Below are 143,052 nucleotides of genomic sequence, written 5' to 3'. Positions count from 1 at the left end.
ATTGCAGACAGCATTTTACAACTTTGAAGTTTCTTTCATTCCAGAATGAATATTGCAAATGAATCCTAATTTTGAAAAAAAATAATATATAAGATGGTTAAAACATCTTGTGCTAACAAAAATGAAGAGATTGATTCAAATAAGCTTTTGGGAAGAGGTTATTGTTTATAATGCAAAGAAAAAGAATGATGATATCCAAATAAAAAAAAAATGTTCGATGTTATTAAAATTATATTTCCATCTTTTTTTCTTCAGTTGATTATTTTTTTTATTGATGGCCAAAAGTATCCTCAAGACAGTTAACTGTAGTCAGCATTCTGCAAGAAAAATCTTTCCATTGGAACACTTCCAGTCAGGTCTCCATTTCAGCTCTGTAGAACATATAATTGATTTTTCCATTTAGTTTGAGTCTATCAGATGTGTTTAAATCTGTAGAATGCTGCCTGTTTGATGTGGGTGACATATTTTATCCATTTGAAAGAGTAATTTCTCATTTCCAGTTTTCTAAGTGGAGTTTTGCAGCTACTATCCACCATCTTGCAGAGAAAAGTCCCAAACCCTTCTGAGAGTCTAAAAAGGAGTAAGAAAACCTCGTATCCAGCTCCATTATTGTATTGTTAGCCAGGATCGGAGGTGTGGAGCCACTCTGCTGTGATGGTTTGCCATGATATTTCCCATGAAGATTCAAACGGGAACTGAGGATTACGAGCTAAAACTGCTTCAAGGTAAGTTTCAGGGAAGTCCCAAACTTTCAACGCCTTATTAATGTTGACATTTTCATTCTTTGAAAGCTTGAGGATCATTACTCTCTCTTCATATCACTTCATCATTTTAGTTAGAAAGTATGCATGATTAAAAGCATCATCAAGCTGTTAGCAGAGGACACAGTAGCATTTGTGCTTCAGGAGCTGCAAGAGAACAGGACAGTGTATTTCTCACTTCCTCTTCTCTCTGGTTCGAATTTCTCTTCCCTTGCAGCAGTGCAAGGGAAGAGAAATACTTTACTATGTACCAGCAGTGGAAGGAATATGACAACATCAAAATATCAAACTTCACACATGTACAAGTTACACTTCTGAGTGTTTCCAGTGTTTCCTCACAGTTTTTAAATGGCACAGGCTGAGCACAGGTCTAATGCTTCCCTAGTCTGAAGATGGACACAAGAAAACTGCTGAGTTATCTGCAATCTTTGTTAGAAATTTTACAAGGTTACAAAACAAACAACAAATTGTGGCTATTTTATTCCACTGCAGTTGCTGAACAGTCTATCTAAGCAGCCTGAGAATTTTTCAGGAAAAATCAGTGCCAGTTGTATAACTCTTGGCTACAAAGAGTCTCACCATACATCTGTCTGGACCAGCTCCAGGCCTGATGTGGGAAGCTGTGTGATCATCCCTTCAGTATCTTCAACACACATGCTTATCCTGCTTCTGATAGCTTCAGAATAAACAAATTCTTTCATGAAAGACAGTTTGTGAATATTCCTTTGGATAATAGTTTGGTGCCAGTTAGAGAGGAATGTTTGTATATTTTTTCTAACTAATAAATACCACCATGAAGGAAACTTTAAAAGAAAATGGTTCTTTGCTTGTTTGGTTACTCAGCAACTGTAGGCAAAAGGGATCCCAGGACACCCACTACAAGCTGTCTGCATGGCAGTTAACTCAGTGTTTGGTTATCTCAATAAAACTGTTCTTTAACTACCTAGATGTCATTTGCAACTGTCTCACCTGCTCATTCATCAGCTGCATCGTTGCAATTTTCATGTCACTCAGCTATAACAATGAATGGGAAATAAATTATTTTATCACTGTCAGAAAAAATGATGAGAGTAGCACACCAAAAATCTGGCGAGATAGTGTGTAAATACAGACCAGCTATTACATGGAAGAGAAAGAGAGAAGTAAGAAAGCAGACTTTCCTGTGCACACAACTTGCTGGACAATTCCCAAACACACAAGCTGGCTGAAGTAATGACTGGCAGGGAAATGTTCTTACATGGCACGACCACAGACCTTGCTCTGGGAAACTAATTTCTAAGACATCATTAGTGGCAGGAACTATGGAAATGAACCAAAACCCATAATGGTGACCAAAGACTTAGGGCATGTATAGGATGGCAAAATAAATAAATAAATAAATAAATAAATAAATAAATAAATATATACACACACATATATATATATAAATCCTGTTATATTATGACACCTGGCCTAAATCTTTGAATCACTCACTGTCTGGCTATTAAGAGGGCTAGCACTTCTTTTTAGGAAAGCTGGGGTCTGAAGATGATTGACTGTTGAAAGCTGATGCAAGCAGGGCCTATCTGAAAAAAAAATACTTGCCTCACTGTAAAACACCCCTCTTTTGAGAGAAAACTCATGCCCCCAGTTAAAAGATACTGATACCTGCAAATACTCGTGCAAGGTGTGAGCTGCCTTTGATACATAGAGAAAAAGCAGGGAATGCTCAACTCACCATCTACAACACACATGAGAGGAATCTTTATCATTTATGTGTGTCAGAAACACTATTCCATAGATTTTTCAGTTTACTGAGATTGGTTTTAATGGGCTTGTTCTGGAAGTCTATCAATTGCCAGTATCTACTGAACCTTCACCTGGGGCTTTGCTTTCTCAGCTCTATCTCTGTCATCCTCTGTTGGAAATGCTCAAGTCTTATAATGATGCAGTCCCCTACACACTCTATGTTTGACATTGAGGTAGAACATGGGTCAGCCAGGATCTTCAAGCCATACATCTGAAAGGAACCTGCTTATCAGCCTCTTCTTTCTGATAATGCAAAACAAACAAACAAGCAAATGAAACAGAAGACTGTACCTTCATAACTGCTGTTGCACAAAGACCATTAGAAAATTGTGCTGATGAGTCTCTTACTGAAGAAGAACCAGATGACGCTTCTGATCCTATGCATGTACCACACAGATAGCTGCAGTCATTGTCACAGAAGCAAACAGAGAGACGGATGCACTGCGATGGTGGAAACCTGATGTTCCCAAAGGTGGTGATTCCACATGGACTTGGAAGCAGCAGTGAATAGTATATTTTTTAATGCTGCTGCACTGTTACACATAAAATGAAAACATTTATTTTGCAGTAGAAGCTCTCTTCTTTTATCCTGTGCCAATTTTTGTTCATGCTGATTTTCCAGATATGCTTGGTTTTACTTTGTTCAGCAAATCAGTGGCCTATATTATTACCGAAGGTCTGCAAAGTAACATCTTTAGGCATATTCCTGGGATTCACTTGTTTTGGAAGGAAAAACTTTTCTTCAAGAAGTGACCCAGCTCATATCCTCCAAAACTCTTCCACGATCCTAATCAAAGCATGGCACGTGGAGATGTTTGCTCCAAGTGTCCCATGAGCACTGAGATGCTAATGGTGACACAGCCAGCATGTGCCTGAGCCCAGGGGTCTCTTTCCACCCCTTCATCCAGCATCACAGGGGCACTCAGGGAGCTGAGGGAGACTGGAATTCCCCACTTTTATAACCTGTCTGGCCACAACTTCTGACAGTCGCAACACTGATGGCCTCATTTTCCAGTTTTAACGGGAGTGATGATGGCCTCCAGATCCATGAAGTCTGGATCTTTTTATCCCTTGAGCCCTAAAAGCAAGCTGTGACACCACAGAGTACAAATTAAGGTTATTCCTCATTCTACACCCATGTAAGGACGTTTGTCACGAGGTCTCCCCTTGCAGAAACCGAGGGGATATCAGCACAGACCCTAAGATCCAGCTGCCGGCCCCCCCAGCACCTTGAGGCCCACCAGTCCCTGCCGTGCCGCTAGCGACCAGACAGAATAAGCACTTAGGCTGTGACTGATTAAACAGGGGTTACGGAGTATCTGAGGAGCTTGCCAAAATGCCTCATGATTAATCAAAATCTTAAAAAAAAATTCAGGGAGTCTGAGTGCTGCGAAATCTCACTCTGTTTTTCATCTCCCGGGAAGGTAAACAAACGGGCCTGCTCCACAGCACAGCTTAACAGGCTCGGGAGGCCGTGGAGCCAACAAACCTCACAGCCTTTCCCAAAGCAGATCCCTGTCCCTTTCCTGAAAACTGGTTTTTAGCTACCATGGCCTCTCCTCAAGGCCCCCTGGGGCATCTCCCTCAGCCTGGCCCCTCTGTCCCTTCTCATCCTGCCTGCCACACACCACCTCTGCACAAGACATGGGCAGAGGGACAGGATTCCTGCAAACACAGTGTTTTTTGGGCAGGGAGCAGGCCTGTCAGGCCATAGAAGTGAGGGTAGCTGGGTCAGGTCACGTTCATACTTCAGGAAGATTTACAGGTGGTGAAACTCAGCTTTTTGGTCGACAGTTCCTCCATGCTCTTTCCATTCTCTCAAGTGATGAAGCCTGAAATATTCTTCCCCTGGGCTGCCAACATGAAATGCCCCCTGAATGCCTCCAAGCATCCCAGGAACAGGGCAGCTGCTGGTCTGCCATTTATTCCATGAAGCTACCAGAGATCCAGCAGCCAGCGTGCTTCAAACACAGGAGATAGGCAGGAGACAGTCAGAAGATCCCCTAAATATGTTAGGAACACAGGTGTGTTAATTTTGGACAGGAGATGGTTTTAATTGTGATGGGATTATCTGAAAGCAAGAGAGAGCACCATGCTTGTGGTGTCAAGGTGCTGGGCCTGGGGTCTTCCTGCATCCCATCCATTCCTGATGATGCTTCAGGGAGGCTGCCCTGTGCTGAGCTATTTGCTGCAGGCTATCAGGTGTCTGCTTCGTTATGCATTGACTGCAGTCTGCTGATGGTGGCTGTCCGTTTCCTGCCTGCCCACTGCCCTCAGACACAGGATGCTGGAAGAAGCTGGGAAAGCCGCATAGATGCCAGCCAGGGACCCGGTGGGGTCGGTTCCTGCCCCCAGCCTGGGGGGATGCCCTGCACTGAAACACAGGGAGATGCCGAAAAAGCTCCGTCACACACAGGCTGGGCTCTCTGCTTACACAGGCTGGATAAGTAAACATGCAGACAGAATAAAGCCTTTTTCTTTTAATCATTTGAATTCACATATCAGTGCTTTGAAGTTTAAAACAAACATAGAGGGCAGGTCATTTTCTGCATGGCAACACACATGTTGGGAAAAATTGGGGGCTTCTGAGTAAATTGCATCCTTATCCAAAAGACCAAGGGCATTGACACGGTTCTGCATGCTGTGGCCCTGGCTGGGCCCAAAGCTGCAGGTGTCAGAGGTGTCCCTGTGAGGCACTCAGCATCACAGGGACTTTTTCTCCTTGTGTCTCATGTATGCTTGGTGTCCCACAGCACCTCTTCACAGCCACAGCTTCTGTAGCCACTCTGCTTGGGGAGCATCTTTTTCCCCACAGAAACAGAAAAATGAAATGTAATGAAAATATATTGTTTGCTGAAGTTTTGCTAATCTGCAGAGGGAGCCAGAAAGGAAATTCATACATGGGTCCTCATTGACATTGCAAATAATATAAACTCCTTATTTCCTCCACAGCTGGCTGGAAGCTTGGCCTCCTTGACACAATGAGGGGAAATCTAATTTTCTGTTCATCGTGTTGTTGGAGGTTCTCGTTTTTACAGCTGCTATTTGAATCCCCCTACTTTTAATAAAAGGATCTTGTTTCTCCTTCCATGCTGGTTACCTCCCAGAAAAGTAAACCTTTGGAAGATCTGCCATGCCACCCCCAGCTCTCACACCCACAGTGCTCAGAGCAGGCATTGAGCAATCAGCCCAGAGTGCACATCCCACTCCCTGTACAGCATCCCTCACAGCGGGGGGCTCGAGACCTCGCTCCCCAGCCCTCCTCCCCCTGCCACTTCCCAGCACAGCGGCCACCCCCAGGGACTCCTCCACAGGATGATTGAAAGCAAAAACATTGGCAAGAGCCGGTCTGGATGTGCCTCAAATATGTGCCCCATGATAGAAATGCTTGTGGTTATCCCATGAACCATCTTCCGGACAAATGTTTTGAATTATCTGTTTCCAGGAATGAGCTCTTGGGAATGGCCTGTAGAGGCTTTCCCAAAAATGTTACCCACCTAGAGCCAAGCGGTAGCCCTGCAGCACAGGTAAAACCCCACTGCTGTGCCTTGTTTTCCCTGCCTGCAGCCTCCAGAGCCCATGCCTGTGTTCCCCTCGGGACATGACAAGGTCTTGTTAACAAATCGCTTCCCACACAGCAGAGCTTGATCCACCTCTCCAAATTATCACGCTAAGGCTCTTGTCTGCAGACTGTTAAGAGCCGCCTAAATTAATATTGAGCAAAGTCCTTAGTGTGCTACGATAATAGCATTGGTTAATAGAATTAGGGGAAATATATTCAGAATAAAGCTGCTGTGTGTACACAAAGGCAAGATTAATACACCATTGTCGAGCCAGGGCTAAGTCAATAAAGTGGAACAGATTGGGAGCCAGGACAGCAGGCAGGTAAACATTAATCTGTATGTGTGATGTGGAGCTGAGAGACCAGATGTTACTTGAAACCTGTGCAGATGCATGGGGTGCAGGGGAGGGCACCACAGCCGCTGTTACCTTACACCTCCTCATGCTGAGCAGGAAGAGCTGCATTCTTTGTGATTAACCCAGCTTGAACTTTGAAATGTGACTCCCAAATATTTGCAAGAAACTTGCAACTAAGACAAAGGTTTGGGGTTTGAGAGGTCCTCTGATTCTGCGGTGTGCAGCTCACTTTCTGCAGGGCCTGGGGCCAGTCTCTGCACCTCCTGGGACCTCCTTTCCCCATGGTCAGAGCATGATTACCCTCCAAATGTATTTCCTTCATGTGTCTTATTTCCAGGGGGAATTAGTATGGAATTTTCAGAAGGGAAAAGCAACAAGCCAAAAGAAGAAATATTAAACCCTAAAACTAAAACTCTGGGGAAGTTTTTACCTATTTCAAAGGAAAAGAGCACAACTGGTCACAAAGGAGCAAGCAATTCCAACTTCAAAAGAAGTGTTTGCCTAAATACCTGGATAATGCTTTGTTACCCAGCTCATGCCCACAAATGCCAGTATTTCACCACATCCTCTACACCTTTTTAATCAGCTGATCAGCGACTATTGTAATGGAAGGCACCGTGTTTCCAGGAATTACGTCTTCACACCTGTAAATTTCTTTTGAAGAGAAAGAAGGTCTTATATTCCGAGGGCTTTTACAGAGACACATGCCCCAGCTTTGACCAGCCATTAAAAGAATCCCCATTCCTTCTCTCACCCCAGAGCAATCACCAGGGTCCCCAGACGATAAGCAGAGCGAGGAGGGCCCCAGTGATTTCATCCCCCATGGGTGCAGCATGCCCATCGTGACAGCAGATGCGGGGGAGGTCCCAGCTCCCGCAGCGCACATCTCAGCCAGCACAGCCTACTTATTTTACCCTTGTGAAAGTGCTTTAACTTAAGAATAAAATATTGTTTTACCCTCTGCCCTGCTGCTCAGTGTAACTCTAGCGTTAGCTTCCAAAACTATAACAAACCTCCTAAACAAACAGGTTTTAAGCTCTGCTTCCAAACAAGGCTGGATAAGGAGCAAGCAAGCTGAATTAGGTGCAGTTCATTGCCCTTTCCTTGGCCTCCTGCCCCCCAAAAGTGTGTGGACAGGCAGCCCTATAAGTGTCCATCCAAGGTGGATACACCACGGCAGGGTGTGCTGAGAACGGCTGGCATGTGAAGGAGGTCTCCTGGAGGGACAGCCAGCTCTTTTGTGAGGAACGCAAAGGGCCGAGGGACAGGACGTAACTCCCACTTTTACAGCTCACACAGAGCTGAGTAACGGGGATATTTGACTCCTCATTTGCACAGGGTGGGGAATAACGTAATCTCTTGGAGCCTGCACAAGGTCTCTGATGTTTTAACCTGCGGGGTTTGAGTGAATCATTTCCCGGAGGTGGGCAAAGCAGCCCTGCTGTGGCTGCGAGCAGCTTGGGTGCTCTGGGCTGTGTCACCTGTGTGACAAAACCGGGCTGAAGAAGTTGATTTTGCAAGGTGCCAAAGGTTGTTCAGTCTCTTTCCAAGGTGAGGGTGAGCTTTCCCATCGTCTCCCCTAAGAGCACAACCCTGGAGGCCAGCAGAGCAGGAGGGCAGGGAGGAGAGTGAGGTTATGGAAACTTCCCAGGGGAGGGTTATTGCAGAGACTGAGCAGGCTCTGGTATATCCAAGCACAAGTAAACGTAGCAATGTCAGACCCAAGTGCCCTGTTTTGTCTCATGACAGCACCTTCGCAAACATCTCAAACATTTGTTTTCCTTTGTGCAGCCTCACATGCCACCGCGCAGCACCAACAAATACAAGCTCTGTACTTTTTAAGCACAGCCTTATGAGGAAATATTGTTACAATGAGCCACAGCTCAAGCCTGGCATGAAGATAAAAATGAACGCAGGAATAGCAGGCAGGCAGGAGTGCGAGCAGAACAGCAGCTGCAAGGAGAAGAGAGGCCAGGAACAATTGTAATGGCTCCTGGGAGCCCTGTGGGGGGAATCCTTCCTATCAGAATTCCTTCAGATACCAGGAAATTCAGGAGACCATAGGAATAACTTGCTGTGGAGTTGGTAAAAGCTGTGTTATGACTCTCTGGACTAAGGCAGACATCAAAAACTAAAAAACGAGCAAGTGATTTTTATTTTTTTTTCTGAGGTACAGTGAACGGTGTTACTGCTGTAGCACCATCCTCAGCAGAAGGAGCTGCCACCCTCCAGCAGGGTCTGTCCCATGAGCAGGAGCTTTGCAGAGCTCCCATGAAATGGTGGCCATTAAATCCGGGCCCTTGGATATCCAGCTGCTCTGCTTGATATCCACCAGGCCCAACTTCAGAGATCAGGTGCTTAGCATACTTCAAAGTTCACATCTTTTTTAAGACATGCCCACTCATCAACCCAAACCACTGTTTTGCACATCCTGGCTTCAGGTCTCAGCCTTCTTAGCAGGCCCTTGTGCCAAGGACACCAGGCTGGCTGAGAGAAGCAGTTGATGGGGACACCATTTTGTCCCAAAGCCATGGTTTTCATTGAGTTTAGGGGCAGAAGGCCACAAAACTACCTGGTGATGACACACTTAGTAAAATTTTGCCTGGTTACTTGTCACTCGAGACCATAGGCATGAGTTAGACAAAAGCACCTAAATCCTGACCTAAATCAGCACCTAAATCCTAGCACCTAAATCAGGGAGCTGAGCTACTGCTTGCTGCCAGCAGAGATCAGGATTCACCCCACTAACAGCAGCACCTGGTCCCCTGACAATGGCAGTACAGTAGCAAAGGCAGGGCAAAATCTCCCTTGGGGGAGCGGAGTGATGTTATTCTGACGTGGGGGAAAAAAGATTCACTTCTGCACCTAACTAGCTCTCCAGTATATGAACAGGGAGGACATCAAAGCAAGGGAATTCTTTGTTCATTTCACATCCTGTCTCCTCGGGACTTACAAGTCTTTTTCCCACCTTTGGGTCACTCTGTGGCTCCCTTCTGAGCCCTCAGTTGTACTTCCATATCTGAAGTGCAGACAAAGAAACAGCATTGCACAGGGCTGTGTCAACAGGCACAATGTCCTCCCTGTAAGAGAAACAGGAGACCCTGGCATGTCCAAGATGTCCTTTAGACCCTGTTTTGCCCCGGCTCCTGCTAAGACCCTGAGAGCTGCTGCTGGAATGACAACCCCAGGCCCTCTCCGAGCCACCACCCTACAAACCCATGCCTCCCACCCGGGGCTCAGTGCTGGTATCTATCTCCATCTCCATTTGCAAAGTGAGTGATTTGAAGGTAGAGGAGGCTGCTCTCAGCTGCAGAGGACATGGGCCCCATACCTGCAAGGAGCAGGGGGGTCGTCCTGGGCCTGGCCCCTCTCCTGGAGGCCTCCCCGTGCCCCAGGCCTCTGGCGGCCGCAGACTTGGCAGCTGGCGCTAGCTGGCTCCACCACACAGATCGTTCCCTAAATATTATGTTTTTCAGGGTGTTGGTTTTAGCTGTTGTATTTGGCAGGTTTCCTTTGTTGCCTTTAGGAGCAACGACTTACTGATAGGAGGAATAAATTGAGGACATTAGCGGCTTATTCCAGCCCCCTACTTTGCCTCCTGCACACACACACATGCCACCCCTTACTGCCATGCCCAGAAATGGAGCCAAATGATGAGGACTCATGCTCAAGACAGAGTATTTCTGTATCTTCCTCCTTGAATAACATTTCCAGAATCAAGACTTTCTTTCGGTGTTTCATTGTTTTTGTTAACTTTCGACAATTTCGTGGTAGGGTGAGATGTGGGGAAGGTCAGGAAGTTCAGATTTTCCTGTTGGAGACTTGCACAGAGTATTTGTCGTTCTTCGCACTGCAGGCTGGCATTTCAAAACTCCCTCTTGAATGCCAAAAAAGTAGCTACTGTCTCACCAAAGTTCAGATCCAGCATGCTGGCAATCTGTGAGGATCTCAGCGGATATAATCCCTGCTCCCTGGAAAACTTCTGAAAAAGTTGATCTTATTTCAAATTTACTTTAAATACTTCAGCCGCACAAGTACCTGGTCAGAAGGGAGAGGAAGTGAGAGCCGGAGGATGGTGCAAGGAGAAGGAGAGACAAGAGTGATCTCTTTTTTTTTTCTAACACAGTTCTTCAAGCTGTGAATACCAGTTGTTACCGCAGCTTTGGGATTTGGGCTGAAGGTTTATAGTGAAGACATGTGAAACCCCTGCCCTATTCTGAGCAAAACATGCATAAGCGGAAATAAATACATAAATATTCAGCTGAGGCATCAAATGCTTACCAAGGCCACCCAGTGAGTTGGCTTTTATTCTAGACCATCTTTCTGTTCTGTATTTGTGCATGTCTTTCACCACGGGGTGCTTGGCTCCAAGGGGGACCAGGACCTACCACTGCAGCACCAACGAGGGTGTGAGGCCTCCCGTGCTTCATCCACTGAGCCTCGCTGCATGCGTCTCACTGAGTCTCCTCCAGAAACTGCCAGGAAGCTCTGCAGGGTGGGATATTTAGAGGAGGAAACCTGTCAGGGCTGATTTCTGAACAGACTGAAGGGCTTAGTCTTACTTGGCATTAGTTGCTGGAAGGTCACTGCTTAGTGACTAGTCCTGCCAAAGTATTCCCATTCCCGTTAGAGCAAGTGCAGGAGAAGGGGCACCTCTGAAGGTGGCTCCCCTTCTGTCTTCTCTCAGGAGGGGCAAATGACCCCCCTGAATCTTCTCTCCTTTCCCAGCAGAGGGAACCTGAATCATTTACCTTGGATCTTCATGACCTGGGGCCTCCCAGGAGGTGGGATGAATCCTGCTCAGAGAGGCTGTGTGGGTTTTGATCCAGTTTGCCAAGGGCAGGGAGAGCAGTGCCTAATTCTCGTCTCTCAGCTTGTTCTACAGACCTTGGCTTGGCTTTTGGGAGCTCCCAATGTAGCCAAAACCAATGTCACCTCTGGAGCTGAGCCACAGAGACATTGAGCTTCTCTTTTAATGCTGCAGCTGCCTCCTATATACCATTTGAGCATCCAGTTGAGAGGAGGACTTCTTGTACTATGTGCAGGATATACATGTACAAGTTACAGGATAATTTCTTTCTCCAGGAACTCACAGTCTAAATTAAGACAGGACTGCAGTGAGAGGTCTCGCAAGAACTGGAAACGGGGAGGAAGGAAGATGGGAAATAGGAACGTTGCTCCAATCTTATCCTTTTTAGCGCTCTGCCTTTTTGTTTGAGGCAAGAGTTCCTCTTTTCTAGAATGGTCTCCCAGCACATCCCACTTGTCTCCTGTTTATATCTGTCAATATCTGGTGCTTATATTGCATCTCTAGATACATAATGCATCAAATTCACATATGGTATTAATAAGCAGTGGGTATCTGCACAGAGTGGTCGCAAAGAGCATCTGACTGATTGCATTACAGAAGGACGCCTGGAACTGGGCTCACTTTTCCCAGATGAACATACACAGGACATATCCAAGACCATTTTTTTTTTCTCCATTCCTTCTCATCACATATTTTCAGGACTCAAAGTCTGGACAAGCAGAACATCACGATGTCAACCAAGGGAAGATGTAAATCTCCTTAAGTAATTTTTAATGAAAAAGAATATTGAGTTACTCTGAGTGCCATAGTTTCTGGGTGGCTGGTTTTAACTTTAGCAATCCATACTTAAAGGGAAATTTTACAGTCTTAATATATTCCAGATGTTCTCCTAGTCCCAGATGAAAGCTCTGTCGTCGTTTACTGTTAATATTTTTGTCAGCAGTAGAATTTTATTGTAATACCCCATCTTATTTGTAGTCACTATTAGTCATGAGAGAAACTTCCTCCAAAAGCAATCCTTGGGTCACTCGTTGAGTGTCCTGTCTCACTCCATTTAATTAAAAACCATTAACTGATTGTTGTGTCCAAGACTTGTCTGTATAAGGCACATATAAAATGACTTTTTACCTGATGAAAACCATTTGCTTCTAACAGTTAGACTAAAAAAATAAAGTTATATTTTACAGTAACAATAGTTGGCTTTGTAACAGCTCTCCGGTGGAATGAAAACAAGAGATTTGCTTTGAAAATAAGCCTCCATGAACTTGGATCGACAACAAGGGACATGAAGGTTTACTGCAAAAACAAGAAATGCATTTCACGCTGTTAAGCTTTGATCAGATGCTAGTTTCTCACAAGGAGAATAGTATTTAAACGTGGCAATTTTGATCCTTTGTAGTGACCGACAGTCTAATTACAGAGGGAAGGGAGCTGGGGGAACAAAACGGAGTAGATTACCAAAGCATAAGTCCTCTGGATGGACCTCTGAGGACCTTTCTTATCCAATGAAGACCAGCTAGAATCAAAAAATTGGCACGTCACGATGATGTCCGCATGATATTCAGTCAGCAAGCAAGTTGGAAGCTGCTATGTTATTTTTTCCTCACTGCCATCTCTGAAGCTCAACCTGGATTTTGAAAAAAAAACTGTCTTAATTGTTTCTGCTCTTGCCTCATTACTTTCCCCACAGGGCTCTGGAGCTGCTGTCAGCAGCTGAGAGGGGGCATGGGGACACGCACGCTCCCTGTGCTTTGGCCAGCTCTTGGGCCAGCTCTTTACCGCCAGCAGCAGGGTTCTGCTCTCTGGAAGCAAAAATAAAATAAAAGGCTTCTCTGCTTCTCTCTACAACGATGGTAGAGACTCGGTTTGCTGCATCCTGAGGTGTTGAAGAGGGACTTGGCAAGGGTGAGGCATGTCTTCTAGTCCTGAACTATATTATCAATATGAACGTATTAGGCCATGATCACACTTATAGTGACTCTCTGACATGAGACATCCTCATGCTGGATCCTGGAAGGGAAGCGTTTTACAACATGATGAGAGCCTGTGCAACTATGCTGAAGAAACAGAAGTGTGATGTCTACTGCTGTCTCCTCAATCAAGTCTTGACCAAAGGGGTCTAACTGGGCTGCAACTCCCATATTTTCTGTCTTCTGCCTCCAGTTTTGGTGCTGTGCATGCTACTGTGAAGCCCTGGGAATACAGATAGAAACATAACACTAGGAGACAGGATCTATTCCAAAGAGCTTGTTTGCATCATCTAGATGAATATGAGCAAATGTAGCTTGGGATTTGAAGGGAGGTGGAGGTATGTAATAAAAGCCCTAGGCCTCTTGTCTTTGGGTGTCTAATCTCCCTGTGCACTCTATTGGCACCTCAGAGTGTAATCAAAGCTTTTTTTAACCTTTTCAAAAGTCTCCTTTTAAGTTCACAAACATGCTTAGAGCCAGACTTAGGGTGTAAGCTAAAACGTTATTAGAGAGAGAATTATTATCCAGAGGCAGCATTCTGATTACAGCAATAATGAGATAAAAGTTTCTCAGGTTTCCTCTGTCCTGCAGCTGCAGCTGTGGTCACGTCTTTGGGAAGCAGCTATCAGAAAAGTGCTCTGCCTTCAGCTGAGCTCTTCACTGCATGAAGCTGTTCAGAAGACTGTAATGGAGTCACGACAAAGGAAAGGAAGAGGGGGATATTTTGCAGCTATAGAGTGTGTGTAATGAGCCCTCGTATCAGGCTTGAAGAGGTCATGGCTCATCTGAATGTCGTTGAGACACTGATGTGCTGTGAATTCGGAAATTTCTGACTTGCCTTTTGTACAGCAGTGCTGTACGCTGCTAGTAGTTCCAAGTGAACCACATCTAATTATGGACAGTAAAACTATACCTCCTGGTGGTAGGCTACTGGGGGAATTTCAGAAAGACTTTAATTGGAAGGGAATAAGCCCTACTAAGGGGACTGGGCCTAATGTGTGCCCTCCTTGTAGTTTGGCACGACCACTATCATCCAGGTGTCGTTATCCCATGTGAGCACGAACTCTCCTGCAATGCCTGCATTGGGAGAGGAATGACAGCTGACAACACAGAACAGACACAGCAGCAACTTCTGGAAGCAGCCTGCACACTTTCCTGGTGTTTGTGGTTAAGATGGTCATTGGAAAACATCTCTGACTACATGGAAAGTGCAGATCAGTGTTTTCTACTGACTTAAAAGCCACCAGACTCCTGAACCATCCTCTGACATTGAACAGATGACACCACCACTGGATATTATACATTGCTTTGTCTTTGAACACTTTATGGTTTGAATCTCCCTGATATTGTTGCAGAGAGGAACCTTCTAGCTAGTTGAAACCTGTTACGATAAAATTCCTTTTGTCTACATCCCCTGAGTCTGTAAGCCAGAGACCAATATCTACTAGTATTTACTTGGCACTGGAGTTGGCACACATTACGATTTGCACTGCGTTAGGGGTGAGCCAGGAGAAATGTCAGACTTTACTGGATGAAGGTCGACTAACTGGCTGAATTACACATGGCCTGCTGGTTAACATCATGGTATGGTATATTCATGAGCTGCTACTGAGCAACCCCATACACTGGCTTTCTTCTGCTGTTCTTTCACTTTCTTTTCATTCTGGCCTTTTTTCTTCAGTTGTTCACAGGATTTCTTTTCCTCAGCTGTCGTCTTTATTTTCTCTTTTCTAATTTTCTAATTTTCTAATTTTCTAATTTTCTATAATTTTTTTTTATATTATCTGTTTTTCTCTTTTCTATTCAATTTATAAAATTCTCTATATGTAGATCTCTGCCTGCTTGGACAAGGAAAATATTCTTTACATTCCTGCACATGAAGAAGGAAAAGACACGATAAACTTAATGCATTTCAACAAATTATAGAGTATGACTCTGAAAACAGAGCTTATACCACTCCCTAGTACAATTATCCTTAACCATACAAAACCTACTTCGCAATTCACTTGCATTTTTTTTACCAACATTTTTTTTTATGAAAGTGTCTGAATCAATTGATGAAATTTTGTTTCCCAAAATCAAAATGTAAAGCCAAGTATTTGAAAGCTAATACGTGAATACCTGGAATTATATTGTTTTTTATCTGTCTTGCCATTATACTTTTAAATTAAGAAACAAAGACAAAACCAAATAATGTGCTGACAATTTTTGGTGTATAGTGTTTCTAGATATTGTGTGAAGCATGACAGTCTACAATCACCTCTTCAGGAAGCCCTCCTGTAATACCTGTGGTAACTCCAATGACAATTTTTACTGCTCTTACCTATCTATAAATTCTGAACTCATTTTCAACAGGTCAAATTCCTTTTGTCTACCTTCTAGGGCGTGCATCTTGACAGGTCAAAGATGTTATCAGAGCAGATGCTATCATGACAACAATTTACATGAGAGGTAACCTGAATAACTCGAAGTGCTTAGACCCAGCTGTAGCTCACGTGGGCTCTGTTCCTCTGTACTGCCTGTGCGATGGGCACCACAGCTCCCAAGAAAATATAGACTAAAAATCATCTTGGGACACCAAAATGTCCATGTTTCACATGGAAACAAGACAACTCACAGCAGATTCACTGAACCTTTGCAAGAAAACCTGCTATCAAGTACAGGAGGCAAGCGTCTGCTATTTATATATGCAGCCAGAAATTTTCTCCCATGCATACCATTCTTCTACCTGGCTTCCTTCACTGAAAGCAGAGTCTGCAATATTATCGTGTTTTTACTGGCAAAGCCTCAAGCCCCAGTTATTCTCATTTCAGGTGTGAACTCTGTAAAGTCTGAGAGTGATGAAAAATTGAGGGCCCTGTTTTGTTTTTGCTTTGCTCTACAGTTAAGATTTGTTAAAATGCTGGGTTGGTCCCCACTGAACTCATTGAAAATCCAAATTAATCAGCAGCTGGGAGGCCTGATGTCACCCAGTGAAGTCCAGTAAATTCTTCCTTCCCCCTTCACAACCCAAGAATAACATAAGATAAATTATCTATCAAAAATACCGGGTGTCCCCCTGTATCAGTACTCACAAGCTAATCTGCCAATAGACAACATGAACGGAGTGGATAACTACTGGGCATGCAATGGGGTCTTTTTCTGAGAGGAGACACTGCTCTGGGTCTCTCCCCTCGGTGCAGCCCCCAGGTTTTAGAAAGGAAGAGCCTCCCTGGGACCCTTATCCTGCTCCAAGCTGGCTGAATCAGCCAACAAGCTGAAAAGATGTGGTCTGTGGGAAAGGAAGGCAGTCTGACAGACAGAGTGCAGCCACGTGAGGCTCGCTTCCTTCCGTAAGCAGCCTCTGCAGGGAGAGTACAGGCCTGTTTTATTTTATTTTATTTTATTTTATTTTATTTTATTTTATTTTATTTTATTTTATTTTATTTTATTTTATTTTATTTTATTTTATTTTATTTTATTATTTTATTTTATTTTTATTTTATCTTATTTTATCTTATTTTATTTTATTATTTCATTTCATTTATTTTTTCTCCCTAGAGATATTTCGTTTGCAGCTGCTAGCAACCTTTAGAGGAGCTTCTGTCTTGGGCTCCTCTTAACTTTGCAGTTTAGGTGCTTGAAGTGTAGTTTGCATTTCACATCCAGGCAGCTTGAGCAGGTGTAGGCACCCCATCCATGCAGAGCACCCAACCAACAACCCAGATACTTCAGGAGTGGTCACTCTAGGTGGACTCTGTGGAGTTTCTCTCCTTTTTTCTTACTCCTAAACATGTATTTAATTTCTGTGCCAACCGCAAACAAGAAGTGGAGTTTCAACACAAGCCCTTTGGTGCAACGAAGCCAAGCCCCTGAGTTCACTGCGTGCAGCACGTTCTTCCTCCCAGCACGGCTTTGGAAGAGCAGCACCTTTTCATAAAACAAGCTATTGTTGTCTGTGTTTGAGTGCAAGAAGATTAATGATGAATGAGCTTGCTATGAATGCCTCTCTTCATCCCTTCCTTATCCCTGACTGGTGTCTTGATTTCAGGACAGATGGTGTGGCTTCCTTTGCGACTCCAGTTCCCACTGGGCACTTCTTGTCCTGCCGCTGGGGAGCACTCCCAGGTAGGGCAGCTCGTAAACAAATCTGTCCTTACAATTGCTCAATTGCAATTGTACATGAGCTGCCTACAAACAGTCCAGCAGTGTTGGATAAGGAGCCAATTCAAGCTGGTGACCCTCAAGCGTCAACTGAATGCAGTGAATAAAGACAGCTGGGTGATAGGTTTTGCTGCTTTTGTAAAGCGTGCTTTAAATTAAAATAAATACATTAAATGTGAACTTAGTTACGATCCAAAACAAAATCCGTGTAGAGTAGAGGTAAGAAGTGCCAGATACACAAGACAAGCAGTCAGCTACTTAAACAGAGTGCATAAATCAATAAGTGATTGTCATTTGAGGATTAAAATATGTGATATAATGGAGTCAGATGCATTACGAGAGTTCCTGCTTCAGTCTTTCATTGTTCCAACTTCATTGTTCTGAACGACTATTGCAAAATTTCTTTTCCTGAAAGCACAGACAAGAGTAACTTGCAATACATTTCAGAAAACAGCATATGCAGTTCCTCACAACTTGAGTCATTAGGATTATGTTAAAAAAAAAAAATCTATACACTGCAGAGCAAGGATTTTTTTTTCTTTTACAGTATGAAACCCTGTTAAAAGACAAACATTACTTCCCCTAGAAGGTCGTGGGAACGGTTTCCCATAGAGCTGTGCCCAGGAGTTTCTAGTTAAATGGCAGCCATTTTATTAAAATGTCTGTTTTCTGTCAAGGAAACTTAGCACATCTTTAACTGTCAGAAATGGCTATACAAACATGTGCTATAGGCAAACACGGAGTCCATGTACAGTTACTAATGGCATTCTCCAACTACCCTGATAACAAGAAGCTTATCAGGTCCTGGAGTTACCACTGTCACCATTCGGGAGCCTTGCACTCAGCCACAGCTGACCGTGCAGAGGTACTGCAGCAACGCTATCGCCCATCCTCACCTCGGGGTCAGCCTGTGGTACATGTCTTTGGGTTTGTTATTAATGTCTCATTTTTAACAGCGACTGCTAAAGCTGGAATATCTTTACTTCATTGCAAAAGCTGGTTGAAGAAAAGGCCCGGAGGCAGGCCTTGTGGCTTCCCTTCCCCTATCAGCAGAAAGGCATTTCTTCATCCCAGCAAGTCACCCAGCTGCTCTGCTCTTCCCGCACACCATCCTCACATCTCAGCACGCCTCAGTCCCGGGCTCCCCGCTGGGATTCATTTCTCCCATGCTTGCTTTCCTTTTCTCTCCCTTCCAGTGTATACAATGATTTGAATTTTCTAACACACACATGTTGTTATACATTTCAGAGGAGGTAACATCAAAGAAACACAGCCCATGCTGAGGGCAGGAGGTGAGGAGGTATTTCCTGTGGAAGTTCATGCTCCGGTCTTGGAGCTGCGAAATATTATTGTTCAGAGGAGCTGAGTCTTCGGTAACCTCAGGAGTTTATGTAGGTTTATATTACGTGTGGTGTTCTCTAACCAATGTTTGGTAGGCAGAATGAGTTATTTGGCCGGGATTTTTATGGCAACCCAGTAATAGGGGAGAGGAACACAAACTGCAAATTTATGGTATACAAAAGGCTCTGAAGTTCCCACTTAAAAAGCCAGCCTTGTGCGGTGTGGCACGGTCATCCTTTGACACATGCTGCCCTGAGGCACTCTGCTTGAACCCACCTTTTGTTGTCAAGCCAAACACTGTTTTCCTTCGACTTTGTACGGCACCCAATTTAATACAGCCTACACACCAGTTAAGATGCTGACAAAGTCTAAATATTTACTGCTGTAAATATTACTGGGTTTGAGAGACAGCTACTAAGTTAGCAGCTACGGGTAGCTGGAACTGGAAAAAGATGTCCCATGGAGCAGAGGTCCAAGAGGTGGCAGAAGAGATGGCAGGAAAGGTGCTGGGCTTCAGCAGAGGTCTGGAGAGGAGGAGGTCCAGCCAGGTACTGCCCAAGCACAGGGTGAAGCCATCTGTGAGGACAGGTACACAGGTACCAGTCCTGGATGCAGAGAGCCTGCAGCAGAGACCAGGCAGGGCACAGGAAGCTGACATATAGCGTGACAAGTGGGGCTGGTCACTGGTACCTCTGGGGTATTGCCATGAAGCTTATTTTTTTTTGTGGTGGAGTGAGAAACCACTGCTCTGGGCCGTGCTCACGGTCCAGCACCTCCTGTGCAAGAACCCAGGGCCACAGAGGAGTGAAGCCTGAAGCTGACTTCAGGGACAAGAGGCTGCAAGGGAAGATCTCCTCAGGCATGAGGGGATAGGTTTTGCCCTACTCCATGGAAGTTTAGATCCTTCCCATTGCTCTTTCAGTTTTATTGAGTTTAATGTTAGAGTATAAATGGTTATTGCTTGTTTTCAAGACATCATTTAATCCTCACATTTGAAAATCTTTTCAGAATAATACCACATTTCAACTAATTACTGCATGAAAAAACATATTCCAAAGTATAGAAATTATCAAGGATATGATTTGTTATTTCTTTAGTGACAGAAATTTCTACTTTTCCACTGGTTTCCTGTCTCAAAGTTGAACTGTTTAGCTGAAGAAGTTACTTCAGGATTAGCATCTAAGATGATCCCTGATAGAGACAGGACCTGGCCCTATTTCTGCAGAAGTTCCTGATGACTTTGCACACCACACTTTCTTTTTATTATTTATCACATTTTCCTTTTTCTAGAAAGAGAGATTCTCACATTTTATACCAGCATTTTATTTTCGTGGAGATACTTTCCTGATGCTCTGCAGTGCAATTTTTGATCATTGTGATGATCCATGAAGATTTTCAGCTGAAGTTACTGTTTTTGTTTCGTTTGGCACCTACATTTGGGGAAGAGCCAAGGGAGGAAGTGACAAATCCATCAGCTTAGGACGGGAAACCCTGTGGTTTCAGAGCTGCTCATATCTTATTAGAAGCTGCTTTTCCCTTTGGCTATTTCTTACTAACATCCTTTCACGGGATAGCTTCTCCACTCGCATCATTAAAATATACCATCAAAATGTTTACTCATCAAAAAGTGACTGGACTAAGTCTAGTCTTGCCCTCCATGTACACCACCGTGCCTGCAGAGCACAAAAGACAGCAGTCCCTAATGGGACATGGGAGTATGGGCGTATATTAAACATAACATACTACAACAACTTGAGAAAAAGAGTGGCTCATTTGTCTAATTGCTATCCTATTTATACATTATTTTGCCTGGAAGACACTAAGTCAATCTACAAGTACAACCTTTTATGTGCATGCTCTTATTTCGGTAGCATCTTTCCTCCTTTGCCCCAGGCACAGAGGAAACAAGCTGCAGTCCCTTGCTCTGGTTCCTTCCCTGTGAATAACACTGCACATTTCAGCATCAAAGAAAGGGGGGTTTTCAGTCTGCTTCTCTCAGTAGCATCTCTCAGGGTCTCAGGATGCTTATTACAGTCGAGAAGCAGATGAGAATAAATGCATTGATTAAGTTGTGCTTAGCACAAGCCCTGGATAGTGATTCAGAATAATAATAAAAACATTGCAAAACAATATAAATACCAGTAGGATTAAAAAGCCTAGCTCTAAAGCAAACAAGTCAGAGCGCAGAGGAGTGGTGTATCTATTAGCTGCCCCAAGTTGCACAACACCCAGCATCTCCTATCTGAGGCTCTCACCCTCCCTCAGAACAGCCTCCAGCAAGCAGAAGGCATTTTAGCCCCAAATCAGGTCCCAGGAGGGCTCGGTGCCTCCACGTAGGTCCTCAGACTCCTCCTGTTGCATTGCAACACCAACAGGAGAGCCATGAGGGTGTGGATGGGGAAGGATTGGGAAGAAGGCTGCAGGGAACCAAAGCCCAGCAGTCCCAGCGTGGTACTCGCACAGTAAGCGTGCTAACAGCCTCGCTCACCTTTCAGCACTTGCCCCTTTGAAACAATTCTGCAATGCCCGCTGCCCTTCCTCCTAACAACGCCTTGCCCTGGGTGCTGACATTTAACCTGTTTGGCAGCAGATCCATTTGCATCTCATTTCGCCGGCGCCCCGCACACGAGGCCGTCAGCGAGGAGCATTTCAGCGGGCGTGATGAAAGATGTCCCTGCTGCTGCCCTTTAGCACGGCCTGTGCAGCCCCGAGGAATAGCTGCCGTCAGGAGCAGGGACCTGAGTGCGGTGCCTACCTTCACCCGGCGAGGTCAGAAATTTATGGGTCTGACCTTTTCTCTCTCTCCCATCTGATGTTGGAGTGGGTCCGGGTCATGTTCGCAAGAAATAAGAGAGAATGAAACAGAGTGGATGCGGGCTCGGTATGAAGTGATGCAGAGAGCGAATTCCTCCTCTCCCTAATAAAAATGACTTCAACGACTTTAATAACGAGGGCCATAAAGCTCCACAAACTTTACAGAAAAGGTTGTGAGGGTGTTAAATGTTTCAAAGGGGCACAGGAGAGAAGGCAATTACTCCAGAAAGACCTACATTTATTATGTAGTTTCTCAGATGTATTTCTCAAGATCTCACATATGTGTTTCAAAGGCAAAGTGCCTCTTGTCAGCTGTATAAATCCTCCAAGTTCTCTGGATGTTTTCCCTTGCCACTAACATCCCAGTGCTCTTTTTGGAGATACCAAGGATGCAGAGTAATTTTTCACGTGGTGCAGCTGATGACTGCAGACACCAGAAACCACTGACGATGTCTGGCTCTCCGAGTCTTGGAGAAATGGAGGCTTTGCAAAGAGATAAGGGAGGATTCCCTGGCTGCCCTGCAGAGCCCTGCCACAGCCGTGCTCCCTCCCTCACCCCGCTGTCAGTGGCTCGGGAAAGGCAGGAGCCACCACGGGGAGGGGATGGCTTCAACAAGTCTGCTTGTCCCGGTTAGTCCAAGTTAGTCGGGGAGCACTGAAATAAATCAGCTGTTAAGTAGGTAAGGTGAGTGTGGTAGAAGGAGGGGAGAAGCACTTGAGTGTGGTAACCTTTTCTCCTGCGTGGATGGCCAGCAGTGTGACCGCGCTGGCGTTAGGCTCAGCTGGACTGGTGTCAGTGCTGAGAAGCCTGGGAATGTTAATGGGCTCTTACCCTTATCCCCGATCCTTATTTTTAAGGCCAGCCAGAGCTAAACTGTTTGGCTGAGTCACTGCTCAGCAGCAGAGCCCTCTGACGTGCCCAGCTCTGCTGCGTGGTCTCGGGCACCCTCCCCTTGCCCCGCCACCAGCAGCTCACACACAAGGAGCAGGATCAGGGCTGTCATCCCAGGGGCTGGGGTCCTGTTGGCTCCTCTCTCTTGAAGTATGACAGATTCGAGTTGCAAAGTTCAGCCAAGACCAAGCCTGCTAGCGTTAGGACTGGGGATTAGCTCAACCCATTGTGGACATGTCAGTTCAGCGAAAAACCATTTTCCAAACAAGTTGCTTCACGGTCTTGGTATCTGGAACGTATCTAAACAGTTTTTGGTTTGTTTTCTTTTTGTTTTTAATACATATAATCTATCTTCCTTCCTTCCTTCCTTCCTTCCTTCCTTCCTTCCTTCCTTCCTTCCTTCCTTCCTTCCTTCCTTCCTTCCTTCCTTCCTTCCTTCCTTCCTTCCTTCCTTCCTTCCTTCCTTCCTTCCTTCCTTCCTTCCTTCCTTCCTTCCACGCATACCAGCTATGCAGAGATTCCAGCATCGCCTGTGATGGAGTTGTCCAGCTGGCATATCACACTTAATCGTGGGTTATTCTCTTGCTATTTTCAACAGCAGTGACACATTGCATTGGAAAGGAAAGATTTAGAGCAATGTTGGACACTCGTAGGAAATACGCTGATACAAAAGATCTGTAGATGTCTTTTCGTGCGGCTGTTTCCCACTTTGTGCCTGTAAGCGCTCCCCCTGGCTGCAGTACAGTACCACGTTATATTATCACAGCCAAGCAAATGTAGCCTTCCTTGAACATGATCTTTCCCAAACTTTCTGCTAGGATGCATAACTTCATCGATTCCCCAAGATTTTCACTGGAGTTTGGGACTTTTGCCAGGAAGTTTACTGTCTGCTCACATTCAGGCTGTCCGCTCGGTGCGCACACGCTGTCCTCTGCTGTCACGGACTTCAGCAAGAGCTGTTGCTTAACAGCATCTTTGGAAATACCCCGTCACACATAAGCTATGAAATAGCTTTGTTATTATATGGGGATATTTTTAACACGTTTGAGCACTCAGCAATTAACACAGACATTTTATTAGCTAGATCCCTTGGTATCTAGCATGCTTCCCCTCTGGCTTTTGTAGTCTAGCAGATCACTTGCAGCGGGGCTAGGGAGCAGGGACGGGCGGGCAGCGTGTTGCAAAACCTCCCTCCCTCGCCACTTGCCACTGCTGCAGTGACCTTCCTCTGCTGCGAAACTGCGCGGCCAGATTTCCGCCCCCATCCCACAGGAAGCTGCAGTTACCAGCTCAAAGAAATGCAGGAGGGGGAAGGAAAAAAAAAAAAAAAAGCGAGCGAGCAGTTAAGTGGAGATTAGCACGGGTAACAAGACAAATCGGAATATCTGTTATTCCATTTAGACATTTCCAGCGTTTTCCTAACCCCAGGAAGGCCACTATGTGGGAGTATTATCTCCACTAATGTTCCCTGTCTAACCTAATGGATGGTAAGTACCCCAGCTGCTCCTTATATAGGTGCTTTAAAGTCACTTTGTAAAACCACAGACAGACACGCTAAGCACCTACCTCTGGCCATCTGCTCATCGCTGCTGCAGCTCGTGACTCGCCTTGGCCACTGCCACAGTCCATCGTGTCCATGCTCAGCCCTTCCCCTCTGCTCCAGGGCACGGAGGCACAGACAGTCCCCTGACTGCAGGGTGTCCCTATTTTTGTGGATGTTTCCCGAGGACCAGCACAGCACTGGGCTGGTTTTGTTCCTACAGGTGGCCAGCGCTTTCTCAGGCAGCCCGATGCCTCCAGGGAACGCTGTGTTTTTAACACCACTCAGCTTTCATGGTGAGTGTTGGCTTTATATGGAATGAGTCGCCTCTTAGGAACTCCAAGAAACCAAAATCTTTCAAGTTTTGGCACCCTGAAGGGCTGTTGGATGGAGCCCCGTGCTGCTGAGCCCAGGGTGCCCCCGGCAGTGATGCCTGGGGCACTGCCCGAGGCTTCACCCAGCACGGGAGCTGTGCCCGGCAGTGGCACAGGTACAAAAGATACACAAGTCCTCTAAGTTAGCACCACAGAATATACCTTTCTTTTTATTCATTGTTCAATTTTCTAAGTGGATATCAGCATTTCAAGGCTCGCTCCGCCAGTAGCTGCAGAGTGTTAGTGCAAGCTCACAACACCCTGCTCAGAGATCCTACCCTTAGTGCACAAGTTACCCCATCACAGAATTTATGCCTTTCTATGTCTTTCTTTTCTTTTTCTTTTCTTTCTTTTTTTTTTTTTCTCTGCTTTTTTCTTAGCAATTAAAAAGCGCCCTTTGTTTGTGTCTTGACAGAATTACTGCAGCAAGACGCTCTACCAAAAAAGGCAAGAAAACTCCTTTCATGTCAGTCAAGAGTTTTTATTTTTCGGTGATGACAAACTCAGAAAAGAGGAGCATTTGAGACGCGGGGGATCTGGAGTTTGGTTAAACAGCAACGAAACAAAACCTGCGAGTGACAACTTGCTCGGGTAACAAAGATTGCCTCAAAAGCAGGAAATGTTACACAGCAAACCTCCCTGTGTTTGCATTGCCATGTGCTTGCTGAAGTGCTGCTTCTCTACCCAAAGCCACCCCTCCTGTGCCCTCCTCTCTTCCTCCTGTGCCCTCCGCAGCAGGGCATCAAACTGACTTGCCCCACTGACTCTTCAGACCCGATGTGCCAGGCATTTCTGTCGCTGTTTTTTTCCCCTTGCTGTGTGGTTACTGAAGGAGAGGGGGGAGCGGTGGCTTGCAGAGGCTCCCCCAGCCTCGCCCCCCCAGCCTGTTTTCTCATCGCCGCATGACTAATGTAACCGCAGGCACTTCGGGTGCATGGGAACATTTCCAGCCGGTACTCCGAGGGCAGCAGCAACCTTTCTGCTGAGGAGGGTCTCAGGACATTTTTGCCTTTTATTTTTTATTTTTTTTCTTTCAGCAGACAGCTTGCTGGCACTGGCTGGGCAGCAAGAGAGACCCCAAATTCAGCCCCATGGGAAAATGCCTGCTGGAAATGACTGAATCCTCGATATACCCTGAATTTCGTGCCAGTGCAAGCTGCGTGCACCACGCACCGTTGGGCTCACACGGTTGGGAAGAATCATTTTTAACTCCTGCATGTGCTGACACTGCTTTTTTGGGTCCTGGTCCAGTCAGGCTGGAGCCTACAAGCCCCAGCATGGGGTTAACCAGCTCCCTGCTGGGGCTCTCATTAGGAGCAGCCGAGGCACTGCTGTTCCTGTGTGCCTCTCTATACATCTGTTTCTGTGTTGCAGAGGAGCCTTGCCAAGAACACCCCAATTTACTTAGCTCTCACGTCTGATTTGATTTGAAGTCTCTCAGCCCCTCACCCTTGGGGCTGGCCGGATCACTGGAGCAGGAGTCACAAGATTTCTTAAAAAAAAAAACAAGAAAAAAAAAGCTGATTAGACAAAACTGTTGAAAATCTCCAGGAATTAATTTGCAGACAAGATGCGATTGCTTCCCAGAATGGCATCTTTCCAGCTGCAGTGTCCCCATCACTCCAGTCGGTGATGGGACAGATTAGGCACTGGATTTCTGCCAGCTGATACGCTGGAGCTTTTTGATTGATGGGAAAAGTTGCAATTTGGTAGGGCTTGGCCATCCCTCTGAACTTTGGATGAGCGTATTGCCCAATTTTGGCAAGTTTGCACCTTGGTAAAGAGTTGCGCGCTGTTCAAAATCCAAACGACCATAGCAATGGCACCTTTTATTTATAAATGTCACCCACACCTAGCTGGTCTGGTGAAAGTGAAGGCAATTGTATTGCAGCTTGAGGAGAGAGACAGAGCTGGGCTAAACCTGGGAGGGTGGGAGAGAGGAGGCTGGGGATGGGGATTTCTCAGTTTCAGTGCTGCAGGACTCCAAAATCCGATAGCGGACACAAAAACTGAATAGCTAATTAATTATTAGCTTGTAATAATTAATTGTAATGACCTGTAAATAGAGGCACATGCATCTGTCTTCAAGGCTGACGCTTCAGCCGTGCAGCTCAGCCTCATGTTGCAGGTCCCTTGCTCTGATGTCTGCCAGTCAGGACCATCACAAGCTGTTCCGTAAAATAGATGGCAGCGAGCCTTACAGGAAAGGCTTTTCCTTACAAGAAAGTTGAAACAAGCTCCTAGCTGTCACTATGGAAGCAATGGTGTATGGCTAACAGACCAACTATTGGTAGCTTAAAAAGCACGGGCTAAAACCAGCTCTTCATACTCTTGAAATATGGGGGAATTCATACAGAACTCTTCAGGCTTAAATCCTGCAGCCTGCAATTTTTGCTCCACAAAGTCCAGCCCACAACAGGAAGAAAGGAGAAAACTTCCCGAGAGCAAGGAGAAAATTTCCATTTTTTTTCAGACCAGCTTACAGAAATTACAGTCCTTTCTCTTGGCTCGGTTTATAACTGGATCCCTGGGATAAAAATACATATTTAAGACCAAACTCTGCTTCTTGCAGCAGAAGAGATTGTTTTGTTTGACTTGTTTCCTACAGAGGTCAGTGAAGGGTGGTTATTTTTTCACAAAGCCAAGTGGGTATCAAGTGATGGTTAAAATAGGAGGACGCCGCAGCAGCTACGTTCTCCCTGCATAGGTGCAAATCTCCACCTCAGCTGAACTCATTGCAGAGCTGCACCGACCTGAGTGCAGGTCAGCAGCTGCTGGGGAGGGCACAGAGAGGGGCAGAGCAGGAGAGAAGGGACTTGCCCTGACCCCTGGAGTCCAGGGGCACTCCAGGCTGCAACAGGCACAAATTGATTTAGGTTAGAAAATCCGGGATGCAGTTCCTGGAGAGCCTAAAAATAGCCCTGTCCGCATGGAAAACTGATCTGGATTTGGCTGAGCACAATTAGCAAAGCTCCTTGCACCTCGAGCGCCAGGGCATGGCCTGGGACAGGCGGCAGCTTGCTGCGGCCAGGGGAAGGAAAAGGCAAAAGGGGGACCTGCAGGTAAAGGCAGGGGGCTCTGGGCTTTGGGCAGGCTGGCTTCTGTCAGAGCAAGAAACAACACCCCTGTGGCCAAAAAAGAAAAAAGAAAAAAAAAGTTATCTGTACAGAAAGCAAATGGTAATTGCATGTTTATAGAGCTCTGGTTCTCCAAAAACTCGCTCTGAAGCACGATGTGGAGGAAATCTGGTTTTTACTTCTGCGAGCAGCCTCGGCCAAATGTCTTCTGTTCCCTCCCCCCTCACCACCTCGCTAGAAATTCCCTTCCTTGCTCAAACACAAACACGGCTGTTGCCATAGGAGTCTTCTTGAGCTGGTTAAAAAGTGATTCAAGAGGATCACCCGGTGGTGAAGCCGAGCGGGGTTGTGCTGGGAGCAGCACAGCCGAAAGCGGGGCTGCTCCGGGGGCTGGGGTGCAGGGAGAGCCCAGAGCCCCTGCCGCAGGTCGCCAGTCGGAAAGTGAGGCTGAACGGGAAATTATTGTGCTGTGTGACATGGGGAACAGTGCTAGGAAGATCATGCTGACGAAATGTTATTGTTCCACTTTCACGGTTAAACCTCTGGGCTTGTTTTCTTGGCACAGCTCTCGTTTTACGCAGTTATGGAGGTTTTAGTGCTCTCCCCCTGCGAAGGGCAGCATCCCCTCCTCTTGCATTAGCTCCGTGTCTCCACAGCAGCCCCGGGGGCCTGAGGAAGGGAAGGTGAGTCCTGGCACACACCGGCTCTGCTGGCAACCACCTCCCTGCCTCTCAACCCCACACCAGAGCCTCTGGCCAGGCTCCTGGGCACACACACGTGTGGCTTCGGGGCCACACGGCGAGGTGCAGGGGGTGGCAGGAGGAAGGGGCAGCGATCTGGCAGGGTCTCACCTCCCTCATCCTGCAGGAGCGGTCTGCAGCCAAGTGCTGGCACGGCAGCGGGCTCCGTCACCCAGAGACCGCAGCACAAAATAATTCATCCATTTCCAAGACCGAGGCTAAAATAAAATATACACCGCTCGGCTCCTTGTAAACATTAACAGCCTCCCTCACAGCCCTTTTGATGAGCCTCCTCTGGCTACCGCAGGGCTGGAGCTGGGCTTTGGTGCTGCCTTTGAAGATACACCTCCTCCAGGAGTATTCACCCGAGTTAAGGGTCCCTTGTGCCTTGCAGCTCTCTCACGCAGTTGGAGGCAGAAGCTGCCAAGGTCCAGCAGAGCCACAGCAGCACGCCAGCCCCTGGCTGCTGCGTGGGGTGGCCCAGATGTGTGCCACCACGCTGAGCATGTGGCTGCTGCAGGCACCCAGGGGCTCCAGCCTAGAGCTGCCCATGGCCACACGCTCGCTGCTGGGCTCCCAAATGTCCCCCTGCCCACAGAGAGGCGAGGGGTGGGAAGCAGCATCCTGCCTTTGACGGTAAGTGAAGGATGGAGGAAGAAAGGAGGAGGAAGGAAGAAGACAGGGAGGAAGAGCCGGGTCTGTTGGGGTGTGAGAAGATGCCTGGAGAAGGCAGAAGGACAGCTCTGAGGAGCAGAATAACCTGATCTCCTGATCAGCTGCTGGTTAATTAGCAGGAGCCGGCTGTGTCACCGTGCAGGATGTGACACAGGGAGGCACAGGCGGGTAGCATGGCCTCGCACACTGTCCTTTCCTAGCTCAGCGCTTTCATTTGGTAGCTTAACTCGTTAGCAAGACATATTTTTTACATCTTATTTTACATGTTTTGTGTTTTGGTATGTTTGTGCTATGTGCTGTGTTTACATTTTATTATGTGTTGTTTTATATTCCGAAACACAGCCTGAAGTTTATCACAAACCACTGGCACGGGCCTGAAGCTGAAAAGCAGGACGGGGCGCGTGGTGCGGCGGGTGCACACGTGGGTCTCATTAGCGGGAGGGTTTAACAAAACAATCTCCCTCTGCTGAGGCTTACTGGGACTCCAAAGACATCGTCTGAGAGAAGTATCTGACATCTTTAGAGTGTTAAGGCTGAGGATTTTTCACATATTTTTTTAGAGCTACACATGTAGGACACATACAATGCCTTTTTCCGTTCTAATTGTCATTTTCATTGGCAAAACCATACCTGCCCCTGATCCTTCCAAGAGACAGTAATTGCACAAGCTATGCAGACCACAGAGGAAAACAGATATGCAAAGGCACTAATAATTATTCAGGATTTTAAGCAGCTTCCATTTACCCAGTGGATGGTGCAGCACTGATCTAAAAGCTTCAGGCAGCCTTTGATGTGAAATTTAACTTTTGACAGAGAGAGGAAGAGGGGGAGAGAGGGAAGAAACAGCTCTCTGAGGACCGTGAGGCTGGAGATGGGTACAAGCCTCACGCTGTTTGATCAGCTGCGTGTCCTGGTTTGAACAGAAGAAGGGAGATGAAATATCCGCTTGGAAGTTGTATCCACTTGATATTTAATCTGCGATATTGATGTGCTAAACTGCCTGCATACGCAATAAATCGAGGAGCGGGGAGCAGAAGAGGACTGCCAGGGCCTGCAGACAGCGGCTCGCTTCGGTTATTGCCCATGGAAATGAGTCCGTTTTGAAAAGAGAAGTGGCATTTTTCTCTCTAAGTGCCTTATTACAGCAGGGTGATCAGGGCAAGAGGCTCACCGACCGCTCGGGTTAGAAGTGCCCCCATGATCTGTGAGCCTAACCCGGTGAAAGCCAGCCCGACCAGAAGTGGCCACTCAAATCTCCTTGAAGGACACGAGTAACAGGGCTGCCAGGAGTCCTCAGCTGCTGTTTACCTGGGAAATGGTGTTTCTGAAAGAGAAAATCATGGAGTCTTGACAAGCTGCCCCTGCCAAATGTGAAGGGCTTTGCTCTCTCCCGTGAGCTGCAGCAGTGGGCCCGGGGAGGAGGAAGCTTCCCAGCCTGCTGGGCTGCAGCTGGGTTGGCAAACCGAGCCCCTGCCTCTCCTAAAACCAGCCAGAAATGCCTTTAGAGCTCAAGAGATGAAAAGCAAGAGGTGCCTGCTCCGTTCCCACAGCAGCACTTCTGCACAGGCAGCTTTCGAGCAGCTAAACAAAACAGCAAGCGTGGCCTGGCGTGATGCTGGGCACATGGGGGTGCCTTTGCCTGTCACTGCCAGCCACCTCTCCTGCTCCAGCAGCCTGGTTTTCAGGGTAGGCTCAGATGCTGAAGAGAGCAGTGCAGAAGACACAGCTTCAAGGGGAACGTTGCCTACGGTGCCTTTCCCAGGGGCAGGCCAGAAGCCGTGTGCTGAATTTGCACGGGCTCATGGCGGAGGCTTTCGGTCAGGCTTGCTCTGAACTTTTCTTGACCTGCCTGCAGCTTTGTTTCAGTTTGTTTTGCCTGGTTTAGCTGTGACAGCAATTTCTCTAACTGGCCACGTGCACAAAGCTCTTTTGTTTTACTTCTGTGTTATCTTTGCGTGGCACAGCCTGAGCTGGACACAGACAGAAGAAACAAGCAGTTACTCCATGCAGACGGAGATATGTGTGACTTCTAGAGCAAGGAGCAATGGCAACATCTCAATACTTCCAGAAAAACGCTCCTGAGCCCCTGGCTTGCTGCAGCACCCCAGCACCAAGCCCATCCACCAGGAGCAGAGGATGGGGATAGAAACCAAGAAAGGGGTAGAAACCAAGTGGGTGTGAAATACTTTTAACCGCCCTGTTATTCTTTCATTTTTTGTAAAGTTTAGCTCTAGTGATCAATATTATTTACGTTGAAACGCTAAAGGTCATGCTGGAAAATGCTGTAGCCAAATTGATTTGGAAGGGCCGAGCTGGATTCATGAGAAGGAGGCGAGCAGGGGACGGCGTGTGTATGATTTGTAACCCAACCCAGGCTGCCGCGATACGGAGACAGCAGCTGTCATACCCCTGGCGGGTGCATAGAAAACACTGAACATGATTAAACAGGGATATTTGGATAAAGGGATGCTGAAGTTTGTTTTTCACAGGACCTTTGCTGATAGTGTTTTCTTTACGGACCTTCCCCTGCCAAACAGCCGCCCAGACTTCGCAGGCTGCAATTTCTTCCCCATTTTCCCTGGGAAAAAAAAAAAAAAAAAAAAAAAAAAAAAAAAGAAAAGAAAAGCACCGTAATGCAGTGGGGCTAATCGTACTAGCAGGGATCAAATCTTTTGCCCAGCCAAGGGAGCTGCACTGGTTACCTGCCAAGGGTACGTCTATTTTTTTTATTTCATTGTATTTTCACAGATGGGGAGAAGGAATTTGCAGCTGCTAGGTTAAAACACCTGGGCAGTACCAAGGGCGAAAAAAATCTCTTTGGAGGCCAAGGGAGCCAGCAACCAGCACATTCTCATGTGGGCTGCATCATACAGAGCACCGACTGCCACTTCTACAATCGCAGCTTTCATCCACTCCAGGAGCTGCAGCGTGCTTTGAAGACCTGCTTTTTGGATGGACGTCCCTGGCAGGGCTCCAGACGGGCCAACATTTCCAAAGGTCACTGCCAATTTTGCAGTACCAGGTTTTCAGCCTAATGCTCTGACCTTTGCCACCTGCTTTACAGACTCGCAGCAAAGCTGGTCCTAGCTACAAAGACATAACTTTCTAAACAGATGGATCCCATACAGGCGAGCCTGCTGCTAGAATTAATAGTCTACTAATCATGTTAGCTTTTACTTTTCAGCATACACTGATGCCATATTTCTGCAGCCAAGTTATCTGTAACATGATGGATAGTTTTGCCTGCTTCTAATTTCCAAGCAGTAGTGGGAAAAATTTAGGTTTAATCAGAAGAACTCGACATTATTCTACGGTTTTGTTCTCGGTATCGCTTTCATGATTCAAAGACATTCCTGCAGCCCTGCTTTGAAACTCTTCATAGAGATGGGGGAGGGCACACCCCAAATTTCCTGTTTCCATTATTATGGGTGAGACTCAGCGGAGCAGTGAGCCAGTTTCCTATGGCTCACTGCAGTGCCAGAGCCAGGGTTACTCGCACAGACGAAGCCCAGCAGCATCGGTCTCCAAGCCAGCTGCCACCCTTGCACTGGGGTGAGAGGGAAGGAGAGAGGCTGCTGCTGGGGAACAGCCTCCTCCAGCCCTTCTTGGAAAGCAGCCTAGCCACAGGAGCATCGTGTTGCACGTCCAAAGCAGCTGGCAGTGGGAAGAGCAGGCACAGGGGATGGAGGAGCCTGGAGGGTGCAGGGACAGTCCTTGCTCCAGTTGAAGGGCACGCTGTCAAAGAAAAACACCGGGGAGTGGTTTGCTGCCATGTGTTGCCTTTCCCATCCTGGAAAGATAAGTCACAGATCGGGGTGAGCTCATTATGCCTCATGTTTGTAGATCTAAGAATGAACCAAGACGGATTTTATTTGGCTGGAAAGGGCTGAACGGCAGCTAATATTAAACACCTCTCATGTGAGGCAGGGACATTGGTACTGAAAGAATTATAACGACTTAATGCGAACACTAATAGAGTGTTCATGAATAATACACCTCCATTATTACCCAGATACTGACTGGCTGGAGTTCCAGCCTCAGCCCATATTTCTCTGGTGCTCTTTTACCTCATCACTAATTTAGGGAATTAGAGGCACTAAAAATCCTTGCTTTGGGGGAAACGGGTAGACTAATAGGATAATCCTTGTCCCATTCATGCACAGTTTCTGCTGTAAAAGAGGACAATGGGTAAAGCAAAGTCCAAGTCTGTAAAATGAAGTCCACGCTGAGTCTGTGGCCTCCCCACACAAGCAGGCGATCTCAGGCCATGCAGTGCCCACAGGAGCCGTTCTCCTGCCAGGCTGCAAGTGCCTCCCGTGGGTCGTCGCTTCTCTCGTGGGCTGCTGACGTGGCCGTGCGTGAGTAAGTGTAGGCTGCGTGATGGGGCAGACAGCAAACTCGGCCCATCTCCTCTCAATTGCCAGATGCGGAGAGGGTGATTCATCTGGAAAGCATCCCGCTGGCCAGAATTTTCCAAGCAGTGGACGGAGGAGGCAGATAACATCGTAATGTATGGGCTGGTGAAGCAATGCTTACCCTGGGCTCCTCTCCCCAGCTGGCTGCTCTGAGTGCCTCCGTTTCCAGCACCCATCCCACGCTGCATGTTGGGACTGCACCTCGTGCACAACAGCTTCTTCCATGCATGAAACCACACCTGAGCAACACGGGGCATGGCTCTGCAAACACCGCTCTGAACGGAGCAGAGGTGTGGGTTTACAGCGCTGCTGATGGCAGCTTCTCAGGGGCAGCCTCTTGTCCTGGAGTAGCTTTGCCTTTAGGGTCAGGCAACACTTTTCACTTACCACGGGCTGCAAATGGGACCTGGCTGTGGCAAACACGAGGTGATGTAAGTGCACATCCCCCCGTCACTTGTTTGTATAGCTGTACCCTCAGAAGTCAGAGTCCCAACCAGAGCGGAGCTTGAAAAGCGCCCCGCTGCTGGCCAAACAATGCTTTCAAAGGACTTTCAAACACTGTCTCATGTGGGATTTGTAAATTGTTTTGCTCTATGAATCTCTGCAGCACTCGAGCCCGTTTCAGCCTGGGCCCAGAGTGTGGTTTATGGTTAAGAACACCATGCAGCTGTAATGCAATAACAAAGCAGTTCATCTGACTAAAACTGGCCGCGGTCCTAGGGGCTTTTCTCTTGCTTTCTCAGTCACACCCTTCCTTTAAATTCACTCCAGGGTCATGCAGCTGACCTCAAGTCCAAACCAGCAAAATTATTTTTGAGCCCAGACCATTTAGGGTTGGATATATAGATAACGAGTAAGCATAAATACCGCCTCATTTTGGACTCACGAGCAATGCCAAAACCTTACTGATCTTACTTAGTGTCTCCATCTGTTTTGCACAAACTGAGCAACTGGGAGAAACATTCATCCTCAAATTCCCAAGCACCAGCAGGCCATGCAGCATGCACACCCCCACACCTCTCCTCTGCCTTACCCCAGACACCGAGTGCCAGCACACAGCGGTCACCAGTCCCCATCTAGGAAACCCACGGAGCTAAGGAAGCCCATGCAGGACTGCACTCTGATTTGGGGCTGGGGAAGGGTTAATTATGATGGCTAATTTCTGCAGAGAGGGGGTTACAATAAGGGAACACTTAGAAATGGATCTCCGCAGTAACCCAGTTTGAAATCTTGAATTTCAAAGGGGAAGGAGATGGAATGACGCATAAAAACCTCAACAGCTTTCCTCTCTGCTCAGTGACCTCTCTTAGTGAGCTGGGTCTCTGTTTTTGTCATCAGCCCAGACATCATGTCACCTCGCAGTCTGCCTCGCAGTACACAAGGTAGATGGACACAGCCCAGTGCCCATCTTCAGCCAGAGCACAGTGAAGAAGTTCACAGCACGAGGTGTGTCCAGGACACACATCCCAGTAAGGGAAAATCATTGTTTAATATTGCTGTCCTCCATTTCTCCATCACTAAAGGGATCTTCCATCACTAAATCAACATGACTCAGCCTGCTGCAGGAACAGACAAAAAAACAGGACTAACACAGGCTTTCTAAAAACAAAACGGAGCCAAAGATGTCCTCTGAAATACCAAATTTTACAACAGCACCAAGCTACTCTGAGAGGCCAACAAATGAGGCAGGTAGCAGGAAAAGCTTGCAATTTGTGTCAATATGGCACGTCTGGGTGAGAATCATCCCAATAGCTATATTAAAGGGGTGACCAGCCCTGAGGACTTCCTCAGAGCAGGCAATTGGGTTCCTTCAGCCCAGCACCATTATCATTAAAGTGGCCACACAGGAGGGAAGGAAGGTGCGAGGACAAGCATTTGGTTTGTGCTTTGCCCCTTTCCCTGTGCCCAAGACCACAAGGATAAAACCATCACCTACCTCAGTGTCCATTGGCAATTTCTCCCCACCAGAGAAGGGAAAATTGGCCTCCTCAGCACCCTGTCATATGGGTGGCCCAAATATAGGGCCCAAGAGTGGACAGAAATAGCATTTGCAGCCTTTCCCCACTGCCTGGCTGTGTGGGGGTCCCTTGATGTGTCCCAACCCACGAGCAGCCTGCTCAGCTCCTGCAGGGTACCTGGCAGTGCTCTATCTATTGCTCATAATGGGGAAGGAGAGCAGTCTCTGATGGTATGTACTGCACAAAAAAAAAAAAAAAAAAAAAGGATAAAAATATGATTCAGAGGGTTTACAACTTAATTAAACATTCTAATTCTTTGTACACACTGTAAAACTGAAAATCCAGGGTAGGTCCATTTGAAAACAAAGCAAAACAAATAAATGCGAACTGTTTCACATTGGGCTATGCGTATATTTATGTCGAAGACTGAACAAATAAATTAGTGGTTTCTTTTCTGATAATGTAAATGCTCTTGAGAACACTGCAGATCCCAGCGAAGTCATCTGGACGGGGATGTAATGCGCTGCAGATGTGAAAGTGCTCGGAGGGAAGGAGGGAGCGTCCAAGCCTTTCCTGAAACTCTCCTAGCACCCTCCTGACAGCGATCTGCCTCACTGTTGTTGTTGGCATGGCTCGTTCAGCAGCCGTCACAGCCCAGCTTCATAATTGAAGCTACAGGCCCAATTCATTAAAAGAAGATTTACTGGTGGTAAGAGGGTTTTGTTATAGATCTTGTTTTCATAAATGGGGCTCTACAGTGCATTATGCGTGTGATTTACAGCGGAAAGGAAAAAAACTCTGAGTTATGGGAAGAAGTGTATGTGAGCAAGGTTCACGGAGTGTGAATAGTTTAGTATGGAAATGAGATACAGATCTGGGGGGAAAAGGAAGGCCATCTCCTCCCATCTGCTGGTGTCCCAGGACATCTGCCAGCCAGATGTGACCGTGCTGGGGGCTGCTAAGGTGCTGTGTCCACCACTCTGCTACTGCTGCCATCCTGTGTGCTCCAGCAGTCCAGGGGAAGGTGGAAGGCAGCAGTAGGGCCCCAGCTCCCACAGCTCATTGCCTCCAAAACAGAGCCTGTCCTGTCTGGGAGAACTGCTTGGCTGAGTGCTGAGAGCCCCGCTGATGTCTTTGTACAGAGAGACTTTCCAGCTACACCTGGAAGTGGTTACTAGAGGGAGCAGCAGCTATAGAGACTATGGAGAGACACTGTAGACGTATTGGTATGGCATAATAAGTGATATTTAGCTAATAAAAACCTGGCTAATTTGGTTAATGGAGTCTTGAGCACGTCACATCTCATCCCAAACTGGAAACCTAAAAAACGTGCCCCAAAATTACCCCCCACCCCATCCTTTCCACTGACTACAAAGGAAGCCAGGGCAATAGAGATGAAATCCCTCCTGATTCAGGTCCTGATTCAAGCTGAACTGCAGTGTTCAAATCCTGGTTGCCCATGAAGCAGAATACGAACAGCATTGGTACTTACAGTGTAATCTGGAAGGAAGGGGCAACACAATGGCTGGATCCAGACAGGGAAATCCAGAGGACAGACCAAAACCCCTTCAGTCCCGTTTCCTGTACTTTAAACTGCTTATGCTTATTAGCCTTTCAGTCTGAAGTGCAACAGAAATGACTAAAATATCCTGTTTCTTTATTGAACCCTTTAGGTTCCTGTCATGAAAAGAACGGCTTAGTTATTTTATTTAATATATATATATATATATATATAATTTTTATGTTTTATCTCTCAAAACCTATGGCAATCTTGTACGTGACAAACCTATTGAGCAACACCCAACTTAGTACCTGCCCTTTCAGAGCTGCTCAAAATCCACTACACCCAGGGTTTAAGGGGTTTATAGTAATCAACATGGGAAATTGTTGTATATTTTTATTTATGATACTATATTATTGTTATTTTGCTCTTGCAATATTTGATATGCTGTAGCGACACACAATTCTTCCAGAGGTGTCCTATACACAACCAAAGCAGTTTCCCTCTCCGGATCTTGCACATACAAAAAAAAAACAAACATTTTTTCTGGAAATATTACCTCACATCTTTACAATTGCTTCACTTACTACAGGAATATCACAAAGGCCAAGAAGTTTGTAGGTACTTTAATAAAAAGAAAGTGTGAGGTGAAGCATTTACTGCCGTTAATTTAAGCTGTTCCTCCAGCAATCAGGGGCTAGTTTCCAGAGGCCCTGCAGGTGCACATTAGATTTGACAAGGTCTATTGTTTGTGCCAAGCATCTTTTAAGTGACAATCAGTAATGTCCACAGAAAAGGGCAATTTTGGACTTGTACAGTGGGAGTGATCGTGCACAAAACTTGCAGCTAAGTTTTACTTGCACAACTGGAGAATGAGGAGCAAAAACCTCCTTATGAGTCAGGAATTCAGTCAGCGTGGTCAGTGTCCAAATACTGAATACCAGTTACAGACTGCTCCCAAATTTCTTTTGACAAGGAAGTTATCTACTGTGTAATTCTGATTAAGCAAAAATGTTCAAAATGGTCATAACCTACTTGTGGCCAATTCACACACACACACACACACAAGTAATAATCAAATACAAGGAGTTTATTCTGTTCTATTCACGTGCCAACACTGAGATACATGCATCCAAGCCACATACCCCCACTGGCAAGCCACCAGCAATAAGACACCAGGAAAATCAGCCTGAATGCTTCAAACGCATTTTAGAGCCATCTCTGTTCAAAGTTTTTATAAATGATCTGGACACAAGACTTGAAGGCATACCAAGTAAGTTTGCAGATGATGTTAAATTAGGAGGAGCTGTTGACTCCCTCAAGGGTAGAGAGGCCTTGCAAAGAGATTAGAGGGCTGGGTGATCTCCCACCTCATGAAATTCAATGAGAGTTAGTGCCGGATTCTGCATCTGGGACAGGACAACCCCGGCTGCACGCACAGGCTGGGGGCGAGAAGCTGGAGAGCAGCCCCACGGAAAGGGGCCTGGGGGCTGTGCTGGAGGCCAGCTGCCCACGAGCCAGCCGTGTGCCCTGGGGTGCTCCAGGGAGGGCATAAAGCTGGCAGAGAGCCTCCACGGGAGGGCTACAAAGATGGCAAAGGAGCTAGAGGAGAAGTCATGTGAGGGGCCTGGGTTTGTTCAGCCCCGAGCAGAGCAGGCTGAGGGGAGGCCTCATGGCGGCCTGCAGCTCCCTCACGAGGGGAGCGGAGGGGCAGGCGCTGAACTCTGCTCTCTGGGGACAGCGACAGGACCCGAGGGGATGGCATGGAGCTGGGACAGGGGAGGGTCAGGCTGGGGGTTAGGGAAAGGGTCTGCACCCAGAGGGTGGTCGGGCACTGGGACAGGCTGCCCAGGGCAGTGGGCACAGCACCGAGCTGCTGGAGCTCAAGAAGCGTTTGGACAACGCTCTCAGACACAGGGTCTGGTTTTTGGGTGGTCCTGTGTGGAGCCAGGAGTTGGACTCGATCTTTGTGGGTCCCTTCCATCTCAGGATATTCTAGGACTCTGATAAAGGAGGGGAAGGTCCTGCTTTTCAAATGCAAGCTGGCTGACAGCAAGCAGTTAACTTGGACAATCCCCTCCCCTGGAGATGTTCTGGGGATCCACAGATGATGGCTGAGGAAACCACCGTTTTAGATCAATCATCTCTGACAGCCCAATTTCAGGGCTGGGTGTTTCAACTGTGAAGTTAGAAAGAGATTAAGAAGCCTGGATAATAATTGGCTTTCCAGCCTGTCAGAGCCACATTATCTCACATAAAGCCTCTATTAAAAGAACAACACAAAGGTTGCCAAGTCAAGTATTCAAAAGTTGGGCAATAGCAGAAATAAGGTCGTTATGCTCTGTTTTAGCACGTTGAATGACAGAGCCATGTTATCCTTCTGTTGCAGTCATCACTGTAGCATCCGTACTCCACAGAAAACAATTATTATTTTCAAGCCAGCCTGTGAGATTAGCATATCTGTGAGTGAACATCCCATCCTACACTCACCCCTATAAATCACGACAGCCAAAGCCTGCTAGAAAATCGAGTGCTCAGTTTGAAGTGTGTTGCACCCATTTTTTTCAGTATTTGCAAGCATGGCACCTCACCTGCCAAAAGCACTGCTCCTGCTGGCTTTCAGTGGTGCTGCCACAGTTTCTAAAGATCATTTCAGTGGTGCTCCCTGCATGGCACAGGGACAGAGGGATGAGGAGAATCCAGCTTTTTGGGGTGGTACTATCTTTATATAGCATGTGCTTCCCTGTTGCAGTGTGTGCACCCTTTCTGTTTGTGCTCAGAGGGGATGAACTCTGGGAGATGCTAAAACTGCAGTTTGTAAATGTGCCTTGAAGACTGCTCTGGTGTTTTGCAGGCTGTTGTTCTGGCTGATACTCTGCACTATGTCCACTTGATGTAAGATATATAAAGAAGTTTCTCCACATAGGGTTCAAAACTGTTAAGCCTAGGACTTTTTTATTTATTTATTTATATTTTTTTTTACGAAGGCCTACATTTTCCTGTAGACATTCACTGAGATTAGACTGACACCAAGAGTTGCTCTGAACTAAATCCCCAGCCAAAAAGCGATAGTCTCTTGGTTTATGTGAGTGTTCAGTCTGCTCAGATTTCTGTTCTATACTAACAATGTGTAGGACTAATTCGCAGACTATAATTTTCACTTGTTAAACCAAGGTGACGATAAATATTCCCACAAATCAGCTTCTTTCTTTCTACAGATGGCTACTTCAAAAATGTTGGTGTTCATTTGCAGAAGCCCTGTTTGAAAGATAAAGGAAAAGTGATACCTTGATGTGGACTCCTCTGAGAGCTTTGCCTCCCTTACCTGCTTTTCTCTTCTGAAGGGCTAAAATGGAGGAACCTAAAACAGTGATTTGTAAAAGGCTCTGATTAAGATACCTAGTGGTAGGTAGATAATGCTTTCATATTTATCATCCCAAATGCTGTTTCAGGTTCTCTGCTTTTTGTTTGTCTCTGTTCTTTTGGATTTAATTTTCACTGATATAAATTTTCTCTAAAGCCCCTTGCATTGCAGGAGCTCACTGAAGCCGTTTATGTAGATCTTTAAAATAATACTGGCTTACACATTAAAAGACAGACACTGCTGGGCTGAAGGGCATTAGGCTTTTGATCTCAAAAAAAGAAGAACCTGGGTTTGAAGAATATTTATTTCATGCAAATAAATCTGCACAGAAAATCTCTGTAAGAGAAATCTGTGCCCTTTAGAGACTGGGGAAAGCATCTAGCCTGGCTCACACAGAAAGCAGCCTGCAGGTGCTGGGAGCCAGCCAAAGGGCAAGATTCGCAGCTGCTGGACGTAAACCTGGCTTTTGCCATGGGAGGGCAGGAGGATGTTTTTGAGGAAGCAGGGCTCTTGTAACTGTCCCTGGAGAGATGCTCACCCCCTCCCACCTCCAGTGCTGGAAGGGCACTGTCTGGTTCTTTGCATCTAGCAAATACAGACATCTATCAGGCTGGGTGTTCTGTTTCTTCGGTCTCTTCTTGTGGAATAAGATTTGATTTGAGAAATGTTTGTTCAGAGGTGGTGACTGGCAGGCATTTCCCTGGAGGGCAGCCTGCGTTCTTACTTTGGTCAGCTCAGAAAAAAAGTCAGATAAATGCTTCTGGGGAGCTGCAGAGTAGAGTCTTGTCTAACACATTTGAAATAAGAAGAGTTTCTATCTGTGGGACTTGAAACCTTTTTCTGTTCATTTCTCAGGTTTTGGTCCAGCACTTATGACTACATTTTCTCCCTCTTCAGTGCCTTTAAATGAATACCCTGCTTTATCACAGGCAGTAGGCAGTATTAGGTGAGAGGAGAGAGACAAGGGAGAGTAATTGGTTTTGATTTCGATGTATGCAGGCAGGTCTGAAGTGCTTGGCACTCATCTCCCTCTTATAGTCTGTGATGCCAAAAGGATCAGTATAGGTAAAAAATGTTGTGTTGTGTGACTTGGAAGAGGCTGGCAATTCCAAGGGCTGTCTAACGAGCTGTGGCTGGCACAGCACAGGTAATGTGAAAGCAAAAATACACTCATAGAGATGTAGTGCTAGTACCACCTTTTCCTACCTTCAGTTCTCAAAATGCTTCTCGGAAGGAAGTGGGTGAACTACACCCATTTTATAACACAAAGCGGTGTCCAGCAGTGTTTGTCTTTTAATGTGCAAGCCAGTATTATTTTAAAGATCTACATAAAAAAGCACACAAAGCCCATTGCCAAGTTCACCGAACATATTTACATCAGAATAAAGTTTGAAAAATTATCTTCATGCTCTCTTGAAATGTTCTTCAATCCTCCTCCCAGCTCATCTAGAGACATGTTTCAATACAAATGTACACTTCCCACAACAGAGGTTCACTGAGTTCAAAGGCTGGAGAAAACCTACACTAAGCCTGGGATTTAGATGGATTTCAAGGCAAAATGGGGTTATTTCGGCAACATCTCTTTCAAATTTTGAGAAAAATGTATCAGTGATGGGTGAGGTTACAGAGCAGCTGGATGATTGTTTAGTTCAGTGGGTGTTCCCGGCCATCCTGGGACCCAGCTCCCCCATGAGAGAAATGCCAAGACACAGCTTTCCTCCTCCAAAGCGTCAAGCTAACTTCCCTAATCCCTTCTCAGCTATTCTTTAGCCATTTCATCACAATCAATAATGAAAAACAAAACCAACCTCCATAGACTTCCTTTTTACTCAGTGCCTTAAAGCTATTTTCCATACAAGCATGGAATTTCAAATTTGCCTATGCTGTGTCTGAAACCACAGAACTGGGATCGGACAATTCAGTTGGGGTATCAAAGGCAAATGGGATCGTGGGTCACATATTTGGGCCTGGGGTATAGGATGCCTGGCATGGAAAGATCTATGGAGCTCTGGCTGCTAGGGTTTGGAAAGTGGCAAGAAGCTGTGGTTAATTCATTTTTGAGAACAGCCTCCTACTGCTTTGCCTCTATGAGAACCACCACTGGAATAAAAAACATTGAAATATACATAAAAAATAGTGATTCTCTTTTGCCAGAAGAGTCCAGCAGCCTGGAGTACATGTGGCAGAGTAGCTTGTTCCCCTGCTCAGCTATGGTTTAAGATGAGCTGTTTTTACACCATCCTTCTATAGTCACAGGCACTCCCTGGTGGCATTTCAAGCCCTCGTGGCCTGGCCCAGCCTGAGAAGAGCCAGAACCGTACTTTGTGGAAGATACTGGAATGCAGTAGTTGGTGGAAAATACTGGAATTGCCTTGTCTAAATCATAGATAGGAAGGAAAAGTACTAAGAGTCAATCATCTCGTGGCAAACAGTGGTCCTAAGCAAAGAGCCCCTGGAGCTGCCCAGGGTCACAGAGGGCTGTGACCCAGGAACCCCCCCTGAGTTGGGATGCCTCTCAGGGCCGACTTCTTGAGATTCAGAAATCATCCACTCACGAACAACAGTGCCTACAGGGTGAGATTTCCCACCAAGGGGAAATCCTTAGGCACACAACTAACTTGAGAACCCCCCAGTACCATGCAGTAAGTTTTGAGTGAACCTTACCATTTTCAAATCTTCTTTAGTTAAGTCCCTGTTTTAATCATGACTAATTTTTGTTAAATTGCTATATGATATCAATAAATCTTAAGAGCTGCTAGACATCACAATTTGTGTCACTTTATTAAATTGGTTGATGATTAGGTATTGTTAAAAAATCACACAATCTAATCTCGTGATTTACTATAAAAGTATTACTAAATCCTAATTGCTGCTAAATTAGAGTTTGTCTAAATTAATATTTGTGACAGTACACAAACCCAAACTCATAATCTGGGCATGTATCAGGCAGGGCAGAGTCTGGCTATCATGCATTGCATTATTTTGTTTTGTAGGTTCTCGGTTATGTCTCAGTCTCCCCTGCTAAAAGTATATATTTTGTATAAATAATTTTATTTAGAGTGGGAGAGCGGTAAGAGCGGGAGAAATTTTGTCTGTATATGCCATCAGTTGGAGTAAACTGATTATTGTATTATTGTCTCAGTTTACTGGCATGGCCATTTAGAAAGAGGAAGGAACTAAAAATGAAGGGTTCTGGCCACAGTTCAAGATGTAAAAGAGAACAAGCCAGGCAGGAAAATGAGGGCAGGGAGGAAGGATGGCTACAGGAGGAAAGCGGGATGCTGTGAGGGGATTTATGGAAGTCAACTGCTGATGATGGTTTTTTGGCTAAAGTGGAACTAGAGGTGTTGTGTTCAAAGCCAAAGCAGATGTTGGTGAGACACAGATGTTTTAAAAGCTTAGTGGTAGCCTGCGGTGACACTGCTGGGTAATTCCACATACATTTTGTCAATCACTGGCTGGTCCTGTGACTCCCCCAGCAGTTCTGGGTCCCCATACCTTTGGGGAAGTCGCTGAAGGAGAACCTACACGTCTTAGTGATGCTACAAGATGGACTGACCACCTGTGAAAAGAAATGCTGATTGAAGTGCTGCAATTGTACCTCCACAAGCCTGAAGGGAGACAAGCCTGTCTCACCAGCTCCCCCCCTTTCCCCCCACAGCGCCCCATGGCCGGGACCCGCGGCGGTGCCGAGCCCGAGCCCAGCTCCCCCCGGCCCGGCCCGGCCTCGCCCCGCAGATGGCGCTGCTGCCTCGGCCCCCGCTTCGTGCTGGGGGAAGCCGCAGAGCTGTGGGTGGCCGCAGCTTCTTGCGAGGCGTGAATTCGCCTGGATTTATCCCCCCCTCCGTGAAAAAGCCCCGTTAGCCACGGGGACAACGGGGAACGTGTCCCCCTGAGGAGGCAGTGCAGGCTGGGGCAGCCCCTTTCATCTCGTGTAGTTCTCCCATATGTAAACACCATGAAAACAAACAAAAAAAAACCAACACTGTAATATATATATATATTTATTTGTTTGTTTTTACACGTGTCTTTATTGAGAAAACAACCATGGTGGCAAGTCTTTACCCAGCGGGGACACCTGCGCCCCATGGCAGAAGCAGCAGGGCGCTGCCACACAAAATGGTGCCTGCCCCAGCAGTGGCGCAGCACCGCCCTTGTGCCCAGATGGGGAACCCTGGTGTGTCCTCGCAGATTTTTTCCATGGGGTTGGGAGACACATGAGGAAGGATCGGGGCTGTCTAGAAGCCCTGTGCAGGGTGCTGAGGGCTGCCAGCTCTGGGGGTTTGCAGTGGCATTGGGGCCATGGCCCCTGAGGGGATTTGTGAGGAAGGGGCTGCAGCGGCTTGTCAGCTCAGTTCGGCCTCTCTGTGTGGGAAGAGAAATGGAAGAAAAAGAAAAGTGAACTCTGAATCATGCTGAAGGAGTGCTCTGGGCTGGCTACAGAGAAAAAGAGGATGGGGCCAGCTCCCTGGCAGGCTACTAAGGCCTGCGAGTGGTGATCACACCATGGTGTGTAAAAACAGAGTGGGCACAGAAAGGGGGAACAGGTGTTTGACAGAGGTGATCAGAAGTTAATTTAAATTCACAGCTGTGGGTTTGTTTCTCCTGTTGTCTGCACCCCAAGGCAGCAAGGAAGAGGCTGCCAGGAGGACACTGGGGAAGGGCTGCCACAGGGACAGTCAGACCTGTGGGGTCTGTGAGGTTATTACCAGATGCAAGGGGGAAGGCAGGTGAACAACCACTCCAGGTAGGTTCACAGCCTGGCAGGAGATCAGAGGTCAGCTGCAGCCCTTTTAAACACATACTTCTGAAAGGGGCTTGCACTTTTTTACTGCTCTGTCTGCATGTGATCAAGCTCTTTTTTTGTTTCCCTTCTCAGATCAAGCTCTGTGCTTTGCTGCTCTGCTGCTATGATGCACTCCCTCAACTATTTCTGTGGTTCAAAAGTACGGATGCTCCCTAAAAAATTCTTGAGGCAGAGTTTTAGGAAATTGGTCAGAAGTCTTAGAAAGTGAGTCATTGGGATGGGCTGACCTTTGTCTTTTTCTTTGAGCTGCCTACTGTGTGTTTGTCAGATAGGGATTGAACTGAGAAAGGGTCCCAGGGTTCAAACAGCTTCCCTGCCGCAGCGAGGTGGAGGGTGGCTGGCACGGGATGCAGCTTATCAGAGATAACAGCTGTGTGCATCATGGGGCTCTGCTCCCCTCTCCCATGCCTCTTGCTTGGCTCCTTCCTTCTCCAGTAGTCACTGACTGGAAGGGGGCTTGGGTGGGATGTGATTTTCAGACCCCTTAACAGCTCTTCAGCCAGCTAAGGACTGTGTCCCACAGTATATCCTGCTGATTCAGCAGGAGAGGGCAGTTCCTGTCTCAAGTGGAAGGAGAATAAAAGAAGGAAATAATCTCCTTTACCATTGGAGGCCAGTTACACCTTGCAACCTGTCTGGGAGAAACATGAACCCATGTCACAAAACTCTGCTGCCTCACTGATGTAGTTAAAGCAGTGTAATTTCCCAGCAGTTGACAAAGTTTTATAGATATAAATGCAGTCACCAAGCACTGAATGATAAGCTCAGCTGGAATAGATACATTGCTCCGCAGAACTGTGCACACCAGGCTTCAGTGGCTGTCTGAAAGGTTGGGACTGGGGAAAACCTGGGGATGTAAGCAGATCAAAAAATGAAAAATGACTTTTGTGGGAAGGGAAAAAAGAATTTGCAAAGGGAATTTCAGAGGCTTTGAAATGTACCCATAACTGTTTCATTATTCTCTCTACCCCGAAATCCTCTTTCCAAAACTGTTATCAGAAACTTTGTTCAAGAGGTTATTAAAACACCACAGCCAATAAGCATTTGATAATAAACGTACAAAGTACGCATGAATAAAAGGCATGATGTTCATGATGTTCACCGTGAGCATCCTTCTATTACAAGAGCTGACAATACTCATGATAATTGTTGTTTTTGTGTTGTTGTTGTTTTTTGTTTTGTTTTGTTTTTTTTTTTTTTAGGGAAACAAAAGACAATTTTTACATGAGAAGTGTTTCTGTTAAACGTATGATGCAGGACTAATGTGAGTCACCTCCTAGTGAGTAACTTGTAGTGTCGTTCTTGTGGTGCAGGGGAAAGGGCCCTGTATTTTTGATGTGGTATTCTTCAGGGTACCTTCGGTCGGAGTCACTGATTTGCATGAGAGCTGCTTAGGGTAAGGAGTGTGTTGCAAGAACATAGAGATGTGTCTGCACTGACAAGGAGAAGAAACTGAAAGGTAATATGGAAGGAAAAAAGCTTTGTGGATGCTTCTCAACCCTCAGCACTCGAGAGGGGGCTGGGAAGGGAAGGAAATCAGAAAAGCAGCGTATCACAAAGTAAAGAGAGCGGTGACATTTTACAGCAGCCGAGGATCTCCACAGTGTTTGTTCTCCTTTCATGTGGTGTTATCAGAGTTCTTTGCAAGGGTTTATTATCGTGTTCTCCCAGACAGAAAGCAGACAGCCATCCTGTGACCCACATCCTGAGTTTTACAGCCCTCCTTGTCCTGTGCCATCTGGGATATTTATAGCGTGACCCACCGCTGGGAGAGCAGAGGACTTCCTTTATACTCTAAATGCTGTGCTGCAATAATAACGAGAAACTGGGACAAATGACAAGCCTTCCTGCCCACAAAATGTCATAACCCTGCCACTTCAAATGATGAGCTGGCTAGGTCACCGTGCTGTTTGCTCAGTGGGTTTCAGGTTGCCGGTTGTTGCTGTAGTGAAACTGAGGCTGAAGGCAGTACCTAGGGCAGCAGCGCCTAAATACTCTGCAGGCTAAATAGGGTAGCAAAGGGGTGAGAGAGGCTGAAGCTCACCAGTTAGGGCAACAAGTGTCCACCCAGTCCTTCCTAAAGTTTGGCTGTTAAAGCAATGATAAAGAAAGATACAGTTTACTCTTTAACTACAGTGCTGCAGAGCTCAGATGCAGTGTAGCTCCTCAAAGGGATCTAAAGTGATTCTAAAGTGATTTTGTTGTTGTTTGTTTGTTTTATTTTTTTTATTATTTTTTTTTGGTAAACATTTGCCTTGATCTTGCTTATCTGTGCAAGAAATGCTCTTATTTCTAGGGGTAAATTAAGGGAGTTGGCTTCCTATCAGCCCCTTTCCTTTCTGCATCATTTCCCCAAGGTGTGCCACTCCTGCATGAGCAGTGCAAGGGGATTCCCAGGGGCTGTTTTTCTTTGCACCTGACAAGATTCAAAGCAGAACAGGGAGAGAGCATGCAACTTTAACTGAATTTGGGCATGCACACCACCATTACCCTGCAAAGGTCAAACATGCTCTAGGGCTGTGAGAGTTCAGTGAGAGAGATAAAGAAGATGAGGTGTGTGTTGTGTAAGATAAGAGCAAGGGGTTTTATTTAATTAGCAAAGGGTCAGGGCTCTGTGGACAAGGGTGAATGACCTGGCAGCTCCCAAACTGGTGCTGGAGAGGAGGCGCAGAGCCCTTCAGCAGGTTTCTGGCTGCCTTAGCAAAAAAAGCTTCTGAGTGAGGGCTGAGCAGCATCCACTCACATCCACTGATTTGCAGGGTTGTTGTGAGTGCCGACAGATTTCCTCGGAGGGAGCGTGAGCTCTGTTGGCCAGCCTCTGTCCCTGCATGGTGGCAGACAGCAGGGCATCTGCCAGCCTGAAGCGTGTCAGGATTGCTGGCTGGCTGACATCCAGGGCTGGAAGCAACAGGCTGCTCCCTGCCAGCGTGGGCCAACATCAGCCTCGATACTGCTGCCCTCCTCTTTGCAGGGAGCGGGTGCTGGTGGGTGGGAGCAAGCACAGAAAGGTCTCTGCTCTTGTACCTGTAGCAAATGGGACAATTCTGCTGCTTCTAGAAAAAAAAAAAAAAAAGTCTTAAACTGTATGTATGCAGTGATGCAAGGACCAACACTAAGATGAAGGGGAGGAACACCACCAGCAAAAATAACAGCAAGTGGATAGAACTGAATGCCTGCCCTTTCCTACCCACAGAGGAAAAATAAATAAATAAATTGATTTCTAGGCTAAAAATGGGTGGAAGCTGGGATTATTGCCAGACTAAAAGTTTTAATACTTAAAGGAGGTAGGGAGGGGGAAGGTATAGTGAGTTCAGAGTGTCTGGATGATGGAAAGAAGAGGAGAGTAAAACTGCCACAGTGATTTCCACGTGCAGCCTCCCCAGTGCTGTCTTGTCTTGTTCCACAGGTCGATTTGTGACAGGTGAGGAGCACCAGGATGAATCCAGCGTTCATCCACAGCCTATGTGTGAGTATGACAGTAAGGGCTAACCTGTTCCTGAGCCTTTGACAAAAGACAGACCTGCACGTTCTAACCATGAGCAGCCTGCACTTTTGCCTGAAAAGGATAGGTGGGGGTTTCATTTGTTTTGTTTTTTAATATTAAAATGATAGCTTAGCTCTCTTGAAGTCTTATCAGCACAGATACAGAGCATGCCATTCGTTACTGCAGCACAGCCAAAGTAAACTACCCCAGCGCCGTATCAAGTTGTGCAAAGGGAGTGGGAAATGCTCTGATGTGGAGTGGAAAATGCTGTGACACGGTAGGTTTACCCAGTGCAAATGGGCTGCTTGCCAGTAAAGGAGGAACCGACAATCACACAGAGGCAGAACGTACCCTAAAGGTAGCAAACACAGAGCACAACCTGGAAACGTGTGACCTAGGGTTTATGAAGATCTGAGCAAGTGTGGATGGGGAAAGCAATTTTTTTTTACAAGTAAATGTGTGAAAGTTAATGACAATTTCTGTACCTGCTGCTGTAACAAGCCAGCCACAATGTCAGGTTTTAATGTAGGGAAGCAGCAGCCCCCTGGAGAATACCTGCAGCCTTTTATCACTTCACCAATACATTTATCCCTCTCAAGGCGATGCAGACATCAGAGCACACGCTTGGTTTTGCTCTGTAACAACATCAACATCACAGAGGAGCGTATCCATGCAAAATCTTTATTTGGAGAATGTCTCCTGTGGGACAGCAGCACCCCTCCAGTTTACAGGTAAGCACAGAAGCACGGTATTTGCATTGTACAGAAAAAAAATACAAAGAAAATTCTTAAAATGCATTCATCTGCTGACATAATATAAACACTATTGAAACTGCTTGCCCCCGTTTTCTTTTTATCCCTCCAGCTCTCTGCCCTTGGGCTACCTAGAGCAGAAAGCTGTGGAAATGAGCTGGTATTAGTTTTGGAGATAGGCCACAGCAGCTTGAAAGTCAGTATGGAGAGTTATCCGCAGTGTGTAAGGAAAAAGGCACAAGGGTACTCTGCCTGTTTTCCTTACAGGTTAGGAACAGCTTTTGGAATAGTTCTGATTATTTTCTCTGCCAGTCCAGCTCTGGAAGGAAGGCTGAGATTGCTGCTGCTCGCGGTGGAAAGTTCCTCCTTCGTTTTATAATCTGTATGTTATTGTGGTTTCTCCTGGCTGGGAAACTTCATTTTTATTTCTAATCTCAGCCATGTGTCAGTCAGTTCTAACTTAAGTTCCCTTCACCCTCTCCCTGCTGAGCAGCTCTGCAAGCCATATTGCAAACATATTTTCAGCATGGGTGGGAGGTAGCATTGTGGTTTGGGGCTTTGCTATTGATATCAGGATTTCCCTTTTTCTTTGTTTCAAACATTTTTTCCTTTAAAAATAGAGTTGATGGTAAACAGCTTTCGTTTAGCTCCCAGGGGGAGGCAGAGTGAACACTTTTTCATGCAAGTTTGAATGAAAACATGAAGTCACAATTTCCCAACTTTTCTAAGGGATTCAATGGCATAATCATCTCATGAAATCTCCAGCTTCATTCTTTACTGGGACTGTGCAGAAGAATACAAGTTTAAACTCCGTGGTCGACACCTGTAAGTAAATCTCATTCCAGTAAATTAGGACTGCAGCATCGTGACTTATTGCCCGGGGCATGAAATTAGGGGGGTGTTTGATCCTTAACCAAGAAAATATCAGCGTCCTGCAAAAGGACAGCTTTACAGGAAACATTCAAAAGGCCAACAATTAAAAAGCTCATTTATTTCATCTGATGGCTCCTGTCAAGTACAGATGTGCTTCTCAGATACACTTTCTTAATCAGATTGTGAGCTTGGACAAAATGCCTACCTTGCAATTGCAAGAACTGCTATTTAAAATGCAAGAACATCTCACTTGTACTTTTCTCCCAATTGCTTTTCTTTTGAAAAGGGGCAATGAAGAAAATATCAACGCTTTAACCAGCCCAGAAAGTCCACTATTGTAAAACTAACATTCAGCTGGCTGGCTGTGTGCTAAAGGCAACAGAGTATTGACCCAAGATATTAATACTGATTTATGATATTAAACAGAAATATTTCACTAAACTCAAATATTTATATAAATAAGCTCTATGGGACTGGCTATTTTCAAAGGGTGCCCACTTGACAGATTAATTGTATTACTTGACCACTTTAAGCACATATTGTCCTTTTTTTATTTTTTATTTTCCAGCAGTTGGCTGTTTCAGTGTATAGAAGCTCCCATCAGCCTTTCATTTTTACGTGTTCCATCAGGAGCGGAGACAACGGAACTCGATGGGTTTGATGCAGTTTGCAGTTGTTTGCAGTAAAGACTAATCTGTGGCACGAAACACAAGTCTTTCCTATGCCTAAGGAAAGCTTTTTTGAGTCAGTAGCTGACAAGTGGTGCTTGTTCAGGCCTACTGCTGGGCTACCAATGGTTGTGAGTCATGCGAAGGGATTTCCCTCCTTTGCCTCTCTCGTCCCACCCTATTTGTCAGTGATGACAGTGGGATTTCAGAGACAGGAGCATTTCTCATTGGACTCTTCTGTCTAGTTCAAAATGCCTCTAGCAAGGACTGGGGTGGGATCAGGGAACCGTGGCTCTTCCTGCAGACCAACTCCTAACTCGTGCTCAGGGGAACCACACGAGGGAGCACTCTCACCTTCCAAAAATGACATTCCCATCAGGGAGTTCCCGAATACCTTCTCGCTTCGCACCTCTCTGCTCCAAACCCGAAGGGACTGGCTTTTCTTGGTCAGCAGCTGCGAGCAATGCTGGAGACTGGTGTGACTCTTCTTTCGCAGGCAGAAGATGAGACCTCAGGCTGCAGGTTCACCATGTCCCTCCCTGGCACCAGCGCTGGTACCGTAGCACAGCCACCAGGTGCTGTTATCTCACTAACCCCATAAATTGGCTTTTTACCCTAGGAACAGGCTCCACATCCTCCTCCTCCTCTGCATCCACTCAGCCCTGAGCTCCTGCCCTGGCCATTGCCAGTGACAGCTGTTGCCACGACAGCTTTATTGAAACAGGCACTGAAAATCACCATTAACTATTTTTTAACTGCATCTGGTGCAGAAGGAGCTTTCTGATGACTATTTGCAACTGGCAAAGGGCTTCTGGAAAGGTGTTCATCTATGGTATCATCCCCCAAGCCCGTTCAGATAGCTGATATGGCACAGGTGCCATAGAAACACTAAATCATAGTCATTCCTATGTCACAGTAGGAATATCTAGTGTGGTTAAACTAGCACACCATGTTTAAAGCAGTACTAACTCTAGTCTTCCATCCATTGGTCAGCCACGTTGCTGCAAAATAAAGCTTATTAATGTTTTAAGTTTTAATTTCTCATTGTTGGCCTGTAAAACCAATTCTTCCTGTTGCTTTTTTTTTTTTTTAAATAAAAAAAAAAAAGATCTTGGCTGTTCACATGTTTTGGAAAAGTAATTACTTGACATGAGTGGTGAAACAGACAGTGAAGAAGCAAGTAACCCCTCCCCATCAGAAAAGGAAAAAAAAAGCACAAAAACTTCATGTTCCACACAGACATGAACTGAAGGTAGCAGGACCAGAGATACATGACATTTACAGTTCTCCAGAAATCCAGGGTAAATTAAATCCCTCAAGTTATTGCCAGGCATCTCAGCTTTGCTAGTAAATGGGATGGTAAGAACTGGAGCAATTCTTTTTAGGAAGTAGCTCTTTATGGACGAAATTAGTAGTGGGAAACGTTTTGCAGCCACTTACCAGCCCCCAGATGTGCTAGATGGAGATAGACGATTATTTTGAAACAAAGGTGAGTATAGGAAGGATGGTAGGAACAGCTTGTCAACAAGCACTGCTGGACAGCATGCACAAGAGTTAATAAAATAAATTATACACCACAGTTTCTTTTCAAACAAGCTTTAAATAGTCCATATGTAACAGAATCGTGTTACAGACAAGAAGTTCTTTCTGCCAAAACACAGGATGAGTGTTCTTTCCAAAGTACAGACTTAGGAAAACATATTTCAAGAAATCAGATTTTAGAAAATAAAATTATGCTACAAAACCAAAAAAAAAAAAAAAAAGAATAGTAGAATAGACCAGTGATGTACATGAACAAGTCACCTGAAGAATGTTAGTGTCCAGGTACTTACAAAAACTGCACAGGAGTGGACATAAAGGCTTTAAAGACACAGATCCTATGCAGGCTAATTCAGTCTCAAAGAGCAGAATGCATAGGCTTTATTATAAACTCTGTAGGTCATGCATTTGTGTGTGCAGATAAAATACATTAAAGCCATGTATTTGAATGCCTCAAAGAAGACATCTGAACTCCTCCCCGGCACCATCAGTGAGCTGCAGGGAAGAACTGAACCCGGGTTTATTTATTTTCATACACTGGCCCAATCCAAAACCACAATGTGCAAAAAGAAGTTAAGTGAAAGAAAGAAACCAGGTATTTCATCTGAGCTGCTCAAGGACACTGGGATGAAGATCCAAACCCTTTTTTTTTTGGTAATCACAGTCACTGGAATGTTATGGCAGCAACACCAGCCCAGACGGTTCTCAGCTGCGCTTCAGAAAGTTGCTCCAAGAAGAGCGATCCAAGGGTTGAGCGGGGAAAAAACAGAAATTAACCCTGTAGTACATACACAAATACATACATGGATGGCTCTTTTCCCAACAAAATAAGGGAGCACTACTGGATCTGTGGCAATATGGCATGTGCATTAAGATACACAAGTGAAATCTGCTTGGGTCACCTTCACTCAGACGGATAAGTCTTCTTAAAATATAATAATAATAATAATAATACTTCTTTATACTTGCCACTTGTTAGCAATTGTTTACATCGTAGAAAAATAGATAGTATTCTGTAACAAGAAATATAGTTACTTTGTTAAAATGGGCTATTTTAAACCAGCTACTATTCTTTCATATAAAGAATTTCTAAACAGCAAAACAAAAATAGGTAATACTGAGTGCAAAACAGCCAGTGGTATACTTTGCATTGGTCTGAAACACTAGTTGCCAACTACTATAATTACACGTTCTGTACATTGTACTACAAAAGTCTTCATCTTTTAGAAGCTTTGGGGTTTTTGCTTTTCTTCTCTCTAGGTGGCAAGTAAGTATTTAATCCGAGTAAATTCAAACTCTGGAAGTCAGAAATAATTTCACAATCAGCCTTCGCTCCCATTGTCTCACATTCCTTCCCCCGCTTTGTGCAGCAGCACTTTCTACTTATGGCCAAAAATCCCTTAAGTTAAACAAAGTTTAGACTATAGAGACTGAGAAGTTTAGCTTATAAATTCACATTCTTTTCAAAATCATTTCACTAATCTCCCACGTTTACATTTACACCAAAGAGAAAGCTCAAAAGCCTCGCTTTATGCACTTCATCATCCCTGCTGAAGACTGAAATGCTGCTCAGACAAAAATGCTTTGCCAACTGTAGGCATTAAGTCTTAATGCTACAAAGCCAGATGGTCCCAATGTAGAAGTCAGACTTTTCTGCGGTCTCCGCAACAGTTTCAGACACAAATAGCTAATTCCTAGTGCCAGTGGTAAAGGCATTACCAGTACACCATGAACACCACGAATGGAGGCAACTTCCAAGCATCAAAGAACAAAAACATACAAAAAGCACCCAGCAAAAAAAAAATAAAAATCAGTGAAACATTCTTAGTAGAGCAGGAACCTCTGTTCTCCTCTCTGTTCATCTCACACCTTTTCAACTTTGGTGGGGTCATACGTGTCTGAAAAAGAGAAGAAAACACCATCAATAAGGTACTGTGAATCTTATTTAACACTGGTAGGTACAGCGAGCCATGGAAATATGTAATCTTTTTCCTAATTTTAATATAAAAAGGGAAGATAGAACTACTACATTCCTGACCCAAATTCTATATTTACACTGGTGTAACCTGGGAGCAACTCAGATCAAATGCATTGAGATAAAACTTGGGAAGCCTTGGGTAGGTAGGAGCAAGCTCACTGGCTGCTAAATGATTACGTCTGTTTTTCAGATGCTTCGAGAGGGAAGGACGTAAGATTTGCCCCCCTTGTATTGAAGACTCAGGACAGGGAAATGCTGCAAGCTCTTTTCATCAAGATCTTTTCGTTTGATTGTGTGTCCCCAGCCCAAGGTTCATTCAGTGGTGTAGCAGAAAGCACTGCTGTTACATCCCTGTGGTCAGACCGACCTGCTTCAGCCTGCACAACCGCAGCTCACGGTTTGAACATTACTCACTGAAGTGAGAACTGGTTCACTAACACTGGTCTTCGCTAAGAAGGAGCTTCTGGGTATGGCCCTAGTGGGTGGATTCATGGGGAGGGATCTGTGATTGTTTTTCTTGCCTTCTCTCCTCAAATTGCTAGGCCAGCTAAGAAAGGAGCCTCTGCTGTGCCAGCACTACCTCTGTTTTCCAAAGTGCTTATCACTATGCAGCCTCTTCTGGTATTTCCAGCCTTCAAGGACAGACACCACATGAATGCAAAAAAAAAAAACAACTCAAGAGGAAAATAGTGTACGAGGGCCAGTGTACTCCAGGACAATGCTTGACGCATCTTTCTAAGCTTCAAGCATTGATGGTGCAAGAGGATGTCTCCAAAGCAGCGATACTTTTTCAATTGCAAGTGTTTTTTCCCACCTAACCTACAAGAACATCCACAACTTCTCAACTGCTCCGCATGAGGTTGACCTAAGGATAAAAATGGATTCACATTTCAGAAGTCTGATTTTCCTAAGGCCTCCGTGGCCCCATTTTCACACACGTTCACGCTGTGAGGGCTCACCACAACACGGAGGTGCTGCCTTTGGGGGAGAGGAAATCAGGCCACAAGATTTGGAACTGCGTGGCCCAATTTATTCCCTGATAGCTTACCCAGATCTTCAGCATCTAAACCAAGGCCACAAAAGGCCCAGACTGCCAGGAAGACTCTTGGCTGCCTCAGACTGTATCTGAGGGGCAAATAATGGAACTCCTGCACTGCTGCACAAACATTTATTCAATGTTTGGTTAAACTAACTCGAAATACTCTCTACAGAAACAAAGCCAGATCATTAGCCTCACAGAAGCAGTCTTCAAACAGCAAAGGAGAAAAGACATCGAGTGCATTTGGGAACATTTGGAGATCAGATTGTAAGATCAGCTTCTTGCACTGAGTTTCAGGAGAGGTCTTACTCTGAGATGACTGTTGGAGCAGGAGTTAGCTAGGACAAACATCAGGCTAAAAAATCTGTGATTTTCTACACAGAAATCTTCAGTCCTGCCTCACTCAGGTCAGACAAACACCTCGTGGCTGCTGCAGCTGCGAGGGAACTGCTGCAATGGGAGCACGCTGCAGAATGCACGCCTGGCATTGTCAGCAGGAAGGATAAAATTAGACCTCATTTACTGCAGAATAACTCAAAGATTCCAATAAAACACACACAATCTGTTTTGGTACATCCCTGAAGTCATGTCACCACAAGAGTTATTTTCTTCATGCTGGCAGAAACCCCCCGGGAGGAAACGTTTGGGAGGCGTGTGGGGCGTGCTCGCCCTGATGGGTATGAGGAAGCTGAAGGAACCCACTTGGAAAATCGGGTCTAGAGAATACAGTTCAGGGCAGAAAGAGCTGCAGAGCTGAGGGATAAGGAGAAAGACACGGAGGAAAAGGCTGCAAGACTGCAGGAGTCAATACTCAGAACTCATAAAAACACATTTTTTTGTCAGAAAGAAAGAAATACTTCCACTTTGAAGTATGCTCAGTTTAGTTTCAGTCCCTCTGTACTGGAAAACTGTGAACAGATTTGCATCGATGGAGTTTAATGAACAACCTGGGCAAATTTCAAGGCAGAGTGTCAGCTGTTGCAGACGGGATGGAAGAACGGAGGAGGAGAGTAACAGTAATTGAACAATTTTTGCACCACACATTTGCTCACTCCAATTCATTTCATGTAGCAGACAAGTGGCCTGGGACATTTGTCCCTTTATGCAGATCTATGGCAATGACTGGTTTTCAGTTGCTCACTCCATCCGATGCCATATGAAAAATGCTTTGGAGAAAGAACAGCTCGTGCTGCTCTGGGGATGCATACGGACTACACAAGTTTATATGCTCTTGAGAGATGAGGAACATCAGAAAAAAAGAAAAAAAAAAGGTGTTCACTGAAAAAGACAACTTTCCATTTGACCCGGGAGTAACAGCTATTCTCAACATATGATCTGGAAAATATTCATGAGAGAGAGAGAATTTTCCAGGCCCCTTAATGCAGCCTTTTCCCAGAGGCTTCCCAGAGGAACATCAGATCTTATTTTTAGTTTCTCTTGAGCTCTGATATGGCATGTGTCTACTGAAGTATCAGAGAGGGAAAAAACACGTATTCAGGGAGAGGCTGTGAGTAACTCACCACACGTTCCCAAGCACTGGCACAAGAGTGGCTGTCTTTGAACCCCGTTGGTTGAAGCTGGCAGCTCCCTGAAACAATTCGACAGAGAGCAGACCGCAGGGAGCGCGCCCGTCGCGGTGAATGAGCTTCAGTGTCACAAGTTGGCTTTACAGCAACTTGTCCTAAAATAGGCTCCCTCCTTACCTCTTCCGCAGGGGGTGGCAGCCAGATGGGGATAGTACCACCTACAGCCTGTTGCTATTTGAGCCTCGTTACGTGGGCACAGGCAGAGCTTACATAAAGCAGCTCCCCCTTGGCTCTCCAACACGAGGGTCTTACCTAAAGAAAAATCTCTGTCCATCTTCTTCTTGTCCACTCCAGCTAAATAGCCGTTTTCGCCGAGGGAGATGACACGCTTGGACACAGCTCCGGAGTTCGCCACTTTGCTTCCTCTCTCCTCTGGTGCCCTCGACAGCTTCTCCTCGTCCACCTCCTCTCCCGAGTCCGCGCTTTTAATGCTCAGGCGCCGCATCCGGGACACGGAGTCCACTTCCTTCATGCGCACCAAGCGCTCCATGGCAGTCCGGCTCGGGGGAGACGTGAGCTTGCCTTGGAGCGTCTCGATCACTTTTGAGGTGCTCCTCACTCTCTTCTCCGAATGCTGAGACACGGATGGCTTGGGCACCGAGTTTTGGTCTTCGTTTTGGCTGGGACTCGCAGGTTGTTCAAACGCTTGCTCCCTCACCAACGTTTTAGGGCCGCCTTCGCGGTGCGTGGCCTGGCATTCATCAAGGTACCTCTCTCGGTTCCTCTCTCCAACAAAGAGCGCGCTCTCTGTCCAGCCACACTTGCGCCTGCCTTCGTAAGAATCATCTTTTTTTCCTTCTTTGCCACTTTCTGTGCTCTCCGCTGATGACTCAAAGTCCTGGGCACCATTCGCAGGGCTCACGCCTGGATGGGGCCCACCGTGGTCATCTGGAAGGAGAGACTCCACTGCTATCTCTATGCCTAAAATTCTTGCAGCTCTTGCCTGCAAGGACTCATTCACGGGGATTTCCACTGCGTTCTCATTTGAAGAGTGATCACAATTGTTAGCACCAGGTCCTGGGGCTACATCAAGTCCCACTGACCTCAAATCCGGCTCAGAGCGCCCTTGGCTCCTCTTCGTTAAGGACAAGCGTACCACTGAGCCTCTCTCTAATACTGGATCGTTTTGAGGAGCTGCCCCTTTGCTGAGTTTAACGAAGTCCAAGTAATTTTGGTCTTCACTCATCTCCTGTAAAAGGGGATTATTGAAAGGATTGCCATGGTAGCAACTGCTTGGGCTGCTGGACAAGAATCTCTTGATAGGTCCCGCGCGAACGGGCTGCTTGTTTGCTCTGCTCTTGGCTTCCTCTGCCCTCATTTCTGTTATCAGGCTTCCATCTGCTGGCCTGACTCCTTCACTGCTCCCTCCTGGCTGCGAAGAGCGTTGAGAGCCAACGCAGCCCGGCTCACCACCGTGCTCGGTCCCCACGCTCCAACTTTCAGACTTGCTCTTAACTCTCCCTGACTTCAACACGGGCACCTCCGGCACACCCGTTTCCAACCTCCCACCACGTTTTGGCTCCTGGTTCTCATTCCTGGACGCCCTTCTCTGGGGAAGGGCATGTGCCAGCGGAGAAGCCATGGCACTTTCCAAGTCTTCTTCACTGCTCGTGCTCTCCTCCTGCCCCTGCAGCTCCTTGTTGAAACTCTCCAGCTCGCTTATCGCGTCCCAGGGGCGGCGACTGACGGGCTTCAGAAGGAACTGCCCAAACAGCTCCTTACTGTTGCAGGGAGCGCCTGCTTCTCCCTTAACCACATCGCCCTTGGGAAGAAGGCCGTTCTCCCTCTCCTGGGCGTGCAGGGGCTGGCTCTGGTGGCCCTTTGGCGAGGAGGCCTGCAGGATGGAGGTGGCAGTCCTGGAAAAGGCGCTGTTGCTGGACTGGCTGAGGTACGTCTGGCCCTTCATGCCGTAAGAGCTCTGCCTGCAGCCTCTCTCGTCGGAGGGTGACCCTGATTGTTTTGACCTTGTGGTGGATGCTGCACATCCCAGCTGCTTCGGAGACAGCAGCCTGGTGCTTTCGGGCTGCCCTGGCTTTGTACCACGGCAAACCTCTGGGCTCTGAGGTTCTTCGGAAAAACTGGTCTGTGTCTGCTGGTCTTTGTACTGATCACCTGGCCAGGAGCCAGAGTATTTGAGCTCTCTGTGTTTTGCAGGCTGAATAAATCTGAGGTCATTCATTTGTTTGAACTCTTCTGGTCTCCACAGCTCTTGTTTTTGTAACTCATTTTTATTGGTCATGCTTCCTGTAAGCGCCTGTAACTCCAAGTCCGTCGAAGACATACTTAAGAGACTTTGTTCTTGCAAAGCCCCATTGTTATCAAACCCGTTCTTATCAGGGCTCTGGGTTATGTTGTTGTTCCTATCTGTATCTGGCAGATTTGACTCTGATTTAACTGGGATGGAGACCAAACAAAATATAGTTTCATTCATTTTTTTCTTTGAACTCTTTTTGCTCTGCATCCCAGTTCCAGGTTCAAACTTCTTCACTTTTGTAACGGTCTCGCAGGTGCTGTCCATATGTGAGCTCCTTGCAGGAAGCCTGCCTCTTGTGTACTCCGTGCCGGCGTCGTTACGGGGGCTGTGATTAGTTGAGCTACAACTGTCTCTTTGGTCCAGCAAGGCACAATGGTTCTGATCTCGGATGGACGGCGCCAACCACCTGCAGCTGGGAGAGGAGCTGTCAGGATTTCTTTCTCCCTTTGCAGAACCCGGGGAGTGTGCTGCATCCAGAAAGGCACTGTGGTACTGCGCGTCGAGATCTCGCTCCTGCAACGTGCCAGCACTGGGACTCCGCGCGTTTTCACCGCGCTTGGTGCTGTCCTGCAGCCCTTCGGGAGGGGGGGCGATTTTAATGTGCCGTATCCGAGGGTCGTCAAAGGGGATGTACTGCACAGAACGCAGGTGCTCAGCGGGGCGTCTCGGGTGGCTCTGCTTCCCGTGGGGAGGGTGGCTGTCTCTGCAGGGGTCGCCCCCTCTTTCAACACTATTTGCAGGCGGTCGCTGGCAGGTGACAAGCCGCTCCGCCGCATCCTGCGGGCTGCTGCTGGCATGCGTGGCATCGGTAGGCACTTCGCTGGGGGAATGTGGAGTCACGGCGTGATGGGGAGGGGATTTGTAGGACGGGGGAGGTACATAGACCGGGGGCTCCAAACCCGAGTCTTGAACGCAGGCGTCTGGCCTCGGCTCGTGTGCTTTGGCTAAGTAGGGAGCGGGGTCGTCCTTCTGGTGGTGGTCCTGAAAGCCAGCGGTGTCAGCGGGTGCCCTGCTCTGTCGCTGCAGTTCGTAGGAGGGAGGCAGCAGAGGCCTCCCGTACTTGGGTTTCACCAGAGGCAGGAAATGGCTCCCCGTTTCGTGGTGTTTGGCCGATTCCACAGCCGGCCTGCTTTGGGGGTAGGACGGGGCTTTACTTGTGCTGAGGGAGCTGTTGCTGTTGGTCAGGGAGGGCATCTCCACGCACCTCATGCTGTCTGGAGACAGGACTCTGGGCAGGGACTGCGATTTCCCCTTGCTGTGGGCACTCAGCACGTCGTCTCGCAGGGTCAGCGCATACAGCTCCTGGAGCAGTTTCTCCCTCTCGCCGTCCGACATTTGCCTTCCGACTTTTTTCGGCTGGTTCCAGCTTTCCAGCCTCAAACCTTGCCAGCTGCAGTCGCCGGGCGCCTCGCAGTTCTCCGGCAGGCCACCTCTCCTGACGTACTCTGCTCCAAGTCCTGCCTTCAGCTGAGCGTCCTTGGGGTGCCGGGGCACCCCATGGGCTGCCGCCAGCCCTTGCATTTCCACTCCTCCTTTCTGGGAATAACCCTGCAGCACGCTGAAGTCTTGTCCTCGCCGCCGCCAGTAGGCCAGGTCCTTGTCAGCCTTGGGCTGGGAAGGCCACGCTAGTTGAGGCCTGTCATAAGTCCTGAAAAAGAAAGGCAGTGTCACAGGCACGTTTCCACAGCCGCCCCTTCTTTCCCTCATGGGTGATCCCGTTAGGTCGAATGCTGAGTTATGCCAATGGGGTTTCTGTAATTACTTTCAACCACGACACTTTATGATTTTAGTGAGAGGATTTAAGTCAGTCGTTAGCACGAGCAGAGGAATGGCGAAGGAACTGATGCTCTGCTGGCATGTTGTTAGCTGTGCAAAGCTGTTAGAAAGAGACACGAATGCACACGGTTACACGCTCTGTGAACACGTTCACCCCTCCTCAACTGGCAGACAGAAATAATTACTTTGAGTTTATTTCTGCACTCTGTTACACCAAAACCTAGAAACTTTAAGGGGACTACTGGGATAGGCGAGTTTAATAGGAATCTTAAACTAAAACGTAGAGGGTAAGGGGAACAGGTAGAGGGCTATTTCTTAAGATACATCCTGTAAGAAGCACGATTTGCATCGTAGTGCAAGAGCTGAAATTAAACATGTCATCTCCTGCACTGATTCTCGTTCATCTTTCTAAGGGAACAAATCTCTTTAAAGGGCTTTGGACGAAAGGATAGATGCCACAACCGTGGTGACGTATTAGCACAGCTCTGAGTAAGGTGGAACCACTATTTAAACCTAAAACACACCAAAAGAAGTATAACTTTTTTGTTTTTTAACAAAAGAGGGATGACCTTCAACAATCCATTACTGAAATACGAAACACGTCACACATTTTATTGCAAATTAGAGATTCAGAACACAGGTTGCCATGAACAGAACATTTTTTTCATGTGTTCTGAACAGACTGCAAACTATTTTGTATATTACTGCTGAACAAAATTGGTATCCTTGCATATAAATAATTAAGCTTCTACTTGAACCATGTCCTGCTATCCTTGTGCCTAAGGTGTCCAACAGTGTAGCTGCTATTACACTCCGTAGCTGCCACCAGCATACAACTAGAATGAAAAATCAAAATTGACATAAATAGGACAAGGATGTAGAGAGAACCCAAGAATTTCTTCCTCTTCCCTCAACCTCAAGGTACATAAACACTGTCATCTAGCTCATTTTTCTACTAAAAGCGCCCTATTTGAGTAGTAGTTTGTGAAAAGATAATATAATTTAAAATTCAGAATGAGAATTGCATCATCCATCTCCACAGTAATTTTCTTTTGTGTAGATTAACTTCATGCTCTGACTACAAAAGTTTAAAACTAAGCTGGGATAAGGAGCATCTTGTTCACATTAACTCGACCGAATTAAGACTTAACATCTGAGCAAAGCGTTTTGCTTCTGAAGCACAAAGCACAGTTCAGTTCCTGAGCCCCACGAAGTAATAAATGTCTTAATTAATCAATGAGATATAACGGGACGCCTCCTATGCTGGGAAGTTGATTGCAGTAACAACAAACATTTCTATGCATTTCAGCGTGTAAAAACATGCAGCTGAACAAAAGCTGCCTTCTTCTGAAATTGATCACGAGGGGATGGGCAGCTTGCTCTTTCTGTTCCATCAGATCTGGTAGGAACACAAAATACCTGGTGTGATTTCACCATTCATCATTAAAGGGACTATAAAAAAAATCCCAGAAAGTACAGAGTCATAGATTCCGAGATCAGAAGAGACTGTTACGATTATCTGGCTTGACATCCTGTTCAATGCAGGCCAACACAACTCCCTGAAATGGTTTCTGCTTCACTGGCAGCAGGTCTGCTAGAAAAGCATCTAAAGTCTGGATCTTTAAATTTCCAGAGATGGCGAATCTATCATAATTATTGCAAGGGTTAAATCAGAGTTAAAAACAAACAAACAGGAAACAAAACAAAATGAAACGTTTAATATAAAGTGCTAACACGTTCTTATCAACCTAACTATGAGAACACTGGGGGAAGGAGGTATGGGGGACAATAATGCTGCGATTTGCAACAACTGCAGCTAACAGTACAGGAACAAAGTGGGCTGCCTGTTTAAAGGATTTAATGGGAAATTGGGAATAGGGAAGGAAGCATTACTCAACCCTTTCCTAGGAAACCACTAAAAGAACAGTTTGGGTTAGTTTGCTTTTTTAAAGACAAACAAAACCCAAGCTCGGATATTCATTGAAGTAAATTTGCTCTAAGTTAGGGCAACTTCAGTTACAGAAGGGATGTTCCTCCATTTATTAAAGCTATTTGAAAGATTTAATTTATTTCTAAAGAGGAAAAGATTAACAGCTAGGCTCCGTAATAAATTTCTGAGCACGATACAAACCACCACGTGACCACCATTGCAGCACGAGTGCAGAAAAGACGTTTAAAAGGCGGTATTTAGGGCATTTTAAAGCTGATCTTTCCTATGGTCCATTCATTCACGAGGCAGAGAATCTCATTCTCTCCAGTGCCTGACCCAAGGAGCTGGAGATGGTTACACACAGCCTGCTTCCCGGGCCCTGTAAGCCTCTGGAGAGGATGGCACCGCACTGCGCAGGGCAAGGGGATGCTCCACAGCCTCCTGACGGGCCTCCAGCCTAGCACAGCCTGAGGACACCTCTGCTCCTGAGGATTTAGGGGATCTATGGCACTGCTGGGTGATCCAATGAAGCAGTGGAAAGGGGAAGCATCCCAAAGTCACCTCAAGTTCAAAATGCTGCCTCAGCAGTGCCACAGGTCGGGATGGTGAATGCCAGTCGTGCTGTGGTCTTTGCATCCAGGACACGTCATCAACGAAGAGCTCTCACGGTACCTCTTAGCACTCCCTGTTCATGCTGCTCCCAGTGCACAAGTCTGCCTTGCTCCGGGCTGCAGCCACGGTGGTGCACGAAGAAATGTGCTTCTGGCCACAGGGAGCTTCACAGCTGGCTCTCTGGTGGCAGCCAGGGACAGAGGGGTCCCACGGGACCAAGAGGAAGATTTAATCATTGGGAACTTTTTCTAACAGGCCAGCTTCTAACAGACATCACGACTGCTGTCATAAAGTGCTTTGAGCTGAATCTATATAAAATTAAGCTAACAAAGCATTTTAAAAGCATAAACTCTTGCTGGCTCTCTACGAATCTTGGGCCTCTGCAAGAAAGGAGGCTGTCAGCCCACCCTGTGCTGGCTGCACGACCACATCTCACCCAGCTGGTGCTCTCACCGCAGCAGGGCGAAGCTGCCCAGATGTTGGAGCAGGTCCCACCAGAAGTAAAGGAGCATGGCACAGGGCATGAAGGCAAAACCCTGCAGGATGAGGCCATTGTAGGGCCATCTAACAACAGCATGGCAGTTTCAGTCCTTGTTTTTTTGGCTCCTAGTGGGTAAACAGAAGGCATTAGGCACCCAGCTGCCCAGGGTGCATGAGATTTTTTCACCAGGACAGACTTTGTGCCCTGCAGGGAGGCACTGTGAAGAACTTATTTCCAGGATTTTGGCAGCAAGGTGGAAAAAATTCAGGGCTCTGTTCTGGACAACTGGCAACTTCTGTTCTATTTTGGGCTCCTATCCTCACAGCATCTCATCCACATTGCAACACCAGCACAGTTGTCTAAGTTTTGCAGCAGGTGATCTCATTAATGATGCTATCTGCTTATCTCTAAATTGGCTAGCTACCAACACAGTTCCTCCCACACAAGCAAGGAAGCGAAGTGCATCTCCTCCACGCTCAGATGAGACGCAGGAGTTCTGCAAACGGTCCCGTCTCTACCCGTAGGGGCAGCCTCCTCGTTTTCTTTGCCTCACAGCCTCTTCCAAACCTTTCCCGCGTGGCCTCCTGATGCTTGGCTAAACCAGGACAGCCAGGACAGCACTCCCACCACCACATGGAGGTTATGCTCCCCCAAAACCTGCCTGAAGAACACCAGGGTGGAGCAAAGCACGTCAGCAGAGCAGCGGAACAATCCCAATGTGTGGAGACAATAGCATCACCTCCTGACCTCGCAAAAGCTGGACAACACCCCATATTTCTGGGGTGCTTGGAGGCTCATCAGCTCTTCTACACCCAGCACTCTGAGCATGAGTTGGGACACACTCCCTTGCCACGTTACTGAAGGTCTTTGTTGGAGGATGAGGTCCCGAGGCGAGAGCCTTGCGTCCTGCTTTCAGTTTCAAGCGCGTTCCGCCAGAGGAAGGGGCTTTTCCTCACGAAGCACCCCCGTCACAGCTGGGCTGGCTTCCAGTCCTGCTCTCGCCCCTTTCCTTTGTTGATTGGGAGCACTCAAATAGCCACGGAACAATGCCCAAGCCGTGCTGTATACACACAGCTCTTCCTGCCCGGCCTGCCCCGGCCCCGCCGCGCACGTACTCGGCATTGAGCACCCTGCGGCTGTGCAGGCATGGGGTATGGAGCGGCGGCCAGAGCTTCCACTGGCTGTGAGCTGCTTTGAACAGAAACACACGGGCACCTTCGCCAGTTTACTCCACGAGAGCAGCCTTCGGAAAACCAGAAAGTGCCCTGTGCGTGGAGGAACCCACCAGATCGGTGAACCCACCACAAAACCAGGCCATGTACATGGCAGAAGAAGCTGGGCTCTTTTTTTTTAAAAAACTGCTCACTTACAAAAGGAAGAGCTTCTGCCTCTCTTTTTTATTTTTATTGCTCTTGGACCGAGCTTTCCCCAGCCCCTCAGCAAGGCCCTTCTGTGACAGACCATATGAGCAAATGGCCACTTCCCACCACCCCGGTACCCTCAGGGGCCTCTCCGAGCAGGAGGCGAGCAGATGTGGACCTGCGGGCATGGAAATGGTCACTAGCAGGAAAGGATCACAGGAAGACGGTGTCACGGGTTAGGGACATGCTCAGTTACCCGCCCGGAACCCCAAAGGAAGAGAAAGCAAAGCCATGGCATGATGCTGAAACTTACCCCCCTTCTGAAGTATGAAAAGTGGACAAACCCTGAAGGCCATGGTGGTAACCAGGACCCGCTCGCCTCCCGTGGCTCCCATGGCTGCTCTCGGTGCTGCTCGAGTTGGTTTTCACCAGAGGCTTCTTGCTGTAAGCTCTCGAGTCTGCTTCGAACCCGTTCAGTGGCCTCTGAGCAGGCCTGGTGCCCGCGGTTTCACGCCGGTATCCATCGTATCTGTCCTCGTAGGAAGCAGGGGGGTTTCTAGCCAATTTGTATCCATGGGAAATCAGGAGGTCCTCCACACTGAACATATTGCGCTGCTTTCGCTCACAGCTGCGCCATCAGAGAGCTCCCTCCAGCAGGACCCATCACTGGAAGAAAAAAAAATCACACAAACAAACTGCTTTAAGCACGGGAAGGCATCCTTCATCAGCTGGCGGGCTGCTGGCTCAGGCCGTCTCACTGACGGATCCAGCGCTCATTGCAGCTTTCAGATCTCCTCCAAACCCTTGCACCAGAGGTAAACCCACCGTTTGACTCAGGTGTCTGCTTCAAAACCAGCTTTCCTCTGGCGTGCTCTGTAAGCCAGGAGGAGGGGACGGGTTACAAGGCAAGCCGCCTCTCCCAGCAGCTCTGCATATTCCAATTAAGAAGAAATGTTCACATGGAGGACAATGTATGCATGAGAAAAAAAAGTCATTATGCGACCACATGAGAAACCCAGGTAATGTCATGCAATACCTTAAATAGTCTATTTTACAGATTATTTTCTATTTGGCCTAGGCTGACCTGCTGGAAACCAGTAATTCTCAACTAGAATGACACAAAGCCTAAAGTTTCGAGCGTGCTCTGTTTTTACAGCAGGCTTTCCCTGCGAAAAACGACTGAAATCAACCTGAGGTGCCCATGTCTGTTGTGTCCCAGTGATTCCCAATCCAAGATTTTTCTCTCCGGTGACAGTCCTCAGTTCAGGACTCCAGCGGAGCTTCAGCAAACTGCATTAGCTGGCCAGAAACAATCTCTATTGTCTGTGCCCCCCTCGCTGCTTGTTATGGCGATTACAGAAAACCCATTCTTCCGTAGTTTTAAAATGCCTGGGAGGTGTTCGTCTATTCTGCAGGTCGTGCACAGCAAGGGACTGACCTGGAGATACTCCTCAGGGCTTGAACTGCACTACCAGAAAAAAAAAAGGTGCACAAATGAGAAGTAAAACAAGCAGAAATAGACTTGTTATGTAAAACATAAATCACTCCAGAGGATTTTTGCTGCGTAGGGACTTCATCTGGCACGCCTGGTGAGTGGTGTGTGTCCTTCAGAGCAGCAGGTCCACCTGAGGGACAGGAGCCCAGCGTTAGCAGCCACCCGAAAGGAGATCATCTCTGCAAAGATCACGAAAAACAAGCATGTTTTTTCAACAAGCTCTAATGCTTTTCTTGGGCAAGAGGTAAGGGAGAGCCCTCTTCACTGCTATTAACAATAATTTGGATGGAGCAACTACCGGGATGGCTGCTACGCATTTATTAGGGCTAAACCTCTCGGGCTGCCTACCCACAGAAGCCGATGGGTTGCCTTAGTACCTAAACCAGTTTCTGTGGCGCAGTGCTCCACATACTGCAGCCACCCTGCAGCTCTCCAGCTTTATCCCCATCCCCTTTTTGCTCACGCCCTGTCTGCAGGATGCCCTGGGGCCGCTGGGACCAGCCCACTGCGTGGCTCCAGGCGTGTGGAGAGCCCCTGGAGAGCACCAGGGCAGCCCATGGCATGGAAAAGCAGTGTTTTAAGGCAGAAAATTGTGCACGTTTTAAATGCAGAGCCACGATTTAGCCGGTAACCTGCAAGGCTGCAAAAGTGGCTTTGCAGCCTGCGAGCCTGCTTAGCATTGAAACCGGTTTGTCTCTGGAGCTTAATGAATCTCTTTCCTTTTCACGCAGGCAGCGCTACACACCCTTTAAAAACAGAGGAATAAAGCTCTGCGCCGAAAATATTTGAGGAGTCTCCCTTGCTAGGACAGGACTCCAAATTCTCAGTGAGTGCTCCGGGTATCGGAGCCAGCAAGCAGGCGGGGAGGAGCAGGACCCTTCCCTGCCGGAGGGGAGGGAAGGCTTTGTGGTTTATTTTTGAGTGCTGACCTAAAAAGCTGATTTTCCATCCTCCCCCTGCCCTGGACCGTGCGAGGAGCCAGGTAGGAGCAGAGCAAGGGGAACAGCTGGCTGCTAGAGCTGCTCAGCCTCTAACGAGAGGAAGATCCGATGTGACTACCAGGGACGGCAGAAAGCCCATCGCAGGTGCAAGGAAGAAATGTGCTTTTCCTGCTATTATTGTCAGGCTGGAGCATGGCTTAACCCCCTCGCTGCCTCCTGCTGCAGCCACAGGGACATCGGGGAGGCAAAGGCAAAGGGACAAGGCACCCCCAGCCGTGGGGCTCGCTCTGATCCCCTTTTTGGTGAGGAGGAGCAAAACCCACAGAACATCAACCCTGTCAGCACCCGATGCCCACAGGGACACCGGACATCTTTCCAAAACTGGCTGCAGCGCTGGGACACTCTTCCCACCCTCCCTTGGATAAATAAATCTAAAAAAAAAACTAAAATCAAAGGGATCGGACCGGCAGGAGTAGCAAAACCATGGCTGCGGTGCCGTCCTGTAAATAATCCGTGAGACTGGGCCAAAGAGTAAAGGCTGCGCAGAGCTTCTAATTCGAGGCAAGATCAACAAGGCTGCAAAACAGTTTGTTTTTCCAGCACTCGGTTGTTTTGTTTGCCAATGACATCAGTGCTTTTCTGATAGGGTTTGCTTCCTGAGGATGCCTGCTATCTTGCCAGGGTTTCCGACTTGTCCCCGTCAGCCGGTACAGCCCCGCACCGAGCTGCAAACCGGGGCCAAGCTTTTCTCTGGAAACTTCTTCACGGTGCTGTCAGATGGAGAGGAGCGAGCGCGGGCTGAGCTGCGGAAATCTGCGTGGCCTGTGTGCCACTGAGTCCTCTGTGGCCTTCAGGGCAGGCTCTCGGCGTGCTCCTTCGCTTGGTGCTGATCCTGGGGGAGCACCCACGCAGTTCAGCGGGATGCCAGAAGGGACAGGGAAGTGGCCTGGAGCTGGCTGCTCTCTGTCACACCTCTTGCTACTTCAAGTGGAAGGTGGCAACCCTCAAATTGTTCGAACACCACCCCTGGAAGTCCTTCTTGCACCCAACTCTCCCTATTCCACCTCTGCATCACTATTTACACTATTTTGCAAGCAATTCTGTGCAACTTGACAGAAAGGAAAGTAACCAAGGGGCATTGCTCACGTTGCAAAACGAAGCACACAGCCATCATGAATTGCCAAAATCGAGGCACCCTGAACAACCCAACGACTTGCTGCTGGCTGTGATTGCGTGCCTCCGGGCTGCTGAAGTCTGCAGGACTCCTGCCTCTGCTGATGCACGGGGCAGGTGGTGCTGTTCTTCATGGGCTTTATCCACAGCAGCTATCCAGACACTGCTCTGAAGACGGAGCTACTAACAGGCATCTGAATTACAAAGCGTATTATCTAGATGGGTCACACATTAAGCTAGCTTATCTTCACTCACTTCTCTTAGCGTGCGCCGTGACTTTATTCTCATTTTATATCAGACACGTGCCAGACAGCAGTATTTATGTAGACAGACTAAAGTGAAAACAGCCCTCTCCGTTCTAGGAGCCCAGCCTGAAGTGGCTGCAAGCAGATTTTTCTGAAGCACAGGGTTAAAACGGAACAAGGTATGTTGAAAGCAACAAGCAAGAGGCCAAGGGGCTGCAAGGTGTGCCACGTGTGGCCAGCCAGGTGCCCACACGACGAAGGAAACCATGGGGTTACCCAACAAGCTGGTTGCAGTAATTAGTCTAACTCCGTCCCTCTGCCCACCTAATCCAGCACCAACATGTTTGGCCAAGCAGCCTGCATCTCCCTCCCACCCTGGTGGTTTCTTACCTCTCTGCACACCGCTGCCTTCATTCCCTGTTCTTTGGGAAACCGAGGAAAAGTTTCCCTGGGCAAAGCTGGGGCTGCGCAGGCACACTCTGCTCACACATCCATGGGAGCAACGAGGGCACCAGCACTGCACCAGAGGCTGTGAGATGCTGATGGATGTGAGGTTAAAAACTTGGGAAAACGGAGCGTCCGGAATCAGAGACAGGTCTGCTGAGAACAACACGCAGATGTCTCCGAGCCTTGTAACCATAGATCCTGCTCCTGACCGTGATGGCACCACAGCTCCCAACCAAGAAGCTGGAAGGTTTCTTTCCCCGTTTTAATGTGGGCAAAACAACATTCCTCCTCTCCTTCCTCCTCTCCCTAGTTTTTCTTGGAAATGGTTGAATTGGTTTGGCTGACGCTATTAGAATAAATTTAGCCTGAGAGAGACACACAACCTGAAAGTCTCAGATGAAGCGATAAAAGCCCGACAGAATACAGCAATGGAGAACAGGTTCTTGGAGTTGAAGTTACAATACTAGATGGTACTACGAGCTTAGACTAAATATAACCCTGAGCTACATCCCAGGAGAATATCCAAGCCTTTGTCCATTGTAATCTCTCCTGTTTTCTCACTCTGTTTTTGCATGTGTGCATACGAGACAGCTTATCAAAACCACACACACTCCGTGAGACGTTTACCTTGATCCTTTTGGAGAGGGATGGTGCTGCAAAGGGCAGGCTGCTCCTCAGCTGTACCTGGCGTGCCGAGCCCCTGCCCTCCGCTCAGAACCACAGGTGATGTGGAAAGAGCCGGCACCACGTTTGATTGCCAACAGACAGACGTTCAGATGGTAAAGAAGAAATTCGTTAATGGAAGTCGGATGCGTTCAGCTCAGTGGGCCCTAATTAAGCGCAGGCCTGGAGTAAGGAGGGAGCAGGGATGTAGCCAGAGCAGCCTCCAAACCATTCGCAAATACCTCCTAGAAGCTCTCAGAGGATGGGCGAAGGGTGAGCATTATCTAACTTCAAACAAAACGGGGAAAGAGACAGATCTGAGGTATCATAGACCAAACAGCCTGGCTTTGATACCAACTCAGACAGATTATTCAAGCCACTTGTAAATACTTCTGGTAGGTGTTGATTTATCACGGAGCAGGAGGGAGAGGGGACGAGCGTGCGGCCCAGCAGGAGCAGCGCCATTTCCAGCTCCCTGCAACCCTGCAGCTGCATCCACTCCCACACGATAAAGTTGTAAGAAAACAGAAAACACAGACTTGTCAAGAGCAAATTAAGTCTAATCAATGTAATTTTCTTCTTCAGCAGAGTTGGTAGCGTAGTGACTAGGGGGAAAATACAGAAGTTGCACGTTGGAAGGAGGAAAACTTTGGATGGATGCATGTGACAGTTTTATACGCAAAGCAGGTGAATACGATTTATGTATAATATATTATCGTAGGTGGATATACAAATGTTCCAAATCTGCACTCAAGGAATAGTGAGTAAATTAAATGTCAGCCTGAAAAGACACACAAGGGCTCTGCCGGGGGTTTTGCTCTATTCAGTATTTCCATTAATAACTTGTAAATTAGAATAAGGATTACAATTACAAATCAGTAGGGAGTGCTATGAGCATTTTCAGGGATTACAATTAGAATAAAATCTTAATAAATTAGAGAACCTATCCGAAGCGAATGACAGATTCAATACAGGCAGGTGCAAAGCACCACGCCGAAGAAGGAAGATGTGTAAGTACAAAACGGAGCGGTACAGCAGGAGGGTCTCGGGGCCTAGAGCCACACAGAAAAAAGGCATCAAGAACAGTGCAGGACTTGGCACCCAGAGGCGAGTATGTTTGGAGACACCCCAGGAGGAGCATCTCATGTCAGGCTGTCCTGCTCCTCTCTGTGCCCAGCCCCGCACCCAGTCCTGGGCCCTGCCTCCAGCTGCTCCCTGCCAGCCACTGGCAGGAGTGATAAAAGGGTTACGGAGTGCGACCCCTAGAGAAAAGGCTACAAGAAGAGGCCTTGTTTAGCCAGAGGACAAGGGAGGAGGGATTGGGGTGAGAGAACGAGACGTGATAACAGGTTTCAGAGATGTCAGGCTGCTAGCAGGCAGCGATAATCTTGTCCCGCTCCCTGCTGATGTAGGAACCTGAAGGGATTGCCTCAGCAGGCAGCACGGGAGGCTTGGGTTAGGCATCAGGAGAGACTGTCTAGCCATGAGGATAGTCAGACACTGGGAAGCTACAAATCTCCACCAACAATGGTCTTCGAGAACAGGCTGAAGGGACATCTATCAGCAACAGTGGAAATAAAGCAGATCCTGACCTGGACACAAGGGATTTGGGACAGAAACTAAACAGTTTGACATTCCTCCACCCTCCTCCCACCCCCAACCCCAAAGGTATTGTTTTGTTGAAATGCCCCACACCTGTAATTCTGAATATTTGACTAGACGACGTATTTCTTGTTTCCCTCTTGATTCCTCAGCTGCAGCTTGCTGGCCTCCACTCTCTCCTAGGGGCCTACCCTCACACGAGCGCCATTGTGCCTCCACCGCGAGCCTCATGCAGATGAGGAGGACCAGCACACGGCTCTTTGGGACGTGAAGTCCCAAAACGAGCACAAGGCACAAAAAACACCACACGCTGAAGGAGCTTGCACACAGAAGGGGCAGCAGATGACCCAAGCGGAGGCACGAGGACGGGTCCCGACCAGAGGACTGGGGTCAGATCTGGACACACAGCACCAGACAGAGCTTCAAGGCCATTCCCACTACAGCTAACACCACACCAAGGGTTTCAAAGCCACTAAATGCAAAATCACCTCTGCTGAGCACACGTGAAGACGTGCCACAGTCATTGCTGGGAGATAATTCAGTGTTAGGGCGGCTCCACAGGCCTTCCCAAGCGAGTCTCTCTCATTTACCTCACAGAAACGAAAAAGAAATCTCTGAATTTTGTGTTTAATCCGCATTACCTATGGGCAGGAGGGTTCACATTTTTTTTCTGTAACACAGAGGTTCACAGAAAGGGAAAATTATAGCTCACGTCCTCTCTGCAGCCTTCGAGCAAGAAGTCCTCACTGAAATCACCAAGGAGCCGAGCCAGAGAGTAAATGAATGATCCAAGGTGGCTCCAATAAAATTAGGAAGTGGGGAGGAGGAGAGGAGTGAGTGTTAAAGAGTTTATCTATCTGGAAGAAGGTAGTTATTCCTGTCTTTTATCTCGCTGGCACAGATGTATCAGCAAACCCACCAGGGTATGAGAGAGAGCACCGAGCACCGCCTCCGCTGGGGGAGGCCGTAACGAGTGACTGCTGCTCTCCCCCTCTGCTGGGTTTCAGGTCAGGTTTTGAGGCTTGCCTTCTTGGATTTGCCAAGAAAAAAATGGCAAAGAGCTAGATTTATTTTTTTTAAGTGCTGTGGGTGTTTGAGTATTGGGTTCACATGATGATGAAATACGTGTCCGATGGTGCGTGGCTGGGAGGTTGGAGCTGAGCTAGTGCTGATTTTTAAATTTGCTGTAGCCTAACCCAGCGCTGACTGAGCATTCATTTGCTCAGGCTCCGAAGCATCCGAAGAGAAATAAAGGCAGAAACGGGGAGAGGAAACGTCCAGGCATGCACAGACACCACTGCTCGTGTTAGCTGGTTTTCAAAACGTCAACAGCTCGCTCCCACCGAGGACAGAGCTGCACACTGCTGCACTGAAATCCGTCCAGATTTTCTTCAGAGAAGGAGCAATTGTTAAAGAGCGCTCGCTGCTACTCTGCACGGCAGATATAACGAGTTCTTAGACCAATTGGCAGCATATGGTATATTTCCCCAAATGACAGCTTTTGTTTGTCGCAAGAAGAGAACAAAATAGTACATTTATTAAACAAAGCGTAATTAGCTAACTCTTTCCCTGCCCAAAAGGAGCAATAGAGAATATTTTTTAAAACCCAGACGAATGTTTCCGTGCAGTTATGACACTTCTGTACAGAGAGATCCATCAGGGTTGTGGTGGAACAAAGCAAATGTAATCACATTTGTTGTTCACATCCTAAAATCAGGCTGCTAGGGGCTAATCATCTCACCTCAAATACCTGTGGGCAAAGTGCTAATAAGCAACTCCCACACTAAAACTGCGTGAGCTTTTATTTTTTTTTGTAATTGTTTTTTAACAGAAACACTCTCATTTGTATAATGCAAAATAAAAAATAAAAAAGGATGTCAATAATAACTGTATTGAATGTTTATAAGTAAAAATTTCTAATAAGGGATCCATCACGGGGCCGAATGTCTTTGAGGTGACGGTGACATGACTTACAGAGCCTGGGCTTTGTGATCAAAAGGATTACGCACATTAGCATCCTACTAATCACAGCAGGACGGGCCGGCCCATCAGGCCAGGGCTCACGGAGGAGCGATCCGCAAACAAACACTTTCTCCCGCTCACAACTGAGGCTGGGAGTGGAGGCGCTCCAGGCTTGGCATGGTCTTCTCCTCTTTCAAAGAGATAAGGATTGTGTCTGCTGGGGTAAATAAATTCTCAGCGTAGCCTTACACGTCTGTTTGTTTACTCATTTTCAGACATTACCATCCTCTCCTGTGCTGTTATCCCTTTTATATTACCCTTGTATGTATAATTGAGTGCCCTCTCTTCTGGATTGACCCTTTGCTTCTTCCTGTATTATAGACATCTTTGATCTTCCTTTCTTGCGTCTGTGTGTCCTGCCTTGTAGTCTCAGCAGGATTTCCCCCCGACCCTTTGCACTACTAGAAAATAAAAGCCAAGTAGCACTTGAGAGCATTAGTGTTAGAAAAAAAAGTAAGACAGGCACCTCTCCTATACACTGGTAGGGTATGTACAGAGGGGTGAAAGGCGGCACAGATCCCTAGCGCAGAGCCCCAGGGACCAAAAAGTCCAGCAGCAAGCAGCGTGGTGGGGTAAGAGGACCTATCCTAAAGCTTCAGAAATGGCTGGTAAATTTTCCCTTCCCTTGCCCCACCATCTGAGATGGTCCAAGTTATGTCTGACGACTTCTATTAATATCCCAACTGCAATACACTTGGGCGACAAAGAGTCTGCTGCCCATTTTTGTTCTCTGCAGGCACTGCCAATACCAGAAGAACTGCGGGTTATCTCTACGTAGATGTGAAAAGATGCCATCCGTTCACATAGAGACCTTAACGACCACATCAAGACCACTGGAAGGCTGACCAGCCCCTTCCTTTGTCGCTGGAACCGGTGAGTAAGCTTCCCCAGCAAGCCCCAGTCCACTGGCTCTTAAAACAAAGCACAATAGCAAGGTTGCAGAAAGTGAGATAACCCTTTCCACTCAAGCAGTGAAAAACAACATCTGTTAAAAAACAAATAAACTGGTGTAATGGCTTCAGCAAGAGACCCAGAGGATTTTAGAGATGCAGCTCTTGTTTGGGTCGACACATTGTGAAAAGCAAATTACAAGAGAACAATTGTTTCATACCAAGCTCTCCCACCCCTGAACTCCCTCAAGGTTAATTAGGATGGCCTTTGGCCAAATTAATTAGAAGATCTGGACAGGACTTTGCTCTGCAGTCACAACTAGTTCCAAGGTGACCGAGAAGTTCAGAAATGCATCACCTCCCAAATAAAGTCTGCTTGGCAAAAACCAAGCCCACATGTGCCATGTCATTTCTCTGGCAATCAGGAGCAACGCTTAAAAGTAACCTTTTCCTACCCAGGCGGCGAAGGGCAGAAGATTTTCTGCACCCTTCCCACTGAACAATATGCCCTTGTTTATTTTCTGTGTGCTTTTTAGGTCACAAGAGGCCAGTGAAATTATGCATCGAAAGAACAATATAGCAGTGTGACATGCCACTGGACACACACGGCCAGGCAGGCTCTGAACGAGCAGTATTTTCTAGGAGCTGGCGAACACACAGCAAGGAGAGAGCATGAACATCACCAGGCAAAGGATGCAGAAACGGGGCCGAACCTTCGAAACAACAGCCTGAGCTGGCATTTTGCAGCACGCTGTGCCCGGTGGGACACCCTAGGGAGCATCCTGCCTCCAGGGCTAGGAGCTGCCCAGGGCAGCAACCTGCCTAGGTCCTCTCCTTACTCCTGCTGCCCTCAGCATCCTCGGCAAAGGGGCTAGCTGGCAGGACCACACTTTTTCCTCCACGTACCTGGGCGTGCTGTATAACTGCAAGAACATGACAGGGTAGGGCAGGTCTGGCCTCGGTGATTACAAACTGGAAGCGCTGGGACAAACTGAGGCTCTCGCAGCGGCTGCATCCCTTAACTGCACAGCCCTTCTCTGTCATTAATGCCATCGTTTTCGGTCTGAAGCTGGAAGGTTGCTATTTTCCCCGTGCCTGCTCCCCACGAGCAGCAGCAGCCCTTCTGGGCAGAACCAGAACTTTTGAAGCAATGAGAAGAAAACGCTGCAGCTCACGGGAAGAAGCAGAGCTGAATGCTTCTCGCAGGGCACAATTCTCATCGTCACCGGCCAAGGTTTAACGCCTTGCCTGTGCGGATCAGCCTGAGCGCTCAGTTAGATCATATCTGCACTTGGGGTAACCCAACATGCAGGGTCCCCGACACACAAAAAAGAAAAAAAAAAAGAAAAAAAAAAAAGCTATTATTCTCAACTCTTGACAAAACAGGGAGAAAAAAAAAAAAAGGAAAAAAAATATTTAATAGATGCAAGAGCCCACTGGCATGGACCTAGGGACAGAGTGAGGCCGCCCCTTGTAATCCTGAGCCCATACCCAAGTGCCATACGGGCGCAGACCCCTTCTGACACCGCAGCGCTGATCCCCTCCGTCACAGCAAGCGCTTTGGGACAGGGAAAAGGGAAACCAACCACCAGACCCCAACAACTGCCGTGCAGACACGAGCCCAGACCCCCAAAGGGGAGCCTGCTGCTGCTCCCCCCCCTGCAGCCACCCCGCACCGCGGGGACCCCTGCGGGCTGCTCCAGCCGCGGCCCCCCCCAAACCTCCCCGGGGGAGCTGGGGGGCTGCCGGCGGACCCCCCTTTCACCGAGGGGTCCCAGCAGGTGCAGGGTGACCCCACAGCCTCCTGCAGCTCGTCCCCGAGCTCCCCCAACCCCATGCCCGTTCCCCCCCCCCCCCCGGCACTCACCGCTCCGCGGCAGCCGGGAGGCGCCGAGCCTGCGGGGCCCGCCACCCGCGGCGGGGCGGGACGGGGCGGGACGGGCTGGGATGGGCTGGGACGGACTGGGACGGACTGGGATGGGCTGGGATGGGCTGGGACGGGCTGGGATGGGACGGGAGGAGCGGGGCGGAGCGGCCGCGGGAGGCCTGTGAGGAGCGGCTGAGGGAGCTGGGGGGGGTTTGGGCTGGGGAAGGGGAGGCTGAGGGGAGAGCTCATTGCTCTCTGCTGCTGCCTGAAGGGAAGGGGTGGGGAGCTGGGGTCGGGCTCTTCTCACAGATAACCAGTGATGGGACTAGAGAGAATCTCAAGTTGCGCCAGGGGAGGTTTAGATTGGAAATGAGGAGATATTTCTGCTCAGAAAGAGCAGTCAGGCACCGGGACGGGTTGCCCAGGGAGGTGGTGGAGGCACCGTCCCTGGGGGTGTTCAAGGAAAGGTTGGACCTGGTGCTCAGGGACATGGTTTAGTGGGTGACATTGGTGGTAGAGCGATGGTTGGACCAGATGATCTTGGAGGTCTTTTCCAACCTTAATGTTTCCCTGATTCTATGACTGCAGCCCACCCAGCACAAGCCTGCTCACCAGGAGCTGGGGACACGTCCAGCACCTGTACATCCCTCCGGGAAGGTGACACAGAAGGGCCTGACCCCGGAGCCCTGCAGGGAGCACACTCCCATGTGGGCACTTGATGGAAAATATCAACTTTCCCTGCACGGGGATGAGCTGCAGAAAGAGTCTAGCAAAGAGGGAGAGGGATCAGCACACGTCCTTCTTCAGCTGCCACGTCTGCTGGCCTGGGCAGACCGCATGCCCAAAGGGCTCGTCCTCGCCATGGTTTTCACTGTCACACTTTGAAGCATTATTGGTTGCCTGCTTCCCCACCTCTTCACTCCCCATCATTTAGTCAGCCTTGAGAAACAGGTGAATCATTTGAAAATCTACTTCAGTTTAATGATGCTCTGGAAAGGGTATGTTTGTGAATCATTTACTTCAGCAATTCCTTGGGCCTGCCAACTGCTCGCCATGTCTTAATTGACTTTTACCCTAGGCCATCAAAGCACTTCACACATGTTCACAAACAGAGCCCTATTCAATACATGCTCTGGCGAAGAGTGGGGAAGCAGGGGCTGGAAGTTCAGCGATAACTCCAGGAGCTGGGCAGGAGAGTCCAGAACCAGGTGCAGGTTCCTGGTGCCCTGCTTTCGGTGTAATCATCATTGTCCTGCTTTTCTTCAGGCATCTCCTTTCACCTTCCAGCAGCGAGGCTCTGTGCCTGCAGCCACTGGCAAACGAAGCATCCCCAAGGGCAGCACGTCTGGTGGCAGGGGGACCTGCAGCAGGACCCCGTGCAGCACCTCACCTCCCGCCCTGCGGGGCACCCGTGCAGCTCCCGCAGCTTTGCTGGTCAGGTAGCCCTGTATTTTGCCCACAGCAAAGCCTTGTGGCTGGCAGTAAATGAGCAGAAAGACTGGGTTTTGTCAGAGCACAGCTTCATGTGGGCGTGATGGTAGCACAGGTTTCCATCAAAGAGGCCTTGCTGGCACTAGTTAAGGTTTATTATTTTAATATCTTGACGCTGACAGGCAAATTGGGAGGTGTTTTTTTAATACCTGTCTCTACTGTCTTGTATGAAAAAATAAATAAAAATTCAGGATGATTTCCTCATCTGCATGGCTGCAGCTCGGGGCTGTTTGCTTGGCTGTAAGAGATGGTCCTGCTGACATCCCTCCTTCCTGAGCCCAAACCTCCCTGTTGGGGGTTAGGACACAGAGTGAGTGCTGCAGCACTGGGAGCTGGTGGGGGGCACCAGCTGGAGCAGCCCCTCCGGAGGAGGAAGCCTGTGTCATGTTCTGAACAATGTCAACGTGAAGGGAAGGGTCATGTCCTTGCCCTCGGGAGTTCACTGCCTGCAGAGAGCACGGTAAAAGCACACAACGCAGCACACCCCAAAGCCAGGTGCTGTTTGCATCTCTGCGTTTGGGGGTATTTTTGTTGTTCCTCTTCTGAGGGTACGTGGTGGGCTGCAGAGGGAGGTGCAGCCCTTGAATGATGGCACTTCTGCAAAGTTGTTAGGAGTCCTGCACTCTCCGGAGGTTGCCTTAAAGTCAAAAGGCCTTGAAATGAGAAACAGCTTTCCTCCTAAAACAAAGAGAACAGCCACCTGTGCTTCTGGCTCTCCTGTTACAGAGAAAAGCCTGAAAACACGACCTGGACATAGCCCTGTGGCCTGACACCAGAAAGCAAATCGCATCATTTTCAAGATGATCTGGGCATTCTCTCAGGCTGGATTCACAATTAGCGACTGTGAACAGCTGCAGCCCCAAATCCCATGTAAGGGGGGCTGAGCAGAGGACTGGTATATGGCACGAAGACATGGGACTGCGGCTGGGGAGCTCCGAGTGCTCTGCCCCTCCACAGCAACGTGGCTTTTGGGGACTTTTTTTGCCCCTCCTGCATCTTGCCCTCAGCCTGCTAGCAAGGAGACTCCTGGAGCAGATGGAGCTTCTGGTTTTTCCCCAGCTCAGTGCCCAGATCGGTGGGGTCGTGGTCTCACTCAGGTGGAGAAGGGCAAGGATGCTTGGAGAAAGGCAAAGATAAGGAAAAGCAGAGGAGGGAGGAAAGCAATTCTGCTTTTTTTTGGTGTGTGATGGCAGTAAATGTGCATGGCTGGTGGAGCATTGCTCCCCTGCAAAGCCCACGGTCCTGTGGAGATGTTCCTACCCTGGCTCTTTCTGGAGAAGGGGACCACAGTCGGACCTTCTTCTGTTTGGCACTCCCAACCTAAAACAGCTGTAAGAACTAAATGTGCCTGCGAGAGAAACATACAACTGGGGGCTGCAGAAGAGAAAAGAGCCCTGAAGCCTCTGGGACAGGGCTCGGCCACTGAGGGCTCTTGAGATGGGTGAAAATCATGGAAAACAGGAACGTACAAACGCAGGAGAGCCAGGCCAGATGGGGGAAATACAGATGGATTCATGTGCAGGGAGGGGAAAAGGAAAAACACGGCGCATGCTGCACACTGGCCAGCTCCTCAGCCCTAGCGCTGCTGCTGGCCATGGCTGTGTGATGAGTGAATGGGAAGTTCTGGTCTGCTCGGTGCAAGTTATTGCTGCTTTATGCCTTTATAATTCACTCTGGCTTGAACGCCTCCCTCGCCAGGACTCCTCTGTGCTTTGTGTCCCATCATCAGCACTGCTGCTCAGGGCCAGGGCAGTCGTGCCGTCCCTACCTAGCTTGTTGCAAGCTTTCAGCCTTCTATCTTTAAATGATCTTGTGTCAGTGATTTTTACCTCGAGGTCAACCAGATTCCATCAGATTTTGGTGTGGTTTTAAGTGACTAGGTACATTAATTATTCCCCGAAACGCAGTAACAGCGTTTGTCTTAGATCCAGTTGCTGGGGATGTATTTAGGAACACATGCTGAAATCACCACATACCTGAAGTTTACCATAACTAACTAGCCACAGATGTGCTATTAAAACCCTGCTTATTTTTTTCCTCTTGTCCGTCCTATAGGGCATGTTGCAGCCATGATATATGAAACTTTCTTAGAACAGATGCTATTCATAAACAAAACAGATATTACACTTTTGCAAGAAAACACAAGTAATGTCACATTACTCCTCCCGCCAGTAATCACCTGTTTATAGAATTGGCACCTCTTCAGTTTGGAACAGAGGAGCTTCAGATATTTTATAGCTACATCAAGGGAAACACTAAGCATTGCCATGGAGAGGAGATGTTTTCGTTTGTCCTCCTTACTTCTTTAGCTGTATTTTGAGCTGATATTTGGGAATTCAGTTCCTTAACTACTTCACCACTTCCTAAGTGTCCCAGAGCAGTGGGTCAGTGCACTGCTGGCATGTAGTTTCCTTTAGATATAAGGACTAAGTGAGCATCTGTATGACACCCAAATGCATGTTGGAGGTTAGAAAACATGGATAAAAAAGAAAAAAATAAAAAAGTAATTAACCCAGAAGAACTGTTCACACACACTGTGTGTGAAGACACCTGAACATTGAGAAGGCTGCTGAAGAGGTTGAGGTGTGGCACGCAAATTACCCTTCAAATTTTAGCTGTTTTACATTTGGGAAAATTAGGTAGTGTTTCTAAAACTTTTGAAGTGCTAAATATTGTTAAAACAATCCTTGCAGCTCTTTTATTCAAGGACTTGGCTCGGGGTGCTCAGGAAATATGAATGAGCTTCTCATCACAACACCCCGGAGAGGTGGGAAGTTCTAACAGGAATTGCTCCCATCACCCAGACGGGGAACACAACTGTTAGGCCTAATTTTTCAGAAGAGCCTTCTGACTAAAATATTTGTACAGTCGTTCAGCTGAAAAGCTCTCAAGAAGGGCTGGGAGCTCCAGCAGGCCTCCCGGGAAGGTGCTGGGGATGGAGAAGAGGCCGGAGAAGGCAGGGGTGGATCAAAGGGGAATAGTTGTGTGATAGCAAAGAATATTGGTGCTGGATCCGGCCTACTTTTCCTAGTTTGAAATTTGGATGCCCAAGGGTATACAAACAGTACACTAGAGACACTATTGCATCTCTGCTGATGCTCACAAGGGCTTTGATGGCCACATCATCGTTTCTGCTAATGATCCACGTGTCACTCATTAGGGAGTGAAGTCTTGCAGACGAGGTCACGGCTGAGAACAGACATTTGAGATGTATACAACAGAGAAGTGGTCTTTTTGCAAGCATGGGACAGGTTTTAGCTGTATTTCTCTAGTCAAAAAGCAGGGGTTAGCAAGGGCTGTGATCCCACTAACATCACCGTGGAATATTCTGATGAAAGCACGCTTCAAATAAAGTAAAAGAAGAACGGGCTCTGGTAGGATCTCATATTTTACCACAAGATCTTGATGGTCTAAATGCCTGCTTCACTGTTACTTGGGGTGCTCCCAAGCGACACTCAGCAGCCCCCAGGGTCATGCCTGATATCCAGTGCTGGTCTGGGCAAGCAGCTGGGTGCACCCTGTCCTCTCACAGAGTTTTTCACCACAGCACTGTCCAACTGTGACACCAGATTCACTGTGGGGAGGTCAGATGGTGACCTATTGGCTTCATGGGGAAGGCTGAGAGCAAATTCAGGTCGCCCACAGGCATCGGCTGAAGATCCTTTGCCTTTTCATGAAGCTAATTACAAAGCTACCTTGAAAAAAAAAATAAAAATAAAAGCAACTTCATCTTCAGAACAGCTGCAAAATTGTTCTTAGCAGCATAAATAATTTAACTCACAAGGACACAGCGTGTGTGTGCTGAGCAGCTCTTTATCTGGGAGAGTGAAGGCTGAAGTAGTGGGGCACCTGATGGAAGGGACGCACACGAGGTGGGGTGATAAAAACATGCAAAATAACATAGAAACAGGACAGGTAGTTTGGGAATGTTTCCTCCCTTTCCTGAACATACACATATAAACAGTTAGCTGGAAGATGGCAAATCCAGTACTGATGTAGGGATTTGGAAGTATTTCTGCTGCATGTAGTTAGGCTGTGGCAGTCACTGCTCGAAGATACAACTGAAGCCCTGGGGTTCGTAAGGAGCAAATGAAAAACACATACAGGCAACAAAAGAACCCATGGTTGCAGCAGTAAATATCAAGAAGCTGAGTCTGGAGGGGCTGCGCTCTGCCGTAAGCCCTTCCCCAAGGACCACAGGTTCACACTGGGGAACATCACGGAAATAGTGCATTTTAATACCAAACCACAGCACACAATAAAACGGCTCTTGCTGTAAATGCTCTGCGGCATCGTTCCTATTAGTTCCATAAGGATTTAAATAATAGCTATTTAACTTCAGCTCACCAACTCCAGCCTTCAGCTGTGGCAGCATTACATTTTCAAAGGGCAGCACTGCCCTTTCTGAAATACTGCCTCCCTGCCACGGAGCTACGCGAGCTCGTTTTATGAGATACCAAGGGCAGAAAACTGGGCTATTTTATTTATTTTATTTTATTTTATTTTATATTTCATTTTATTTTATTTTATTTTATTTTATTTTACTGTAGAAGAAGCTCAGCGTGGTGGCAGGGGCAGGAGCACGAGGCTGGGCTGCCCGTAAGGGGACGACTCACAGAGTTCAGCAAGAGTTTGCAAGACCCCTTCGTGCCAGGCCATTCCCACAAAAAGCCTCACCCAAAAAGCTGAAATTACAGTCTGTTAAAGAGAAAAAAAATATATATGTGAGAATGGCTTGTAATTTTTGAGCCAGGAGAGCTATGTTTATCTCCCAGAGAACAGCCCCTTGAAGACACGAGTGTCGCTCAGGGTTGAAGGCCGAGCAGAAAGGCCGTGGAGGGACGGATTTTGGACATGGAGCACAAGGAATCTGTCTCCCTGGGGCAGGCCGCTCTGGTTATCTAGCTGATATACTCCAGGATGGTGCAGCTTTCTGTATCCAAACACATCTTGACACGGGAGATTACACAGATCCCCAGGCTCTGGAGGGCGGCCAGGGCAGCGCAGCCGCCCCACGCAGCTCTCCGTGAGGGGAGCAGGCAGGGGCACAGCGGGGGTTTGTTATCAGGGAGCAGGGACCTGTCACTCTGATGTGCCGGGGGGTGAAGGGATTAGGGCTCAAATCCATTCTTAATAGAAAAATCTTTTCCAAGCGCCTGCCTTGAAGCTGTGAAATCACCTCAGGAGCATGCTGTTATCTGTGGGGGCAGCACGGGCCCACCTCTGCGTCAAGTGCGGGTCCGAAATAGAAAAACATAGCTGCATAAAGCATCCCCGTGGCACAGAGGCATGCTCAACAAGCTGCTTTCCTTCCCCCTCACTCCCACCGGGGTACAGGTTTAGATGTGAGTGGGGTCTGTAGACCCACAGTGATAAACTTGCCTTGTGCTTGTGTAGTTTGTTCTTGCAGCTAACTCTTACTCACTCTCGTATTGTTTTGCAGGAGAGTTTGTACTTACTCAAATACTGGTCTCATCCCCGTTTCCTAACTAGTGTCCACTTGCATTGGACTGGAGAGGAGACACTTCTTCAAGGAAAGTATTCATGCCCAGAACTTTCTGAGCAACATTATGGAAACACAATTTGGCTTGATAACCTGCTAAATTACAACAACCGTGCAAAAGGATCACAGCACCAGCAGAAGAACATACGCCTGCACCGTAAAGGGTTGCAGGTGTGTAGGGGGTGTATTGTAGCATGGAAGTCTTTGAAGTCTATTAATTTCTTACGCAGTCTTGTGGAATCTGATACTGATATTATGAATAAGTCTTGTTTGGAAGGTGGGGAAGTCCAAGCTCTCATGCTAAATGCTATTCTTGTTGAGCCGAACTCTCCGTCTGTCCAGCACCAGAGGGAAAATGGAACCAGGCACCAAAATAATAAAAAATATTAATTGGGCAAAGCCTCATTCAGATTAATCAAAAGGCATTTTACTAGGTTGTTTTGGCTTGAGGCTGCCTCCTGTACAACTTACGCAGCCTGTCTGAGTCACCAGAGGGCTTTTAGACTCATCAGTGGAGATTACACCTATACTTACGCTGTATTTTCTCTATTGCGGATCAGAAACAACCACCGCGGAAGCCTTAATTTGTCACATCCTGTCTTCCACAGGCTGAAGCTTCACCCCCTGTATTTTGGCAGGCCGCATGGCAGCACAGAAGTGTCACGCAGCCTCGCATCAGGAGGCATGCCGTGCAAAGACTGGGTCCAGGTACACCACACACCCTTCAATCACACTGCCAGCCTGTCCCAACCCGGTCATCCCCACAGACAAGTCCCCGCTCTGGGGGGTCCCATGTCCATTTCCCAGACAGCAGGGACCTCACAAGACCTCGCTTCACCTCTCAAGTATTACAGAGACCTGGATCTAGAAGGAGACCCTTAGTTCAGGCTGGTTTTGAGAGCCTTGTTTGTCCGCAGCGGGCTCTGGGAGAAAAGCAGCCAGTCAGCCTCTGAATGAGCTGTCTGAAAGGAGTCTAAGCACTCCCAGGCACATGCAGCTACAGTCGGGCAGACAACATCGGGCAAAGCTGAATCGCATCCACTACAAGGAGAAAATTGAAATGGAAATGAGTCGTCTTACTTCAGCTCTGCCTTTTGTTGTGCCCCGCAGGCAGCGTGCACCTGTGACTGTGTGTCCTCCAAAGTCAGTGTACACGCGTCCCGAGTGACAGAAGGTAAGCTTTGCCATCTATTTCCCCTCTTTACCAGAAGATTTTCTGTTCTCTTTCTGCTTAATGTGAGCTCTGTGGTCATGAGCAGCACCACAAACCCTGTAAGCATTTGACAGGCCTCGGGAGGGAGGTGTAAGAGTGAGTCCCAAAGCTCAGGGCGTAGCTCAGCTCCTTCCAAGCGACCTCTCTATATTTAAGGAAGGATGCAAACAATGACTACAGAAACAATGCTGCTTTACACTGCTGTCCTCTACCTGCTCACCAATTTCAGCACAAAGTCAGCGGAAGCTTTCTGGAGCGCTCCAGGCTGACTGTGGCAGCAAAGGCAGCGAGGAAAGCGCTGCTGAGGGGTGTTTCCTTGTAGAAGCGATGAAGGAAACGGCTTGGGGCAATGGCACCATAACTCAGGGCAGCTGGTTTTGCACCGATCGTTTGTTCGCAACCTAGGATGAGTTAGAAGAGCAGCTCGGAGCATTTGTGCTGCTGCTTATCCCCTGACCGGGCTGTTGTTAAAGCTAATGCAGCGCTCACTCAATGAAGTGTTTGGGATGAGGTCCAAAAAAGCACTTAGGTGCCTAAATCCAAGACAGCAATTCGCAGCTGCCTAAGGACTTAGGTTCTCCCTTTTGTACGCCCCTTCCCAGAACTCCTTTAAAAACCTGGACTTCTGCAAGGGGGTGGCTGTAGGTGCTGCTGTCTTAGCAGGGCTTGGCCACCACAACCTGCCTCTCCAGGGGAAGGTGGCCACCTTCAGGGGCTCTCTGATTCCCTGTGGGCTCTGAGTCCAAGCTGCTTTTGCTCAAACCTTGGCTGGCGCTGCTTGTCCCTGTCGGTGTCCAAACCAACCTCCAACTCCCTGTGTGGGATCCAAACAGAAGTCCTTCTGATGTTGCCCTCTTTACTGAGGGCTTGGTAGGAGAAGTTGGAGCCAGGTGGACTCTGCAGTCCAGTGTGCGTGGAGGTTGGATGGGTCATGGGATGCCAGGCTCAAAGCCACTTGTACCACGACCCATCAATAAAAATGTACAAGAACAGCATAAAGTCACTCCTAACAAGATATAAAAATCCCCCATTAACAAACTCTTCCACTACGTTGCCGAGTATGTCTGTCCACGTGCCTCTTTCCTCAAGACAAGGCTCAAAATAGCAACATAAATCTGGTTATTGAACTCCAGTGACTGACAGGGAGCACGAGAGACCGTAGCTGCTATTCTGCTATGGTGTATTCATTCTGCTCCTGAAAAAGTCAATTACCTCTCAGGAAACTCTTTGGAGAAATGGTGCTTGTGCTGGGAACTCATTAGCGGGGATGGCAGCACACCGTCCCGCGGCCTGAGTATCTGTTTGGGTGATCTGACAGAAACCTCTCAGCCTCGTTCATGTCTTTTGCTGCGAGATCGTTAAGCTTTGCCAGGTTTCTCCTCTCATCTGATAAAGCAGTTAGGGTCTGTGTAGCAGACGCTCGCACGTTTCAGATCTGTGTCTCAGGTAGGGCTCTACACGCAGAAGCTGGTTTTCTCATTAAGCCCTACACTTAATGCAGTTTACTTAAACCCATGTTGGACTGTAAAAGGCATAATCGATATAACACATTGACTCCTGATGAGGTAAGGGAGGGGCTGTAACAACCTAGCAGATGAGCTGATCTGATAGCTTGTAAATTTGGGATGGCAAGCAAGGTTTATCGTGTTAAACCGGATACTGCCAGCACGCTTGAGTCCTGCAAAAATGCTCCAATTCTTCATAAAGCTATGACTGAGACATAAAAGGAAAGCTTGAGATCTGAGCTTCTGCTCCAGTCTTCTTCACCTTCCTCCTCTTGCTACTGCCAGGGCAGCCCAACGTGGTGGCATGTTTCTGAAAGGATTTCAAAGATCAGGATTGCCGTCTTCTCTGCCTCCAGTGCCCTCAGCAGAAGGGTGAAGATGGGGAAAACGGGTTGTCTGTAGGTCCGTCCGTGCACGTGTATCTCGCTGGGCCCCGTTCTCCAGTCACACTGCAGTCCGTATTTCAAAGGGACCATCATTCCTTCTCAAGTTACTGCTGCTGGCAGAGCAGCAGAGCTGGCAAGTGAGCTTTCAGGAATGTCTTTATCCTTTGCAATCCATATGAACTAGGTCCAAGTAGTAATATTCTTGGAGAGCCAGATACGCGGATTTTGCAAAGGTTGGGAACAGCAAAGCACACTTATTAATAAAACAGTCACAGCGCTCTTGGTTTTGTTCTGATTGTAATAATTGCAAGCAGAAGTTTTCTTTTATCTAGTTCAAAGTCTCTGTTTGCTTCAAGCCTAAAGCTGTTGGCAGCTGAATAAGAGGGCTATGATCGATGGACGGGAGTTTCTGATCCAGAAAGGGCCGTCTGCCTACTTTGGTAAGTTTAGCAGGAGCATGAGGAGGAAAGATTGTCTGAAGGCTCATTTCCCCATCCGCTGTTAGCATGACTGAAGCTCAGAGTAGCTTACCAAAGGTGTCTTGGCTTACACCTGGACATGCATCCATAACTATACATAATGGCAAAACCCAGGATCACATCAACTGCTGTATCTGTTACTCTGATAATGCTGGCTTATTTTAACAAAGTACCTTCAACAGGGACCAAAACAAGAGGACCTGTTCTAAAAATACTGGGAACCAGACACAAGAATGATGCTGCTTATAAGTGTTTTTTTTATTTTTTATTCTTAGTGGAACAAAACTAGTGCCTTCTAATGGTACAAGCCTACTTCGGAGAGAAGATTTTGCTGATAGTCAATAAATTTTCCCTGCACATCTTCAAAAGGCAAGACTCAATAGCTGCCATTAAGAATCAAAGTCTTGGTGCTCCAGAGGCCAAAGTACCCAACATTTCACCTCATCTGCAATTTCACAGGTTTATCATTTACACCGTGTTGTCTCTCATGAAGGAAATCCCGGTGGAATTAACCAATATTAGATTTCAGGTGCAGCAGGAAAATGTGCAGTGAAGCACATTTGTGCTAGAGACAGACTTTGGTGCCTGGGTACACTGCAGTGGATATTGCTGAAAAGGGCAGCTTTTCTGCAAAGTTCTGTTAGATCCCCTCAGCAGGAAACAATTATCTGTAATACCAATTTCCTGCAGAATTTCGCAAATCCTTCCCTACAGGGATTTCACCTTTCATTGTTTCCCCTGTACAGTACAGAAAATCTAACTGTGGTGGTAGAAAATCAGATCTAAGCCGTATTTTTCAGCCTCTGTCAGCTGGAGGGAACAATCTCATCTTGGTCAGGAAGAAGATGGACAAACAAGGCGATGGCTGGTGACTGGGGTCCCAAGACGACCTCTGCAAGTCCCTTCCCACCTCACCTGTTTTGTGGTGCTGTGATTCTGTGGCTACCTGCACCCAAAAAGAGAGGGGTGGAGGGCAGGGTGGCAGACCCATGCACTTCACCCATTCTTTTTTCATTCAGATGTGGCAGTGCAGGGTTGCCAGGCAGGATTACAGCCATGGCAACCACGAATCATGTTTTTGGTGTGTTTTCTGCGTTTTTTGTCCTTGTCCCTGACCCCTTTTCCAAACCAAGATATCTTGGACACGTGCATGGACACAACCGTGACTGAGCAGTCTTGCAGAAACAATCAGAGCCATTGGAAAGAAACTGGAATTGGTGTTTATTTGTGCAAACCCTGAAATGGGCAGCACCCTACCCATGGCCCGGAGAAAAGAGAGCTTGTGAGATGCTGCTGGGGACAGGGTACTTCTCTCTTGGGACAGTGGGGATTCTCTCTTGGAGCAGTTTGGCTTATTTGGAGTTACCATACACCAAGGTTTCCTCGCAGAATCCACCTTTTTCCACCTCTCCAGGCATTTCTCCCTAGGACAAAACCTAAGGACTCTGGCTATGTGTGTAGGGTTTCTAGCTGCATTTTCCACCACCAAAGCCTGACCCGTTCTGTCTGTTCACCTGCCTGTGACAACGTGTGGCTCTGCCAGCCAATTTCACCCAGTTCCTGATAGAGGAGACATCTCGAGGCCATGAAGACCCCACAGGTTTGGGACATGCTCTGATTTGGGGTCCTCAGCACCAGCCACTGCTCGCCCCCTCCCAGGAGGAGCCGCAGGACGGCGTGAAGGGCCAGACCCTGCAGCAAACAAGGCTCCTACGTGCACAGAGCAGCTCCCTCACTGTTTGTCCACCTTCATCCCGAGCTATTCATTAACTCCAGCCCAGATGACCTGACATTCAGGTAAGCCGGATCCAATTTTCTGGCTGAGGGAGCCCTCAGATCTTTACCGCTCCCAACCAGATTTCATCACGGAAAGCACATTTACCCTCCAAAGTCTGATCTTCAGTGCCAATAGCAGCAAGTACCCAGTGTGTGCAGCTGCTGGCAAAAAGAAGACTTAAACCCTTGCTAAGCCCTAGCTGAAAAAAGGGAGGAGAAGGAGCACTGGAATAGCTGCTGGACACAGTGCCAGGCCTGGGGTCGTACCCAGTGTCCCCATCTGCGTTGGCAGGAGGCACCCGGGCAGCTGCAGAGGGACAGAAAAAGGAAAAAAGAAAACAAACAAACAAACAAACAAAAAATAGAAAGAACCCTCTGTGATATTTTTTTGAGATGTGATGAGATGGAAGAAAATCAAATTTCTCAGGATATTTTGCTCTTCAGAAATTAGAAACGTAAACTTCAGGTGCCATTTTTTTAAATCATTTGGAAAATACTTGCTTATAAGCAGAGTTTTTCTTTGAAAAAGCCACGACAAGATCTGTTATTTTAGGAGGAACATAAAGTTTAAGTCCCAAAAGTCCGAGTAGCCCTGCTCAGCTTGAAGCATGCCCAGAGCACATCCATGTCCACACGGAGCTGCAGCCTGCTCTTCTCTGGGGTCTCGGCTGCTGGCCTGGAAGCTGTGGGGCAGCTGCCTCGTTTCCTTTTCAGCAGAAAGTGGTACAAATCACGATGCTACCATCCGAGCAGTGTGAGCAAAGCTGTGAAGGCACACAGACCCACAGCACTGAGCTCTAAGGCTCTGGAGCATTTCTGCAGTGCTGTTAATATCCTTTGATATTCCTCCCAAGCCGTCCATTTGTATTCATGATCTTTTTACTTGCTGGAGTTCTCTAGCAACCTTCAATCCCCCCAAAAAAATTCATTTCCCACTTGAGATCTCAGAAGAAGAGGGTAAAAATGTAATTTACATGATAATCAAGGTCTTTTTCAAGGGAAGCGTGGGATAAATAGGCTGCAACGCAGAAGGAGTGAGAATATCCATCAGAAGTTTGTTTGCTTAATTCCAAAGCCCGGGTGGTTGCAACAAGTCTGGTTTGTAAAGACTAAGAGAACAACAAGCAGAGGAAAATGATTTGTTACAGAGAGGTCCAGAAACCCTTCTGAGGTGGTCGCAGATGGCAAATTGCAGGCTGTCCCCACTGCGCGGGGAAGGCAGGAGGGGAAGCACACCTGATGTTCATCCCCGATATTTAGTTCTTAATTTTAAGCCAGATGTTCTTGCTTCAGTCATGACATAGCCGTCATGTCCCCTGACATGCCACAGCGTTTACAAAAATCAAGAGTGGTCCAAGGGCAAACAGTGCCCTCCTTGACCAGAAGCACTGTTTCTGAGGGTAATGGGAGAAGCAGCGGGCGCGGGACCCTGGTGCTCACCAGCAGCAGATGCTCAAGGAGCAGGTAATCACCCACTTGCATTTTGCAGCTTTTCTGCCTTCTGACTGACAGCTCAGGCCGACCCGTGCTCCTCTCACTCATCACAAGGGCAGCTTATCTGACCGCAGTGCCAATAAAAATAAATCATCTGCTGGCCTCGTGTTCTGCACGGGGGAAAGCAGAGCCACCAGTGGGCTGCGGACCTTCCACGCTAACTTTACGCCTCTGGCATTTTTTTTCACATCAGATCGCAGGGCTTCGAAGAGACTGCTGTGTGCTGGAGAGGATCAGGGGGCCGAGCCTCAGAATGAGCAAACGAGGGGGCTACAATACTCCCATTGTTCAATCTAAATAATGGGTTCTCAAATTAGGTTCACGAGTATGAGTTTAATGCTCTCATTGAGGAGCAGGGTGCACAATGGGCCACCCACCATCTGGGAGAGCGCTACGAGTTTGTCCCCCTGTAGGCGGGCATCACTGAGCTCCCCATCCCCGTTCTGTCAGTGTATCCTTAGCCTGGGTTTAGTCATTCATGCTGGAGGAGCCGCAGGCGTATCTGGATCGCACAATTTTCCACGGGGGCTTTGTGCACGCTTAAACGCTGACTTGGGCTGATGATTCAACAACGAGCTGAGGGAGCTCGAAGCCTGGAGAGCTGAGAGCTGTGCCAACGATCCCAAATCCAGCACTTGCCACTCATTCGGGGTATGAGTAAACCAGTTGTTCTTCTGAGGCTGGAGATGTACCACCTCAAAGCAGGAATGAGCAACATCCCTCATCTGCCAAGGGGGAGCCAGGTAGCAGGTGAAGTTTTTCTGTCACATTTTGGGAGTCTCTGCTCTTGGCTTTGTTGTTTCTCCTATTCTCACTCCTGTAGTTTCGTTCTTTAGAAGTGTGTAAGCTGTCAAGCAGGACACAGCTTGTGAAGGAATCCCTCCCACCCGGATCAAATCTGAGGTAAAACGAGATAAATTGCAGCCGCTGTGGGAACGGACCCTGGCGGTGTTTCTCTCTGCATCCTCTCCACTTCTCCCAGTGCTGGCGGGGGAGATGCTGGGGCAGGTTACTGGTGTCAGCACAAGCTGGTGGTACCAGCCGTGTCTCGGCAGCAGGGAAGTGTTGGTGCCGGCAGCCTTGCACGGCATTTGTATGTGATGAGCTAATGGACATCTGGCACCAAGCGGCTACCGGCACCCTGTAAATCCCTTGTTTTGTGAGTTTTGTGCAGAAAAGCTACCTCCAGCACTGTGTGTGACTGTATAGTCTGCAGTAATACATCAAAGATGGTGTTGGTCCTTATAAAGCACCGAGCTGTGCAAGGCTGGTTCCAGATCCCCAGCTCAGCACTGTGCCTGGACAACCCCAAGGATGCCGGTGCCTGCAGAGGGGCTCGAGGAGCTCTCAGGTGTCCGTGGGCTGGTTTGTGAGTCCCTGAGGTTTGCTTTTTGTCCTCACATCCCATCATTTTGGCTGGGCCAAGCAGCTCAGCAGCAGCTGGATGGATACATCCCACCTGAGCCCCCCAAGCCTTCACACCTGCACTCACAGTCCCCAGCACCCCATATTGCTCCCCGATCCCTATCAGTGCTCACAGCCTGGGGCACAGGAAGCCTGGTGTCACCCCTCCCTGGGCCTGAACAAGCACAGATGCCACATTTCCCACTTCTGGGAGCGGGGCACACCCCTGGGCCAGGCGGGGTGACTGTTGAGGTCTCTCTCTGCTGCAGGCACACGTTGCGCACTGCATCCAATTACTGTTTAGGATAAACACCCTGGAAGCCCCTGCTATTAACTCGAGGCTAACATATAGTTAATCTCATTCCAAATCAAGGAAATTACAAATTCCATTAACACGCTCTGTTGTTGAGAAACACGAGCGTAAACAATTCATTAGGGAGAGCTGCGATTAGGGGGAGCCCGCTGCAGAGCACACAGCGCGTTCAGCTCCGTGCTGAGGCATTTCCAGCCCCAAATCCCTCGGGATGGGTACGGGACCAAATTCAGCTCTCACTCACGCTGCCCTATGGCTAAAGCGACTTCAGTTTGCTCGGCAGCTTGCGGCCCTGTGGCTTTTTGTGGTAAGCTGGTGGGATATTTGAGCTCCAGCACCAGGAGCAGGAATGATTCCTGCGCGTGGTGTCCTGTAAGTATCTGCGTGAGGAGCCAGGGCTGAGGGAAAAAAGAAATCAAACAGAGGGATGTGGAAAAATCTCTTTATGCCTATAAAAGGATCACTTCAAAACCACAGGATTTTGTATAGGAACCTTTTCCCTTAAATAGTAGGAACAGTCCCTGGTTGCATTCTGCTCTCTCCTACCAGGAGGGGGAATAAAGCCCAAAGCTCTCCCGTGGTTCCCGCAGGAGGGCGGTGGGCCAAATCCTGCCATGCAAAGCCCTGCTGACATCACGGGGATTAGGCGGGCTGCTAATTGGGACAGCGGGATTTGTGTCAATCTCTTACTTTGGATACGATGCCGAGTCCCCCGGTGGTTAGAAACCTGGTGAGTGTGAGAGAGAAAAAACCCCTTTTTTGGGGGGTTTCAGAACCAGAGTCATGTTCTCTGTAAGAGCTTTATCAGAGGAATCTCGTGCTAGGGTCAGTACTCTGGAAGTATCATGCAGAAGGTCCCAAGGCTGCCCTCAGCCCATCCCTGCACCCTGTGCCTAGGGCACGGCCTGCAGGTATATGGAGAGCCTGCCCCTGAAAGCCTCTGACAGAACCTCCACAGCCTCCTGAGATGAAGAGTCTCAGCGTTTTTCTGTTCTTAGTGTTCATTTCTTAAATCTGAACATTTCTTAAACCTGTCTTAAATCTGTATTAGACCTTTCTTACCTCCCTCCTGGCCAGACGAAGCACATACCCCCACTGAAATTTTAGCACACGGCTCCTACCTACAGCACCGACAGAGAACAGTTTATTTGCTTTCCTTTTGCTCACTCTCTTACAAGAAATATGTTATAAAATGTCATTTCATCATTCAGCCCTCTCTTCTCCAATCCACACCACTTTCTTCAGCCTACCTGCCCGCCTATACCCGTATAGACATTGTTTGAGGGGCTCTGCTGTGGCACAGCAAAGCTCACAAGGGGCTGGAAGCACAGGATAGGAGCAAGGGGCCTCCCTTTGGGTGCCTGCAACTCATTCCTGTTGCCATCAAAAACACAAGCAACCCCACAGCGGTGTGGCTGGCCACCTCCCAAGTGTCCGGGTTTCCACTTCATGGAGCTTCTGGAGGTCCTACCCTCTGCAGAGGGCTCAGACCTTGTGCTGCACATCCACAGATCTCTAGTAAAATTGTTAGAGCCATTAGAAAAGGATAAAAAAGTACTTTTGGAGCAGTTGCTCAGCCTCCTTTCCAGAGAGCAGCACAGCGTACAGCTGGAGACACGCTGCTGGAGCAAGCACGCTCGATGTACTGGTCTAGCAAACACCTCCTGAACATTTTTTAATGTGACCTGGCAGCAGACCAGGATAAATGGCATGTTCTTTTTCCAGTGCTTTGGCCCAAAGTGTGTATTTCAGAGGCTCAAAAGAACAGTCAGTCAATTAAATGTGATAAACGAGGCCATTTGTCACCAGCATTTTAGCTTCTCTTTTAAAGTATGAAAGGAGATAATGAGCAGGGCTTGAAGAAATCCTTTGTGGTGTTGGGAGCCAAGGGCACATGATATATGGGACGGATTTTCTGCCTCTCCCATCATGCGAATGAGATCTGACAATACTCCCCCTCATGACACAGAAATCAGAGACGATGTTAAGAGAAAAAAAAAATCACTAATGGATGAAAAAACAGTGACATGTTCCAGCAAAGATAAGAAAAGAAAAGCACTTAGTTAAGGGCAAATCTACCCCCATTTGCATTCTTTAAGGTCCCATCTTAGAGGCTGGTCAAGAGGAACACAGAGACAGCTACAGAGCACCTTTAGCTTACAAAAAAATAAAAATAATAAAAAAATAAAGCCTCAGGTAGCACAGATAATGACACTACAGATACTTAGAGGTCAGCAGGGTATATGCCCAAGAGCAGCCAGTGACTGATGGAAGAGATCATCACCCTTTCCTTTCCTTTCCTTTCCTTTCCTTTCCTTTCCTTTCCTTTCCTTTCCTTTCCTTTCCTTTCCTTTCCTTTCCTTTCCTTTCCTTTCCTTTCCTTTCCTTTCCTTTCCTTTCCTTTCCTTTCCTTTCCTTTCCTTTCCTTTCCTTTCCTTTCCTTTCCTTTCCTTTCCTTTCCTTTCCTTTCCTTTCCTTTCCTTTCCTTTCCTTTCCTTTCCTTTCCTTTCCTTTCCTTTCCTTTCCTTTCCTTTCCTTTCCTTTCCTTTCCTTTCCTTTCCTTTCCTTTCCTTTCCTTTCCTTTCCTTTCCTTTCCTTTCCTTTCCTTTCCTTTCCTTTCCTTTCCTTTCCTTTCCTTTCCTTTTTTTCCCCACACACACATTACACAGCACACATACACATTACTCTGTGCTGGTGGCACTCAGTTAATTTCCAAATTTTGGGTTTGTATCCACTGATGGAAGCTAGACCTGGAGCTGGATCCAGAGCTGGAGCATTTCCAGCTCTCTTTTACAAAATAACACCTTTATTTCTGGCAGATTCCCTGAATGCGTTTCACTCGGTGCCTTCATTTCCCACCAAGGTTATCTAGGAATTAGAAAACTTTTACTACAGCAGGCGAAACCTCTCCACACTTGCAGGACATGAACATATCCCCTGGGCCGACTGCATTTCACACAGGGGTGTGCACCACCAGCTCGATGGTGCTTCTGCATCCTCTTCCCCTCTGCATCTGCCCACCTGTAAGGAATTACTCGTACTTTACCTGTTTTCCCATACCAGCCACCACTGAGGGCGTCGAGGCTGGAGAGGCAGTGTGGTGGTGCACAAACATGAGCAGGCATTTCAGGGGGTGAGAGCCGCTGCCAGTCTCTGCAAGCTATCTTTTATTTATGCCCACACTGCGCTGTCTTGGCAGCATTTGGTTCAGTCCTGGGATGAAGCCCTGCCTTCTTGTAAACACAGGCAGCCTCACACATGCCTCTGACACTAAATAAGTAATACACACCAGGCACGGAAACATGCTTTTAGGGAAACTTCCCCTCAGCACCAGCATAATCAGGAGGTACAGAAGAGATATCCTGAGACATCTCCAGAGAGAAAGGATCAAAATCTTTCTAAAGGAATTGGATGGAAGTAGGTCCCAGTCATAAATCTAAGGAGTAAATACTGAACGTGCAGCTTGGCCGATGGCTCAGCATCAGGTTAACCTCGAGTAAAGGAGTTATGAAGTTTTCAGCTCTTAATGAACTTTGTTAGTGGCCTTTGGTGGGTTTAGGTGGAGGACCGCCCTCCTCAGCCACCCTGCGACTTGTGAGCAGTCCTCACACGTTTCCCTTCCTCATGCCCGTGGGACTACCCATGAGGTGGCTTCGTAGAGGCCCTGCCACCATCCATTGCCACCAACCCGTGTGAGAAACCAGCTACTGTGGTCTCTAAATATGGCCCGAGGAGGGGACTGCCCACCCCTCCTGCTGCAGAAGCCTGCTGGCCTCCACCTCATCTGCCTGGGTAAGCGAGGAGGAGGTGGAGAAGAAGGGGTGCCCTCCGGCTCCCCCAAATGCTGATTGACAAATCCAGGAAGATGGCTTCTTTGTAAGCACTTGACACGGTTTCCTCCTCTTGTTGGCTCCACAGAAAGTGGAGCGTCCTTAAAACTGCATCCGCCTCCCTCGGGGGGTGGTTCTCAGATCCCTGCTCAACCCGATTTGGAGCAGGGACGTCAAAAAAAAGGCAGTGCTGGTCCCCTGTTAAACTGGGTCCATCTGGAGCTGCTCTGGGCAGTTGGGGCTGGTGCTGATCTTCACAGTCTCATGAAATATTTACTTATCTGACTGACAAGAGAGTTATTCAGTAAGTTATGAGGCCTGCAGCTCTGTGTAAACAGTTTACAGCGCCGGGACTGAGGCTGGGCACTGTTTGGAGAGCGGCAGGCCCGATTGTATACACTGGGCCTCGGCTTGGAAAGTTCAGCCCCGGGACTGGGCAGCATCATGCCTCATAAATAACAACAGTTAATCATCGGGGCTCACGCTGCTTTCAGCGCTCAGAAAGCCACACGAGCACGGCCGAACTAAACCAAGGTTAATTTGTGCAGCCCTTGGCCATGCAAAAGTCAGGGACCCTGCAGAGGTGCCCAGCAGGGTGGTCACGGAGCCCAGCTCCGCTCTTACCTCTGCCCCCCGTGCCTGTGATCTCCGTAACCCTTATTAGAGGTTTGGGTTCAGTTCAAGCCATAAACGAGTCGTTTCAGCTCTGAACCACCATCATGCCTTGTTTCCGGAATTAAGTGACCTGTACATTTCTGAGGCAGTATTTTAGGGCCACGCAATTGCCTCAGATTTTCTGTAACTTGACTTCCTGACCTGGCTGTGTACAAAGACGAGGGTATGATTGCCAGGAGGTCCCATGAAATGGAAAGCAGGGCAGCGATGTGCAGTGCAGAGCTACCACTGGAAGGAGAGGAAGAAAAAGCCCTTTTGTGCTATCATGTGGCTGCTAAGATTGACTATTACAGGCAAGAAATTTTAAAAAAAGATTTAAGGACTTTATTCTGGAAATACTCTTTCAGACACATTGACAGTCAAAGGTCCATGCCAGATGCTGTGAATAAATTCAGGAGGAAATTAAAGGAGGGAATTGACCCTGACGCCAACACGAGGTGACTGGGTGGATGTAAGCAAGGGCTGGATAAAAGCCCTTCCTACCCACCTGGGGAAAAATGTGCTTCATCTTAACACAGCAGAGTAATGAAGTATTGATTTGGATTTATTAAAGCGCGATGCTACGTCCATGCAGAAATGTAGAGATGAGATGGACTCGTGTGATGGGAAGGAAAGTACAAGGAGAGCTTTCCAGTTCAGACTGAAAAAATGGCAAAGGCTGTCTGAGGCAGACTTTCCACGTGCTGCCTTCACCATGGGAGGAAAGTGACACTCGGTGCCACCCTGATCTTCAAATCTGTTCCTGCAATCATCCGCAGCCACCGGGAAAGACTAATTGATCCCCAGCTTCACCAACAGCACTCCCTCTGTAATGGGATGTGTCTTTTTATTTAGCCTGTTGAAATTTAGGCTCAGTACAAGGAGGATCTCGATCAAAACGTGGCCTGCCTCTTCCTCCCCAGGGCCCTGCTGGAGGAGCACTTAGAAAAGCAAGTGGAGGTGCCAGGGGGACCAGAGGGACTGCGGGCTGATGGCACTGCTCTCGGTCTCCATGGAAATGTGCCTTGATGTAATTAGCGATAAGGAACCAGGATGAGAATAAAAATGATTCAGAGAGGCTGTGGTGCTTCTCCCCTGCACAGCTCCCCCGGTTAAACCCACATAGAGCCCAGAATGGGAAGCCGAGGCTCGATTATCGCTGAGGAACAGCATAACGAATTACCTCCTTTGCACTTGCTTATGTGGGTGAGTAATCCAATTCCTACCCAAACGCACACTGGCTGGGGAGATTTTGCCAGCGCATGAATCATCGAGGTGCTGGAATACTGTGGAATTGGAAACACAGAAGGAGGACTGCAGTTCTCCACCACTTACATACTGATTATTCCAGGCAAACTTTTTAGCAGATAGCATGAAAATAACGTAATGATTTGCTGAACTCGCACCCTTAGCTAAAATTACACAGAAGCAAAGTGAAGCCTCTTTTTTTTACATGCAATACCAAAATCTTTGTGTGGCGAGTGGTGGGTCCTTCTCAGATCTGAGGCCTCCAGCTGAATAGCACAGAATGTTTTACTTGTCTTGAAGGTCTGCTGCTCAGAAAATGCCCAGAACCACAGGTTTTATACAAAAACAATCAGATGCCGGCACTTTCAGCCTCAGCTGCTGTGCGTGTGCAATGGTAGGAAGAGAGGCTTTCAAAGCAGCTTTCCTGCCTATTCCTGGAAGTTATGGGGCTGTTGTGTTCCTGGGACAGAAACAATATGTGTGCTGAAACCCTGCCCTGCGGCTCTGGGAGCCCTTGGCAGGGTTTGAGGATGGGTCTGTGAGCCCCGAGGAGCAGGCACCGGCTTTCTGAGCAGGAGGCAGTGCTGCCCCCAGTGCGGCTGTGAGGTGGGGAAGCAGACCAAGGAAATTTTAAAATAAAATTAAAAAATAAAATCTGGGGTCTTTTATAAAAGGCAGTCTTATACGGCAATTTATAAAGAGCTCAAGGGATGTTATAGTTTAAGTAAATATTTAAGGGAGATTCCTCTGAATTTAAACACAGCGAGCTGTAGCATGTGGAGAGCAGCGACGTTTGATTACATACGTGAAAGAGGCCAAAAGCAAGGCGCCGTGAACAAAGACGGTAGCGAGGAAAGCAATTGCTTTTGGTTCGATTTCTCCACCACAGGTCATCGACAACCCCGTTTCTGCCCAGTGCTGGGTGCAGCAGGGATACACAAACACAGCCTTGGTGGTGGAGGCTGCAAATTGCAACATGGGTTCATCTTAAAGTGCTGCTTAATTTGGTTGGGCTCAGGGATGGAAACACGGAGGAGATTTTATCAGGGGCTACAGAGCTGGAGTCACCCCGTGCGGTGAGCTCAGCACAGCCAAAATTCGGCGCTGCTGTCAGAGGTTTGCTACAAGCAGGCGCCTCCTGCCCTGCAGGTGGAAAACGCCGAGGGCACAAACAAACAACTGGCAGGAGCAGGGAAGAAGAGAAAACCAGAGAAATTCACCGCTGAGGGACAAGGCACCTAAATAAAAGTGAAAATGTGATAAAAGGCTGTAAGCAGTTAAAAAATGCCCTCAGAGAGCTTGGAGTTACTAGGAACTTGTGTGTGTCATGGTTTCATACCTAGACTTAGACGATGGGATTCACAAGGGCATTGTAAATGATAGGGAAGGACTTAGGGGAATCGATGACACTTGGTTTAGGGTGGGAGACCTGAGTTTACATCTGGATAGGGGTTACCCTGGTGGTCTTTGCCATTGCAAGAGGCTGAAGTGCTCGTCTTCCTCACCCTATGCAAGTTTCTCTTGAAAAAGGTAAATCCTTTCCTTATCCTTGCATCTGAAGACATGGCCCAGCCCCCATACAGAGTAGGGTGTGATTTGCACGGGGCCGGGATGAGCCTGACTGTCTCCAGCCATGGGATTTGGGGACCTCAGAGGTGCGACACAACCACTTCAGAAACCCAAGTCCTGGAGTGGCTCCGGACAGAAGACCCAGCTCACGCAACCTGCAGGCTCCGGGAGTCTGCAGAGCAGATCAAAGAAGATCATTTGGAAAACAGCATTAATTCCTGAGACTGAACAGTTCATAACTCATGACTATTTGGAAACATATGAGAAATGGGAATTACACAAAAGCCTCGCTTTGTCCATTGAGGAGCTGCAGAACGAATTTCATGAACTTTAATTTCCAGCAAAGAGCGTGTCCCAAGGCGCGGGGCTGTGGCTGTTGAGCTAGTCCTGTCCCACAGCCTGCTTTAATTCAACCAGACCTGCAGGAAGAGCACGAAGGGACAAAGCCAGCTGCTAGCCGTGAGTAGAGCTGGGGTAGGAGCAGGGTCTGGGTTTGGAGCAGGTCGCAAACAGTGAAGGTTTGGGGTTTGCACCTGAACTCCAACTGAGTCCTTGTGCGAGCTCCAAGGAGCTGACGAAGCATCACTGCCTGCCTTTGTGAGAGCAGAGGCTGTACAGGATGCTCCGTGGCTCACAGCCCTAAAAGAAGCAAAAGGAGCCGCCACTTCTGCAGCTCCAGCGGGAGCGGGGTTGAGCAGACTGCCACTCTCTGCCTTTCGCCGTGGGAATCACGTCAAGTGGCAAAATGGAAACCCTGACATTTCGCCATCTGTCTGAGAGCGCTGCAGACGCGCCACACACAGAAATAGGCCGCAAGGATAACTTCAAGACTGAAAAACCCACGAGGAAAGAGCTTGCAGAAGTAGGACTCCCTTTTGCCACACGTTGCTCACTAGATGATCTCGCAGCATTTTGCTAGAGGTCCCAGCTTTACCCCACGGGGCAGGGTGGACAGAGGACTGATCTTCCCAACAGTGGCACACCTCCCACAGGCTCTGGGTGCTTCGCAAGCATTTCTGAGCTCTGGTACCTGCCAGGGTTGGGGAGATGCTTCAGCCCCTTGTCCCTGCAGAGCCGTGGGCAGGCAGCAGCAGCAGCAGGAGCTCGGGTGCCCGGGAGCATCGGGGTCAGCGCCGGGAGCTGCTGGGACACTGGGCTGGGCTCGCTCACGCGGGAAGAAATCTCAGCAGATTTTGACTACTGAGCACTTGCATGTCCTTAATAAGTTGCTATTTTTTCCCTTCAAAGTCTATCACGAGGCCAAATTGGAAGAGATTTACAAAGTTAAAAAAAAAAAAAAATTACAACAACCCACAGTCCTGACAGAAAGCTCAGCTCCTGCCAAATTTCAGATCTCTGCTCCAAAGCGCAGAGGGATAAGAACTATCCAAAGAAAGATCACCAGGTCCCCCCCCTCCTGCTTCTTCCTTTCTGCTTTTTCCAGTTGGACAACAACGCCTTTTCCCCCTATGCTCATTCTTGGAAATAGCTGGACAGTTTTGGCTGAAATTTTCCAGAAAAGAACTTAGCCCGAGGCAGACAAACAAGTTGGAAAAATTCAGTCTAAATGCCTCGAGTCTGGCAAAGTTATAAGGGACCGTGAACGTGGTCCTATAGCGAGGCGAGTACGAGAAATCTTAATCAGAGGAGTCACACGCAATCCCACCCCGGCACATCCAGCCTTATACAAGCTGGTGACGCTGTTCCATTCAGGTGTGTCTTATCACGATTCAGATTTGTCACTTGGAAAAAAAAGCTTTCGTGCAGCCATCCCACTGAGCCTTCCCACTCCCCTTCCTACTCGAACAGCTCTTCCCATCTGACAACTGCTCGTACAGAAAACCACGCTTCCCTCCCTCACCTCCAGCAGTTGCATGAGAGCTTCTGACTCTTGGATGGGGGCAGCTGATGCTAAAACAGGACCGCTTTCCGAACTAACATACTCAGAATTAATAAAAGAAATAAAGCAACACACTCCTCTGGCAGATTCCCATGCATATTTTCCATGAAAGTTCATTTTTCCACATGAACAAATTGTGAGTATGCGGGGGATTTTCACTGAATCTTGATACGGAGCTCAGGATTCTTGGCACCGCTCTGGGAAGTTGCAATGACATCAGCTTGACTTTCTATATGGAAATTTTACACTCGCTGCCTGACCACATCTCTTTGTTCTGTGCATATTCCCTCTCCTCCGAGCTGCCTCTCCGCCACGGCGTGCTGTACACAATGTGCTGTCGCGAAGAACTCTGCGTTTGTCTTCCTTGCAGCCTCGCTTCCCCCTCCCCACGCTAGGTGCCCAGATGATAAAACCACATTTCCCCCGCCAGGACAAAGTGGTGGCTGGAGGGACGAGGTTACCTCTGCCAGGAGGGAGCTTCCCCACAGCACGGCAGCTCAGCGCTGTGAGGGACCTGGCACGCAGCGCATCCTCCTCCTCCTCCTCCCTCTGGAGCAGCAGAGGAGTTGGGTGCGTGCTGCCAGGCTGGCAGAGCTTTGGGACAGCGGGGACCAGGGGAGGGCAGCTGTGGCAGGCAGGAGGTGCACCCCAAAGGGCTGTGAGGAAGCACCCTGCCTCGCTCAAGGTGATGCTTTCCTACATCCCCTGGGACTCGGAAAGCAGTAAGAGCAAATAAAAGCAGCCAGTTATCCGGCATGCAGCATCCCAACACTTCTGAGCGCCCTGTGCTGTCGCTGCCATAGGAGCCTCAGCACATCCCCTGCTCCCAAACCCGCTGCCCCCTCCGGCACTGCGCTGTCAACTGCGTGGAGCCCCCCTCGAGGGGCTGCACCCGGGGGTCAGCCCCACGCCTGCTGTGCTGCAGGCTGCCCGGACCACAGGGGTGCCCGCTTGTGTTATTTGCTGCCTTCCCCACACATTCAGCCTCTCTACCGTGCGGCGGGGAATTGCTGCTGCTAGCCCCGCCGTGGCAGATTATCATTTCATCCTCGCTCTGCTGTATGGGAGCAGCCTCCAGAGCAGATTAACAGTTAAAGATTGTGAAGCCATTTCCCAAACGCTTCTCGCTATGTAAGCAGCAACATTTGCACAGCCACATTTGCATTTTTACAGGCACATTTACTGGCTCCTTTACGTACACACTCAGACGCACACAGAACGCAGAAAATCTTTACCTTGCTCGGACGCAGGAGAGCCCCTGCCTTCCTCGCATGGATCAGAAGTAGGATGGGAAACAAACCCGGGAGAGACCCTTCAACAGCTTCATCTGCGGAGAGTTGTCTAAATCCCGAGCCTGCTCCCGCTAGCAGCTCTAAGTTTGTGCTCTGAATAGAGGCTGTGTTATTTTAACCACAGGATTTCTGGTCGTGGGGGAGGAGAGATGGATTAGGTACGTTTGCAATCTAATGCTTCACATCTACCTCGGCTGAAACGGACTACTTTAAGCCTGATGTAAATAAGTGCTGCTAAGATATAAATTTCAAGAGCCCACTCACCAATTATGCCTAAACTAACATGTTAAATAACTGCGGAAAATTCCAGAGGAATAAGATAACAGACTTTTGTGTTCTTTCCTAAATAAAAGGCATGTGTGGAATTTCATGCTAGATACTGAGACAAGTGGGAGACAGCAGATGAACTGTGCAGACCGACCTCTGTAAGGTGCTGTGCCTCGTAAAACTGTATTCCCAGCACCTGTTAGCGTGGATTTCATCAGACATCAGCACAAATGGATTTTCGTGGCTTGTGAGAAGTACAACTTTGGGGGATTTTAATATAGTCTTTCAAACAACATCAACAAAAACAAACAAATAAAGCTGTTTAAGGTAAAAAGGCAATATCTGAAAAGGCCATCATGTCTGTAGCTGTACGAGAACACCGGTATTAGCACGCTGAAGAAGTGCCATCTCCAGGTGGGCTGCAAGCCTGATAGCCTCCCTGCAGCTCACATATTACTACAGAGATTGTCAAACACAGGCAAGATATTGTCCCCAGGAAACTGGTTGGGTGGTTTTGATTATTATTTTTTTTAATCCAGCTCAAAACCTGCCTTCATTTCCTGTTGTGTGACACTTTGGTGCTGCAGCTGCTGTCACTGCACGGCACAGCCACAGTCCAGGCTCCCAGGTCCACCTCCCAGCTGATGGCTTAGGAACATAGATGTAATAACTGCCAGAGGGGTATGTTTTGTGAATAAAGCACACCCTTAAAAGTTCAGGCTGAACTGAGGAAGGAGAATAATTTGGATGCAAAATGCTAGAGGAAAGGAGGACAAGTTCCAATTTGTCGTTGACAACAGAGGCTTCATGAGCCTGAGTTTAATTCCATTTTAAATAAAACCTGGCTCTATAAATAACATCGCCTTACCCTTACATAATGCTTTTCATCCCAAAGCGTTCCCAAGTGCTTTGCAGACATAATCAGCCCATCTGAAAACCGCAGGCACGCATCCCGCCCCGGTGTGGGGGGGAGCTGGAAGCTGTCCTGCACCTCTCAGCCAGCACCCTGCCCCCAGGGTGATGACTCCACTGGCCTCAGGAGAGCCCACCCCGATTTATGGGCCCAGCATCTTCAATGAGCAGCATGGGCGAGAGTGGGTTTGTCTGTCGGGAAGGATTGGGGCACCTGCTTGATTCTCCTGCTGCAGGACGAGTGCCACCTCTGGGGACACCGAGCTGCTTCTCAGAGATAAAGCTGAGCTCCCTGAGGTCTCCACAGTGCCTGGCCCAGCCCGGCTCTGGGAGCTTGTTATTTTGGCCCTGGGAGCAGGGAGGTGACTGGGATCTCTCCTCAGCATCACTGTGACTGCCATCAGATCATCCCTGCTGGCCACTCGAATCTACAGGTCACACCTTGTCCTCACGTGGGTCCCCACCAGGACAGCAGGCACAAGCACTGCTCCCAGGGCAGGGCCAAGTGTTACAGCCCTCCTGGGGAAGCACCAATGCCTCCCAGTTTGCAGAGGTACTGGTATATCAGTCACCAGACAAGTCAGGGCAGGTGTGCCAGCCACCAGGCCACGTATGTCAGCATGGACACTGCAAGTCGCTGGAGAGCCCCGGGGGAAGAAAATGGCACTTCTCCTTTTCTTGTGCTTCGTGCTCCACTTGGAGAGAGGAGTTTTGCTTGCACAAAGGACGTTTCTGTGCTGCAGAGGAATACATTTTCCATTTTTGCTTAGCTGGCGAGATAGGAAACAGTGGGAGGAAGAGAGGCCAACAGAAGTTGCTCTGCAGGTTGACCTGAAAAGAGCCCATTTTTTCCACAGAAACTCAAAAAAAAAAAAAAAAAAAAAAAAAGAGTGGGAGGGAAAAAAGCAAAAATAATTTTGAATCTAGTGAAAGCATTTGATCTTAACATGTGGTTTCATTTCTAATTTATCTCTTAGGCCAGACTGTACTTAATTTACAAAGAAACAGCGCATTAAAAACAAACATAAAGAAAACAAAGACTTTCATTTCTACAAATGTCAAGGCAAGAAATGTCGCCTTTCCAAACTGCTGCTGCTTTTTAGCAGTGGGTTCAATGTCAGCTTCCTTTCACCTTCCAAATAAGTCGATGAATTGGCCCCGGATTTGACTGTTTTGTTCAAGTCTGTGTATTTTTTTTTAAAAAAAAAAGGGGGGGGGGGGGGATGTCTGAAACCTGTGCCAGATTTTGGCCCTGACACAGCAGTTTGGAAGTCAAACACCTGCCTATTGATGAAACTTGGTGTTTTATTTTCCCCACACGCCTGAAGGCAGGTCGGGCCTGCTGCTCCGGCTGCAGAGCAGGCCACAAGCGTGCCCGCTGCCTCCAAAGCCAAGTCGGCTCCACGTAGTTTCCTAGAGCTGCTTCATCCAACCCTAACAGCAAATGCCAACAAACATTTCCCAGTCCAAGAGGAACCTCCCCTTTCCATGTCCTCTGCACACCGCTGGGTATTTCTGCACCATGACCCCACCAGGCCGAGTCCTGCAGGCAGTGGGTCTCACCTGACATCTCCTAAAGTTTCTCTTTCTTTTGAATTTGGAAGCTGCTTCTAGAAGTGATGTTGCCAATCCACCCAGCTAAAAAAAAAATCTTAAGTGAAGATCACACAAAACTGTAAGATTGATCTAGAAAACACAAGCTTTTGGGAAAAAAGCCCACTGGGAATGGTAGCAGGACACATTTTCACACTTCAGCTCTGTAGTTTTGACATCTGGTGCTTGCTTCTGTTGCAAAATAAAGCAAACGTTTTCTTTAATCAAAGCACGGAGGAGCTGCGGCCCTGAACCAGCTCCTCCCAGAAGCAAGTACCAAAAGACACAATGGTGACGGTTGCTAAAAAAAGGAATTAAAAAAAAAAAAATCAAAAAGTGATTTTAAGCTGCTAACTCTTGAATTACATTCATTCTTAAGCATGACGCTGTTCTAAAATTATGTCAATCACGACCTGATGGTGAATTAAAAAAAGGAACTAGTGACGTGACAAAGAGAACAAGCTCGCAGTAAGTGCAGGTTAACCCAGAGGATTACATTGAGGCATTTCCCACTCAATGAGGTGTGTGAAGCTCAGCTGCAAGCCCAAGATAAGGCAGGCAGGTGTGTGGTTTGGGGGACTGAGGCCCTGACCCCCTGTGTGCATGGCTTCCCCTCTCCAAAGGCAGCAGGTCTCACCCTTCATCACCCAGCTTATGGCAGTAGGGTGCTGGTCCCCAGCTTGGGGTTAGGATGGTCACTGCTCTGGTGTCCTGGGCAAAGGATTAAATGTGTGAGCCACCAAGGACCAGATGTGAGCTCCTGAGCCGTGCCAGGGACCTACAGGGATTCCAGCGGAGGCGGTGAGCTGTGCCCAGCACTTGGTAAGGAAAGCTGCGGTCATCTTCAGGCCTGGGGAGCCCCACAGAAGTCCCCTGAAAGGTCCTCTGGTGGTGCCCAGGGCTGCCTTGGCATAAGGCTCACTCGGAGTAGGGTGGGAGATTTTAGTGCTTATTAAATTCTTTTGGCTAAATTAACAAATGTAAAGGAAATAAAGACAATAAACTTGCTCTTCTCCCTGGATGCTTGGATGTGTATCGTGCTTCTCACTTGGGTGTATCCCTAGCACTCCTCCCTTTCACACCACAACCAGGATGCCTGCCTTTGGTGGTGCTTCAAAGCTTCCCCAGAGCAGGTATGGGCTTCAGTTCAGGAGTTTCCTTTGTAAAAGAAAACCCTGCTTGCAAAGGTGATGAAGCCTAAATCATTCAGCTGCTGGGGGGCTCCCACTATCTCCCCACATGCCTAGAAGGAGCTGGGAAGCATGCTTTCTCCAGCATGCCTAGAAGGCCAAATACTTTTGAAATGACTTACTAGGCAGGTGCCACAGAATAGCTCACCTCCTGGCAGGGTGAAGCGTTTTGGGAGAAAATCTGGGACCCACATGGGCGAGGGCAGCATTACAAGAGCACAGTAAGGTCAGTTTCTGGGGTGTGAGGATTTCAGTCAATAGATCATGATTGGAAATTTCCTGGCTGTCTAGAAGTATATTATTACAATATTAGAAAAGACGCATTATGATCTGACTATGACTTATTTAAGCTTTCTTAAAAAAAAGCCCTTCTGTCTATCTGTCCCTATTCTACAGCCCATCACCCAGCCATTTATAGTTTGCTGGTGAGTATGGCAGGTGGCAGGCAAAGATGTGATGAAACGACCCACATGGATCTCGGAAGGAAGAACACGCGTTTCCTGTAAGCAGCTTTAGGGTGAGAAAGCTGAAAACCAGGTTCCACAGACAGCTAAACTTCAGTGGGGGCAGCCCTGAAAACACGCCTAGAGAAGAGCCAGCTTTGCTCAGCAATAGAGAGGTGCCAGCAGCAGTGCCCAGCCAGTGGACCTTCCACTCAGGAAAGGTTATCCTCATCCCCAGTCCCCTCCGACGGGCAAATGTGATTGCTGCTGCTGCAGGCATACTCATTTAGAGGTGCCTTCTGAGGCCCATGGGCATATTAAATCTCAATTGGCAGGCTCATCCATCAGCAGGGATCACTCGTGCGAGTTATGTGACTGCTATGAAGTGGAATTTCTGCCTTGGAGAACTTACCTTATTAGAAAGCTCTGCTGCTGCAGGAGTTCTTTACATCTCCTGCAATGCTTTTACACCCATCCTTAGTGTGGAAACGAAGATTACTTGGTGTGACATTCAGAATAGACAATCAAGGCAGCTGAGTCCTGATTTATAAGATTAAGGGGTTTCTTTACATTAACAAAGGATTCACATTTTTGCATTCAGGTTTGCATGTCTTTAAAGCTGTATTACCCAATGATACCCAAACCGAAGTCATTTTGACTGCAGCAGGCAGTTTTACGAATGTCAGCTCCTGCTTTGCTTTGCAATACCTGTTCAAGCCCGGTCCCATACCCCACATGAGCTGCTCGGTAGATGCAGAAGAAATCACTACAGCACTCTTGTCAAGGACCAGAAAGGAACAAGCCAAACCATAGCAGTTCAAGACCTCTCATGCTCTTTTCTGAACTCCCTAACGGCATGGACAAGGGCTGTAGGCACTGCTGCAGCAGCGATGCCTTGTCCAGCTGCAAGGTGATGGGCTAAAGGCCTTGGTTGAAGCACATTCAATGAGAGAGGAGTGAACAGGCCCTTGTTCAGCTAGAGGTTTCAGGGCACGCTGTGGAGAAAATGAAGGAACAGCAGGCTGAGGGGAAAGGATTTTGGAGTGGGAACCTCTGAGGTCCTGGAAATAGAGGCTGATGAGGAAAACAGAGGTAGCAGAGCTCTGTTAGCAGAGCTGAGAAAATTACATTCAGGCAGAGCGTGAGGGTTGTCAGGAGGTAGTAACAGCATGTCTTCTTTCCTCTCACACCTCTGATGGCAGGAACACAGGGACCTCTTGCACCAAGGACCATGAAATGAGCTGTGCTGCTAGAAGGTGCCGTCAGCTTGTTACACTTTATTCCTCCACATGAAAGCAAACTGAGAGTCACACAGTGAGGGAGACTCTCCCTGGGAGGCAAAGACAATGGGGAAGGACCATGCCGAAATACAGCAGCAGGTTTTCCTTGCTGCACGGAGAGCCAGCCCCTGGCAGGGACCCAGCGGCTGCTCCCTGGGGAAAGGAGTAGCTGATGATGATGACAGCGAGGGCACATCTGACACGGGATGTGCCCAAACCCGGCCGTTCATCTCCTGTGCTGTAATTGCTGCAGTTTTCTCTTCCATCTTGCTTGAACCAACATCTCTCACCCACTCTACATCCTAGCTCAATGGCAGGGACCAGGCTCAGCCTGGGTGCCTCGAGCCCCCATGGCTGGTCCCTCAGTGCCCGCTGGGCCCTCCTGGCACACTCCTCGCATGGCCTGGCCCTGCCCTGTGGCTTTTGGCTCAGCTGTTTCATGGTTCTTGGTGCTTTCAGCAAGGAGGAGGCCTCCAGGTAGATGGGATGTTTAGGATTAGTCTCTTTATAGCACATCCAGAATTGCAGCCTGAATCTCTAAGAAGGCCTCCGTTTACACGCCTTGCCTTTAGGCTGTAATCATTTCAATTAGCCAAATGGTTGCCCAGGCTGCAGCATGAAGTCCTGTCTGAAGGAAACACTGAGCTGAAGACCCTAGTGAATAACAAGGCAGGTCGTGAAAACGTGGAAGGCCTAGCACCACACCAGCCCTTTCCCCTCGCACTGCTTGTGAAGCAGCATTTGGGTTGCATCTTTTATTTTTTTACAACAAAATTTGCCTGGCAGATGACACTGTAAGGCTCCGTGAAGGATGCTTCAACAACCTGCTGATGGGCATTCCCCGAGCCTGCATGTTGTGCATGGCAGAGCTACAGTGCTGCTGAGCCCCAGGCCCTGAGCATTGCTGAGGATGCCCTGGGTAAGGTGGGGCTGCCCCAGCGTCCCCACAGCCAGGCCAGGCAGGGACATGGCCCTGCACAGGGCTCAGGTCCTTGCTGCAGCTCCCCAGGGGATGCAGAAATGCTCCTGGGGCATCACACAGTCTGCCACGAGCAGTTCTGGGTGAAGCAAGGCAGCAAAGCCGAGGCCAGGCCCTGTGCTTCCCAGACGAGCCGGAGGCCTGAACAACGTCCTCTGACTGGGAGAGCAGGACCGGATCCCCCAGACACGTTGCAGGCTTGCTGTATCACTCTGGCAAGTCACTCTGTGATGGATTTTCATACACTTGGCACCAAAGCCAAGCTGCTACAATAACTATATAAGGCAAGATCCCCAGAAGAGCTCATTTCCCCTTGTCCGGAGTTCTTTGGAAGAATTTGCCCATTACTTTACTGACTAGAGGGGAGCTCAGCTCTTCTGAGAACTGCTCTTGCTTGGCAGCACCGACTTCTTGAGAAACTTCACGCCCACACCTCTCTGCCTCCATCCCCATCTGTATGTTGAAAGAAACCATCTTTCCTCAGCATCCTTACCCTGGCTTTGCTACACCAACCATGAGATCCCTGTGGTGAAACTCCCTTGTATTTAGGGGTCCCTCCGGCACAGTGGGGCATGGAGCTTTGGTGCTGCTTCTGCTACACCAGTGCACACCACTAAGTAAAAGGAATCAGAATTAAAGAAGCAAACTGCACAGAGAAATGGGCACTGAAAGGGGAAATGAAATATCATGTGAGATTTCTCTTTGACCCACTTTAGTCTGTTTTTCTTGTAAGATGCTGGGTGTTTCTGACTATTTCTGCTTCATTCACTTGGACGATTAGAGGGCAGTTTTTCTGGGAAATGCACCGTAAACCCTCTTCAGGTCTTTAATGATGAAGATGAATAAGGATGAGCATGCTCTGTCTAGAGTGAACATCAGCAGGAGCAAAACACCAGGAAATATAATGAAACAGACCTTAAGGTTGGAGTAAGCTGAACTTTCCTCAATTTTATGGCTACATTAACTCTGCTTGATTTTTTTTTCTGAAACTGGTATTTAGCATATGACTTCCCAGATGCTGGAACTGCTCCTTAGAGCCACAGAAACTCACTCACAAGCAAGGCTGTAAAGGGAGTTGCACTCAAATTATACAGTGTCCCTAGGAAATCAAAACTCATTCAAAACTACCTGCTGCTATTCCAGAGAAAACAAGCCTCACACTGTCGATGTGGGTCACTCGCTGTGTGGAGAAAAACAAGGCTATTTTTGGCAAAGTTCTGATAATCAGACTCAGATTTACGCTGAGACCGAATTGCTCACTGCAACCTTTCCCACCAAAACTCCCAATCAAGCATGACAAAATTAAGAAAAATACCACAGAGGCTGGCAGATGAGCTCCTGGCTCCATCCTTCAGGGATACAACCTATAGGGCTGATGGGGTGATATTTTTGAAATATCAAGCACCTTGTAGGATGTGGCAAGTGCAAGTTTTCATGCTTAATTACCATTCACGGTGTAGTCAGGGATGTCTCCTGGGACAGTGATGAGGATGCAGTGAAATTTCCCACAGCATGAAAGGGTTTATGGATACAGGAGTGGGAGCATTTCCCTGAGCAAAAACTGAGTGCAAATACTCTTTTATTCTTAAAGTGACAAGAGGTCTGGGTCTCTTCCCTTACCACCCCCTTTGCAATACATCTCAGCTCTTTGCAAAAAAAAAGCAGCATCAGGTTATGTTGGGCTGTACCCAGGGAGCAGCTGGGATAAGGAGTCCTTCGTTTTTTGCTAATCTCTCCCAATCTGAGACAGCAGCAGTTTGAAGCTCACACCCTCTGGGAACCATTTGGCAGCTCAAATGAAATGAATCCACCCAGGCTCTGGGAGATGTGACAGTGGGGTCAGCAGCAGCCCTGCCCGGCATCACCATGGAGCAAAAAGCAATAAAGCCTCATCCACGGCCACACGAGGACAAGTGAGACACCTCAGGTGGCTGTGGGGAGGACAGAAAAGGTTGTGTACAGCAGAAATTAGGGCCCAATTAGCATTTCCTGCTACTAGTTGAGTTTGTGTCCTGGACCTCATTACGATTTTTATTTTCCTTTTGCACCCTAATTTGCAGCAGATACGGTTGTTCTTGTTAGCAGTGCTCAGAAGCCAAGCGGTTAATCAGGTCATTGGCAAAGCAGTTCAACAGTGGCTATTCCAGTTCATCGCTGTGTGTGTTGATAGTCCAGAAAGGACAGAGAGCCTACAAAATGCTTTTTTTTTTTTTTTTTTTCAAGGTCAAGAATTCTTATTTGAGGCAGGGGAAAAAAAAAAAAAAAAAAGATAAAAAAGAAGAAGAAAAAAAAAGCACCTTCCATCCTAGGAAAATCTGGTGTAAGCAAAAGCTCAGGAAAGCTCTGCTGTGAGGGAGCAGAGGTGCTGCCTGCTCTGCCAGGAGTCCGGGCTGCCCTCGGACGGCTGCTTGGAGGAAAACGCAGCCTCCTGGTGCAAAACCAATGGTTTTTAGCTCCCCCAGCTGCTGCAACCTGTCAAAATCAACACACTCCTGTGAACATTCCCATTTTGATGAACCGGCATTTTCAAATGGGAAACCAAACCAATCTGAAACAACAACAGAAAGACCATTCAGCTGGAAATCCCCCAACCTGCCCTAGCCCTCATGATGCCCGGTGCCAGCCCATGTTGTGCCACATGTCACAGGGAGGTGAATCCGTGTGGCCCAGCTCCAAGGCCCATGGCAGTCAAGGTGCCTGGGAGTGGACCCGCTCATTCTTCTCCAGTTCAGACCTGCCTGCTAAGCAAAACGGCAGAAAAAAACTGAATTAGTCACCCAGAGCCCCTTCTACTCTTCAGTGGCCCTTCAGAAAGGCAGCGTAGCATTATCTGTGTCAATCTGAAGACAAAAATAAATTCTGGATTTCTGCAACCAAAGCCCAGAGAACATTTTGTTTATGTTCATTTCCTGCATACTTGCAGGCACGAGGTGGATCGTTAGCACTGCTTTCCTGTTATGCCACACAAACATGATTTTCAGGCTTTCTGAGTGTAATACTTCATTCTTTTCCATTTTACAGATAAAGAAAGACACACACGGGTGGTTGAATCACTGGCTTTAATACCCGCTGTGGGTTGTAGTTGGGCCGATGCCTCAGAGACCAGCTCCTGACCTGAGCTTAATTCACCTGACTCTGCTACCCCGAGGAAAGGGCCTGAGCTTCCCAGCAGAATAACTTCATTCACGGCAGCGTTCAGGCCATTCATCTGGTGGGGGGCTGCCCACCGGCCCTGCAGTGACGCTGCTCTTTTTACAGCTTTATTCCTCCATCTCCTGCAGCCCGGTGCTGCCACGGTGCCCTGCTCCCACCAGCAGTCCCCTGAGGCTCTGAGAAAACTGCCGTGGGGCTGCTACATCTCCAGGAAGCAAACTGGATCAGAGTGCAAATTCTATAAAGGAAGGAGAGCTCCCACCCCCTGCAAAAATGTGCCTCCTGTGCCAAGAGGCAGCACTGCGATGCTCGGGGAACCCTGTGTTCACACCTCCCTAGCAGGCTCTGGCTTTGCTGTAAGGTTCCTGGAAGAACGCGGTTCTGTGAAAACGCCTGTGTTTATTTAAAGAAAACGTTCGTAGCTCTCTCGTCTGGGGAGAAAAGCTTGAAAATATGACACCAGTGGAATCAAAATCCCAAAGTTAAAAAGGTGCTTGCAGATTTCTTCGCTGCTGGAGGTGGTGGGCACGGCACAGGGGGGTGGAGAAGCATGAGCTGCCCACACGTACAGCGGTGCTGCTCCCATCCCAGTGTCCCACTGAGATGTCAGCTGAATACCTGTCCCCAGCTGTGAAAGGACGGGCTGATGAGGCAGGAGCACGTGTTCTGTAACTATCCTTCTTTTCCCATTTCAACCAGACTAAAACAGCTTGTCCTTTGGTTTTCTGCTGGGACATTTGCTTCTGTGCGCCCCGCCAGTGGTTCCTGCAGGGAAGAGTGGCAGAGGCAGTGCGAGCGATGTCCCTGCAGGCATGGGGCTCAGCAGCCAAGCTTCTGCAGCTCTGGTGAGTTGCCTATCAGCCAGCAAGAAGCACCTCTCTGTAGATAATAAAACCCTAAATCGATCCTTTCACAGAGTTGTGGGGTTTTTTTTGTTTTTTGTTTGTTTGTTTGTTTGTTTTTTGCACGAGGTTCCCTTGCGTGAGGCCCAGCCCTCACTCCAGTCCTGCAGGGGCAGGATTAGCTGACCCGCGGGGCATGCTGCACGGCACGTTCACTGCCAGGGCTTTTTCTGCCCTGGAGATAACGGAGGCTTGATGGGAAGGTGATCTGCAGCGTGTCTGGTGATGGGAAGGCAGTGCTAATCAGCAGCACTAATTAGTTGCTGTGGGAGCGCTTGGTGCTGTGGATGGAGGCAGCTGCTCCCATGCAGAGGGGTGCTGAGCCTCTCCATGACCAGGCAGCCTGAATCCACCCCCAAAATCACAGACCCGCAGCATCTTCTGCTGCTCCCAGAGCCCAGCTGGGATGGGAAAGGCTGGAGAAAGTCCCTGAAAGCCAGAATTGGGAAGTGTCCTGTCCCCCTTCAGCCTCCGTTCATTAATGGTGCTGAACCTCCAACCTCTGAGCACCTCCTGAATGCTTACGAAGCTGGCAGGCATCCCACCAGCTGATGAACAAGAAAGAATAGGGGACCCTGGAGGCATCCCCTCCTGATGTTCTGGGCCCCCAGGGATGTATTTGGGGCTGTCCAAAGTAATACCTTTGCAAAATACACCTCCTTTTACCAATGCCAGCTTTTTAAACTACCTATTTTCCAAAAATATTGGAAAATATCAATATACTGACCAAGTATATGAGGACCAGGTAGATACTTTTGGCCTGGCTGTTAGATTTACCTGTGCTGAAGATCCATAGCATGTCTGAGGTTTTAGAGGCACGGTACCCATGCCGTAAGGGTGAAGGGACATTTCACCACTCTACAAAGCTTTTACTTGCTCATACCGGAGGGCTGACAGCAAAGCAAGAAAGGTTTTCTTTCCTCTTTCTTTCTTTCCCCTCCTAATTTAAACAGGAGGAAGCCGTCTTAAAATGATTCCACTTCAGTGTGAGCCTGGAAATTGTTTAAATGACTGCGGTGAGGGAAAAAGAACAAAATAACAGAGAAAGGATACCAGGGGGGAATGGTGCAGATAGCGAGCCGAAGGGAAGGCAACGCTTTCATTTTGCTGCTGGTGTGATTGCCAAATGACACGTGTGTGCTGCTGGTAGGGCTTCTGGAGACAGAAAAGCTCCGTCCAGCCAGGGGGTGCTGGAAGGAGGACGGGTGGGACGTGTCCGTGGGAGCAGGATCTCCTGCTCCTCGTTAGCTGAAGGACAGCAGAGGGCTGCCTCTGCCCCTTGTGCTCCTTCAGCTGGAGGTGCCCCAGCTCTACTGGGATCCAAGTCCCCGTGGGAAGTGAGCAGGCACCTGGTCCCATCCTTGCCTCACCAGCTCCACATTTCAATGAAGGCAACGCTCGTGTCCTTGAGGCAGACGAACCTGGGGTCTAACACTAAGGTTTGGGGCCCATCCTCTCGTTGGCCATGTGGAGAGGATCTCTGGGGACCCCAGCAAGTGCTGGGGACCCGTCAGCCCCCTGGTGTGCAAGGAGTCCTCGTGTGTTTCGAGAGGTGAGTGGAGTGATCATCTGTGAGGCATTCAGAAGATGTCAGGTGGTAAAATCAACTTTAATCACCACCAGTACTTTCAGTACGTCTTCTTGAACCTACCAGTTAAGAGCTGCTCTTTGCAAAGCTTTGGTCAGTTGGAGGGGCTGAAGAAGATTTTTTTTGGTGATTTTCTTCAGGCACTGGAAGATCCTGAAATAGACAAGCCCAAAGAGTTTGTCTTTAATTTTGAACAAGCATTTCTGGGGCACAAGGTAGGGATGTGTGGGCAGTGCTGGGGGTGGTGCTGGCTGGGCTGGGCAGGCTGGCTGCAGGGCTGGTGCCCAGCTGGAGCCCCCAGTGAGAGCAGGGGCTGCAGGGACCCGAGCAGGGGCTGCAGCTTCACCCATGCAATGGTTTATCCATGGCACAGGGCCTCGTGGTACCAGCTGGGAGCTGGGAGAGCTGCTGGGATAAGGGCTGAGGGCTCTAGGGCCTGTTCTGGCCGGGGAGGTTCATGATGTACTGATGTGGAGGAGAAAAAGCTACTTATCCGAAGCCATTATAAAAATTGAAAACAATTTAGCCCTAATTCCCAGATTTCACTTCACTCTCTGCAGGGAAGATGGAGAAAAATGCTCTGTGTGCTCTCGGCTTTCTGTGTAAATGGGCAGGTTTCCTTGTGAGAAGCCTTTGACCTGCTAATAGCTGATGCAGAAACACTCCTCTTTCCCTCAGCTTTTTAAAGCTGGTCTTCATCCCTTCTTTTCTTTAGTTGGATATGCACGGGGACTTGAGGAATATCCTGCTGCAAAATGGTTGCTTAAACCTGGTATATTTCAGGACACTACACCCTTGCCTGAAGGAGGCTTTGCAAAAAATTTAGGTTCTGGCAAAGAGATATGCAAGAGATCCTTCATCAAGAGGGAAGATGCAAATATTACTCCACTGGAGAGTGAACTTAAAGTCTTTTTTTTTTTTTTTCCTCTATAAAATAAGAATTCAGCTAATCAAATCTGAGAAAAACGGGAAACCCAAGTTGGGAAGAAATCCAAAGATACCTATATAGTTCAGTGAATCCCCTCAGAGTAGCAGGCATCCCAGAGGTCTTGCCATCATTACACAAACTCAACAAACCCCACAGTGCCCATGCCAGGGAGGGTGACATCGAGTGCTACCGAGGTGGTGTGCCAGGAGCCAGATGAGCCTTTGCCAAGCGTCTCCTCTGGCACTGATGGATTGGATGGGGCAGAGCAGCTCTCCTACAGCTGCACTGGGTTCATGGCTCGGGATGAACAAAAGCACTGGCCGGAGAGGTGCTGCGAGGCATGCACCTGGGGATGCAGGAAGAAAATGGATCCTGAAATAAAAAAGTATGTTGGAAAAAAAAAAATCAATGCTACTTCAGCACAGGGGGCCATGGAATACAATAAAAATGTGGTTGCTTGTGTTTGGGTAGCAATACAGAGCACACACATGGAAAGAAGAGAGAGAATGAAGCAAAGTTCATCTCAGACTAGGAACTGTGTCCCTTAGAGGGCATTCGAACTGTCCTGAGAGCTGGGCCAGCTCCATGTGCTGCCTTGAGTGATAGCCCAGTAGCTCCCCTGGAGAAAATCCTTTTCCAGGAGGTGATTTTCAAGGCGACCTTGAACTGAAGTGTGTGAACTCTGGCCCAGGAGAGGCTTCCTCCAGTTTCTGGAAGGGCCGCAGTGGGAAAGGCTGTGAGGCTGTCACAGACACTCAGGAAACCCCACTGGGGGACCTGGCATTTCCAGCCTTGGACCAAGGATTGGAAAAATGAGGTTTTATTCCCAGATCTGCCAGTAAACTGACGTGTGACCCTGGGGAAGGCAATCCACCCGTCTCTGTTTCACCTTCGCTTTATGCAATATGGGAATAATCTCTGCATTGAGCTTTTGGCTCTAGTAATGAAAAAGAGAAGATAAGAGTTTGGTATTTATTATTATCATTGTTAAATAGGCAGTTAATTAGACAACATCTCAGATCTTAAGAGTGTTAAATCAAAGACACTGGCTTGCTTTGCCTGTGAGCTGGGGAGCACCACCCCGACCTGGTCATGCCAGGCATGGGGTCCCATGGGGAGCGTGCCCCCGTCGGTCACTGGAGGGAGGAAAATAGGGGCTGGTGTGCAGGGAACAGCCACAAACCAGCAGGACTGGCACACAGAGGCTGCCTTACCTGCAGTCATCTTGTTTTGTGACGGACTCACAGGGATGGGCACAAATAGAAGCAGTGTGATCGAGCTGGTGGTGCTCTCGGTTTGGATTCTGCTCTCTTCCCAGTTATTTGGGGAGGTGTGACAGCTTTATAGGAACCCACATCAAGCCCTAATGGCCCTCTTTGAGGCAGACATGCGTAACTGACATAACAATGTGATTTACTTGGCAGAAATCATCCTTCTTTTGTTTTGCCTTGTATTTCAGGAACAGTTGTAATTACACACACCAGGAAATGACTGGAGGACTAAAGGTTCAAACCCAGGAGCTCTGTGCTCTGAGAAGGCAGCCAGAGGAATGCATTTCCCCAGCCCCACGTTTTACTGCTTTGTTGTGCTGGTGGAGCTTCTCTGTGCAGGTGAAGCAGGTTCGGAAACACTTCACTGCCATCAGCTGAGGGAGAGGCAGTGCGGGATGATAAAGGTGGCAAAACTAATGGGGAAAAGTTCACCAGAAGCACAGGTGTCTGTCAAAACCAGGCAAGAAAGAAAAAATGATAATAATCGGCAGTTGTATGGCAATGACTTTCTGTTGTATTTATGTATATATCCCACTGTAATTTTGAAGCAATTCAGATTTGCAAACAGACTTTGGTCCCCACCTGCTCATCCTCACCTCTCCCCAGGATTGTTCCACCACCGACCCAGGGAGCTACAAGAAGCTCGGCTCAAACCCCGTGGCTGTACTTCGTGTTTTATGTATTTACATGGGAACACCTAACAGCCTTCAGAGGCAGGTTTTATGAACATTGAGGGGAATGGCAGTGCTGGACGCTAGGGCTGGAGGCGAGAGGGCTGGAGGTGACAGGATGTGGTAGAACAGGGCTCGTGGGGACAGGATTGGGGGATCAGGGCTGGCTTTCTAGGTCTCAAAGGCAGGTGGCTCCAATTTGGATCTGTGCTGCTCACTCTGAGGCACCTGATGCCACCTGGAGCACTTTGGCATCACCAGTCTTTCTGTGTGATCTTTCCAAACATGCAAACCATCCACTTGCTGAGCTTTCATCTCTTTTTTGTTTCCTCTCGTTCTGCCTGTTGCTTGCCCACCCGGTGGCAGTGGCAATTCCTGCACCACCAGTATGCACAGAGGCTGGGATAAGGTGTAGCCAGGCACCCTGGCTTGGGAAAGAAGAGGAAACCTTTTCTTCCTCTTCTGAGGAACACCAGGCACACCGGGGACAGAGCAGAGACCCATCCATGACCCTGCTGCAAGCAAGGACTGCTCCGAATTTGCAGAAGCAGCAAAATGCCCCAAGAGCTGATGAGGAACAGAACGGGATCCTCTTGTCTTGGTCAGCTTGGTGGCTGCTTGTCCACAGTGCCCTAGAGAAAGGCCTGGGAGGGAACAGGAGCTTTCTGTTGAGCTGAGAGCATACACAAAGGACGGCCAGGAAAAAGCCTCTCTGAGAGGAAAACCTGGAATAGAACAGAGAAGGGAAGTGGCTGAGGGTCTGGGGGAAGCAGGGGAGGAGGCACGGGCTCAGCCAGCCATCCACGTAGCTGTCCCCAGCGGCAGGAAGCAGCGCTGGTGTCCCTGCAGCTGCAGACACCCACATCTGCCCCGGGGAGAGGAGGAAGCCAGCTGTGCACAGCCCCGCGGGCAGGAAGGCAGCGTCTTCCTGCAGAAACCCTCCGTCAACAGCCCGCCTCTGCCTGGGGCTCTCCCAGCAGATTTTCCTCTCTGAGAGCTGGGGAAACCCAGTTCTGGTCTCGAGTCAGCACAGTCTCCCTTTGGGTTTCATTTCCGAGGCCCGTCACGGTGTGTTGGACGAGGCACCTGGGCAGCTGAGCAGCAGCGATGCAGCCTGGTGATGGGGGATGAGCCCCGGGAGCAGGTCGTGCTTCTCCAGGTGGTGGCTTTTGGCCAACGTGGAGTTCAAATGGACCCCGGAGCTCTCCACGGACACAAACAAGGCAGTAAAAATAACCCCTGGAAGAATGAACCGTGTCCCGAACATTGTTTTACCATTTAGGTAGCCCTAATCTGCAGCTGGGAAGGGCAAGGTATTGTTGTCAGGGCTTTCCACATGCTTGCAGGAAAAACAAGGGAAGGGTTTGGGAAGCTGTAAGGTCCGAGGGAGGATGATGGGTGTAACTGGAAGGAGATATGACGCCACTTGGTGAAGTAGTTTTGAGGATCTCGGTGTGTTTTTGTAGTTTGTGAGAGCCGAGCGAAGAGGGCTGGGATCGCTCGGGTGGGTCTCATCTGACCAAACAGAGATATATTTAGGCTGCCTTTAAAGTCAGTGAGAAGGAACAAGTGCCCTCAAAACACCCGATTCCTTGCCCGAGTGTGGAGCCCGTGACCTGCTCCGCTGGAGACATCCACAGTGTGGATATCCAGAGGAGGGCAACGCGACTCCTACCACACACGATGATAAACAGAATAAAGAGGTGACCGGGGAGCCTGGAGCATGAGTGTGGCCAAATCTGGAGCTGGATGCTGAGGGAGAGGGATTTTAGATCAAAAGGAAGATGCTTTAGGAGCTGAGGTTAACTAAACATGAGAACGGTTTAGCATAGGCTGGGGTGGGTTTTCAAAACGCAGAGATTTTCCTATAATGCATTTTTAAACAGAAATACTCCAGTTCAAAGGCAAACTAATTCAGGGAAACTCCAGCCCAAGCGGCATGTGAAGTCAGAGTAAATGTTTACAACAGCCTCCTCCAGCCCTGCTTTCTGTGAATCTAACTGGCAAACCGAGGACAGGTTTCACCAGCTTTAGCGCATTTTTTTTTTTTTTTTCAGGTTTGCATCTTGTCGCACCGCAGCGATGGGAAGTAGATCTGATAGGCATTAGTCATGCTGAGCTCACCACGGCTCAGCTTTCCGTCCCTGCCACTCCCTCACCGGGGCTGGCAGCGAGCAGGAGATCTCGCTTTGCTTGGATGTTCAAGGCTGCACCAGGAAAGCAATTATTTTCCAAGGGAAGTGACTGAAGTCATTCAGAGTTTTGCTCCGCAGAGCAAAAGGGGCTGCAGTTGAACCTGGGATGTTGTGGAAATCCTGGGCAGTGCCTATCTTCTGCACCGGGCCACCACCTGCTTTTCCTCATGCAGGCAACTGCTGCTCACCCGTACGCGGGAATGGCACCGAGCTGGGCTAGGAGGAGGCTGAGATCAGCTTCACAGAAGGTCAGTCATGCATCTTTTCCAGGCCGGGCCCTACAGGCACATAGCTTAGAAAGGATTGAACTGAAAAAGGTGCCTTAGCCAGGGCAGTGAGGAAGCCCACACAGGGCAGCTGGCCCAGAAGCAGGGGTCCTGCACCGCACGCGTGCCGCTGCCACATCGCGTTAGTTAAGCCCTCCCAGCAAGGTTTAAGGAGCCAAACTGCAGGCTCCCTCATGAGCTGTCTTCATGTCACGGTTTTCTGGCTTAAAAGCGGAAAAAGAGAAGGGTTTGTGGCAGCAGGGACATCCCTCTGCCTTAACCCTTCATTTGAACACCCTGTGCGCAAAGCGTTTTGCTGTGATTTTTTCTTTTCTTCTGCCTTTTGATTGATTAATTTTTTTATTTTATTTTATTGTGTTTAATGGGGGAGACATTTCACAAATCCTCTTTTTAAATTTGTATGACTATGTGCATATCTATGACATGAACTCTTCAATGTGAATTAACTCTGTGGAGCAGGAGTGGTGGTTTTCTTTCAGTGCCTCACAGGAGGGGCTGCTCGAAGTCCTTTGGGAAGACTCCAGGGCAGATCTTACAGGAGCGTGATACAATGGGGAATTCATTCAAGGGCCAGCTGAGAACATGCCACACCACCAGGTCTGACAGCTACACATCCCTCCCTCTCGTCCCTAGTGGCGTCCCCCAGGGCTCGGTGCTGGGGCCGGTCCTCTTTAACATCTTCATCAATGATCTGGATGACGGCATTGAGTGCACCCTCAGTAAGTTCGCAGATGACACCAAGCTAGGTGCGTGTGTCGATCTGCTCGAGGGTAGGAAGGCTCTGCAGGAGGATCTGGATAGGCTGCACCGATGGGCTGAGGTCAACTGTATGAAGTTCAACAAGGCCAAGTGCCGGGTCCTGCACCTGGGGCGCAATAACCCCAAGCAGAACTACAGGCTGGGAGAGGAATGGTTGGAGAGCTGCCAGGCAGAGAAGGACCTGGGAGTGATGGTGGACAGTCGGCTGAATATGAGCCAGCAGTGTGCTCAGGTGGCCAAGAAGGCCAACGGCATCCTGGCTTGTATCAGAAACACTGTGACCAGCAGGGCTAGGGAGGTGATCGTCCCCCTGTACTCGGCTCTGGTGAGGCCGCACCTCGAGTACTGTGTTCAGTTTTGGGCCCCTCGCTACAAGAAGGACATCGAGGTGCTTGAGCGGGTCCAAAGAAGGGCGACGAAGCTGGTGAGGGGCCTGGAGAGCAAGTCCTATGAGGAGCGGCTGAAGGAGCTGGGCTTGTTCAGCCTAGAGAAGAGGAGGCTCAGGGGTGACCTTATTGCTATGTATAAGTACATTAAAGGAGGCTGTAGAGAGGTGGGGGTTGGCCTGTTCTCCCATGTGCCTGGTGACAGGACGAGGGGGAATGGGCTAAAGTTGCGCCAGGGGAGTTTTAGGTTAGATGTTAGGAAGAATTTCTTTACTGAAAGGGTTGTGAGGCACTGGAACGGGCTGCCCAGGGAGGTGGTGGAGTCACCATCCCTGGAAGTCTTCAAAAGACGTTTAGATGTAGAGCTTAGGGATATGGTTTAGTGGGGACTGTTAGTGTTAGGTTAGAGGTTGGACTCGATGATCTTGAGGTCTCTTCCAACCTAGAAATTCTGTGATTCTGTGATTCTGTGTGATTCTGTGTGATTCTGTCCACTGTCACATTTGTCCTGCCCCTCTCCTCTCAGCTGCCCAAGCCTCCTGAGACTCGTGTCACCTCCTCTCAGGCATCTCCACGACTGCCCCACTGACATCCTCCGCAGAGCCCAGCTTCCCTCTGCCCTGACCCGGGCTCTGTCCAATCCCCTGCTCACCAGTTCTTTGGCATTGTCATTCTGAGTCACCAGAACTGGATGTTTAAAAGATCCATTTAATCTTTAAGTCTCTTCCCTTTTTCATATGTAAAGATCTAATCCCTTCTGAGAGAGCATACTAAATATTTAATGTTATACTACACTTGATCTTCACCAAAAGCCTCGGAGAAGGTATTTGTGAAATCCTAGGGTTAGTTAATAGTTGTCTTTTTTTTCTTTTATTTTTTTTTTTTCCTGAAGAAACAGCAAGCCAGTATGAGGAGGAAATGAGTCAAGGGAAGCATGGTGGTGTATGAAGACTGGAAAATATTCTGCAGGGCATCTTCAGCACACGTGAGGTGTGTTGCTGTTGCCCAGCCCCCTGTGGGCTCTGTCTTGCAGTGCCTGGCACAACACCAGCACCCAGCAGGGTGAGGGTCCCCAGCCATGGGTGACCATGGGATGTCAAAGCCAACACAAAAATGAGCAAGTGAGAAGCACCAGAGCTCAGGCTCAGTCTGGAAAGGAGAGTGCAGATCTAGACCAGGTGGGAATTACACTTCTGGGCGATGGGACACAATCTCCCCTGCCTGCTATCTGCTGAGAAAGTGAGCTTAATGCTAACCTCAGCCCAGTTTCTTATCGCAGCAGCTCTGGGGCGTTCACTCCCTCGCAGGGAGATAGCAGGTCCTGGTGCTGCTCCTCCTTCTCCTGGGTCCTGAGGGACTGCCACGGCCGGCGTGGGACTGCTGCCGCTCCCTCTGCGGCTCCAAACCTCACCCGAGCTGGTGCGAAGGAGCCTGGAAAGGCTCCCCAGGACAGATAGCGAGGGCGGGGTGGCAGAAAGGCACCCCCAGCCTCTCAGCTATCACAGGATTTTGGTAAGAGCCCCACCAACAACCTGTGGGAGGCAGCTCCACCATCCTGAAGTGCAGCAGGAGAGGAAATAGGAGTTCACAGACATGTGCTTGGAGAAGCAGCCTGCCTAAAGAAATCCCGAGGAGCTTACATAAAAAGCGAGATGTCAACATCATTTCCTATGTAAATACCATGGGTCTCACTCCAGGCTCAGTCAGTAAATCAGGAGTAACTGCCTGGAAATTAATATTTCCATGAAAGCAAACCAGTCTGAAAGGGAACATGGACCCTTCTGCTTTTAACCCTACGTGCTCTCTTTGGGGGATTCCTTTTGGCAGCTCAGCAGTGGTGAAAGCCAGGGGAGCATGGTGAGAGCTGCACCCAGCCCTGCTGGACCCAGTCCCCAGCCCCGCAGCCCAGACACGACAGAAATCCCGTGCTTTTCCTTGGCCTCGCCATTCTGATTTTTCCAGGAGCCTGCTTCTCTGTGGACCGCAGCCCTGAGCCGTGCAGCAGGATTACTTTCTGGAATATTTTGCTGCATGCTGCGCGCCGGGTGAACAGGAGCATAAAAACGCTTTCTAACTGCTAATGAGAAACGCAGCAATCCCTGTAGTCGATGAACCATGGAGGTCAGAGATGAGAAAGATCCCTAAAAGTAGGTCAGTTGGACCATCCCTGTGCCAGTGCCAGAAAATCTTTAAGGGTTGTCTTTAAAGCAGGCGTGCACGTTTCAAAATGCACAGATGTTGTAGGGCACCTGAGAGGCCCCTCAAGCATCCCAGCCCTACAGCCTGCAGCCCTGCCAGGGTCTTGCAGCGACTTTGGTAGCAGTCAGGAATTCAGGAGGCCCTGGCTGAATCTGCTATTTTGCTGCAGATATTTGATTTGACCTTGGCAATTCATGTTGTTTTTTTTTTTGTTGTTTTTTTTTTTGTTTGTTTGTTTTGTTTTGTTTTGTTTTGTTTTGTTTTGTTTTTTCACTCTTGTCTGTAAAGGGGAGCTCATGTGAGAAATACTTTAAGCACTGCAAGTTGCTCCAGTGTTACAGTAAAAGTACCAGCAGTACCTGAGGAGTTATGACACCGGCCCTACTGACCTAGGCAGTAGATGCAGATCTGCACAAAGCCAGAGCTTTGCGTGTGGCAGGCCTGGGATACCTCTCAGATTCTCGTATCTTCTGGTCTTTTACCTCATGGCAACCTCTGGAAAGGCTCATCTTTAGAAAACATTTACAGGGGTGTGCTGGGGGGTCAGGGACACAAGGGGCAAGACTCCTTCAAGGGTTCTCCCACTGTTTCAAACAGCAGGGAAAGAAAGATTGGGAGCGAAGTGAATGTTTTCCAGCTCACCAGCTACTTCCCCTCCAGCCCTGGGTTTCTCAGAGTTTCCAGGAGACGCAGAGTAAATTTGGAAGGAAAAAGACTCCCTAATTCTCCTGCTCTTGTGACACCCAGTATCCCTACTGAAGGAGAGCAGGAAGATGTCCATTGAGGGTCAGCCTGTGTGGCACCAAGATTCAGAAAGGTGCTGCTGGGACCCCACACCAGCCTGTCCCAACCACAACAACCCCAACAGGCTTTAGGGAATTCAATTAAAAAGCGCTGAGAGCCGCAGGTGTTGCAGAGCCCAGCCAGCTGCGAGCAGGCACTTCCAGCCCTCCTCATCTCCTGATCTGGTGAGCAGCAGCCAGGACCGAAACCTGATTTCCAGATTTTGTCTCGATTTGTAGGAAATGAGATCCCAGATGCTCCAATAAATGACAAGGGAAGGAAGGGCCTGCGTACATCATCCTTGTGCTGCTGCGCTGTGTCACCAGCCCCAGAGCCGGCAGCTTCCTTGCAACAGTCTGTTAGAGGCAGAATGGGCTCCTCCGGGGAATAATGAAGTCGTTCAGATGTGTGGCCTGCCTTTTCCTATTTACAGAGTGGTCCCCTGCTCCTCGGACCTAAAACCATTATTAGGCTCAGCCCCAGCCCGTGAGGTGCTGAGGGAGAGGCTGAGCCCACCCGTGTCCCTCCAGATGGCTTTGGCCTGGACCTCCCCCTGCAGCGCATCTGGGGTCAAGACCCGAAGAGCAGTCACAGGGGTTTGTTGGCAGGCTGCATTTTTTGAGCTTTCCTTCTCACCTCCCTTCCTTTCCCTTCCTTCCCACCTTCTGCCGTGTTTCCATCTGCTATAAAACCTCAGCATGGCGGTGCCCAGGATGGTGTTACCTGGATGCAGGCTGGCAGATACTTCTGCTGGTGGCAGTTGTGTGTTCCTCCTCTCCCCGCACTCCCAAGGGACCCCTTCACCATCTGCTCCCTCCACCATGCAGGTCCCCACACGTACTGCTGGTGCTAATAAGAAACATCAGGGTCACTCTAGCAGAAATGATGATCACCCCCTGCAGTTGGGTGATGATTTTATACCTTCCCAGTGGGAAACGTGTCACTGGTTACTGGAGATAAAACCTAACAAGCAGCAGAAATAATGTCAGCCGAGCCAATGTCCTCAGCCGATAATGGGGGAGAAATGCAAAGGTTTGCTCCTTTGACTGGGGGCAAGGCTGGAGTGCAAGGAGCATCCCTGAGGATGTTTTCCAGCACGGAGCTGGAAAACATTATGAGTCCATAAAATAAAAAGAATTGCTAGACCCAAGCCCGCTGATGTTTTCCACTCCTATGGGGGCAGAAATATTAGTCCTGTATAAGTCTGGTGCTCAGGGGAATAAAACACAAAAAGCCCAAAAGAAACAAATGAGGAGAAACATGGTGGAAATGGATGCAAGCTGAGTTGTTTCTTTAAGATTTTTACCGCTTGCCCATCACATATGTTTAATACCTGCCCTGCCTGTATTTGAGCTACTTTTAGTGCTCATCTGCTAGCAGCTCATTTGCACCAGAGCCAAACCGGCCCGTCTGGCCAGGTGTGCTCAGCCGTTTCGTGGGGCCATGTGGTGCCCAGATGGCCTGCACGGCCTCACAGGGCTCTGCTCCATGCCCCCTTCTGCCACGGACCTGCAGCTGCCTGAGGCTGGCCACGAGCTTTGGGCCCACCGGGCCCAACCCCTGCTCACGCAGGGCCACCAGGAGCAGGGAGTCCAGGGCCATGGCCAGGGGGCTCCTGAAGGTCTCCCAGAAGGAGACTCCACCGCCTCTCTGGCTAGGTCACCTGCACAGTACAGAATTGCTCCCTGATGCTCAGAAGGAACCTCCTGTGTTTCATTTTGGTCCCCCAAAACCTTCTTTTCGGTAGGCTGGACAGACTCGGTTCTCAAAGCCTTTCCACATAAGAGGTTCTCCAGTCCCTTCATGATCTTCATTGGGCTCCCTCCAGTCCACCCACATCTCTCTTGTACTGGAGAGCCCAGGCCATGACAGAGCACTCACACACGGCCTCACCAGTGGCATGGAGGGGAAGGATCTCCTCCCTCCACCTGCTAAAGCAGCCCAGGGGGCCATGAGCCTTCTGCGCCACAAGGGCACGTTGCTGGCTCATGTTCACCTCGGCGTCCATCAGGACCTTTACTCGATGAAGGCAAAGCACAGGGCTGCCATCGCTGAGCTCAGCTGTGGCGGTGTTAAAGGTTGGATCGCTTCAGGATGCTTCAGCTAACAAAGGAAAAGGAGCCGGAGGAGGCCGTTCCCAGCTGCGAGCGAGCGTGGGAGGAAGCGTGGCGGGGGACTCACACAACGCCAGCCCAACAATCGCAGGAACTGGGGGGAGGAAGCGACTGAAATAGCCCTGAGGGGCAGCCCTGCAGAGCCGGCCTCAAATAAAGAACCAGCACACAAAGGCTGATTTGCACGTGGCGAGGGGGAATGAGCATGGAAGGGCCCTGAAGAGGACGGCGGGGGGCACAGCTGCCATCCCCCATGGTGGAGACCCCCATGGTGGTGAGCCCAAGCCCCCTCTGGTTGCAATGTCTCTCTGGGGTTTGTCCATCATGTGAAGCAGAGCCGTGGGGTGAGCAGAGGCCCAGGCTCTTCCCCTTTTGGAAAAGCACGGCCATAGCCCATCATGCCAGCCCGGCTGCACTGGAAGGAAAGCATTTCCCATAGCCAAGCACTTGGCTCCAGCTGGGAGGCAGAGCCGCCACCCCACCACGTCCAAGTACCAGCACCCATCTGCCGTCGCACATCTCATCCAAGAGCTGCCCCTGCAACCTGCATGGGACTTGGCAGAGTCTGTATGAAAGCAGAGCCTCCAGTGAGCAATCCCCCTTAAAAACCAGCGAGCAGGAACGTCACCGTGTCAGCCTTTGAGAACAAGGTTCTTCCCTTTGGCTGTTGCTGAAATGGATTTGTTTCTTCGTCACAGATACTGCCTATATAAAATATATGGTTTATTAGCTTTGATCTCCCCACTTGAAGCTGATTCCAAGTTTCATACAGTTAAATACTACCACATGCTTCCTGGGCTGGATACAGCCTTTTCTATAAACTAGCGTAAATCAGAGTAAGAATTTGAACTGCTTCTTGCCAAAACAGAGGGTGTGCCTCTTGCCTGAGCTAAGCTCTCTTCTTCTTCTCTCCCCTGCTTACAGTTAACCTTCAGTTTTGCAGCCTGGGTTTGCACAATATCCCTTACAACCTGTACAGGAACGCTGCAGCCTCCCAGTGACTCTGGGAAATGCAGAAAAAAATAACAGCCAAGTTCACCAGCAAGCATGGAAGTCCCTGTGATCCTGGATAATCCCTTAGCATCCTGGTTACATTTGTTTGTCAAAACTATGGAAACTCGGGGAAAAATATGAAGGGGGAGGAAAAAAATCCATCTGTAGGATATACAAGGCAGCAGTACAGCTCAGGGAGCTCAGGCACTTGACCTAATCTCAACATCCATGGGGACATTTCAAGCACAGGAGTGTCATTCACCACCACAACAGCCCAGTTTGGTCCTGGAGCAGCAAATGTCCTTGTCTTTGTGGGATCTGAGCCTTTCAGCATATCTGGAAGGGGCTGAAGGAAAAGGCTGGTCCATGCTGGATGGAGCAGGTCTGCTAGAAGTCGCATGGTCTCCTGTGCTTTGGGTGAAGTCCTCCTGCTTTGGAAAGTGTAGCACAGAAGACCACACTTTCCTGAGGCAAGCACAAGACACAAATCCATTGGAAATAAGGCTTCAGCCCTGTGCTGGGTGGTGCTCCTCAGGCCCTGCAGTGCTGTGGAGGTGATTCAGTGGGACTTCCTGGCATTTCCCCATACCCTGTCGCCGTTTGGGGCTGGATGCACCAGCTCAGTCCAGCGAGAAGCACGTTCCCTGCAGTCCCCTCCTGCACAGCAGGAAGGAGCACTAGAGGAGCTCGTCCTCACCCAGGACCGACAAAAGAAACAAAACAAAACCCACAAGCTTCTGAAAAGAGGAGGCCAGGGATCGGTTTGTTGGCAGCTCACGCCGCTCATACACACTGAGAGCTATTCAGAGCAATCTGAAAAAAAGCCACTTGATTAAAAATTGCAGAAACAATTAAGCACTTACTACTGTTTACTTTTGAAATGGGAACAATTGATCCTTCTTCCTTCTGACTGCCACCTCTGACCCTAATTCCTCACTGCACACAGCCAAGCACAGTGCAGCTGGGGGAAACAGTAAGAGAGGTTAAGATTCTGGGCTTCAGCTAGAAATATAAATCAGCTTTGAAACAGTCACATTTTTCACCTCATTAAAGGAAGACATCAGTACAAATCAGGCTATGGCCACTTTTTGGTTCTAATAGAAAAACGCCAGGTTTCTGAATGTTGGAAATTATCTTTGTGTGTGGGTGGTGGTGCTGTGTCGCTTTTGTTCCAGGGTACTGGGATTGTGTAGCTGGTAGTGTTTGAAGAGAAGCTTACAGCATGGGAAAGAAAAAGCAAATGCATTGGAAAGGGCAGAGGCAACATGCCATGAGGATGACCACGGCATGGCCAGGCCCAGCACCTTGTGGTGCTGCACGAGGAGCAGAGGAAATTGCATGGAACCCCAGGCTGTACATGGAAAGAAAAGCAACACGAGGAAGGACCACGAGGCTGCACGGTGCCCCTCTGGGTATTTATTTTCATGGCTTTATTTGTCCTTTGCCACACTGCTGTTGATGCACCTCACAGCACCGGACCGCTGGCAGTCTCCTGGTGCTGGCAGCTTCCACAACCATCCCTCACGAGCTGCCGTGCGGGTCCTGCTGTCATTTCTCTCGGAGGGGAGAGGAGGCCAGCCACATCAGCACCACCAGCACCAAACCCAGTCATACTGGGGGCCCTGGCTGCCTCCGGCATGGAGCCACCGAGCCCTGGGGCTGCACAGCTGCTGGCCGCGGCTGGCAGCTGCCCTGCTTCTGTGAAATGGGGAAGAAAAGTAACTATTTGTTCTGCCTGAGCATATATCAAACAGATGCAGCTTTCCCCCTTTGACTACTGCTTCTTAACCCACCCCTTTTCACTGATATGGTTAATGCGACAGACCAAAAAAGCAGTTACATTGGCACGGCTACTGCGAGTGGGTAGCAGGCATGGCCATAATCCCTGCTGGCAGAAAAATTACAGCATCGAGCTTCCACCTTGTGAAAAACACCGAGAGACAGCCCAGAGTAGCCTTTTGGATAAAAAAAGCATGCATGAGACGGAAATGAGGGGCTGGTGATGGGAGAGGAATAATGCATTTTCTCTTTCCAATTTTACGAAATGAAGTTGCAACGTAAATGTTTCAGGGCTATAGCAACGGGAGGGGAAGCGCGCCCAGGTATGAAGCATATGAAACATCTCATGGAAAAGAATAGCTGAGAAGTGCCATGCAATAACAAAACTTCAGCTTCACATCTGTTCTGAAACACGTAAGCCGTTTAAAAATCCACTGGGCAGTTCCTGCTGCCAAGTCGGGATGTGCTGGGCCGTATGTTAACACTGTTCTCTCTGCAGCCAGCTACTGAAGCCTCAAAGCAAAGCGTGCTGCCCCTCGCTGCGGGTCTCCTGTGTCCTGTTGCTGCTCGGTGTCCCAGATGGCGCTGATGTTAGAGGAGAAGCTGTGCTGCAAGGAGCTGCAGTTGGTGCTGCGCTCTGTGCTCCCATCTCCGATAGCCACCGCGCAACAGGACAGCAGTGGTGCAGCTGTCACCCCTCATCAGCATCCCCGCGCTGAGGAGAGTGCTGGAGTTTGCTTTAATCATCTCCACCATCGCGTGTGGCCACAGAAAGTCAGCCGTGATCAACCTCAGCGCACAGGCGGCTGCTGCCGTGCTCCTCCATCACCACGGCAGGGGCAGAGCAGAGGTCCCGTGGGATCCGGCCCATTTGCCTCTGGGATGCTGCACTCGCATCTCCTGTCTGTTCTTCTCCATCAGTTTCCTCCACAGTGGTTTCTGCTGCCCCACTGGGCTGTCCCCATAGCAGGGCTGGCCTTGGAGATCTTTGCTGCACCTTCTTACTTACAGTGTTAGATGGTTTGTGGGGTGAGCAGCTTGAGATGTGACCCAAAAGAGAATGCAGCCTGAACCAAGTATTTTAACAGCCCAAATTTACTCTTTCACTTTCCTCTCTTCCCCCTGGGAAAGCTTGCAGAAGGAACAGGGATTAACCCACTGGGTTAATTAATAGAGAATGACACCATCCAAATCATCTTCTGATAAAGAGAGAACAAAAATACCCTATGGGACACCTCCCACTTTCTGGTCAAGTCTACAAGCAGGACCCTCTCTCTCTTTCCAAGTTAAACCTGCGTTCTCCAGAGCATGGTATTTAATTTAATTCTTTCAATAAGAATCACAAATTGTCAGGGGTGTGGGCTTGCAAACAGAGACCTGCTTTTCTGCCCGTTTGGAGGATTTAGTGTGACCATCGTGCCATCTGCATCCCTTGCCTTATACACCTGCTTTATGCCAAACAAGGCCAAATTTGCCAAATTTTTGCTCCTTATTTATGCCCTGGAGCAGTGGGTAACGTTTTCTTGGACAGAAAATCTTCCCAGCTAGCAGTGCCCAAAATCCAGCTGTCCCACCATGGCTGAAACTACAGAAGGATGCAAACTCAAAAAAGAGCTGAGAAGGGAAAAAGTGCCAGCGTGGGGCAGAGGGGCGGATTTTGGCACCCAGATGGAAGGTGGGGAGCAGTCTGGTTCCCAGGGTGATGTGGGTACATGCAGAGAGGCACAGGGAGGGGGGGCCTTGTGCCTCTCATCATCAGCTGGGGTCTCTGCGGATGGATGGGCAGGCGGAGGCCAAAACGATATTTCTGAAAAAAAAACCTGCTGTGGTTTTTAATGCAGGGAGTCTTCTTCTGCTTGAGGGGGCAAACATAAAAGGCAGAGGAACATTTTGGAAAAAACTGTCATTTCAGAGCATGCCTGCTCTGCTGAAGCGTGAGGCTGGAGTGCTGGGAGGCGGCGGTGCCCGGGTACCACACGCACGGCCCTAAAATCGGCGCAGCCTCTCCCCCCCAGAGTGCTGCTGGTACTTCAGCTGTTCATTTTTTTACAGCACCGGCAGCACGTCGTGCAGCTGAAAGCTGCTCTCATCTTCCATTAGCACATTTTAACATCATTAATCTTTCAGGGAAATCCTGTGGTGTTGCAAGTCACACGCCGGGTAGCAGATTAAATTTGGGTGTTTAAGCGGCACCATTTCACCTTTCCACCACAACAGCGTGTCAATGGTACCCCTGTCTGGGGATCTGACAACGTCAGCAGTGGCTTGAGCACTCGGGTTGGGAAGAGGTTAATGGAAAACCTTCACCAGAGCTCTCCTCCTCTGGAAAATGAAGCTGAAGTTTTCAAGGATACGCCGCAGAGGTGTCAATGTGCAAGCCCCGCGCGCTTTGGAGAGCGAAGCACAAAGCCGCGGGCATGCCGCAAAGCCAACTCTTCCCACAGGCACTGAGGAGGAGGATTTAGAAATAAGGTGCTGGAGGTGGGAGGAAAAGGAAGAGGAGGAAGGTAGAGATATATGGGTTAGGATTACATGTAATCATTGCTGTTGAGATCATATTTTCTGGAGAATACTGTAGAACAGGATACATATATATACTGTGAGCACTGCAGAGATTAACAGAAATTTGCATACCTGCTATAGGAACTCCATGAATTTCAGCAAGTGGCAGGGTGCCATGGGGTGGAACAACCCCAGGTACTGACACGTGCTGGGGGAAGAAAGATCTGCAGAAAGGACCTGAGAGTCCTGATGGACACCGAGATGAACGTGAGCCAGCGGTGTGCCCTTGCGGCACAGAAGGCCCACAGCCTCCTGGGCTGCTTTAGCAGGGTGCTGCCAGCAGGTGGAGGGAGGAGATCCTTCCCAACAGCATGGGTGAGGCTATCTGTGAAGTCCTAAATCCAGTTTGGGGCCAGAATGATGCAAACATACCACAGCAAATCCAGAGAAGTGATGTGAAGGTGTTAATTAGAGTATCTCTTAAACAGGGGGGAGCTGAGAGATCTGGGACTGTTCAGCCTGGGGAAGAAAAGGCGCAGAGGGGATCTCACCACTGTGTATAAATACCTGACAGAAGGGTTTAAAGGGCACAGAGCCAGGCTCTTTACAGTGGTGGCCAGTGACAGGCAACGAGCACTGACCAAAATGTAAGAAATTTCATTTAAGCACAAGAAACAAAAACTCTGTGAGAGTGGTTAAAGAGGAGAGCAGGCTGACCAGGGAGGTTGTACAGGATTCATCCTCAGACATCCAAAACCAGCTGGACATGGCCCTGGCCAACCTGCTCTAGCTGCTAGGTGACGAGATGCCCTCCAGAGTCCCAGCCAGCCTCAAACATACAGTGATTACTTGTTACCCAGCTCCAAATTGATGTGGTTTTTATCTCTCCATTCATTTGTTGGTACAAGGACTTTTTTAGTGAATGACAGAAGAACTTTCTGTTGGTAAGGAGTATCCAATGACCTGGGCTTTACCAGCTCTCAGCCCAAGTGGAAAAGTCTGTAGATCTTCACAGGGATGAAATGGTTCTGCCACACGTGCTTAACAGGGCTTGGAAAAAGTACTCTGAAATAATGAGAATTTTATAGGAAAACGCCATGGAACAAATTTTTCTGGTTCATGTTTACATGCGTATGAAGAAACCTTCTGGAAATAATCCATTTCAATTTCAATTTTGGAGAAATCAGTGGAGAGAAAGTTTTCCCAGCTTGCTTGGAACCTCAGCAAAGCCCTTTCCAACCAATAGCCCCATGCTCAGCCTCAGGAAGAAACGGCAGGCAGGCTGGCTCAGAGAGTGCTTTGGTGCCTTTGACTTGTGCTTCTCCAGCAGCAGCTATTCCTTGTTAAAATTATATATATATATTTTGCACAGGAGCCTGCAGCCTCACACTGAGAGAAAGATGCTGAGACGAGGCAGGGAGTGCTGATGTCGGGAGGTCTGTGGCAGGCAGAACAGATGCATAGCTTCATGCTGAGAGAAATCACCTCCCTGTATGAGCTGCCTCTGGTATCCCTCCCACCACTCCTGGTGGCAGCCGCCTTTCTGGAAAGTGAGTCCACCACACGTGAGAGGTAATTTATCTTCTCCTTTTAGGAGATGTTTTTGCTGGCAGAGCCAGGCACCTTCTTTGCTCTTCAAGGTTTTCCAAGCACTGTGGTGGATTATTTCTAAACACACTTCAATAAAACCCACCAACTCACTTGTTGCTTGGCTGGGGGCTCACGGGTGGGTGGATGTAATCGGCTCCATTGCCTGTTTGACCCTCAGCTGGTGCAGGTGGCCATATCCCGACCAGGGCGACCTGCACCCAGTGGCACCACGTCCACCCTGTGGCATCACGTGCAACTTCCAACAGCAATGAGGAGGGCTGGGGTGCAGCTAAACAGTAATGTTTTTTGACAGGAACAGCAGCATGAAGTTCAGTCTTCTGTGCTGCGCTGAAGTCATCCAAAATTATGATCTACAGCATCTCCCCACCCACCGGGTTGCTACTCTTGGGAGCAGACCACCCAATCTGTCTTTCTCAGCACATCGCAGGCTCCTGCAAGACCACGTCCACGTGCTGTCTGGATGCACTGCAAGACAGGGAGCTTTCCAACCCACTGCCTTTGCCATCATCAAGGACTGGTTATGGTTAAAGTCATGCAAATAACTTTTTTTTTACTATTACTGTTGGAAGTAAACTCAAAATTTCTGAGGCAGAACTGAGCAGGCAAGGAGCTATGGAGCAGGAAGGCAGCAAGCAGTGTGTGGAAGATGGGAGGTGTTTCTTTGCCATCTTCTGGCTTTTCAGGATCTGTCTTCTCCCAGAACGTGCAGAAAAAGCATAGCTTCTATCTAGGGCATGGACGTAATACCAGGAAAGCATAAGTGTTTGTCCAGAGTTTGGTCCAGAGGTGAGCAGGACAGAGCAGGAGGAGATGGCACACAGCCTGGGCTGGGCTCCTGTGCCTTTTATCATCATGCACAGCACAAAGCATGAGGCAGGGAAGCTGAGGGGGCCACAACCTGCTTCAAGATCCAGGTGCTTGCAGCAGGTTGATCCCAGCCCCTGTCCATCACCGTGCCCATTTTCACTGTGACGTGGGGTGCGATACGGAGCCATCCTCACATTGTCCGTCTGTGCTGGCTGGGGTTGAAAAACAAAAGAAATCTCTTCAAGCTGCGTAAATGCCTTAAAAGGAAGCAAACAGAATTAGCAGTTTTCATGCTGTCAGCGTGGGGAGGGATTTTTTCCCTCCAGTGCTATACCAAGAGAAAACGTGCTTTGCGTCACATTCCCAGCAGGGCTCCAGCAGCACAGCAACGCTTCTGCAGACTTTGCAGAGATGTAAATGCAGGGATCGGGCCCTTTTCACAGTCATGGATTCATTCCCTTCCCTGGGCCAGAACAAAACTTCCTAAAACTGACAGAGCCGTCCCCAAATCCCCCAACCCGACCCCCTCTCGAGGAGCAGCGTCTCTGAGCGGTGAAGCCTAACTGGCAGAGGGAGGCAGCGCCGAAGCCACATGAGATGAGGACAGTGCTCTCCACATCTCCTCCCCTGCGGTTGTAAAAGAGAAAGCTGCGAGGGCTGAGCAGCGGCACCCCAAGGCCGCCTCGTGAGGCGGGGGAAATCCCCTGAGAGCGCTCACCTCGCCCAGGCCACCCCGCCAGGAGCTCCCTGCGTCACGGGGCCTTGTGTGGGCACGGGCGCCATGGCACCGGGGGCGGGCGCCTCAGGAATAGACCCACGTCAGCCTTTTCCCGATTAAAACAAAAAGTTATTAGAAACTGGGCTGATGGTTCCTGCTGACAGGCTGTAAAAGAGACAGGAAACCGTGCAGTTTCCTGGGCTCCTTCAGCCGGTGCTGTGAATTGAGGCCTGTGTGGCACCGGGGTGGCCGGGGCTTGAGCAGGAGCAGGGGAGAAGAGGTTTCACCCCGGGCCCCTCTGCCACAGAGGAAAAAAAAAAATAAATAAAAAATAAAAGAGAGAGATTGAATTAGCCTCCTGTCAGCAAGGAGGCTCTGAATGAAGGCTTTCAGTTGGCTTACAGGACCACTGGCACAGTGGGTCTGTGTTTGTAGCTTAGCAGCTCCGAGCTTGTTCCTGCTTCAGCACCTGACCCCCATGGGTGCAAAACACCTCACTCACCCCTCAGCTGTAACACAGCCTTTTGCAAATGTCAGTACGTTTTGCCCATTTCAGTACATTTTGCCCATTATATACAGGAGCTTGTTTCTGGAAATAATACCTGTAGGGCAGGCTGTCATATCACGACCACAAGCTTTCAAAGAGATGCATATAAACTGCTCTAGAACTGTGAGGGAGGAATAAGAAAGCTTTCATGAACAGGCAAGAAAGTTTTGAACTTTGTGGGATTTTGGCCGTCTTGTCAGCAGCATCCTTAGTGCCAAAGGAGAACAACAAGGTGGAACCCATTTCTCTTAATTTTAATAGGAAACAGGCTGAACACAATACATTTCAACAGGAAACAGAACAAAATCAATGAGTTACTTTTAAAAGTAGCTTTATTAAATTAGTGTATTAAATAAATACACTTACAGATAGCTTAATGCAGCAGTAACTCTTACGTCATTCGAATCTGAGTACGATCTTTAAACCTGACAGTCAGTGTGGTAAAGTCTTATCAAAAGATCATATTTCATCCTATCTGCTGCTCCTTACTCTGGTGTTACAGATAATAAAACCGGAAGATTAGAGTGCGTCTGTATTGCTTTTTTTTTTCCATTTCTTTCGGCAACAAACAGTAGTGGCAGTGTCAAACAAGGTTACAATATCTTGTTTCATTAAAAACATCGCCATTATTTGAACATTTGAAATACTCGGCTACATTTTTGTCACAGCACCAAGTGAGCTGTTTCTTGGATCAGTTTTCCAGTTCCAGACGAGTTCCCATTCTCCCAGATACACACTAGCTCATTTACAGAAACAAAGAGCAGCCCAGAATGGACGACTGACTCACCAGACCTCCTGGCCATTCATCACAGCGTGATGCTTCAGCAGAAGACATGCCCTGTGTCTTCTTCCCAGCACAAACCTCTGTGTCATTGATACCGACAGTGATTTGTCAAAGATGCCTAAAAGATTTGGGGTTCAGCATTGGAGCCCTTTGAAAATTCAACTTGTATTTGCATACAGATGCTTCACTGTGCCTGAGCTTGGTTTTCTGCTCTGCGTTTGATGCCTTTCATGTACGAGTACAGTTGCAGAAACCAAAACCCCCTTCCAGTGGTATTCTTTATGCGTTTATTATTACCAGTAACACACAAGATCCTCAGCTAGCGACTTCTGTAGAAAGCTATTAAGCTACAGTTGCTTCTACAACCATGCTGGCTGGGGCTTCAGTCTTCTTTTCTCTAGAAAATAACTCTGACTTTTAGGCAGGTAGACAAGATTTCCTTATTCATTTTCTTTTTATTTTTCCCAATTAATCCTCACCAGCAAGGAAAAATAAATTAAATCAAATTCTCATGTTGAGGCTGAAAAAAAAAAAAAATCAGGATTACTTTCTGAATTGTGTTGCTACTTAACATCTTTGATTGTATATATCTGTATTTCACATTTATCATTGCCTCACTTGGCATTTTTCCTGTACGAGGCAGATTTTCATAAAAAAATTAACTGAAGCCCAGAGAAAAGAATGACTATAAATGGTTCGGACTGATGGAGGGAGGGGGACAGTCTCATAAAAGTCCACGTTGTGCTAATAAACATGCCAAGAAATAATAGGATCATTAGACAACATCATGTCCAGCCATCAGGATTTATTTCCTCCTTTCCGGAGAGGAAAGGAGAGTGCATGAGCTGGTCTTGGAGCACTGCCTCTAACTGCTTCAGGAATCTGTTCAGATCTCAAGGTATGGGGATAAAGAACGTAATTATTTCCTGGAATGTGTATGAAGCAGTATCTAATCGAACATGGCTTTGGCTGCAAGGTTTATTTACTGTAACATATAAAAAACGATGCTGTAAGAGGTTGCATATTTCTCCCAGTGTTATAAGAAGCAGCTGACAGTCAGTGTCAAGGAGATGTGTCACTTGGGAAGGAGTTATTCTTCCCAAAATAGGAAGGCACAATACATACCTCAGTTTCTCCCAGATATAGAGAAGTTTTATAAGTCATGCTGCTGTTTATATAGCTGATGGTAACACAACTGTGATGAACAAACCTGTAGAGTCTGAGGTGCTCGCAGGGGCACATGCAGAGGCACACAGTGCTCCAAAGAGCGTATGGTATCGTCCAAACCTACCAAAACAAAAATAGTCCCAGATCCCTTCCCGTGGAAGCACTCACAGAAGGAAAGAGATAAAAGCTCGGTTCTTGATCTTCAATAACAAAAGGCTGTCTTGGAAGGAAGAGACAGCACGGCAGAGCTGGTAGGCTCCCACACGGAGACATGTCGTGACAATGTGCAGTGGGGCGTCCCATAAATCATCGTAATGAGTTAAACAAAATTATTATCTGCAACAGCAGTGTTTCCTGCCAGCATGTAGGGCTGGTGTTGACTGGATAGGCCAAACCAAAACTGAAGGTGAACAAGTTTCTGATGCGCTGTCATTGACTTCAAAAGGCACAAGGCTGCAAGAAAAATCCAGAGCTAGCCAAGTTACCTGCTAATTCCCCCTGACCCTTAAGTACATGAAATATCTTCCTGAACATAAACTGCTGTCAAGTAGTCACACTGGAACGGCATGATTGAGCATTTCTGGGGGCTTTCTCCTTGACACAAACCCAGACTTTAATCACAGAGCCTGGGTGTAGAGTAAATGAGCTGTTTAACTAGAAAAATTAAACCTCCTTATACACAGACAGCATGCAGCTATGCCAGCTAGATGGCAAGTCTTTTACAGCAAACTGTTTATAGCCTACCTCTGCCAGGGGAACAATTTAAGTAGTAACAACTTTTTTTTTTTTTTTCTGTAATGCTTCCCATTCCCAGACTTCTTTGTAAAGTCTGCGAAGAGCGATGCCAACATACCCCTTTCTGACCTACATAGAAAACAATTGGACTTGTGTTCCTGCTGCGTTATCACAGAAATGAATCGTTGCTGCCTCTCCTAAACGTCCTGGCGAAACGGAGAATTTTCTGCTGGGAAGTGTCAGCTGTATCCCGCACCTACTGCTCTCATGACACCAACTGCATATTTTGTGTTTATCTCAGAGAAGAAAAACACACAGCAGAAAAAGGCTCAGCTTTAAAATCTGCTCTTTGCCAGTACAAACACGGGAGCAAGTGAAGCACAACTTTGAAAGCTCCAGCTTATTAAACTCCAGAAAAGAAAAAAAAAAAAAAATCAGATCATCAATCTTTTTAGAAAAACAGAATAAAGATGCTAAAGAAAAATGTTCACTCCACCCTAGACATTCACATAAATTGCCCAAAGTTGGGGAACAGCAGTGGCCATGTCATAACATCAAGGTCCACTCTCTCTTTATCTGAGAATAATTTTGGGGTTGTTTCCTGCTGTTATTTGAAGTCAGGAGGAAAAAACTTGCTGGGAACGGGGAACAGGGATGACAAACAGTTCTCTGCCTTCTCAGGCTTAAGAATCAGGTAAAACAAACAGATGACTTCAGAAGCCCCTGGGTCGGATTTGGCAAGGAAAGGTCCCCACTGAATCAGAAAGATTAACTTCAGGGGAAGGCATCCCTACTGGGAGTGAGCAGCTGGCAGCCGCGAGTATTTATAGTCATCTGCAGCAGGGGTAGGTGGGGTCTGAAAGAGTCGAGGAGATTCAGACGAGGTGTCTTTGAATCAAGTCTGCATTAACCTATGTGATCTGAAGCTTCTCTCTTATCAGCATTTGGAGCATAAAATCATATCGCTTATGCCTAACTGCCACATACTTGTAACCCTATACATGTGGGATAAAACTAAATCAAGACAAACTAAGAGGCCTGTATTCACCCTTTATAATTTATAAGGATAAAATGTAAGGGTTTTGCCAGGGCAGGGTTCAGGAACTTTAGATATTCTGCTAGAAAGAAAATTTCTTCTCTCCCCATTAAGAGATATCTTTCAGAGTTTGTCAGACATCCAAAAATATTTCTGCTCTCTTCATTAAAAACCATGCTTTGTGACATACTCTTCACAGACCACCCTTTACTTAAACGGAATATTAATCATAAAGTGAAGCTGGAATGCAAGAAATGCTGCATCTCTAATCACGACTCAACGGCGGTGGCTTTGACCTCTGTTTTGTTTGGAAAATCCCAGAAGGTGAACACCTCTCGAGTGAATTTGAGCTGGCTGACAGTCAGGTTGGCTTTCTCAGGGTTTGTTTTCTTGCTTTTTTGTGAGCTCTTCAGACATAGTTCCCCGGACCCTGAGGGATTCAGAGACCAACAGTTAAAACTCTTGCTCTGGGAAATGCATTCTCATCTCAGTATGCAACCAACTTCTGCCTGCATCCGAGGAAGGAAAGCATTGGATATTTTCTTCTTTATCTCATTGAAGACTTCAACAAGACAACCAAACAGCACCTTACTGAACTAACACAGGAGATCTTTTACTTTCTTATCTCCTAGAGGAAATACGAAATTACTGCAGAACAATTCAGATTGAGAACATTGTCCATATGAAAAAGGGGACGTAAAATCTTCTAAGTGGGAGAAGAGTGAAAGTCAGTTGCTATCTGTAAGCATTTGGATTTTTAGGGTAACCCAAAATGGCAAAATTCCATGTTTCTAAGCCAACTGCAATGCAAAGCCTCTTAAACATGGGTTTTATTGCAGAGCTATAATAGCTAAGGTGTTTAGTGTCTTCACATAAGAGATCGTGGTTGCTTAAAATGAGATTTTACTTTCCAAGTTCATATATAAAAAGCATTTGCTATAATTCCTTCACAGGTGTCTGAAGATAATTTTCAAAGTAGAGGGGTACGAGGCACCTAAGGATGCACGGAGCCATTCTCCATAGCGTATTTTTGAGGTCACTAAATCTCTGAATCTTGTTTCAGGATGGAGTCAGCCTTGCTTCTTTTATTTACTGCAGGGGCTAAATGCCCTCTCACATATTGAATACCATCATCTCCATTCAGTATACTCTCTCGAATCCCATCCCTTTATAAAAGTAGTGCGTCACTGGGAGGACTACCGAAAATTAAGAGAGGAAATAAAATTGATTCAAAGAGACAAAGCAGTGTTTCTTTTCACTGCCAGATTGTTGGATGTAATACTTTCCACTACATGAGTATTTTTGATGATTAATCTAATAGTAACTACCATTTATCTATGAAGCTTTTATGTATTCTTCCAATTCTTCTTTTCATCCTGACAACCTCTAGCAAGAGCTCATATAAAAGGACTTCAGAAAATCAAAGTCAAAATGTAAACATACAGAAAGCATTTAAATAATGGTGCTTTTCAACCCCACAACCCAACATCTAAAGCACATAGCTCCTCTCTGCAGGAACAGCAGAGCTTTGCCTGTGTCCAACACGAGAAGAAGAGACACAGAATTACAGGAATTGTTCCATCCTATGGAGTGAGTAACACAAATGGGAGCCTTTGTAATTTGTGGCGTTTTTACTTCCCCCATCGGGCTGTGAGGATAATACCTACAAGACATATTCTGGGAGTTGTTCCATGCAAGATTCCAATATAGGGCTGCACTGTTTACATTTACTACAAATTTGTATGCACAAGAGAGCTCAGCATGGGAACAAAAACCTATCTCTGAAGGCTTTCTGTAAATCTAATTGAACATAATGTTCCGCATAATAACAGGGGGAAACAGAAATCTTTTTAAAGGGCAAAGTATCTCAGAAAGTTTGCGTGAAACTTCTGTTTTCTAATACCACAGGCAGTGTTAAATGAACATCTTAAATGGAAATGCTTCTTGAAAGCGCATGCTTTGTGTAGGCGAGGCCCATCGAGTCCAGCTAATTAATCTCTCCGTGGACCATGGAAAAGGCAGGATGGAAACTCAGTCTGCACAGGAAACGAAGCTGTAGAAAGTCGCACTGCAATGCCAGTGCCACACTTTAAAAACCACCCCACTTTGATTGAATGCAGCTCTCTTCACTGCTGGTCCACAAATACTAAGGACCAAATGGAAAAACTGCTGCTTATTGATCAGATCAGACTAGATATGATGAAAAGAGAATGGCCAGGAGAAAGAGAAGTAGGAGGGAAGGGAAATATTTGAGATCAATAGCACTGAACAGAGAGAGTCCAAAAAGAACAAGTGAGGAGAAACACGTGTACCTGCAGCAAGCCCATCTTGTAGAGGGAACATGGCAGAGCAGTGTTTTCCAACAGGGACACTAAGCACTTGAGGAGATAGTTAAAGTGTTTAAAAAAAATAAGTCACATATAATTAAGGATTTTTATAGTGGCATCAATCAAGCTGCCTGCTAGATGTGGAGAACTAGGCTCCATCTTTTCATTTCAGAGCGGCAAGGAAGGTAACTTCTGGAGACCATGATTTTATCTCCTGGCACAGGTTAGCCTTGTGTAAATCCTAATCCTTGCTTGTCTAACCCCAAATCGCCCATGAAGTTTAGGATAATCTTGTACTAGAAGAGAGCCTTGGTGGTAACTTTGTGATAAGCAAGACAAAGCCTTGGGAGCAGCAAGTTTTCCGGCGAGCGGGATGATTTCACTGTTGAAACTCCCGAACTGTTGATTCATCAGATTTCAAAAGCAGCTCAGGCTGGAAATCCTAAACTTGCTTCAGCTGAACCCAGCGCAGACCTTTAACTAGCTTCTTGGCAAAATTATTGAAACGGAGATTATTTTTTTATCCATCTTTTCTGTTCCAAAGGCACAGAATCGTGTCAAATAAAACATAGCCTGTACCCCCAAGAGAGTATAAATTAAACTGAATTTAGAAATAAAAGTTGCAGGGAGGAAGCCATGCCCTGCTAGGAAGACAGCTCCTCGTCAGCCACCGATCCTGCGTGAGCACCCAGTGCAGCTCCCCTGCAGCCAGGAGAAGTGAAGCAGCAGCCACACGCCGCATCCAAGCTGGCAAGCTCTGTGGTGCAGCAGAACTGGGGTGAAATCCTGCATTTACACCTGAATTCATGTCTCTGCAGGTGCTGTGCAGCTCTGCAGCTGAGACCAGCTCAGGCGTGTGCACCAAGCTGCCCTGCAGAGGCACAGACTTCTGCTGTCATGTCAACCCTGTATTCACAGCCTTTTATTTTCCTACAGATCCTTTCAGAAAGTCATTTTTAGGCAGGATTTAAATGTCAAGGGAACTTCTGCAGCAGGATGAGAGTATTGGCTGGGTGTTTCCAGGCTGCACTGGTGAGAACAGCTTCCAGCTACAAACAATAAGGTGGAATCACAGAATATCCCGAGTTGGAAGGGACCCACGAGGATCATTGAGTCCAACTCCTGGCTCCACACAGGACCACCCAAAACCAGACCCTGTGTCTGAGAGCGTTGTCCAAACTCTTCTTGAACCCCAGCAGCTCGGTGCTGTCACCACTGTCCTGAGGATCCTGTCCCAGTGCCCGACCACCCTCTGGGTGCAGACCCTTTCCCTAACCCCCAGCCTGACCCTCCCCTGTTGCAGTTTCAAGCCACGACAGCTCAGCAAACGGTCAAGATACTTCCAATATTTGATCAGTCTTAAATAAATGACCAGATCCAGGACAGACTCTCCAAAATATAAGTGCTTATTTTAGCAAGGGCTCTGATTTCCCTGGTTGGGGATGGCTGCATTTTAACACTATCTTAAAGAAAAGCAGAACTTGGAGCAAAACAAAGAAAAGATTTCATAATACAAGCAAGGG

The 143,052-nt window shown here is 48.1% G+C and overlaps 1 protein-coding gene and 1 long non-coding RNA gene across 6 annotated transcripts; one reads left to right on the top strand and one right to left on the bottom strand.

Moving 5' to 3' along the window:
• The first annotated feature begins 44,674 nt into the window (after positions 1 to 44,674).
• Positions 44,675 to 51,695, top strand: LOC140001624 (uncharacterized). Its single transcript, XR_011807067.1, has 5 exons — positions 44,675 to 44,828; positions 48,295 to 48,354; positions 48,972 to 49,103; positions 49,854 to 49,949; positions 50,566 to 51,695. It is a non-coding gene; the product is annotated as an uncharacterized lncRNA (long non-coding RNA).
• A 550-nt stretch (positions 51,696 to 52,245) lies between these two features.
• JCAD (junctional cadherin 5 associated) lies at positions 52,246 to 102,733 on the bottom strand. 5 transcript variants are annotated; one of them, XM_072033732.1, is made up of 4 exons: positions 102,567 to 102,733; positions 65,535 to 65,887; positions 57,060 to 60,709; positions 52,246 to 54,102 (listed from the first exon to the last, which is right to left on the bottom strand). In XM_072033732.1, the coding sequence occupies exons 2-4, from the start codon at positions 65,825 to 65,827 to the stop codon at positions 54,068 to 54,070; spliced, it is 3,978 nt and encodes a 1,325-aa protein (XP_071889833.1). In that variant the 5' UTR covers positions 65,828 to 65,887; positions 102,567 to 102,733; the 3' UTR covers positions 52,246 to 54,067. The 5 variants fall into 5 exon arrangements, with proteins under 5 accessions (XP_071889833.1, XP_027306360.3, XP_071889834.1 ...); XM_027450559.3 differs by lacking the exon at positions 102,567 to 102,733 and adding an exon at positions 76,567 to 76,688; XM_072033733.1 differs by lacking the exon at positions 102,567 to 102,733 and adding an exon at positions 75,606 to 75,959.
• Positions 102,734 to 143,052: the final 40,319 nt, after the last annotated feature.

This window comes from Anas platyrhynchos, chromosome 2 (assembly GCF_047663525.1).
Source record: "Anas platyrhynchos isolate ZD024472 breed Pekin duck chromosome 2, IASCAAS_PekinDuck_T2T, whole genome shotgun sequence".
In the NCBI taxonomy this organism is placed as follows: Eukaryota; Metazoa; Chordata; class Aves; order Anseriformes; family Anatidae; genus Anas; species Anas platyrhynchos.
The sequence above is the reverse complement of the archived record's forward strand: the minus strand, read 5'-3'. Positions and strand labels throughout refer to the sequence as shown.

Coding starts and splice junctions, on each gene's coding strand:
- JCAD (XM_072033732.1), bottom strand. CDS start 65,827: ATGTTCAGTGTGGAGGACCTCCTGATTTCCCATGGATACAAATTGGCT. Junction 60,710..65,534: donor TTTCATACTTCAGAAGGGGG/GTAAGTTTCAGC, acceptor TTTCTTTTTCAG/GACTTATGACAGGCCTCAAC. Junction 54,103..57,059: donor GGACAGAGATTTTTCTTTAG/GTAAGACCCTCG, acceptor TCTCTTTTTCAG/ACACGTATGACCCCACCAAA.